Source organism: Staurois parvus, unplaced genomic scaffold, assembly GCF_062004578.1.
Source record: "Staurois parvus isolate SC_StPar_1 unplaced genomic scaffold, SC_StPar_1.0 ptg000186l, whole genome shotgun sequence".
NCBI classification, from domain to species: domain Eukaryota; kingdom Metazoa; phylum Chordata; class Amphibia; order Anura; family Ranidae; genus Staurois; species Staurois parvus.
This window is the reverse complement of record NW_028317982.1, coordinates 6,900,004-7,044,182: the sequence shown is the minus strand read 5'-3', so window position 1 is coordinate 7,044,182 and position 144,179 is coordinate 6,900,004. Positions and strand designations below refer to the sequence as shown.

At 43.6% G+C, this 144,179-nt stretch overlaps 2 protein-coding genes across 2 annotated transcripts in view; both read right to left on the bottom strand.

The window, feature by feature from the left end:
• CC2D2A (coiled-coil and C2 domain containing 2A) overlaps positions 1–15,739 on the bottom strand; it is a 153,288-nt gene extending 137,549 nt beyond the window's left edge. The window contains exons 1-2 of the mRNA XM_089677430.1: positions 15,514–15,739; positions 4,282–4,365 (exon numbers count right to left, since the gene is read on the bottom strand). Of these exons, the coding sequence (XP_089533556.1) occupies positions 4,282–4,365; positions 15,514–15,552 (123 nt within the window). The 5' untranslated portion in view covers positions 15,553–15,739. The remainder of the gene's footprint in view (positions 1–4,281; positions 4,366–15,513) is intronic.
• Positions 15,740–48,887: 33,148 nt separating this feature from the next.
• C1QTNF7 (C1q and TNF related 7) lies at positions 48,888–136,431 on the bottom strand. The gene is made up of 3 exons (XM_089677429.1): positions 136,089–136,431; positions 53,066–53,314; positions 48,888–49,537 (listed from the first exon to the last, which is right to left on the bottom strand). Exons 2-3 carry the CDS (start codon positions 53,307–53,309, stop codon positions 48,906–48,908), a joined length of 876 nt encoding a protein of 291 aa, XP_089533555.1. The 5' UTR covers positions 53,310–53,314; positions 136,089–136,431; the 3' UTR covers positions 48,888–48,905.
• Between the last annotated feature and the right edge of the window lie 7,748 nt (positions 136,432–144,179).

The following is a 144,179-nucleotide window of genomic DNA, read 5'->3' as shown; positions in this document are numbered from 1 at the left end:
AAGTTCCGCTTTAAGACTACACCTATTACAGTAAAACGTGTCAGTGGGGTGGCCCGGGAAGGAGTGGAAAAACACTGTGTGCTGTCATGACATTTGTGGTTGAATTAAACCATTTACAGGTGCTGACATCAGTGTGTGGCTTGTTTTATATTGGGGTCTTGAGATCGTGAGCATGGACGGGCACCTAATACGCCACCTAGAGTGTCTGAAGAGACGAGAAGACTTTGGTCTGGAGCGGTACTGTTCATTTTGGAGGGTACTCTGTACTCCTATTATTTGCTTACACTCATATGCCGTACTTGTGTTTTCAAAAGCACTGCCATATACATGAGTACAGCAGTGCACAGCCATTCATGTCAAGGCTGGGCTTACGCTGCACATGGGCTGCCTGGGCAGAGGAAATACTTTGAAATTATTTCAAAATGCATTTTCAATCTTTTAAAATCCACAGCTTTCATGAGAGTAATACCTGCTGATCTTGCCTGAAGAACATGGATGAGCATCCTATTATAGGGTGACAACGCTGTGCCCTTTTCTCTGAAATTCTCTCAGGCACAGTCACCCTGTCACATGCAATGTCAAAAAAGCCTATAAAGCTGTGCTGATGCTCATCACACTTGTGCCCAGGGCTGTAGCTGTTACTCAGCTCAACCGCCATAGGGCACTGGAGTGGGAAGGTGCAGAATACAATTTGTATCGAAAGGAAGGAATTCTAAGGCATTTCCAAGAAAAAAATCATTCACAAACCATAACATGCAAGGGTGCAGGAAAGGTGGGAAAATTAATTTGGACTTAAAGAAACAGAATGAGTTACAGCAAAGCTAGATTCAGATCAGAGAAAGCAAACGAATATCGGTGAGCACGTATGAATACAGATGAGCAGTAATTAGTTCCAGAATGCAAGCAACACTAACGCGTTTCAGTCAAAGACCTTACTCGTAGTATCATACTAGGTACAGTATAACACTGTGATACTATGAGTAAGGTCTTGTTTGACTGAAACGTGTTAGTGTTGCTTGCATTCTGGAACTAACTTTACTCTACATCTGAATAAAACGTTCTACAATTCATCTTCACCTTGTTGCTGATCCTATATTATTTGAACTACAATATCCTATAGGAAGTTGTGTGGGGCAGTAAGGGGCAGGCAACTGCTTACTTGTGCTAAGAGAGTGTCCAATGTCCCTTAGATTTACCATTAACAATGTTGTATGAGAGATAGGGGCATAAGTATGAGTTATGGGGCCCCATAGAAAAAAAATTTGGCAAGAAGGCCCAGTAACAACCGACATTCATTTACTAAAACTGGAGAGTACAAAATCTGGTGCAGCTGTGCATGGTAGCCAATCAGCTTCTAACTTTAGATTGTTCAATACAGCTTGGTTCACATCTGTGCGGGTGGTGTTGCTGCGGGACCCACACAAAATACCTGTGGCCACACAACCTACAGAGGAATGCGGGATCCATGGGTGGGTGCCATTAATTCTAATGGCATGCCGCCCGCACTGGAAATCGCAACTGTACTGGGAACACCGGTTCCTATCCAGACTGCGATTTCCAAAGAAGTGCAGGGCCTTTTTCCCTGCATGTCCCAGGGCATGGGAGTCCATTCAAATAAACGGGCTCTCATGCCTGCGCAGATCATGGCCTGCACATATGTATACCTGGCCTTAAGCTTTGGCAAAAAACCTGGAAGATGATTGGTTTCTATGGGGAGCTGCACCAGATTTTGCACTCCCTGGTTTCAATGGGGAACTGCACCAGATTTTCCACTCCCTGGTTTCTATGGGGAACTGCACCAGATTTTCCACTCCCTGGTTTTAGTAAGTCAACCCCTCTGTGTCATTAATCTTAACAAATTATGCCAAAATCAAAGAATGTCAAACTACTAGGGAGCTGTGCTGTGAATAAGGTTAGTTTCACATTATTGTGCATGTGTGTAAAACACACATTCCCAAACCTGCAGACATCTGCTGCCAAGACATGCTACTGTTAAGCAGATGCACAGGGGTGCCATTAATTCTTAATGGCACCCCCATACATGGGGAAACGTGGCGCATTTTCCTGTACAAGGAAATGTGCGGAACTGCGTGGTACCATGGCATCACCCCTACGGTAGACGTGTATTGACACGAAACGCGTCTAGGAGGAGCCTTGGCACGCCTTGACGTTACGCCGCCGGGTCAGGAGGTCCGGCGGCCCACCCATGTTTCTCACTGGTCAGTGTCTAGAATCTTTTTTCAGCTGCTTTTACTGGCTACAGGCTGCAGGCATGTGTTTTGTAACTCCTATGGTTTTTACGTATTGGATTTAATAAATATATTTTTTATACAAAACATACTACACTATGAGTATTTTTACTCCTTATACCTGGCACTGAGTTCCTATACCTCAGCCCCAGCATTTTTAGGTTCTCTGTGTGGACCCAAGGAGCAGTGTGATCCGACCAGACCAGTATCGCCTTATCACCGACGGACCATCTGGGTACTATTAAGCAGCGCCTACATGGGACCCCGGCTACATGAAACCTGTACATGCACATTGTAATTGCGCTTCTGGTAAGCGGGCAATTTATCTATCCCTTGGATTGGATTACACCTATACTCCCTGAGAGTCCCTCATTATTGAACTGTTTATCACCTTTAACATTTCTATATTGGACAATCGTATATATTATAATTGCTACCTGGACATTGTTTGTAGCGCTGCACTTATATTTTTTCTACCAAAAGGTAAGTGACCTTTTCTCTGCAGTTCCTGCTTGGAAATGGACTGCTGTACCTGCACAAATGCAAAGATGTGAACCTAGACTAAAAGCTAAAGTAGAACTATAGGCAAAGTTTATTTATTTATTTTGGATAGAACAAGGAAGGGTTATACCCCCTGTCAGATTTTGCTTTGCCATCTGTGTCCCACTGCAGAGATTTACCTTTACTTCCTGTCCCATAGCCAAAGAGAAAATCCCTGAAAATTAGGGGAATTACTTTGGGACCCCCAGGTCACCAGAACTAGTGTCACCATTGGAAAATTTCCTATTACTTCTATTTTCTTGGGACAACCCAAAATTTGGGGTTCTCTTCTATTTTCCTTTTCAATGATAATGGTAAACAGGACAAATAGAGAGGGTGACTCTCCATAATGCGGGCACAGACGGCAATAAAAACAGATAGATGTTCTAATCCCTCTCCATTCTATCCAAAACTAATGAAAAAAATAAGTTTTGCCTTTAGTTACACTTTAATAATACCCATAATGATATTTTATATTATGACAAAATGAATGCTCTTGTACACAATTACTCTACAATACCAACACAAATGTCTTTAAACTTGTATGTAGAACTACAAGTCTGAACAATCTTTGGGTTTTAGCATTAGGCTGCTCAATCATGGATCACAATTTGGCCAATTCAGCAGACACTGGTCAAATTTCCATCTAACTATGGACACTGTGGTTGTAGGGAAGTTGATCAACTTCTGTAAAACCTCCCTACTGGAAAATTTCCTTTTGGCTATAGCCTGCAGCGCTGATCTGTGTATTCTGATGGTGGGAAAGTCTCCCCACTGTCAGAATACAATGACCCCACAGGGTGGATTCCCCCATGCACATCAAAGGTGTGATGGGGGAATAGGGTCAGTTTTTTTCATTCAACCCACTAGTTGAACGAAAAAAAAAAACTGACTAATGTATGGGCTGCCTACTGCATACAGGGCTACTTTCAGTCTGTAGAAGATGTTCAATTGGCAATATATCTACAAAGCTAAGATAGATAAGCAAAGGCTTCTTACTACACAGAGGGGGATCTGTGACTAACCTTGAAGTCTGATTTTAGTAATTTTTTTTTTTTACTGGAAACTTTACAGTTTAGTATTTCATAGCATTCTTCCCAAATGGGACCCTCGTAGCATTCTTCCCAAATGGGACCCTCGTAGCATTCTTCCCAAATGGGACCCTCGTAGCATTCTTCCCAAATGGGACCCCCCCTTGCCAGGCCCTATAGCAGTCATGTGGTCTGCTATGGCTATTGTTATGCCACTGCCAAGGGAGCCCACCTGTCTGGATACAAATTGAAAGGACAGTTTCAGAAGTGCCCCACACTACAGATTTCGTGACTACTGTCAGGCAGTGATTGCTTTTACAGTCTGAGCACAATGGTCATTCATCACTTAGTAAACAAATTATATTTTGTAATGTGGAGACGAGCTATATTGCATATAAAAAGAAGAGAGCAGGTAGTGGGAATGACCTGAAACCCTGCAGATCATCCTCAATAAAACTTACCGGTTTCTTCCTCCTCTGGCGTTGTGCTTTCAGGGTCTTTTTTAGGTTCTCCACCTGAGCATGATCCTCATTGTCCAACAGCTCCTGTGGAGAAAAGAATGTAAGAACGGATGTCCACATTTTGGCCCATAGAGATAAAAGTTAGAGCAGAATCTACTAGTATAGTTTTTTGTGAGCCACCAGGAGTTAACTTACTCTATTATTAGTGTTAATTGTGTGCTTAAGTGAATATTTATTAAATATTAGATCGCTAGGCACTAATTACACCCTCTCTCGGTGTATAAATTTAAACTATGAATTCTTGTACTGTACCGCGCTCCAATATTATCAACCTTTGTGATTGACCTTTTTTGATTGTGTGAATTTCTTAATATACCACCTATAATCCAATCATTACTTACTTCTATGGTGCTTAAATATACAATTAACATAAATTCATTTATAAATGTGAATTAAAAAATTATATGTGATAACAAATATTAATAAAAAATTAATGAAAAATTGGAATGTCAATTCTATGTGAATAAAATTAATAAAAAATTAATAAAACATTAATAAAAAATGGGAATGTCAATTATTTTCTTTGAATTTGAGATGGTGTTGTTATTCAATTTAGTTAATGTGATGAGTCTGTGTTCGCAGCTTGAACCTCTCCCTCCTGTCTCCTCTCCTCTCTCCTCAGCTCAGCCTTCTCAATTGTGCTTTCTTCACTGGCTGCTTTGTTTATTCCTCCATATACGGAACATGCAGAGAAGGGAAAAGAAAAATAGTGTCTTATCCGGGATATAAGTGATTTATTGCTCTTTGATCTCCCACTCACATTGTGTAAATGTAAATAGAGCTTTGCATACAATGTATCCAGATCGTGCTTCAGACAGCCTGGCTGGTGTGTTTGCTTTCAGTAAATATACTCGCCGTTCCTCTGTGGATGCGTGATAACGTCACCGCCCCTCCCCTACGCGTTACGCTAAAGGGACTCGTAGCTTCCTCTGGGGGATGTGGATTTCACATCAGAAATCCACATCCCCCAGAGGAAGCTACGAGTCCCTTTAGCGTAACGCGTAGGGGAGGGGCGGTGACGTTATCAGGCATCCACAGAGGAACGGCGATTATCTTTACTGAAAGCAAACACACCAGCCAGGCTGTCTGAAGCACGATCTGGATACATTGTATGCAAAGCTCTATTTACATTTACACAATGTGAGTGGGAGATCAAAGAGCAATAAATCACTTATATCCCGGATAAGACACTATGTTTCTTTTCCCTTCTCTGCATGTTCCGTATATGGAGGAATAAACAAAGCAGCCAGTGAAGAAAGCACAATTGAGAAGGCTGAGCTGAGGAGAGAGGAGAGGAGACAGGAGGGAGAGGTTCAAGCTGCGAACACAGACTCATCACATTAACTAAATTGAATAACACCATCTCAAATTCAAAGAAAATAATTGACATTCCCATTTTTTATTAATGTTTTATTAATTTTTTATTAATTTTATTCACATAGAATTGACATTCCAATTTTTCATTAATTTTTTATTAATATTTGTTATAATCACATATAATTTTTTAATTCACATTTATAAATGAATTTATGTTAATTGTATATTTAAGCACCATAGAAGTAAGTAATGATTGGATTATAGGTGGTATATTAAGAAATTCACACAATCAAAAAAGGTCAATCACAAAGGTTGATAATATTGGAGCGCGGTACAGTACAAGAATTCAGAATCTACTAGTAGTGCTGCTATAACCCTAAACCAGTCAGTCATTCCCAACCAAGGTTTTGTGGAACCTTAGGGTTCCTCCAGAGGTTTTTATGGCTTCCATGAGCTCTGGCTGATCAATTTCCTAATTGATAGTGCCTGTATACTTCTGGGGCCAATGCCACTTAGCAGAGCCAACTACAGGACAACAATTATCTTTTTTATCTTTCTTAATGGATGGCATTGTGACCAACACAGTTAGGGGGGGGGCTTTCTTTCCACTAGCTACCAATGTAAGGGACATTTTACCCCCACTGGCCCCCAATGACTTGGTTTTATCAGGCGTTTCTTCAGAATTAAAAGTTATTTCAAGGGTTCCTTTGGTGTAAAAATACTGAGAAAGCCTGTCTTAGACTATAGAAACTGCTGTGATGCATGCTTAGATTATGTATTAATAAACCCTCCAGAAGACTCGTCAGATATTTCACAGTTTTAAGAATATCCAGATGTTATTTTATGGAAGTGGAATCAGACTCCAATATTATCATAAAGCAACGATTGGCTTAAAGTGTTACTAAACCCATAACAGTAAAAACAGTCTGTATATGCAGTAAAGCATGCTGGGTATACTCATTGTGGAACCTAAGAGATTAATCCTCCAAATTGTGTAAAAAGGCTGTTTGATCCTGTTTTCTCTGATGCTTACCTTCTACTGTCCCCAATATAACTCCCTCATAGAACAGTGGCTTGAGGGCAAGCTGTTCATGCTCAGTTTTGTATGTATTGCTAGAAAGTTTTTTTTTCTTGGGAGAGGGCATTTGATCAGCACAGGGCCAATCAGAACTGTCCAGACAGAGGGTGAGAGGTCCTGCAGCCTCATAGGAGAGAATGAAAATTCCTCCAACAAGCTTGAACGAGGGCTCGGCTGGACACTGGTAGAAGTCACAAGACTGCTCTAACTGCTGATGAGAAAAGGTATTTAACCACCTCCCGCCCGCCATATAGTAATATGACGGGCGCAAGGTGGCTCTCTCGTTCTGGGAGGACGTCATATGACATCCTCCCATTCTCACTGCGCATGCGCGGCTCAGGGAGCGCGCAGCGCGGCGATCAGCGGTGTGCGTGTCCCTCGGACACAGCGGATCACCGATCACGGAAAGAGCCGAAGATGTCAGCTCGGTCATGTGATCAGCTGTGTCCAATCACAGCTGATCACATGTAAACAGGGAAATGCCGGTTATCGGCATTTCTCTCCTCTCAAGCTGTCAGCGTGACAGCTCGAGAGGGGAGCCGGTAATCGGCTTTCCGCGGAGGGGACATGTACACTGATCATCAGGGCACTGATGATCAGTGTGCCCTGATGATCTGTGTAGCCCCAGCAGTGCCTTATGTCAGTGTCCATCAGTGCCAGCAGTCAGTGCTCATCAGTGCCTCGTGCCAGTGCCCATCAGTGCCTACCAGTGCACATCAATACCACATATCAGTGCCCATCTGAACTGCCTTTCAGTGTCACCCATCAATGCCAATCAGTGGCACCTATCAGTGCTGCCAATCAGTGCCGCCTATCAGTGCCAGTCAGTGCCACCTAACGGTGCTGCCTATCAGTGCCATATATCAGTGTCATGTATCAGTGCAGCCTTTCAGTGCCCATCAGTGCCACCTACCAGTGCCTCATCAGTGCCCATTAGTGCCACCTATCAGTGTCCATCAGTGCAGCCTATCAGTGCCCATCACTGCAGCCTCATTAGCGCACCTCAGTGAAGGAGAAAAAAAATCACTTATTTACAAAATGTTATAACAAAAACTAAGAAAAAACTTTTTTTTTTCAAAATTTTCAGTGGTTTCTGGTTTGTTTAAGAAAAAATAAAAAACCTAGAGGTGATTAACCACTTGCCTACCAGGCACTTATACCCCCTTCCTTACCAGGCCAATTTTCAGCTTTCAGCGCTGCCGCACTTTGATTGACAATTGCGCGGTCATGCAACATTGTACCCATATGAAATTTTGATCATTTTTTTTTTCACAAATAGAGCTTTCTTTTGGTGGTATTTAATCGCCACTGGGCGCTTTACTTTTTGCGCTATAAATTAAAAAAAGTGCAAAAAATTTGAAAAAAAAAAAAAGTTTATTTGTTTCTTTTATAAAATTTTTCAAACAGGTATTTTTTCTCCTTCACTGATTTGCGTTGATGAGGCGGCACTGATGGGCACTGATGGGCACTGATAGGCGGCACTAAAGGGCACTGATAGGCGGCACTAATGAGGTGGCACGGATAGGCGGCACTGATAGACAGCACTAATTAGGGGTCACGGATAGGCGGCACTGATATGCAGCACTGATAGGTGACACTGATGATGGGTACTGATAGACGGCACTGACTGGCATCACTTCTGGGCACTGACTGGCGGCACTGACTGGCACAACCCCTGGGCACTGACTGGTGGCACTGACTGGCAGCACTGCTGGGCTGCACTGCTGGGTGGCACTGGTGGGCGGCACTGGTGGGTGGGCACAGGTGGGTGGCACTGCTGGGCACAGGTGGGTGGCACTGCTGGGCACAGGTGGGTGGCACTGCTGGGCACAGGTGGGTGGCACTGCAGAGTGGCACAGGTGGGTGCACTGCTGGGAACGGGTGGGCGGGGCTAGTGGGCGCACTGCTGGGCGGAACTTGCGGGTGTCACTGCTGGGCACCGATCATCAGGGCACTGATCATCAGTGCCCCGATGATCGGTGCCGATCCCCGCTCTGACAACTGCCGGTTCTCGGCAGTACTTTCCTCACGATCTGACAGCGTGAGGAAAGTGCAGCCGAGAACCGGCACTTGCATTTCCCTGTGATCAGCGTGTCATTGGACACCGCTGATCACGTGGTAAAAGGCCGGTGGGATCGGCCTTTCACCACATCACGTGATCAGCTGTGTCCGTAGGACACAGCGATCACGGAGATCGCCGGGTGCGCGCCCCCTGGGGCGCGCAGGAGAGCGCGTTCTGGGAGGACGTCATATGACGTCCACTCAGAACTGGCCGGCCGCGGTGAAGCCGTCATTCGGCTATGCGCGGTCGGCAAGAGGTTAAATACCACTGAAATAAAGCTCTGTCACAAAAAAATTATAAAAATTTCATATGGGTACAGTGTTGTATGACCGAGCAATTGTCATTCAAAGTGCGACAGTGCTGAAAGCTGGAAATTGGCCTGGGCAGGAAGGGGGTATAAGTGCCCTGTAGGCAAGCGGTTAACAGTGTATATTTACTAAAATAATTGCATTTCCATGTTCTGTGTAGTGTGGGAGACCCGATATAGTGGATGCAGGGCCCTGGGTTTTGTAACACTTTAAAGCGGTAGTAAACTTAATCATTAAAAAAAAAAATAAAGATCCCCCTGTAGGGCAATGTCATAATGTGCTAGTATGCGTCACATACCAACACATTATGTGCAACTTACTTTAAAACAAAGCCCTCCATTGTACTGAGAGTTACAGAAAATTATAGCGCTGCAGACTGAAAAGGATTGATTTAATAAAAATTCCATTTCAATATGGCTTGTGTAACCATTTTATATGTTATATTGTTTTTGATCTAATTTTTTGCCTATGAAAAAGGGAGTTACCCTTTAAGGCAGGGGTAGATAGCATTTCAAAAAGAGTACCGTATATACTCGAGTATAAGCCGAGTTTTTCAGCACATTTTTTGTGCTGAAAAACGGCCCCCTCGGCTTATACTAGAGTCAACGTCTGCCAGGGGGGGCGCGAGGCTCCGTCAAGGGGAGCGCGTACAGGGGTGGGCAGAGGGCTGCTGTCTCTTACCTGGCTCCCACGATGATCCATCCAGGAAGCGCTGCTCCTTCCGTCACTCCGGCCACTCCCTCACTCCTGCCGCTCGGCTCCGCCTCCTCACCGGTGATTGGCCGCCAGAACTGTAGCTCAGGAAAGGTACACAGGCGGCCAATCACGGGCGAGGAGGCGGAGCCGAGCGGACCCGCGAAAATCGAGTGAGGGAAAAGCCGGTAAGTGTGCAGTGCAGAGGTGCTGCTGCAACCACATATGCTGGCTGCAGCAGCACCATACTGCAACAGGGGTCAGCAAGTGTCATTGGTGTCAGTGGGAGGAATAGTGCCGCATCATTGGTGTCACTGATACTAATGATGGGGCATTATTCCTCCCACTGACACCAACGATGGGGCACTATTCCTCCCACTGACACCAACGATGGGGCACTATTCCTCCCACTGACACCAACGATGGGGCACTATTCCTCCCACTGACACCAACAATGGGGCACTATTCCTCCCACTGACACCAACGATGGGGCACTATTCCTCCCACTGACACCAACGATGGGGCACTATTCCTCCCACTGACACCAACGATGGGGCACTATTCCTCCCACTGACACCAACGATGGGGCACTATTCCTCCCACTGACACCAACGATGGGGCACTATTCCTCCCACTGACACCAACGATGGGGCACTATTCCTCCCACTGACACCAACGATGGGGCACTATTCCTCCCACTGACACCAATGATGGGGCACTATTCCTCCCACTGACACCAATGATGGGGCACTATTCCTCCCACTGACACCAATGATGGGGCACTATTCCTCCCACTGACACCAATGATGGGGCACTATTCCTCCCACTGACACCAATGATGGGGCACTATTCCTCCCACTGACACCAATGATGGGGCACTATTCCTCCCACTGACACCAATGATGGGGCACCATTCCTCCCACTGACACCAATGATGGGGCACCATTCCTCCCACTGACACCAATGATGGGGCACTATTCCTCCCACTGACACCAATGATGGGGCACTATTCCTCCCACTGATACTAATGATGGGGCACTATTCCTCCCACTTTATTTTTTACATTGACTAGTAGGTGCCTCATTTCCCACCCTCGGCTTATACTCGAGTCAATAGTTTTCCCCAGTTTTTTGTGGTAAAATTAGGTACCTCGGCTTATATTCGGGTCGGCTTATACTTGAGTATATACGGTAACCGAAAAGCTGAACTATACCACTTTTTTGGAGAAAATAAACGCTAAGCTTCAGGGACCAACAGTGAAGCCCAACACTGGGCAAACTAAGTTTTATAGTTGGTAATTGCACAAAGCTTGGGAACTCTCAGGGTGTAGTGAAGACAACAGGGGCACCTCTACATACTACATTTAGTATATGCTGCTAGTTTACTAGACAGAACTTTAGTACAAAGTTATCTTTTAACCACTTCCCGTCCGCCCTATAGCAGAAATACTATACAGGGCGGCAGCTGTGCCCAAAATGACGTATATATACACGTGATTATGCAGTTCCGGGTAGGCGGTGTGCATGAGCCTGGCGCATGCTCTACCAGTGCCACCATTTGTGGCTTCACCTGTCAATCAATGGGTCCCGGCCGGTGACAGCCGAGTATTACCCACGGGGGAGAGAACGGTATGTAAACAATACAGTTCTCTCCCCTGTCAGCTCCTGCACACTACTTTGTATGGCTTTGCTATGCAGAGCCATATAAAGCAGTGTGATTACAGTTGAAAGCCCACAAAGCACATAATGTGAAGCAGTACACAGTTAACCCTTTGATCGCCCCACGTTAACCCCATCCTGCCCAGTGCCATTAGTACAGTGTCAGTGCTTTTTATTAGCACTGATCACTGTATTGGTGTCACTGGGTTTGTCAATGACACCCAGTTCCCCCCAGTGTCCGAATGCCCGTTGCAGTCCCACTATAAGTCACTGATCGCCACCATTACTAGTGGAAAATAAAAATTTAAAAATCCAGTCTATTTACCGCCATTTGTAAACCCTATAACTTTCACGTAAACAATTAATTTACACGTATTGGGTTTTTGTTTTTTTTTGTAGACATGTAGCAGAATACATTTTGGCCTAAATTTATGAAGAAATTTGATTTAAATTTTTTTTATATTTCAATAGAAAAAGTCAAAAAGAGTGTTTTTTTTCCTCAAAATTGTTGATTTTTTTTTTGTTTATAGCGCAAAAAGTAAAAACCACACAGGTAATCAAATACCAAAGAAAAAAAAGACGTAAATTTCATTTTAGTGCAGCGTTGCATGACTGCGCAATTGTCAAAGTAGTGCAGTGCCGTAACGCAAAAAATGGCCTGGTCAGGAAGGGGGGGAAATCCTCAGCAGGGCAAGTGTTTAAATGAATAATTGGTATACATAGATACGCACAGCTAGGAGTAGTCGTGTTTCAGATGTGTGTTAGTGAGATCACATTTGCAGAAAGCCAGCTTGTAGGGAAGTATCTAATCAGAGGTCTGCAGTACCTGGCTTCAGGAAAAACACAAGCAGCAAAGCACTTTCTCTGCCCTGTCTAATGGGTACACAAGTGTGAATGCACTTCACGACTCACAGATGTAAAATAAGCTGTGAAATTCCATAGGACGTTCAACATCAAGAATGACACCATTGTTTTCAAACCTCACCCACAAATCTGTCCTTGCAGCAAGCAAGAGGGGGACGTTATGGGCTTAAACATGACACTATTTACAAAATGTATAAAACTCATTTAGGACTCCGACAGCTACAAATCTGTAACTGTGGGATAAAATTTCACATCACGCTTTGTTAACCACGAGCTCCAGAAGATTTTACCTCCTTCATGACCACAACACTTTCTGATATTCAGCAGTGTGCTACTTTAACGGCTCGTTCACACTTGGCTGTTTTACCAATGCTTGCCAAACGCCCCTATATCGTTTGGCAAGCATTGGTCCGGCGTTTGCGGAGCGTTTTTAAACGCTCCGCAAACACCGCATGCGCGGTTTAGCGGGGGTTGCTAGGCGTTTGCCGAGCGTTAATAACGCCCCACAAACGCCTATAAATCAGTTTGAGTGGTGTTACCGCTCCGCAAAAGCGTCGCAACCGCACCGCAAATGCCGGCCAGGCGTTTGCGGAGCAGCACCATAGACTAGAATAGGAGGCTTCAACGCCTCCTGACTCGACCATAGGCGTCCGTTTTGGCGCGACGCAAACGCTCCCGTTAGAACAACACCATGTGCTGTAATGTGCAGAATTGGCAGAGGCGTTTGGGAAGCGGTAAAAACGCTTCCCAAACGCCTCTCTGCCGCCTGCACACAACGCTAAAAATCCCAATAAAGTGTATATTTGTGTGAAAGTTCTAAAGTCTACAAACTATAGTATATGCACACTGTAATTTTTTTTTCTCCATACCAGTAATGGCGGCGACAGCAACTTCTACTGGGACTGCAATAGGGGGGCGAACAATCTGACACTGACACTTTGTGGGACCTGACTGACACTGGCATCACCAGTGACAACAGTGATCAGAGCTAATACTATGCACTGTCACTGTAGTGACACTGGCTTGGAAGGTGTTAACTGTGTGCCCAACAAGTGTTAATGTGTGCAGTATGTGCCACTTTTCACTGCAGATTGATTTGTTTCTTTTCCCTTTGCAGATCCTTCCCTCTGTTTAGAGCCCTTTGTTGTTTGTCAACACAAGTCTCTGTGATGTGATATGACACATCCAATCAGCAGATTGGCAGGGGAGGGGGATGTGTATGGATGGACAGCAGGTGGGGGGGAGGGGGGTGTGTATGGATGAACAGTGGGTGAGGGGGGTGTGTATGGATGGACAGCGGGGGGTATGGATGGACAGCGGGTGGGGGGGGGGAGGGGGGTATGGATGGACAGCGGGTGGGGGGGGGGGGGGATGTGTATGGATGGACAGCGGGTGGGGGGGGAGGGGGATGTGTATGGACGGACAGCGGGTGGGGGGGGAGGGGGATGTGTATGGACGGACAGCGGGTGGGGGGGGAGGGGGATGTGTATGGACGGACAGCGGGTGGGGGGGGGGAGGGGGATGTGTATGGACGGACAGCGGGTGGGGGGGGGAGGGGGGTGTGTATGGACGGACAGCGGGTGGGGGGGGAGGGGGGTGTGTATGGACGGACAGCGGGTGGGGGGGGAGGGGGGTGTGTATGGACGGACAGCGGGTGGGGGGGGAGGGGGGTGTGTATGGACGGACAGCGGGTGGGGGGGGGGGGGATGTGTATGGACGGACAGCGGGTGGGGGGGGAGGGGGATGTGTATGGACAGACAGCGGGTGGGGGGGGAGGGGGATGTGTATGGACGGACAGCGGGTGGGGGGGGAGGGGGATGTGTATGGACGGACAGCGGGTGGGGGGGGGAGGGGGATGTGTATGGACGGACAGCGGGCGGATGTGTATGGACGGACAGCGGGCGGGGGATGTGTATGGAAGGACAGCGGGCGGGGGATGTGTATGGACGGACAGCGGGCGGGGGGATGTGTATGGACGGACAGCGGGCGGGGGGATGTGTATGGACGGGCGGGGGGATGTGTATGGACGGACAGCGGGATGTGTATGGACGGACAGCGGGATGTGTATGGACGGACAGCGGGATGTGTATGGACGGACAGCGGGATGTGTATGGACGGACAGCGGGCGGGGGGATGTGTATGGACGGACAGCGGGCGGGGGGGATGTGTATGGACGGACAGCGGGCGGGGGGGATGTGTATGGACGGACAGCGGGCGGGGGGATGTGTATGGACGGACAGCGGGATGTGTATGGACGGACAGCGGGATGTGTATGGACGGACAGGGGGATGTGTATGGACGGACAGCGGGATGTGTATGGACGGACAGCGGGATGTGTATGGACGGACAGGGGGATGTGTATGGACGGACAGGGGGATGTGTATGGACGGACAGCGGGCGGGGGGATGTGTATGGACGGACAGGGGGATGTGTATGGACGGACAGGGGGATGTGTATGGACGGACAGCGGGCGGGGGGATGTGTATGGACGGACAGCGGGCGGGGGGATGTGTATGGACGGACAGCGGGCGGGGGGATGTGTATGGACGGACAGCGGGCGGGGGGATGTGTATGGACGGACAGCGGGCGGGGGGATGTGTATGGACGGACAGCGGGCGGGGGAGGGGATATATATGGATGGACAGTGCATCATTATCAAGCACCAAATGAATGAATTGTTGTTTGCCACTTTATGTAGTTAGTATGTAAAACTCTAGATAGGTGTGTATATAGAAACACACGTGTTCTTCTGTGTGCCAATATTTATGTGGGTATGAAAATGCAGCAGGAGGAGTGAGACTGTATGGAAGCAGGGCCATACACACATCCCCCATTGATGACAGCCAAGCATGGAATTCACTGAAAAGACTGGACCAGACAGATTCTGGAGCAGCTGTGCCTGGCAACCAATCAGCATCTAACTTTCATTTTCGAAGCTAAACTGAGCAAGCTAGAGACAGAAGCTGATTGGTTGCTAGGCAGAGCTTTTTCGGTCATGCACAATGCTACAGTTGGTTTCTGTTTATCACTAGCCTAGCAACAAGCCCCTCCCATAACAACCATCCTGTCACTACCTGGGAGCACATGGGCCAACAAAGGCCGCGTTAACCCCTTCCCCGCCAGCTGTACTATATACACAGAGCAGGGATGTGACCGTATAATGACCGCACAGTACACAGACCGCTGACTGACCTCCACTATCATCCTCTGCCTCTCCTCTGCGCCCCGCATGGTGATGATGGCAGAAGCCCGGTGTCAGGATCCCAGGGCTCAGCCTGTCACAGAACTCTCATAGTGATCGCTGATCCCGCTGACAGACCCTGTACACATAGCACGGTGTGATCACAGCTCTCCATGGCAGCAGATCCCCGGATGTCCTGTCTACTCGCTACAGGCAGCCATTGTATACACACAGAGCCCCGCCCTCTCCCAGCATCCCTCCGGGGTGAGGAATGGGCTGCACTGGGAGCAGGGAGTGCATCCAGTGCCCCGATCCTCCTACATCCTATGTGCCCTGCTCTCACCTCCACTCCTCTCCGTCCTGATCTACACATCACACGGGCAGTCTGGGGAGTTCCATTCATATATGGAGGATTTGTGACATTTTTTCACCCTTTTCCCTGTCAGAGTTTTTTTCATTCACACTAAACCAGAAATGTACATTTTGCATACAAAGACACACAAAAAGGTTATTAAAATTAATAATAATAAATGTGTCATCTTTGCCTGCTCTGTGTAATGGTTTTGGCCAATGCAGCCCTGATCCTTCTATTATGGGGTCCCCTGCTGGCGCTCCTGGCTCCCCCCCCTTCATGATGAGGGCCCCCAGAGCTGCTTGCACCATTGACACACACAGCCCAGCTCAGCACACACCCCCCTCTCTCCTCACTGGCTGTGAATGACAGCAGCAGAAGCCAATGGCTCCCACTGCTGTATCTGAGCCAATGAGGAGGAAGAGAGCCAAGACAGCTACCGCTCTCATGCACAGCGCTGGATCGAGATCGGGCTCAGCTAAGTATAGGGGGGAATAAAAAAAAAAACTTCAGCCTTCACACTGATGCGGTGCAGAATTTGCATCGGTTTCTGTGCGATTTCCCCACTGCATCATGATCGCACCCCGTTCATGCAAACCACTGCAGCTGTATATTTTACGTTAACAACACCACCCCGAAATCGGTTCACAAAACGCAGTGCGATGTGCAGAATCGGATCACATGGGTGTGAATACCCATGCGATCCGATTCAGGTGCGGACAAAAAAAAAAGGATCCTGCGCTATTTTGGTGCAGATGCGGTGCGATCTGAGCCATACAAAATTTATGTCTCTATTTGCACCACGTGATTTGCACAGGAATGCGGTGTGGTTTCTGTGCAAATCACATGTGATGTGCCTCACCGCATCTGTGTGAACCCGGGCTTAGCGCCATTTTAGAGCAGTATTAGACCCGAACCAAAAATGGGATATGTTGCAGCTTACCAATCGTTAGAGGTGGTGGCTGCATTAGTTTTCTTTTTTTAGCATTTTTCCTGTCTGTTTTTACCTGGTGATCTGGTCAGTAACACACCTCCTGTATTAGAGTGCCCCCACTCTGGATGAAGGAGCACAGGGGCACCTTTGGACAGCAGCAGTGTCAGTCTGGGGGGAGTATTAAAGTATAACTAAAGGCAAAACTTTTTTTTTATAGTTTTGGATTTAGTGAAGGAATTAGAAGCTCTGTCAGTCTATTGCTGTCTGTGCCCCCGTTAAGGAGATTCACCCTCTCTATTTGTCCTGTTTACCGTTATCACTGAAAGTGAATGGAAAAGAAAATCCCAAATGTTGGGTTGTTCCCAGAAAAGTCACACACACACTATATTGCCAAAAGTATTGGGATGCCTTCCTTTACACGCACATGAACTTTAGTGGCATCCCAGTCTTAGTCCGTAGGGTTCAATATTGAGTTGGCCCACCCTTTGCAGCTATAACAGCTTCAACTCCTCTGCGAAGGCCATCCACAATGTTTAGGAGGGTGTCCATGGAAATGTTTGACCATTCTTCCAAAAGCGCATTTGTGAGGTCAGGCACTGATGTCGGACGAGAAGGCCTGGCTCACAATCTCCGCTCTAATTCATCCCAAAGGTGTTCTATTGGTTTGAGGTCAGGACTCTGTGCAGGCCAGTCAAGTTCCTCCACCCCAAACTCGCTCAGCCATGTCTTTATGAACCATGCTTTGTGCACTGGTGCTCAGTCATGTTGGAACAGGAAGGGGCCATCCCCACATAAAGTTGTCCAAAGTGTCTTGGTATACTGATGCTTTAAGAGTTCCCTTCACTGGAACTAAGGGACCAAACCCAACCCCTGAAAAACAACCCCACACCATAATCTCCCCTCCAACAAACTTTACACTTGGCACAATGCAGTCAGGCAAGTGCCCTTCTCCTAGCAAACCACCAAACCCAGACACGTCCATTGGATTGCTAGACAGAGAAGCGTGATTCGTCACTCCAGAGAACACGTCTCCCCTGGTCTAGAGTCCAGTGGCAGCATGCTTTACACCAATGCTTTGCATTGCACTTGGTGATGTAAGGCTTGGATGTAGCTGCTCAGCCATGGAAACCCATTCCATGAAGCTCTCTATGCACAGTTGTGCTAATGTGAAGGCCACACAAAGTTTGGAGGTCTTTAGCTATTGACTCTGCAGACAGCTGGCAACTTCAGCGCACTGTGCGCTTCAGCATGCGCTCACCTCGCTCTGTCATTTTACGTGGCCTACCACTTCATTGCTGAGTTGCTGTTGTTTTCAGTTGCTTCCACTTTGTTAAAATACCACTAACAGTTGACCGTGGAATATTTACAACCCCTGGCAAAAAGTATGGAATCACCACTCTTGGAAAATGTTAATTCAATTGTTTAATTGTGTAGATAAAAAACTAATCACAAGCATGCCTCAAATCTATTTTTATTTAACATTCCAACCTTCTGGCTTTATTAAACACTTAAACAAATAAAAAAAGAAAGAAAACTGTAGTCGATTGCAACTATTTTTGCAGATCAAGCAGCAGAAAAAAATACGGAATCACTAAATTCTGAGGAAAATATTATGGAATCACCATGTACTTTACAGTTCTAAAACAAACATCTGCATCAGATTACATATGCAATTTAGTCTGCAGTTAAAAAAGAATGCTTGCACACTTTGGTGAGCTGTTGCACCAAGCTGATTGACATGAATCATGGCTCCAACAGGAGAGATGTCAGTTGAAATAAAGGAGAGGATTGTAAAACTTCTTCAAGAAGGTAAATCATCATGGAAAGTTGCAAAAGATTCTGGTTGTTCCCAGTAAGCTGTGTCTAAAATCTGGACCAACTACAAATCAAATAGGAAGGTTGTAAAAAAGAAGTGTACTGGTAGACCAAGGAAGGCATCAAAGCATCAATATAGAAAACTTAAAGCATAATGCCTTGAGAACAGAAAGTGAAAAACAAAACAAATGAGGAACAAATGGGAAAAACTGGAGTCAATGTTTGTGACTGAACTGTAAGAGCTTTCCTAAAGGAAATGGGATTTAAATACAGAAAAGCCAAACAAAAACAATCATTAACACCTAAACAGAAAAAAACAAGGTTACAGTGGGCTAAAGAAAAGCAATCGTGGACTGTGGATGACTGGATGAAAGTGATATTCAGTGATGAATCATGAATCTGCATTGGGCAGGGTGATGATGCTGGAACTTTTGTTTGGTGCCATTCCAATGAAATGTATAAAGACAACTGCCTGAAGAAAACATGCAAATTTCCACAATCATTGATGATATGGGGTTGCATCAAGCAAAATGGGGTTGCATGTCAGGCAAAGGTACGGGGGAAATGACAGTTATTAAATCTGCAATAAATGTACAAGTTTATATTGAGATTTTGGACACTTTTCTTATTCCATCAATTGAAAGGATGTATGGAGATGTTTGGTGATGATGACATCATTTTTCAGGATGATAATTCATCTTGCTACAGGGCAAAAGCCATGAAAACTTTCCTTAAAGAAAAACATGTAATGTCAATGGCATGGCCTGCAAATAGTCCGGACCTCAATTCAATTGAAAATCTGGTGGAAATTAAAGAAAATGGTTCACAAGGCTCCAACCTGCAAAGCTGATCTGGCAACTGCAATAAGAGAAAGTTGGATTTGGATTATTATTATTATTATTATTATTATACAGTATTTATAAAGCGCCAATAGTTCGCTCAGCGCTGTACATTACAAAGAGGGACAGAACATGTGACAGAACAATACCAATACAATGCAAAACATGAGGGGATCGAGGGCCCTGCTCTTTCGAGCTTACAATCTAGAAGGGAGGGGATGGTGGCACAGGAGGAGATAGCTGTGGGGGATGGAGTGGTAGGAAGAGTGGAGGAGATCAGCAAGTTAGCAGGGGGTGGGGTAGGCTTCATTGAAGATATGGGTTTTCAGGGTGCGCCTAAAGGAGAGGAGAGTAGGTGATAATCTGATGGGTTGGGGCAGGGAGTTCCAGAGGATGGGTGACACCCTGGAGAAATCCTGGAGGCAGGCATGGGAGGAGGAGACCAGGGAACTAGAGAGAAGGAGGTCTTGTGAGGAGCGGAGTGTGCGTGCTGGGCGGTACTTGGATATTAGGTCAGTGATGTAGTTCGGGGCAGTATGGTGGACAGCTTTGTACGTCAGTGTTAGGATTTTGAATTTGATCCGTTGCGCAATTGGAAGCCAGTGGAGGGATTGGCAGAGGGGGTTGGCGGAGACAGAGTGGTTGGAAAGGTGAATGAGTCTGGCAGCCGTATTCAGGATCGAATGAAGCGGGGATAGCCAGCGGCGAGGCAGGCCAGTGAGGAGGGAGTTGCAGTAGTCGAGTCGTGATATGATGAGGGAGTGGATGAGCTGTTTAGTGGTTTCTGGGGTTAGGAACATGCGTATTTTGGCGATGTTGCGGAGGTGGAGTCTGCACGAGTTTGTTAAAGATTGGACTTGGGGTTGAAAGGATAGGTTGGAGTCCAGAATTACACCAAGTACTCTGGCCTGCAGGGCGGGTTTGATGGTAGCGTTGTTGGATGTGACGGAGAAGTCAATGGGGGGTGGTGTCTGGGCTGGGGGGAAGACAAGAAACTCGGTTTTGGAGAGGTTCAATTTAAGGAAGTGGAGTGACATCCAGTATGTCGCTCAGTAGGTGTGTGATTCGGGCTGAGACCAAGGGGGTGAGGTGGGGGGTTGAGAGATAGATTCGTGTGTCGTCGGCATAGAGGTGGTAGTTGAAGCCGTGAGAGTGTATGAGTTGGCCAAGGGAGGAGGTATAGATGGAAAAGAGAAGGGGCCCGAGGACAGAGCCTTGAGGGACCCCAACAGAGAGGGGGAGTGAGGGGGAGGTGGTAGCATTATAGGTAACGCTGAAGGAGCGTTGTGACAGGTAGGATGAGAGCCAGGAGAGAGCAGAATCTCTGAGGCCGAGGGAGTGTAGTTTTTTGAGGAGGAGGGGGTGGTCGACTGTGTCGAAGGCCACAGAGAGGTCAAGGAGTAGGAGCACTGAATAGTGGCCATTAGCTTTGGCGGTTAGCAGGTCGTTGGAGAGTTTGAGTAAGGCAGTTTCGGTGGAGTGTAGGGGACGGAAGCCGGACTGTAGGGGATCGAGGAGGTTGTTGTCGTTGAGGGGAGAGCATAGGCGGGTGTAGACTAGGCGCTCGAGGAGTTTAGATGTGAATGGGAGCAGGGAGATGGGTCTGAGGTTGTTCGGGTCATTGGGGTCCAGGGAGGGCTTTTTAAGTATGGGGGTGATGTGTGCATGTTTCAGAGGGGAGGGGAAAGTGCCGGAGGAGAGGGAGAGATTGAAGATGTGGGTGAGGGAGCGTAGGATGGAGGGGGAAGGAGGTCGTAGGAGTTGTGAGGGGATAGGGTCGAGGGATACAGGTGGTGAGGCGGGCATCAGAGAGGATCTTGGAGACTTCCTCGATGGTAGTAAGGTCAAAAGTGCGGAGTGTTGGGGGAGCTTCAGTATGAGGAATGTATGGTGGGGTGGGAGAGGAGGTCAGAGCAGTGGTAGGGCCGTGGGAGAGGGGTGATGAGGGGGTAGCTGTGTGAGGGTGAAGGGGGTTGGAGAGAGTTTGAGCAGCGACGAAGTCCCTGCGGGTTATGTCAAGGGGGAGGGGGGATAAGGGGGTAGCTGTGTGAGAGGGGACGGGTTGAGAGGGTGTGTGAGTTGCGGCAATGTCTTTGCGAATTGTGTCAATCTTGTTTTTGAAGTGATTGGCAATCTCAAGGGCAGTGAGTGAGGTGCTGGGTGGAGGTGGGGGTGGAGAGAGTAGAGAGTTGAAGGCGGAGAAGAGTCGGCGAGGATTGGAGGAGAGGGCCTTGATGAGGGTCAAGAAGTAGGCCTGTTTGGCAGCATGGAGGGAGGAGGTGTAGGTGTGGAAGGCAGATTTGTAGTGGTTAAAAGGCTTGTTGGGATTTTGTTTTGCGCCATAGTCGCTCCAGGGCACGACTGCGTCGTTTGAGGGTTTTGGTGTGATCAGTCTGCCAGGGCTGGAGCGGTCGGGGTCTGATGTTGCGTGTGGTTAAAGGCACTAGTGAGTCAAGGGCTGTTGAGAGCGCGTTGTTGTAGGCAGTCATAGCCAAGTCAGGGCAGGACAGGGGGAGGATGCCGTCGTGGAGTTGATCAGCTGCAGAGTGGAGGGAGGCAGGGTTAAGGTTGCGGAGGTTACGGCTGGTAGTAGTGTGACATTTGGAGGGGTAGGCGTTGGAGGACGAGGAGATAGAGAAGGTGATCAGGTTGTGGTCAGAGAGAGGGAAGGGGGTGTTAGTGAGGTTGTGGGGAGCGCAGCGGTTGGAGAAGACGAGATCAAGGATATTACTGTCGGAGTGGGTGGTGGATTGTATGCACTGTGCAAGTGTAAAGGAGGAGGTTAAGTGGAGGAGACGGGCTGTGTCCGGGTTGTCGAGGTTGACAGGGATGTTGAAATCCCCAAGGATGATGGTGGGTAGCTCAGAGGAGAGGAAGAAAGATAGCCAGGAGGAGAAGTCATCCAGGAAGCGGGGTATGGATCCAGGAGGCCGGTATATCACAGCAATCTTCAGGGGGGTTGGGGAGAATAGTCGGACGCAGTGGGCCTCGAAGGAGGAGAAGGATAGGGAGGGGGGGTTTGGGAGGACTCGGAAGGTGCTCTGCGGTGACAGGAGCAGACCAACCCCACCACCTTTACGACCGTTGGGCCTGGGTGAGTGGGTCCAGGTGAGACCTCCGTAGGAGAGTGCAGCAGGGGAGGTAGAGTCAGTGGGCTGGATCCAGGTTTCCATGATCGCTAGGAGGTTGAGGGAGCTGGAAACAAAGAGGTCGTGGATGGCGGTAAGCTTGTTGCACACCGATCGGGCGTTCAGGAGTGCACATGAAAACGGGGGGGGGGGGGAGATTTTAGGGAGCAGGGGGACAGATACTAAGTTGAGGGGGTTGCGGCGGGACGTGGAAGCGGGAGGGTGTTGTGCGGGTGAGGGAGGTGGTGGAGGGCCAGGATTCGGGGAGATGTCCCCCGCGGTTATGAGGAGGAGAAGGGTGAGAAAGGTAGCATGGGAGCGGGATTGATGAAGAATAGTGTTTGTCGATAGTTAAATCCATGCCTCAGAGAATTCCAGCTGTTATAAAAGCCAGAGGTGGTGCAACAAAGTACTAGTGGTGTACTGTAGTGTTTTTTTCATGATTCCATAATATTTTCCTCAGAATTGAGTGATTCCATACTTTTTTCCTCTACTTGATCTGCAAAAACTGTTGCAACTGACTACAGTTTTCTTTCTTTTTTATTTTTTTATGTGTTTCTTAAAGCCAGAAGGTTGGAATGTTAAATGAAAATAGTTTTGAGGCATGGCTGTGATTATGTTTTTTTCTACACAATTAAACAAATGAATTAACATTTTCAAAGAGTGTAGATTCCATACGTTTTGCCAGGGGTTGTAGTAGCAAGGAAATTTCATAGATGGACTTATTGCACAGGTGGCAACCTATCACGGTACTACGCTTGAATTCACTGAGCTCCTGAGGCTAGGTTCACACTAATGTGGTGTGGTACATCGCATGTGATTCGCACAGGAACCGCACCCCTTTGCAAATCACATGCAATCTGTGTGCGGTGCATTATGTGTGGCTCCAATCGCACCGCACCCGCACCAAAAAGGTGCTGGACCCTTGTTTGGGTCCACACTAGAATCGGATTGCACGGGTATTCACACCTATGTGATCCGATTCTGTACATCGCACCGCATTTTGTGGACCAATTTCGGGGTGTTGTTAACAACATACACACCCGCATTGGTTCACATGAACGGGGTGCAATTCTGATGCGGTGTGGAATTCACACAGAAAACGCTGCAAATTCCTCACTGCATCAATGTGAACCCAACCTCAGAGTGACCCATTCTTTCACAAATGTTTATAGAAGCAGTCTGCATGCCAAGGTGCTTGATTTTATACACCTGTGGCCATGGAGGTGAGTGGAACGCCTGAATGCAATGATTTGGAGGGGTGTCCCATTACTTTTGGCAATATAATATATATATATATATATATATATATATATATATTAAAAACACATTTGTTGCTGGTAAAGCCATGTGAAAAAAGCCTTTTTTGCTGATAAAAGGTTGTCTGTCAAAAATATGCTGCCAAAGTACAGTGTTGCTGAGGCAGTCTGTAAGACCACGTACAGTTTTAACCATTTGACCTCCAGAAGGTTTCACCCCCTTCATGACTAGGCCATTTTTTTGCCATTCGGCACTGTGCTACTTTAACTGGTATTGATCACCACTGGGTTTTTTATTTTTTATTACATAAGCAAAAAAGACCCATTGATCAATTAAAGAGCCCGTTTGATCAATCCTGATGTACTGATGGCCATCTCATTTCTTGAGGCCCTAAAACGCCAGGACAGTACAATTACCACCCAAATGACCCCTTTTTGGAAAGTATACACAGAGGTATTTAGTAAGAGGCATGGCAAGTTGTAATTTTTTGTCACTTTTTTTGGAAAATGAAGAGATTAAATAAAATTTGTTATTTCTTTCACATTTTTTTTACACTGTCACCAGTGCAGTACGGCATCATCATATGACTTGTTAAACTTTGTTTTTCTTTTTTTTTAGACATTGTTAAACATTTTTTTTACAATTTTTCTTACATCCTGTGCTCAGAGTAGCTTAGTGTCACCATAGTGACACTGTGCTACTCTGGGGAGTTGTTCAGGGTTTTGTTTGTTTTTTTTTACACTGATCTTCACTTTGTAAGCAATAGTTTTAGCTGTCATTAATGGGTTTCTCATTCAGAAACAGGTTGCTTTTGATTGTGATGTATGATTGGCTACAGCTAATTACATGGTACAGGTAGCCAGGTACCATGTGATTGCTGTTGGCCAATCACAGCTCACAACAATAAGCAAGCTGTTCATGAATGGAAAACCATTCATGACAGATTGCTTACATTGTTATAATGTGATTGCTATGACAAATCGCATGAGACCTGGTTACTAGTAAGAGTGTTCCGCTGTGTCCACCAGACTTACACAGGTAGAATGTGTTTCATGCTCCCAAACCAGAATGGGCACAATCATGTATATATACATAACTGAGCCCATAAAAAAATGCCTTCCTGCCACAATGTAATGTAAATGTACTGTGGCGGGGCAGCAAGTGGTTAAGCCATGCCCAATATTGTGCAATTTGCCATAAATCTTTCTTTTTACAGGGTGTCCCTTATTCTTAAGTTACAAAGCTGAAAGGTATGATTAAGCACCAGCCTTTAAGCCTTTTTTGATATAATTTTGAACCTGCCATTACCCACCTAAAGCCGACCCAGATTGCATGACCTAACTACTTTTTCCCTGCCACCTGCCTCAGCCTCCGCCTGGACCTGAGTACTTTCATGCCTACTTTCTGACTCTGCCTCAGCCTTGATCTGACTACTCTTTTGCCTGCCTCCACCTCCACCTCAGCCTGGGCTTGACTACTCTTTTTCCTGCTGTCTGCCTCCACCTCAGCATGGACCTGACTACACTTTTGCCTGCCGCCTGCCTCCACCTCATCCTGAACCTGACTACTTTCTTGCCTGCTGCCTGCTTCCACCTCATCCTGAACCTGACTAATCTCTTGCCTGCTGCCTGCCTCCACCTTAGCCTGGACCTGACTACTCTTTTGTCAGCCTCCTGCCTCCACCTCAGCCTGAACCTGACTCTTCTCTTGCCTGCCACCTGTCTCCACCTCAGCCTGGATCTGGCTATTCTCTTGCCTTCCATTTTGTGAACAGCCTCTGCACTGTAGCTCTTCTGTTTAACAACCCATTCATGGGATGATCATGAGGACCGCCACCTGATGCCAACTTGTAGCAAAAAAAAAAAGGGGACCAGAATTTCTGGCACATCACCCATTGTTCTGGTGATGACCAACTGTCACTTAGATTCCATGTCTTGGGTAAGCCCATGTTACTGGCCAGGGAGTACCTCAATAGATAAGATCATTATGAATAGCCATGTTTAGGATAAGGACCTATGTGGACAGGCTTTGGGCTTGTGTCAATGACATCAGTTTGACATAAATTTAAGATGCTTCTGAGATTATTCAGAATTCATAGATAGGTGCATTTGAATTGTAGCTGATCTCCTTCTGACCTGAATTTTACCTGTTTTAAGCAGGATTTGCATTCTCATGGACTTGTCTGGTAATGCAAAACCCATTTGACGTAAACAAAAGCCCTTAAGTGCTGACCCTTAAGATGTTGGAAGAAGAACATGGGAGCTGATAATGGCTGCTATGTGACATAATGGTTCTGCCGAAGCAGGAAATGATTCCAATGCATGACTTGTGGTGCACTGCATTGGAAAAGATGTGTAGGCATCTTAAAACTTCCATTGCCATTTATTGACAGCCAATTCACAATGCCCTGCAACACATGTGACATCACACATGTATTCCAACACAGCAACAGTGTGAATCCTGCCTTGCAAATTTTCTTTGTGTTCCTATTGCTTGTTGTACCAAACTGCTTGTTATGCTCTTCGCTTTTTTTGTGGGCTTTACTATTTTAAAGTGTGCTGTGGTAATGTGTGGTAAAATGCTTGTTTTAACATGCGTTACCATCATGTGAGGATACAAAGGGGGCCTAAATACTTTCATTTTGATGCTCCAGAACAAGGAAAAGAGAATCTGTCGCGTACCTGATTGGAGACTGAAATGACGAGGTCGGCCTCGCTTGTGTCACTAGCCCTGACCCCACTGGAAGTGGAACAGAGGGTGTCTAGGGACCAGGGGGACAAGAGTGCCAGCAGATGTTTTTTGCAGCTCTTGTAGTTGGAGACTTTGGAAGACTGATGAACCTCCGATTCAGGAACAGTAGTGATATGCAGAGCTGGTATGGTAGATCACCAGGTGTGCACCAGAGCAAGGCAGGAAGCAGGGATGGGAGACAGGAGCGATGTCTGTCAGGGATCCCGGGTCCTCGGCGGTGCGCGCATGCGCAGACTGCCGATCCGTCCCAGCCGGCGAGCGCGGAGTCCTCGGCGATCGCGACGGCGGCCGCGCATGCGCAGTAGCGATCGCGGCCGCACAAATGGGAGAGCAGGGCGCTCTATTTAAAGCTGCCCTGTGCATCTCCAAGTTGCCGCAAGGTCTTGTTTCCTGTCCTGTAAGTACGTTTCCTTGTTGCCAAACTCTGCCTGTTCTGTTTTATGCTGACCTTCTCCTGCTCTGACCCCGGCTCGTTTCTGACCATCCCTCTGCCTGACCCTCGGTACCACGCTGCCCGCTACCTGCTGAACCTGGCTTGTGACCCCGACCATTCTCCGCTTACTCCCCCTGTACCACGCTGCCCACACAATACCGACCCGGCTAGTCTGACCTCGCCTACTCCTGACAGTCGCCCATCCATCCTGCTCGGATCGGGATCTGTCATCCCATCCATCCCGCTCGGATCGGGATCTGTCGTCCCCTTCACAGCAGGCTCAACCCGGGCACATACCCTCAGCGGGACCCCTCTGCCGCCGCCGGGGGTGCCCAGGAACGCGACCTGGTTTCAGTCTTGCACCAAGTCCATCCCCACCATCAGGGGCTCTGGTGAAAAGGCAGACTGGGACTTAGACTCCGCTTCCTGGGAAACCCCGTGCCGTGGACCACTAGAGATCCCGTTGGGCGGAGCCTGACAATGTCATAGGAATAGCCGGGGTCATCAACAGGCGGACAGCGAGGTACCAAATCATAAGCAAGCCAAAGTCAGGAGCAGAGCCAAAGTCAGGAACAAGTATAAAGCAGGGGAGTAATCAGAGTCAGATCAGGAACAAGCCTGGTCAGCAACAAGGAAATCACACGCAGGAACGAGCAGGAAACAAGGAACAGCTGAAGACCAGTCAACACTCAGCACAGGCAAAGGCACCTTTTAAATAGTCCATCTGGCGCCAATCTTATCCGTGCGTGTGCACATGCATGTGCGTGATCGTGCATTTCTGTGCACATGCGCACGTCTATTCACCGGCCGTCTCATGGGAATTCCCTTACAGAATCGCTTACATAAAAAACAAAGTTTTGATTTATTCAATTCGAACAATGCACATACTGTACAAATTCAACCAGTGCCAAACCAGCCCAACACATTTCACTTCTCACAGGAACTTAGTCCTTTGGTTAAACTCCTTTGAGGAGTGAAACGCATTGGGCTGTCTTGGCACCAGGTGAATTTTTCCTGTATGTGGATCATTTGACTTGGATAAATCAGAAGTTTGACTTTTAAGTGAGTGGTTATCCCGTCCTTGTTCTGAAGCATATAGATGTCATATGTGCAGTAGCTCACAACTGTGGAGAACCAGCTCCTACAGCCGGGGGACAAGAGAGGCAAGTATTGCCCAGCCTGTAGTGGATTATGATATGTTTATGGCACATTGAGGATTTCCTAAATACTTTCAGCTGAGAAGTGTATTGCTTATATCCTTATGAATGTTCTCATGTCTCTAGTTTCTTATCATTTAATATCATAAAAAATGTTCCTATACAGTTTTGCCATGGTATGATTCATTCCGGATTGTGGAATGTAGGGATAAATTAGAAATCTGTCTGTTATTTTCCTTTATTTCATCAACACGTCTGATATTGCTTCCCAATGGTGAACATAAAACCTTGGCAAGCACTACTGGACTCCCCATTGTCTTTTGCCTATTAATGTCAAGTCTTAGTCTTATTAACACAGACAATCATATTTCACTCATTAGAGCTGTGTCCTCCCTTCCAGCCTTCACAATGCTTTGTATGTTGACTGCTCTGACAATTCTAGGTGGTTTTATATCCTGATGGTATTTCTTTCGGCAGCAATCCCTATAGTGAACTAGTACCCAGATCATGCACACTAAGGGCTAGTTTATATGTGGGGTTGTGTTTACTGCCCTTCTGAAAAGTGATAAGGGGTTGATTCCTTTTGAGACTAATTTTGCATGTGATAGGTTGCCTTTTGAATTTCTGTTTTATTTTGTGACAGCCCACCACATCATGCCACAACTGCAAATATTAGGCCCCTTTCACATGGTCCGGATCCAGTTTTGCTCAGTACGGAATCTGTCTGCTGATCCCCCGCTGAGCTGAGCAACATTGCCGGATGACAGGTCCATGTCCGCTCTGTTTATGAAGAGTGGACACATACACAGCCCACTCTGCTCTATGGGCAGTCGGATGTAAACAGACTGGCTGTCCATTTACACCTGATTACCCTCTGATCTGATCCGGCCAGACAGAAGGGAATAGATCCCCTTTTGTTAGTTTTTGCCGGATCGGAGTTAGCCAGGTGTAAACAGACACAATCCCATTTACATCCAGCTCCCCATAAAGGAGAATGGAGGGTCCGATTGGGTCTGCCTGAAAGATGGACAGGCGGATCCAATCGGACTGCTTGTGTGAAAGAGGCCTTACTGTCTGCCAGACGCATCAGGTTGTATACATTTCGCTGACCATGTTAACTATACAACTCGGTGGTAGGGGATGGGGACAGTAGAACCATGGCTCATCTGCTTCCTTTTACTACCCCTTGAAAAAAACACACACAGGAGGTGGCAAACACCTCATACATTACCACCAAACAAATTTATTAAATCCCAAACACAAATGGATACTCACAAACAAAAAAGAACAGCAGGTATATAACACATAAAATCCAGCCGATGTCACCTTTCCGTGGACAGAACGGTTGGAAGACTTACGTGTTTCAGGGGACTAGCCCCCTTCCTCAGAGCTAAACCAACCTCTTGCTATATCACTGCTTAAATAATCACATATCATAGGCATCCCTCCTCCTGACCAAGGAGTAAGTGGGTGGGTGGAGATGACAGCAAATACACACCCCACACTCAGGTACATACACTCTTTTGCTCATTGTCTCAATAACCGGTCTAGGGGATGTTTGTTTTTGGAGTTTTATTGTAGAACTGGGGATAGGGATAGGGAATTTTGTAGGATACTCCAAAATTAGGAAATATTTACACTGTGGCCATCTAGCTGACCTTTTAATTGAGCACTTTTGAAGTGCTGGCTGAAGGTACAGTGAAGGAAATAAGTATTTGATCCCCTACTGATTTTGAATGTTTACCCACTCACAAAGAAATGATCAGTCTAAAAATCGAATGGTAGGTGTATTGTAACACTGAGAGACAGAATGGCAACAAAAAATTCAAAAGAAATGCATGTCTAACAAACTATGCACTGATTTGCATGTTCATGAGGGAAATAAGTATTTGATCCCCTATCATTCAGGATTTCTGGTTACCAGGTGTCTTTCATACAGGTAACACACTGAGATTAGAAGCAGTCTCTTAAAAGGAGTGCTGCTAATCTCATTTTGTTACCTGTGTAAAAGACACCTGTCCACAGGAGCTGTCAGGGATGCGGGTGTGACCAGAAGTGTGTGGACTGACACAGGGAAACGTAGGCTTCAGATATAGTAAATAATATAATTTATTGAGACTAACAATACAAATATAAACGCAGTGCACCAAACCCCAAGCTAACACAAATACATACAACAAGGGGAAACAAACCCAAACCTAAACTGATAAAGATACACAGATACATACACATATAGAGCACAACGTAGTCAGGCAGGCCGGGTCGATAACTATCGGGCAGGTAGGTACAGGAGGAGCAGGTGGAGAGAATGGTCAGGGTCACATGCCAGGGATCAAACAGGAGAAGTCAGCAGAGGTCAGGATCAGGCAGGGTCGGCAACAAGTCAGGCAAAAACAGGAACAGGAATGCAGGTTACAAGATACAGGGGCCCATGGAAAAACACACACCAAGGCCCTGACTGTGAGTCTGGCCATTCCTTAAATACAACCCCTGCAATCAGCTTCAGGTGTTTTGGCTGACTGCAGGGGTGAGTCTCTGATTGCTGAGAGCACCCGCTGGCCAGCCCTGGTACTGCAGCCCACAAGGCAGGTGAGTCCCACTGTTATTGGCAAGTCCATTCCTGACAGGAGCAATCAAACAATCAGATTCCAAATTCTCCACCATGGCAAAGACCAAAGAGCTGTCCCACTGTTTTTGCGCCCATCCAATGAGTGTGCAGGAAGTGGTATGCTCTGGAGAATCCAACAAAAGATCCACTGGCAGTCAGCCATAACATCCAAACATCAAGAAGAATGGAGTCTGCCCAGTGGTTCTATGCACAGTATTATTGTAGACCCATAAACCTGCCCCCACGTGCTGGTGGCAATGGTCTCATTTAGCCTTGTTCCAGAGTTCATAGCATCCTGAGCAGCGTATGGTTGAATCACTCACAAACTCCATTACCCTGAAGGTGGTATGGGGTGGTGTGTGACTTCCAGATACTGCTCAAGCAGCACAACTCAGACAGTATCTCAACTCAAAGTTTGGGCCTTGATCCAGCAAGATGCATTTGAGTCACCCATAAGGTTGGACCACGTGCTCCCACGTGGTCCAACCTTATGCTGTATGGTCTTTGGTGGGTGTGACGCTCGCGGCGTCAGACCCCAGCCCTTCTCACCAAACTCGTGACCGAAGGACTAGCCAATCTAAAACCGCGCTGTCATGTGTGTAACAATGCCACACCCAGCTGCACCCTGCACAAAGATTTTCCAGCTAATGGACCACAACCTGTGTGCCGGCAGCCTGGGAGCGATTGTTACTGGGTCAGGTTAATTACACAATTAACCCTTCACACTGCCACCACCTCCTTTTTGTACAGAGAAAGAGGAAACTCGGCAATATTAGCAATAACACTATGATGTTTGAATAATCATCGGTATACCACTGTCACCACAGGCAGAGATATACCGAAGTTTAAAACACACACAGTAACGCTTTTCAGAGGCAGGGATTCTTAGTTTGCATTAAAGAGCTTTAGAAACAGTTCAACACTTTCAGAAAGTAAGATTTATTACTAAAAGGTCAAAGGGGTACAATAAAAATATTTACATAAAAAGATGTAGCCAATATATATAAATATACAGAGAACAATAGCACAGCAAAGAGATAACAGAAAGGAATTTGGGAGGTAAAGTACTTGCCAAACGTCCTGGTTTAAGCAGATCAGGTTTCATGAGCCAAAAGGATGCTTTATCTCCCAAGGTTAGTTCCGATGTTAAAAAGGGAGATTCTTCAACTTTGCTCAACTCAGCTTAGCTTTACTTCAAGCATCACAGCCTTTATCTAGGACCTCCGCAGGGTGTCTCCCTAAAGCAGAGAACCAATCGCCTCATTTGGGGAGGGGGTTGTGTAGGCAGGGAGCTCAGGCTATGACCAAAGCCTTCACAAATTATACTATGGCCAATAACTTTTCCTAGGTACATATAATATTCTATCCACGAGTAGAATAATACCCAGAATCTTCTACATATGAAATATGAGATACCTGCTTAGATGGCTAAAGAGATATAATTTTCTGCTGTCCTGTATATGCCAGCTAGGGGGTGAAATATACCAGGCGATTTGTCTTAAAGTGAGCCATCCGAATATGTGCTCCATGTTTGTTTAATTATTTCCTATTTGGAGATATAAAATTATATGGAAAACTGGGTTTTAAAATGTAAATCTTTTTTACGACTCCCAGGAATGTCTATTGAAGGTCCGTGAGGGCTTGGTTTATGGTCTTACAATATCCCAGATTGCGAGCTAACAGGCATCTAGGCACCAGCTCGGCTGAGGGTTTTACAGCCATGACGCCCTCCCAATGAGTTTGCTGCCTGTGATCTCTGCAACAAACAGACCACATGTCACTCAACAGAGAGGGAGGAGGGATGTCGGAGGAATCTCATTTGGGAGAGAGAGATACAATATGTAGGGGTTTGGAGCAAAATGAATGACCGCGTCCATCTCTGTGGGCACGATTGCTACAGTGGGCACCAACTTTGAGAAGTGATCCACAAAGTTTAGCGCATAGCGAAACCCAAATGAGGAGCCAGAGGCTGTCATAAAGTTCATCAGCTCAAAGGGTTCAGAGATGGTGATGATTAACGGTGTAGTCTGTTCTTGGGTGGTTTTATGCAAGGTGCTCATTACACACTTACAACAAGCTTGTTGCACCCATTCTGTCAGCTATGGACAATAGAAGTACTTCCTTACCATAGCATCGGTGTGATCTGCCCTGAAATACCCACTGATAGCCCACCTGTAGGATGTGCAACTAGAGAACCAAAATTTGTAGAATGTCTCGTTGCTCTGTGGGAATGCAGGTCTGCCAATTCAGCACATTACCTCAGAAGTCAAGCTGATCCACCAATCTCACCAGGGATCTTACTGTGTCTGGCAGCTTTTGACAATCCTAGGAAGATGGTTTCTGCCACCGAGACAGAAAGTCAGAATCTTTTGCTGGAGCAGGACCCACTCATCAAGGGTGCAGATTTCAGTGACCCTTATCTAGTTGCCCCTAGAAGAAACACTGGCACTACCTCAAGATCCTCTTGACTCATATCCAAGTCATCACCCAGGTTCTCCATTGGGTAGTGGGAGAGAGAGGCCGCAAGTCTGTTAAGTTGACCCAGTGTGTAACGTATTTTATATCTGAACTAGGCCGGTTTGGCGACCCATTTTTGTTCTAGCGCCCCCAATTTGGCCATCTCTAAGTAAGCAAGCAAGTTATTATTGGTGTAGAGTTCGATCTCTGCTTCATTGAGTTACTCTGCAAGCCCATACCAAGGCCAATAGTTCCAGTTTAAATGAGCTTTAATTGTGGGGGTTATGCTTAGTGGGTTGTAGGCTGTGGCTCGTGTAGACGATTACTCTTTCACTCCCATCCTGTTTTTGTGCAAGAACAGTTCCTAGAACTTGCAAGCTACCATCAGTTTATACCCGAAAAGGCTTTGAGTAATCTGCCAAGAGAGGAGCAAATGTTAGACTGTGTTTCAGAGTATTAAAAGCTTGCAGTTGTGGTTCCCAACACTAAGCTTGGATTAACGGAGAGGGGAGGGTCCCTCCTTTTTTTCTGCGTAGGCTGTCCACTTAGCAACTGGGTGAGAGGTGTTGCGATCTGGGCGAGCTTGGGGATGAACCGCTTGTAGTATCCTAGCATTCCTAGAAAGGAGTGTAATTCAGTGATTGTTTTTGGGTAAGCCACTCTGCTTGGACTTTGGTTGAGTAAGGTGTGACTCCTCCAGCTTTCACAACATGCCCCAGATACTGTGTCTTCTGTTGCATCAAGTAGCAATTGCTGGGTTTCAATTTGAACTCGTACTGGGACATTCGGGTGAACACTCGGTCCAAGTGCTGTATGTGATCCCCAAATGTCTTACAGAAGATAATGATGTAGTCTAGGTAAATCGACACAGACTCAAAATTGTAATCCCTTAAAGCTTGAATTACCCTTTGGAAGGTACTGGGGGCATTGTTTAGCCCGAAGTGCATGCAATTGAGCTTGAATATTCCCAAAGCTTTAAAAGCAATTTTTTTCCAGTCCTGTTCTCTCACTGGGACATGCCAATATCAACTTGCCAGGTTGAGTATGGAAAAGTAACGACCCTTCCCATTGCCACGAGTGATTGCTTTATCTGTGGAAGGGGGTAGGCATCCTAGTAGGTGCAGGCATTTAATTTGCGGTAATCCACACAGAACCTCAAGCTACCATACTTTTTGCATACAGGATGGCAAGGGCAGCTCAGGAGTGAGACTCTTTTTAATTATCCCACTCTGCAGCATATTGTGCATTAAGCCCTTAACCTCTAACCTCTTGACATAGGGCTGGTAGTATTATTATTATTATACAGGATTTATATAGTGCCAATAGTTTGCTCAGCGCTGTACATTATAATGGGAGACAGTACACGAAACAGTACAGTAACAATACGATTCAATACATGAGGGGTTCGAGGGCCCTGCTCCTTGGAGCTTACAATCTAGGAGATGTTGATATCTTTCCTGGATAGGAGAGACATCCCCCGTGTGGATTGGGTGGTCTATTACCTCGGTGCACCCTAGTCCTCGGGACTAGTCGTGAAGACCAGCAAATGTCTCTCTAGCAGTTGGTGAAGAATGCATAGCTAAGGCAGAGGCTGAAGGGGGATGACTAGTTGGTGTAGTTGTTGTTGGTACTGTTCAATATTCAGAGAGGTCATGACTGCCTGCAATGGAGTGAAGAACACCCATCTCTTCTATTGTTTAGTTGCCTGCTAGTAGGCCTGGAAAGCACAAATCAAGTTAAGCCACACAGCTCGCAAGCCACAGCCCCGGACGAGCCTAATCATCTGTTCGGTTCTTCTTAGCAGCCATGGTAAGTCCAACTCTTTCAGGATGTTCATGCCGAAGACAATGGGTACTCCAGAGCTTACTGGGCTGTGAGTTACCATGACTCCTACTCTCTTCAGTACCTGGTTGTATATCTGTATCCGCACCCAGGTAACTCCTTCCAGTGTAATTGGCATATTGTTGTCCCCTGTCAGGGTCAATCAGGATGAATCCAACTGATCCCAAGCCCTGAACAATTGTGCAAAGAACTCATTGTCCACGACAGTGACTTCAGACCCTAAGTCAATCAGGCATGGGACCATCTGATCATTCACAAGGGCGTTAACTATGGGGCTTGGTGCAGCCATAGTCGTTGGTCTTCTGGGACTTTGGGGTGTCGTTCTCGGAGAGTGTCCCTCTGCTCCCGGGAACCTCTAGTTTAACTGTGGGCTCTGGGTATTCTTGTTCTCAGACCAGCCACAGCCCCTGGCTAAATACCCATAGAGGCCACACCACCAGAAATTTATGTCTTCATGCGTATCCGTCCCAAGAGACTTTCCACTCTTTGAGAGGTGGGCTAACTCTTGCTTGAATGTAGACATTTCTTGGCATATTAACCTTATATTTTGGGTTAACTGAGTCTACATAGTCGATGGGGGAAAGGTGTTAGGGGCTCTTCTCTTACATTTATGGGTTTGTGTTTCTTTGTCACGGCAACGATAGACTCTGTATTCTCTTTCTCCCGCACCACTGCTTTTAGTTCTAACACAATACAACCAGGCCAGGCAGGTAGGCACAGCCATGTGGAGCCACGTATGGAACTGTAGCAGGGGTCTATTAACTTCAGATGATGACAGCTTCTGCAACAAGGAGTAGGTATGTGGCCTGGTTTCTTAAAGCAGAGAATAGGTGTAGTTTCTAAGCTGTCCTTACTCCTCCAGAACCTCACCCTAACTCTTAACACTCCCCCTGACAGATGGTGAACCTATCCCTACACTAACCACTTGCAACAATGCAAGCCAACTCAGGGAGTTAGTGTCTTAAATAAGCACTGCCCTCAGTTAAGATGGCTATGGAGGTCAACCAGGGCAGCAGCATCCAATCAGACAGCTGCATCCCTGATGATGGCAGGAAGTTGCAGAGGAACTAAGTTTCTCTCACCCTCCCTTCTGTATTGCCGCTGTGATCTACAGATGGGAGGACAGACTGCAGCCTACAAATGCGCTCTTCTGCACTGAGTGGGTAGAGAGCTGGAGGTGTAACAATCACCTGAGAAGGAGAGGTAAGCCAAACACCTGAGAAGGAGTTCCACTGTATTAATGAAGTTTGGGTTCCACTTCAAGACATTGTGCAAGGATTTTTTCTTAGGGCTCATGTACACTGCAGCTGTTAAACTCATGTTTAGGAGCTGTTCAGCGTTTTTTTCAGCAGCCCATGAACTCTCCCTAATGTTTTCCTATGTGTCCATGTACACATCTTTGTTTACAGTCATTTACAGGCAGTTGAGTATACAGTCGTTTTTTTTAACGCAACAAACTTGCGTTCAGACGTCGATGTTATCAGCGTTCCAAACGCAAAACGCTTGTAAATGCGTCTAAACACGGCAAATATGCTACCCCACTTTCACAATCTTTTTTATTATTGTACAAAAGCCAGCAGAACTTAAGATGCCAGTGATCTGAAAATAGTACACACAGAGCTAGCTCAACTTTTCTGAACTCATTTTTGAATCAGTTCAAGATGATGATCTACACAAAACCAAATAAAGCCTAGAAGCTGGATATCGGACACTATTTGGATTATGTGCTCCTGCTGTGGATAAAACTCCGGTAAGTTTGTGTCCAGAGCAAAACAAAAAACACTGAAAATCAAAATTGCGTAAAAATAGCAGTACAAAAATATAGCATGTTCTTTTTGGTTGCTTCAACAGTTCTTTTACAGGATAAGCAGGGTGCGTGTTTCTATTGGAATGATGAACCTACATATATTTGTTTAAATGTGACTTCTAGAACAAAATGAAGGTGAATGGGGAGGAAAGTGTTTTATTATACAGGAAACATAGATTTAACAACTTGTCAGGATTCAGTAAAAAATAAAATCATATTTTTATTTTACATTATAAATCATCAGGTATAATAATAAACTGCATCTGCAAAATAAATTCCTTATGACAGCTGAAATGCTTATGTGGTTAAGTTACAGGAATTTTTATATGGGTATTTAGGTTCAATCAAAGTTGCATCAGACTCCAATTCCCTCTAGTAGTAGAACTGAAACTGGCCACACAAGCGCCTGTCTAAACAATTCATTCAGTGTTTATCCAATCAGCTGGGCCATTTTACAATATAGTTGTTGGTAAATCTAAATGAGATTGTACAACCAACTAAACTTCATGCCAGCCCACATGGTCACTGAAATACATTTATTTCCCCTACTACCTGGAAATCCCTTTGTGGGTCCAGATGGTGCTTGCAGCACTGTTATCAACTGAAAAATAGCCTTCCTGAGCCTGTATAAGCTTCCAAAATAAATAGATAGACTTTGGTAGTGCTGCTCAGAATTCTAGCATCAATCCCAGCAGGACACCTACATTTAAATGTATTTAACCCCTAGACTTCTCTATGCACTACCCCCTCTTACACAACCTGCCCACACACAGTTATATTTTGCTTGCAATTTTATGCGTTAAAAAATAAAATACTAACAAATGTTTTGTACAAGGTCATGTCTGTATATAATTTGAATTGACTGTCCGCCTTCATTATTATTGACAGCACACACCTGCACTGACATACTGTAAGTTTACATGCATTTTTGGTCTTTTTTGCCCAAAATGCATGAAAATTGAGAACATCTTCATAAAAGCATTTGTATTCAAGCAGAAACACATAAACTAAGGTAAAAAAACCACTCATTTTTGCTGTCCACTAAAGTCTTGAAGAGAAAGGGAAAGCTCATCGAGCTTGTTCAAGTTCTTTTAAGCTCTCCAACATACAGACGTTTCCACCTGGTTCACAGGAATCCTAGTGTATTTCACTCTAACCAGAGCTTACTCATAGAGTTGAAACACATTGGAGTTCCTGTGAACCAGATGGAACAATCTCTATCTCTAAGACCTTAAAGCAGAGCTTCATCCATTCTGATGACTTGGCTCCTCTGGATCCTGCTCACCTTCTGCTGCCTGTATATCGGGTTCTTTTTTTTTCTTCTAATTTAGTTTTGGCCTGCCCCCTGTTCATATCCCAGGAGGCACTGGGAGCCCCATTCACCAAAGGAGCACTAGAACCTGGAAGAGCCAGCACAGTTTCCCGATGACATCACAGATAAACATTGCGGCTCAGTTCCCAGTGAAGGTTGCAGAAAATTGGATCTCAGCAGGACAACGCTCGATCTTCTGTGTGGGTCAGTATCTGAAGTTTGGCTAGCTCAGCATCAGGTAAGTGGAGGGAAAAGAAACAACAATTATGGGGGGGTGGGAGATGAAACTCCTTTTTAAAGCCTAGCACACACAATCAGCAAATCGTACAAAAAATGTCACTTTGCAATCGATCAGATGATAATCTGATCGATAGTACACAGCTTTCATCCGAAATTGATCAAAGGGACAAGCACAAAAATTTTACTCGTACGATACCAAATCATACGATTTTCATTTAATCAGTACACTTTTAATCTGAAAATACAATACAAATACATTACATCATTTCCAAATTTTTATTCTGTTGTACAAGAATATTTGTAACTTTAGTAACCTCTTAACTTTCAATATCAGACTAACATGCAAAACAGAACGGATGATCATTCATCCAATATTCTCATCGTGTGGATGGGGCTTAAGAAACTTGATCAAGGCTTTTAAACAGTTATCAGCCTTCTTTTCTCTTTGTTTGTTGATGGATTTTTTAGAGTGGTCAGTGACCACTGGGTGCAAGGACTCTGAGTTGGAGAATTTGTGGGGTGCTGTGCCTGTAGCAGAATATTATCCTTTGTACTACATATTTTGGCTGGTTCTTTCAGGAAGGTACTAAATATAGATGAAAAACTATCATGAGTAAAGAATGCCAAACTGGTGCGGTAACAACTTTATGCTTCAACATGCCACACCTTTACCTGTGTCATATGAGGATGGAAATACATGCATTTTGATGAAATTATTTGGTAAGTCATTACTATATGCAACCCCTGGCAAAAAGTATGGAATCACCACTCTTGGAAAATGTTAATTCGCTTTATAATTGTGTAGAAAAAAAAAATAATCACAAAACTATTTTCATTTAACATTCCAACCTTCTGGCTTTAAGAAACACTTAAACACTTCTTTTGTTGGTATTTGATCGCTTGTGCATTTTTTAATTTTTGCGCTATAAAAAAAAGACCGACAATTTTGAGAAAAAAACAATATTTTTGACTTTTTGCTATTAAACATGTCCAGTAAAAAAATAAAAACCTATTTTCATCATAAATTTAGGCCAAAATGTATTCTGCTACATGTCTTTGCTAAAAAAATCCCAATACGTGTAAATAATTGGTTTACATGAAAGTTATAGCATTTACAAATGGTGGTATAGATACTAGAATTGTTTTTTTAATAATGGTGGCGATCAGCGACTAAGAGGGCATTCTGACACTGGGGGGAGCTGACTTGGTGTCACTAACATCCCAAGTGACACCAATACAGTGATCAGTTCTAAAAAAAAGCACTGACACTGTACTAAATGCACTGGGTAGGAAGGGGTTAATATGAGGGACGATCAAAGGGTTAACTGTGTGCAGGGACTGTTTTACTGGGGGGCAGTGTGTGTGTGGCATAAAGGTAAAGCGAGCGCTCAAAATTCAGCTGCTTGAACACTCTAAGGAATCACTGGACCTTTAAACAAGAATAATAATATATAGTGCAGCACTGGTGTATCAATTAAAAATGAACATAATTAAAATGAGTACAAATGAAAATAGTTCATAAAGTCCTTCCACAATAAAGTGACCATAGGCATGTGAAGGTCTCTTCCTTATTTAGGTGACTGGTGACAAACAGAAAAAATGCGCACTCACCGACCGCACATTTTAAATGCGCATGTGTACACTCTTATGCGGATGACCAGCCAGGCATGCAGATCCTAAGGACACATGGACCATCCCTCTCAAATACTGACATCAGCCTTGGGTGCAGTAATATACCTCCAGGTACAGAGAGCCCTTTCGCTCCAAAAGATAGGCAGGCAGGGGTCCCCCTCCTGGTTCCAGGTACCCCAGAAATGGTAGATGCAGATCTGAAACCCTCCAAAAAGAGGGTCAAAAAAGAGGGAATGCCAATAGTGTAGTAGGTTCAAGAACTTTATTGGATCAACAGTAGTTAAGCCAGGGTTGCATGTGCACACAAATACCATTAGCCGTCAAGCAGACTGGTAAATATGAAAGGTAAAAACATGTACTAACCCGGCGAGGATCAAAGACCACCGGACCTCCTCGTGGTCTCAGTGGTCAGGAAGTCACACTTGCTACTGGCTCCTCCTGAGGCCTTTCGTGCCACAGCACTTCATCAGAGGGTTGGATGCCATTAGCAGTGTGACAGAAAACTTCCCTTTTTAAATGCGGTTCGCGCATGCGCGAAAATCCCGCTCTATCGCTCAGAATCTAACAAATGGGACCGCGCATGCGCGAACGGCCGCCATTTTGCTGTGGATCGCGGCTGTGCAGAATCAAACTGCGCATGCGCCGCCCGATCGCCGCCATATTGCCATGGATCAACAGACAGTGAGCTGTAGAAAACGGCAGCAACTGTCAGGGGGATGCATACAAAGCAACTGTCGGGAGAATGTATATATAGAGCACCCAGATAAGTGCAGGTTCCCCATGATTAGTGACAGAGACAGAGAAGGGGTGAGTGGCACCATCAGAGATCCATAAGCCTTTGATCTGAACATAGATCCTCTGGTCTGAATATATGCCATCCGTTCTAAACCTCCACCCCCAAATAGGTGGCCAAAATATAAGCCACTAATTATGTTGCAAGAACCAGATACCCCTTATTCCACTAATTGCATCCATGGCATAGGAGCTAAACCGGTACCCATATGCATACATAGAAGCTATATGTTAAATGGGCCATCATATGTTCAAAAGCCTTAAAAAATCCCTTAAACACGCACAGGTATCTCAAGGGATACATAATAAAATGTAATATATAAAATATAAATGCAAATATAACATTATTCCATTGGCATCGTGAATTACCCCTTTCATATATAAACATCATAAAGATATTTAAAATAAAATTAAAACATATTTGAAACATATTTAAGATTTCCCCGCAAAGGTAGAAAAAAGCAGAAAAAGGGTAAGTATCCCTATTCCGCCATCCTAATGGCTGAAATGGTTTAGGGAATGTGTTTAACAATCATCTTGTCACAAACATCCCCATGACCCAAACAGATTAATGCAGATAAAGATAATGCAACAAAATTGTAAAAAATTGTAAAAAATTTAAAAAATACGTGCAGCACTACACCATATCTCAGGACAAGTGGTATGCGCACTGGGGGGGGGGGGGGTATATCATTGTCTCAGCTATTAGCAATGAAACAATTTATATCCACCTCAACATTGTGTCCATGCGGGTAAAGGGTACGTAATTCATAGACCCAACGGGTCTCTGCCTGGGAAACAGTCCTGGTCTTATGAAGTCCCCTCCAATGCGGGGATATCACCTCTATGCCCATAAATTTTAATGAGGTAGGGTCACTATTATGGACAAGCCTATAATGATTGGATAACGAGTGGTCCCTATAGCCTTTTCTAATGTTCGCCACATGTTCCCGCAGGCGGTCCCGTAGGCGTCTGGTTGTCCGGCCTACATATTGTTTCTTGCAGGGACAGCTAAGAAGGTAGACCACAAATTTACTGTGACATGTTATACATTGTTTGATGTCATAAGACTTCCCCGTTGATGTTGAGGTAAAGGTGTCAATTCTCCTTTTACGGGTATTGTCACACTTGCATATGATGCATTTATTGCACGGGTAGAACCCCTTCAATTCCCCGAAAAAGGACAATTCAGCAGGGGGGTCTACTACATTTGGTGCAATACGATTTCTGATGGCCGGAGCTCTCCTAAACATGATCTCAGGTTTGTTGGGTAATATTTGTGAAAGGACAGGGTCCATCTTCAAAATGTCCCAGTTCTTTTTTATCAGTCTTCCTACCTGTCTGTACTGCACCGAGAACGCAGTTACAAACGGACACACTCTCTCATACGTTCTTCTTGGTTTGTACGAGAGCATCTCTCTCCTATCCAGACTTGCAACTTTAGCCAGAGAGTCATCAAGCTCAGCTTCTCTATATCCCTTTTCCAGGAATCTGTGTTTTAAGATATTTGCTTGAGACCAATACGTCTCAAGATCCGTACAGTTTCGCCTAATCCGGGTGAATTGGCCTTTCGGTATGTTACTAAGCCAGTTCGGATGGTGACAGCTATTCACAGGGATATAGCTGTTACGGTCGGATACCTTAAAGAAGGACTTGGTAACTATCCTTCCATTGTCAATCAGTAATGTCAGGTCCAAAAAGTCGATCTGATGTCGGCTGTATGTATAGGTCAAATGGATGTTCAAGGAGTTATTATTCAATGTTGAAAAAAAGTTGTTGAGTGCGCTCTCCTCTCCATTCCAGAGGAGGAGGATGTCATCTATATACCTCTTGTACAAAACCAGTTCCGGCCAATCTCTGGCATAGATGACATCCTCCTCCCACCTGGACATGAAAAGATTCGCGAGGCTGGGGGCAAACTTAGCCCCCATTGCAACACCCTTTATCTGTAAGTAATAGGACTGATTATACCAAAAGTAGTTGTGGTACATGGCAAATTGCAATAGGTCCAGAATGAAGCGCCTTTGAATATCTGGTACATGACTATAATTCGTTAAATAAAAATCTGTAGCCTCCATACCATCTGCATGGTCAATTCTGGTATACAGGGAACTAACATCCGCCGTAACCAGAAACATACCAGGTGATATACTCACTGCTTCAACCTCATTCAGGACCTGTTTGGTATCACTAAGGAACGAAGGTGTTTTAACAACCAGTGGTTGCAGATGGAAATCGATGTACTCCCCGATCTTAGATAATAGCGACCCTATCCCACTAATTATGGGTCGGCCCGGAGGGTGTACCGGGTCCTTATGTACCTTCGGAAGGATGTACAGTATGGGAAGCTTTGGTGCTTCTGGGCAAAGAAAAGTCTTCTCCTTCTTGTTAATAATCCCATCATCAAAACCTTTCTTGATAATGGTCAACAGCGATTTTTTTAAACCAACAAGAGGGTTACCGGGTAATAGTCTATAGGTAGATTCATCCTCCAGTAATTTACTGATCTCCCCCATATAGTCACCTTTATTCCAGATCACCACTCCCCCACCCTTATCCGCTGGCCTAATCACAAGGTCTTTCTTTTCCAGGAGAGTCTTAATGGCTACCTTGTCACTAGGATTATCATGTATCCGTTTTATAGGCATGATTTCCAGATCTCTTAAGACCTTTTCTTTGAAGACATTTATATAGGAGTGTGATTGTGGAGGGGGATTGAAAGTGGACGCATTCTTGAGATTAGAATGGACCACGCTGGAGGGGGATTGATTCTCTGTGAGGGATCTATTGAAAAAATGTTTTTTGAGAGATAGTTGTCTAATAAATTTATGCACATCTATATATGTGTTAAACTTATTCACTCTTGTGGCTGGGGTATATTTCAACCCTTTATCGAGAAGGTCAAGTTCCTCCTTCGTCAGTTCAACCCCACTTAAGTTAAAAATACCCTGACCTTTCAAACTCTCCTCTTTTTCGGGGTGTCCCCTCGTTCTCCTTCCTCCTCTCTTTCCCCTTCTATGTCTCTCCTTTTCCGTGGATGACCCGCCCCTAAAAAAGGCTGCTTGACTTGATTATGCTGTTGGGGGTTCTGATGCATTGGAGGTTTGGTATTACCCCGATTTTTGGAATTATTGGCCGACTTATTATATTCTTGGCGCTTCGGGTAATAGGGACGGTTCTGGTTGTTATTATAGTGGTCATTATAATGATTCTGATTATCATTAGGTCCATACCCCCGAGGGGGATAAGTAGGAGCTCCCCTATTAGTATAATACTCCCTAGGGCTATAAGGTGGGTAATAATCCGTGTGGTAATGATGTGGGTTCCCCATGGACCTCTGAGGGGTCCTAGGAGGGAGAGGCTGTTGATAGTAATTCTCCCTTGGAGCGTTACCACCCCTATGCACCCCTATGTGTGTGTGGGCTTTACTGTAATCACACTGCTCTGGATGGCTGTGCTGTGCACAGCCATCCAGAGCAGTGTGCCTGAGCTGACAGGGAGGAGGACTGTTAGTAAACAAAGCAGCCCTTCTCCCCATCGGAGAGCCTCGGTAATCACCGGGCGCCGGAGGGTAATCACCGGCCGGGGCCCGGTGATTTACAGCCGCGAATGGCAGCGTGGGTAGGGCGCTGTCCCCCATGCAAAATCACGTAAATATATTTTCTGTATGTAAATCCCATTTCCCTTAGGCGATGTCTTACAGTTCAGTCACAGGCATTGACTCTGGTTTCTGCCCATTTGTTCCTCATTTGTTTTGTTGTGCATTTTCTGTTCTCAAGGCATATTGCTTTAAGTTTCTATCTTGACGCTTTGATGCCTTCCTTGGTCTACCAGTACTCTTCCATTTTACAACCTTCCCATTTGATTTGTAGTTGGTCCAGATTTTAGACAAAGTTGACAGGGAACAACCAAGATCTTTTGCAACATTCCGTGATGATTTACTTTCTTGAAGAAGTTTTATAATCCTCTCCTTTGTTTCAACTGACATCTCTTGTATTGGAGCCATGATTCATGTCAATCAGCTTGGTGCAACAGCTCACCAAAGTGTGCAAGCATTCTTTTTTAACTGCAGACTAAATTGCAGATGTAATCTGATGCAGATGTTTGTTTTAGAACTGTAAAGTACATGGTGATTCCATAATATTTTCCTCAGATGTGATTCCATATTTTTTCCCTCTGCTTGATCTGCAAAAAAAGTTGCAATCGACTACAGTTTTCTTTCTTTTTTATTTGTGTTTCTTAAAGCCAGAAGGTTGGAATGTTAAATGAAAATAATTTTGGGGCATGTCTGTGATTACTTTTTTTTTACACAATTAAACAATTGAATTAACATTTTCCAAGAGTGGTGATTCCATACTTTTTGCCAGGGGTTGGGGAACTCAGATAGCTTACATTTAGAAACCACAATTATCAGAAAGGCCTTGACATGGCAGTGTGGTTTCCACATGTATTTGCAAATGTATGCACATAAAATCTCTGTCTTTAACCTGAGTAGTTGAACAGATTATTTTTCTTTTTTGCTGGCAAGCTTGAGAACATGCTGGGGACCCTGTTTGTATTGTTTTGTATATTGCCTTGCTCTGTACACCTTTCCCATTTCGCTAGTTTTAACCACTTTAAGACCAGGCATTTTCTGACATTTTTTTGTTTAAAAATCTGTATTTTTTGTTAGAAAACACTGTATATATATTTATATATTCATTTTAAGCAGAGGTCCTTTAGAATAAAATGGCGGGTTCTGCAATCTTTTTATGTTACACTGCATTGGCGCAGTGGTTTTTGACCTGCAGTATTTTTTGCAAAAAATACACTTTAATTAATTTAATGCACACAAACACAATATAACACTCAATTTTTTGGTAACAATATGGAGTTATGCTGAGTAAATAGATATCTAACATGCTTTAAAACTGTGCATGTGGAATGGTGCCAGACTAAGGTATTTAAAATCTCCATAAATGACGCTTTAAAAGCCTTTATAGGTTACGAGTTTAGAGTTACAGAAGAGGTCTGGTGCTAGAATTATTGCTCTCATTCTGATGTTTGTGGAAATACCTCACATGTATAGTGCGATCACTGTTTACTTATGTGAGTGGGGTTGACATGTGTGTTCGCCTTTATACACAAGCACGGTGGCCTCCACCAGGAACTGCGCCACCATGTTTATCTGTGATTTCATTGGGAGGCTGTGCTTTAATTTTTTATTATATAGTTATTTGATTGTTATTTTAACACGGTCTCTTTCATTTTTTTAAATCACTTTTATTGCTGTCAGAAGGAATGTTAACATCCCTTGTGATAACAATAAGCTGTGATAGGTACTATTTACTCTAATAGACCCCAGATGTCTCCTCTGCCCTTGAAAGCATCTGATCACACCAAGATGGCTTCGTTGGCATCTGTTAAAATGGGAAGTGACAAAATACTTGTCACTTCTGGTTTCCTACACCATATAGATGATTGGGGATGTTTTGGCCCCCTGATCACCTCTCTGGTAAGCTGACAGAACTGCCATCTTTAGTCCTGGGCTCCCAGAGGGTAGCTAGTTAGCTACTAGGATTGCTTGTACAAGAAAAAATGCTGAGAAAAAATCGTTTGCATTGGGAGTTATTGAGAATCCTTTCTCAGCGCACAAACAAGGCAATTTGTTTTGGTTGCTACTCAATTCACATCACTGCATTGCAGTGGTATACTTACAAAATAAATTTACTGCATGCAGTACTTTTTTCAAAAGTGAAGGTAAATCCAACATTTTTAGTTGTCACCAAAACAAAAATAGAGGGGAAACCTTCTAATGGGGAAACCTTTTACTTTGACAACTGTCTAAAATGGGATTTTTGTTTCACATTTTAGAGACATTGTGGGGGAGATTTACTAACCCCTGGTTCACACCAATGCATTTTTTAGTGCTTTTTTGCAGAAACGCATTTAACATGGTTTCCTATGGGACATATTCACATCTTTGCTTTTTTGAGCTACTGCAAAGGGTCAGGGACTTTTTTAAACATAAAAAGCAACATTTGTGCTACAATAGAATTCAATGGAGAAGCTGCTGTAATGCATGTAGTGCGTTTTTGCTGTGAGTTTGCTCCGTTTTGCATTTTTTTCCTGCTCAGCAACTAAAATTTTTTAACTTTAACAGAGAAAAAAGCTGAAAAAATGCAGCAAAAATAAGTGTGTAAAAATGCAAACACAATGCAAAAAGCAATAAAAAATGGATCAAAAGCAAAAAGCATAGGTGCGAACCAAGCCTAAATCTGGTTCACTCAGAATCCAGTGTACCTGCGCATGGTAGCCAGTCAGCTTCTAACCCCAGCTTGTTCAATTAAACTTTGGCACTAAAACCTGGAAGCTGATTGGTTTTTATGCAGAAGTGCACCTGATTTCGCACTCTCCAACTTTAGTAAATAAACCCCTCTCTCACATTCTGTTGAGTCTACAGAATAGCAATCATGGGAGATCTTCCTAATGGGACACAGATGACAAAACAAAAACAAAAAAAAAACCTGCGTTTTTAACTAACTCCTACTCTATCCAAAATAAAAAAATGACAGAAACAACACTTTTTTGTTACCTCCACCAACCCAATTCTACTTGCTTAAGAAATGTGAATAAAACCTATCCCAATTATCCATCGTTATGCTATTTTTTTACTGATCAAGGAAATATTTTATTCTTATTCCAGTAAGTTACCGTATAGCTGAAGGCAAAACTTTTTTTATGTTTTAGACAGAGTGGTGAGGGATTAAAACACCTAGTAGGTTTTTTTTATTGCTGTCTGTGTCCCTGCTAAGGAGATTCATTCTTTTTATTTGACCTGTTAGCCATGATCATTGAAAGTGAAAGTAAATGAAAATCCCAAATTTTGGATTTGGGAGAAATCTTCCAATGGTGACCCGGGGGGTGCCAAGGGATTCCCTTAATATGCAGGGTTTTCCTCTCACTTCCTGTTTTGGCTATTGAGCAGCCAGTGAAGGTAAATCTCCCCAATGGGACACAGATGACAAAAAAAATCTCACTTATGCTATCCAAAATGAAGTTTGAGGTTTTGCCTATAGTTCTATATTTAAGCCTACGAAAAGCTGAAACATATTATTGAAGAAGGAAAACATAGAGCATACTAACAAGAACATAGGACTTGGCCATGTCAATGGAGAAGGGATAAGGTAAAGTGGTGGTAGCTGAAACTGTTCAACTCAGAGACTATCATCTCATCTCTGTAAATTAAGGCAACCCTGTTGGGACAATTTTGAATTAAAGTCACGGTTACTCTGAATATCTGATGCGTCTATGTGCCTCTCACTGCATATGATTCCCCAGCATAGCACTCCTGAAATCCACAGTCCAACTACAGGCTGTTCTGTCCCTGCTCCCTTCTGCCCATATTATTGGCCTAGTTAGTACCTGTGGTTATATTTGTGCCTGAGAAGGACACTGGATCCAAGGCCCAGGCTGAATGCGGGATCTTAATGTCTCTCCAGTTCATTAAGCCCCACGTGATACTGGCACTAAGGTTCCTCATTTCATTCACCAGATCCTTAACTGGCCACAGAGGATTTTTCATTTGACAATTGAATAACAGAGGCAGAACCTAGGACCAAGAGAAGGTAGGGCTTCACCTTGACATGGAGAGATATAGGGAAATGTATACAGCCTAAGCCTATGATTTATGAAGCCTTGTAAAATTAGCAACTATAGAAGAATGCATCTTTCTACTTAATGATAACTTTGTCCAGGGTCAAAACTAAAAAGGAGTCTATCATTGTAGCTGGCTGCCATTTTCAACTTTTCTCTGGCTACTTCTTAGTATGTCACTGATCAAGTATGCAGGTGGGATTTCTGACGTAACTGAGTGCACACTTGTTTCACAATTACAACTAGGGAAAATCCAGCTTTTAAAAAAAGTTGGCAATGGCAAAGTTTCCTTTAAAGGAATTGAGGCAGACCTTAGTCTTCCAGCAAAATCCATAGACTTTTTAACAGGATCTGGCTTCCATTCAAGTTTCATGAAACAATCGGGACTGTGTTTGGAATTTAAGCTGCATCATAAGTCATCATCATCAGACAAAGCATTCAGATAATCAGTATCTGCATATAAAAGAAATCCTGAAAACAAACTGTCTGCCCAGCTGGGGTCTGAAAACAAACCATTCTGATCTGTATAAAAAATCTCAAGCCAGACTTCATCTTCTGGCTTTAAGTAAAGAAGTGTTGAGCCTGAGGCAACATCATGATTTCCCGTGTTGGCATCAAATGTCTTTATTTTGTACTCTCCATTGTGTACAAGGGTGATAGCCAGGTGCTTGTTTGCAAGAGTGATGTCATAAGAGAAATAATAAATTCCAGGGATAGCACAAATAAACTTTCCGGTGGATGGGTTGTAGTGCTCTCCTTCATTAAAGATTATTTTGTTAAATAAGATTGGAAGTCTTTCTTGTGGATAGCTGGTGGTGATCCCAACTGAAAAAGCAGATTTAAGCACAATATTTCCGCACTTGCACACACCAGGTTCTCCCAGGTCTCCTCTTGAGCCTTTATCACCCTTAGGTCCAGCAGGTCCATCAGGCCCAATTTCCCCTTTGTTCCCATGTGAACCATTAGGTCCTCTTTTTCCACTCTCTCCTTGATCACCCTTCTCACCAATAGGTCCCAGTGGTCCTGTTTTTCCTCGCAAACCTGTAATAGAAATGTCAAAATTGTTCATCAGGCATGGGTTTACAAATTTACAAATAGCAAAGAAAAATAATAATCTGAATGACTTCTGATTATGGCATAAGAAATATGTTCACAGTGTACCAGATTAAAGACGTCATGTCTGACATTTATTTATAATGAACAAAAGACTTAGAATGTTTTGAGTAAATTTTAACATTTTAGTAAATTTTTGAGAAGATATTCCTATACATTTTTATTGTTAAAGTTCATCTGCAGCCAAAATATTTTGGATAGGGTGGGAAAGGGTTAGAGTCTATGTCAGATTATTAGTGCCATCTGTATCCTTTATTGGAAATGTACCCTTAATTCCTGACATTACATAAAGGCAACAGACGTCAGGAAGTAATGGGAATCTCTCCAACTAAGACAGAGACATGAACAAAAACACATTTTAGACAGTGGGGTAGGGTTAACATTTTTGACATTGTTTTGTTGTGCCTTCCTGTCCTGTACCCCCATTTCTTGTACAGTAAGTCATGGAACTACATGGGATAGAGTTAAGCTTTAAAAGTATGTTCATAAACGATTTTGGTAGCGACTTTGCAATACATATTAATCACCTTTGGATTTGTTTCTGTTAGATACATTTATATAGTACATATATACAGTTGCAAGAAAAAGTATGTGAACCCCTTGGGATTACGTGGAGTTTTGCATGAATTGGGCATAAAATGTGCTCTGAACGTCATCTAAGTCACAACAATAGAAGAACACAGTCTGCTGAACATAATACTACACAAACATTAGATGTTGCCATGGTTTAATTGCACATAACATGTAAACATTCACAGTGCAGGGAGGAAAAAGTATGTGAGGCCCTAGCTTAATGACTTCTCCCAGAGCTAATTGGAGCCAGGAGTGAGCCAACCTTGACTCCAATCAGTGTGATGATATTGGATGTGTTGCTGACAGCTGTCCTGCCCTTAAAAAACACACACCTGTTTTGGGTTTACTGGTTTCAAGAAGCACTGTCTGATGTGAACCATGCCTCGCAGAAAAGAGCTCTCAGAAAATCTACGATCAAGAATTGTTGACTTGCATGAAGCTGGAAAGGGTTACAAAAGTATCTCCAAAAGCCTTGATGTTTATGTGTCCACGGTAAGACAGACTGTCTACAAATGGAGAAAGTTTCGCACTGTTGCTACTCTCCCTAGGCGTGGTCTTCCTGTAAAAATGACTGCAAGAGCACAGCGCAGAATGCTGCATGAGGTAAAGAAGAATCCCAGAGTGTCAGCTAAAGACCTACAGAAATCTCTGGCACATGCTAACATTTTTGTTGACACATCTACAATAAGGAAAACATTAAACAAGAATGGAGTACATGGGAGGACACTACGGAGGAAGCCATTGCTGTCCATAAAGAATATTGCAGCATGTTTGAAGTTTGCAAAAGAGCACCTGGATGTTCCACAGCACTACTGGCAAAATATACTGTGGACAGATGAAACCAAGATTGAGTTGTTTGGGAAGAACACACAACACTATGTGTGGAGAAAAAAAGGCACAGCACACCAACATCAAAACCTCATCCCCACTGTAAAACATGGCGGAGGAAGCATCATGGTTTGGGGCTGCTTTGCTGCCTCAGGGCCTGGACGGATTGTTGTCATTGATGGGAAAATGAATTCCAGAGTTTATCAAGACATTTTGCAGGAAAATGTACAACCATCTGTCCACCAACTGAAGCTCCGCAGAGGATGGGTGATGCAACAGGACAATGACGCAAAGCATGCAAGTAATTCAACTAAACAATGGCTGCAACAGCACAGAATATGCCTTCTGGAGTGGCCCAGTCAGAGTCCTGACCTCAACCCGATTGAAATGCTGTGGCATGACCTTAAGAGAGTGATTCACACCAGACATCCCAAGAATATTGCTACACTGAAACAGTTTTGTGAAGAGGAGAGGTCCAAAATTACTCCAGATCGTTGTGCAGGTCTGATCTGCAACTACAGGAAACGTTTGGTTGAGGTTATTGCTGCCAAAGGAGGGTCAACCAGTTATTAAGTCCAAAGGTTCACATACTTTTTCCTCCCTGCACTGTGAATGTTTACGTGTTATGTGCAATTAAACCATGGCAACATCTAATGTTTGTGTAGTATTATGTTCAACAGACTGTGTTCTTCTATTGTTGTGACTTAGATGACGTTCAGAGCACATTTTATGCCCAATTCATGCAAAACTCCACGTAATCCCAAGGGGTTCACATACTTTTTCTTGCAACTGTATGTTAAAGACTGAATGTGGAGCTAAACCCACTGATTTTACTTCAGTATAACCACTTGCCCTCCTAAGGATTTACCCCTCTTCCTGACCAGGCCATTTTTTGCGTCATGGCGCTGCATTACTTTAACTGACAATTGCACGGTCATGCAACGCTGCACCAAAATGAACATTTTTTCCCCATGAATTGAGCTTTTTTTTTGTGGTATTTTAAATGTATTCTGCTACATGTCTTTGCTGAAAAAAATCCCAATACGTGTAAATTATTGGTTTACGTGAAAGTTATAGCGTCTACAAATGGCGGTATATATACTGGTATTTTTTTTTTCATTTTTACTAGTAATGGCGGTGATCAGCAACTTATAGCAGGACTGCGGGACTGTGGCAGACATTCTGACACTGGGGGGAACTGAGGGGCAATCAAAAGGTTAACTGTGTGCTGGGTGTGTTTTACTAGGGGGCAGTATCTGTGTGCTTCACTGTAAGCACACTGCTTTGGATGGCTGTGCTGTGCACAGCCATCTAAGGCAGTGTGCCCGAGCTGACAGGGAGGAGAACTGTTAGTAAACAAAACAGTCCTCATCCCCATTGGAGATCCTCGGTAATCACTGGGTGCCAGCGAGGAATCACCGGCCGGGACCTGATGATTGACAGCTGTGAATGGCAGCACGGGTAGGGCGCGCAGGCTGCTTGCGCGCGCCCCCTATCCGGAAATGCAAAATCACGTATGTATACGTGATTTTGTGCACCCGTGCCGCCCTGTAGTAGTATTTCTGCCAATGGGCCTTTGGGAAGTGGATAAAGAAGAGCCACTGCTCATCGCATTGATCACAAGCACCCATGTATATTGTGCAAACCAACCACAAAAATGTCAATAACTGTTACCAACTTAGGGCCGTTCCCTCTAATGCATTTCACCCAATCAGGGATTATCCATAATAAGTCATGGTTATGTGAAACGTATTAGACGAGGCAGTCCTAAGACTGGTTCTGCCATTGAAGGACATATACAAATAATAACCTTTAGCTTAGTGAATGTAGCGAAAACTCATCTTTTAAAGATTACCCAATTAAAAATAACAATAGTTTTGCTTGCTTATGAACTTGAATGCTGGTAGTCAGAGTCAGAGGAGATTTCCTTGGAAAGTGAACTATTTGCCTTTAGAAAACAACCTCCCTGCTGTTTTTCCTTCAATATACATTGTAGTAATATTTATACAATGCTCTCTGATATTATTTCAGCAACAACAAGCAGATGTTCTTTACCTGCATCGCCCTTTTCACCCTTTTCTCCTTTCCTGCCATCTCTCCCATCTCTTCCTGGAAGGCCAATCCGTCCATGTGGCCCAGCTAATCCATTTGCCCCAGGGGATCCCGGAGGCCCTGGCAATCCTGGTATGCTACAGACATACCTTATGTTCTGGTGATCTCCTTTCCTTTGTTTATTGTTCAATGGTTGTCCACTGGCACAAAGAACAAAGCTTGCAATGTACAGCAAAATAATCATCATCGACCCTGCAGGAAAAATATTGTTATATTTTTCATGTATTATTAACTTTTAAACAACAAAGTTAACAGCATAATTTAACCCCACTTCTTTATACTTTAAAGTACAACCCCTGACAGTAAGTGAAATCAGTTTAACCCCTAAAGCATTTCATGAATACAATATTTAAATTCTCATTCTTCCCTGCTGGGTTCATTGGGGGCAATTGTGATCCCATCTTCTTGTGTTTGATCGAAGCCCCCATTTTATGCCTTCATTTGCTTTGTGATTTCAACAAATTGATTTGAAAGTTTAGATGCTCAGTCAATTTGCCATGTGTTTGGCCTCTTACCTTATTAAAGTACACAAACTGACAAAAATAGTGGACTGTCACTGTTAATGTCCATTAAGGACAGCTTACATTTGATAGAATGTGTCTTTTAAGGCATGCCCCCAAACCTTGAATGCAGCCCATATGGTCCAATATTTACTGCTGTCCTGGTTCCAGCGATCTTCACTGTGTTGTTCTACCCAAAGCTGCACAGCCTTTCTTTAAAAAGTGTCCACACCAGGTCCTCTTCATCCTTTGCATGCGTGCTGAAGCCCAATTATTATTCTGGGAAGGGCACAACCGCCAGAGCTCCCTAACACTGGTTCAAACTACCCAACTTCCACCCCAACTGCATACTTATCTTAGTATTGCAGGCGCAGACTGTTGAGAGGTTTACATCTTATGGCCAAAATTGTACCTCGCCAATGGCTGTGCCTGCGCTGTGAGCCCTCAAAGACTTTTATGTAACCCTCTCTTGATTGTCTCCAACCTTTTTATGAAAGTACAGTTACCCCAACACAAAAACTACTACTAACATTCAGAAAGTCACTTTTTGTTTTTTTAGGCTTGGTAACCATTTCTGATTTCTATATGCATTGTGTTTGGATAATGCAAAATGTCTTGTAACCTCTGCTTTCTTTATATATAGATGTATCTTTAAGACATAACGCTAACCATTAAACCATATTATCCAACATCCCTGGCCTGAACATACATTTCTCATACTGCAACTCTATTCATTGACTCCATGGAATACCTGGGTCTTTTCCAAACACATAATTCACCATCTGTGTTGAACCTAATCTGAAATAGAAAAACATGTGGAAGTTGTCCGATCGCAGAAGACTTAAGACTCAAGGGCGACCACTGATCTCACTGCATTCTTTGATGCATGTTCCAAAAATTATTCAGTACAGAAGCCACTCCCACTTTAAGACGTCTGTGCACCAAATGGGGGGCTAGGAAATAATAGTTATATCCTGCTTAACATGTCATACAGACGGAAGTTTATTTTTAATCAATGAAATTATTAAATCAATTTATTTAAGACAATGAACCGAAGAATAAAGCCTTCCAAGCAAAAATAGAAACAAACACATCTGTTGTAAGGGAAGGAAACAAGATGAGGACTCATCTAATGTCCTGCCAATAACTGATGTAGAACTAAATATGTGATTGAAATGTTTTGAATATAAGCTGGCTTTGTGTTAGAATCTGTTTAGTTGTGGAACAGGTGGCCATTACTACAATTGTAAGACTTCTTTTGTGCAGGAGGCCTGGGGATAGTAAAAACAGGCAGTTGAGCCATGGTTGTTCTGCTCCCCAACCACCCTCCTATAATACAGCTAGAGGGGGCTGTTCACATGCAGCAAAAAAAACAGGCCTTCAGGATGCAGCAGGATCAACTCCTGAATTCCTGACAGCACTTGCTTAGTTGCACTCTGACAAGTGTTCCACCGCAGATTGCTTTTCAGAAAGTGGGAGAGGGTAAACTGCCACTGGTTAACTATGAGCTAAAAACTAGTTTTGTCATATGCTCACAATTGGGCCTGCTCTAAAGCTACATTTCTGACTCTTTGAATGAATAACTCCATAATTGAACTAGACCTGGCAATCAGGTTTCCTTTATTTAATATACTTTAAAATGATAAGACCACCTTTCGCTGCAATTACAGCTGCAAGTCTTTTTGGGATGTCTCTACCAGCTTTGCATATCTAAAGAGTGACATTTTTGCCCATTCTTCTTTGCAAAATAGCTCAAGCTCTGTCAGACTGGATGGAGAGCGTCTGTAAAAGCAATTTTCAAGTTGCCACAGATTCTCAATTGGATTTAGGTCTGGACTTTGAATGTGTCATTCTAACACATGATTATGCTTTGACGTAAACCATTCCCTTGTAGCTCTGGCTGTATGTTTAGGGTCGTTGTCCTGCTGGAAGGTGAACCTCCACCCCAGTCTCAAGTCTTTTGCAGCCTCTAAAAGGTTCTCTTCTAAGATTGCTGATGAAAAGCATCCCCACAACATGGCACCACCATGTTTCATAGTGGGGATGGTGTGTTCAGAGTGTGTTTTCCACCACAAATAGCATTTTGCTTTTATGCCAAACATTTTGGTCTCATCTGACCAGAGCACCTTCTTCCACATGTTTGCTGTGTCCCCCACGTGGCTTCTTGCAAACTGCAAACGGGACTGCTTATGGCTTTCTTTCAACAATGGCTTTTTTCTTGCCACTCTTCCATAAAGGCCAGTTTGTGGAGTGTACGACTAATAGTTGTCCTGTGGACAGATTCCCCAACCCGAGCTGTGGATCTCTGCAGCTCCTCCAGAGTTAGCATCTTCTCTGATTAATGGTCTCCTTGCCCGGCCTGTTATTTTAGGTGGACGGCCATGTCTTAGTAGGTTTGTAGTTGTGCCATTCTCTTTCCATTTTCAGATGTTGGATTGAACAGTGCTCCATGAGATGTTCAAAGCTTGGGATATTTTTTTATAACCTAATCCTGCTTTAAACGTATCCACAACTTTATCCCTGACCTGTCTAATTTGTTCCTTGACCTTCATGTTGCTGTTTGTTCACTAATGTTCTCTAACAAACCTCTGAGGGCTTCACAGAACAGCTGTGTTTATACTGAGATTAAATTACACACAGGTGGACTCTGTTTACTAACTAGGTGACTTCTGAACGCAGTTGGTTCCACTAGATTTTAGTTAAGGGTATCAGAGTAAAGGGAGCTGAATATAAATGCATGCCACACTTTGCAGATATTTATTTGTACAAAATTTTTGAAATCATTTATCACTTTCCTTCCACTTCACAATTATGTGCCACTTTGTGTTGGTCTATCACATTAATCCCAGTAAAATACATTTACATTTTTGGTTGTAACATGATAAAATGTGGAAAATTTCAAGGGGTATAAATACTTTTTCAAGGCACTGTATACAGAGGACTGCTTTTGAGAAAAATTGTGTATTCTGCTCATTATATTTGGTTAATTCATGTAATGACAGTATTCAGTATACTCTAAGTATTTTGTTTCTTTTACATTATTTAATTTATTTTTGTTCTCCAAATGCACGTATAAACCAAGCTGACAGTACAATCAAGAAAGATTCAGAAATAAGATCATGTGCCAGAACATTTTGTGGTGTATGTGTAAGACAAACTAGAAAAAAAGTAGAACACTGAAGAAACATGAGTCAACCAGGGTTTGAAGGCTGAAGGTGCCGCAACCACTAGAGAGTCGGTGCAATCCAAACATATCTTTTGAGGTAACCTGTCTAATAAGAGATCAAATTGGAGAAACCTTCAGACATTCCAGGCTGAAGGTTTTTTTGTTTACCTTCATGTATTCTAAGCCTGAAGGTTAAAAAACTTTCTGCATGCAAATTCCCCTAGCCCTCCCCAATACTTGCCTGAGCCCGATCATGATCCAGCACTGTGTATGAGAGCAGCAAATCTCCAAGATCTCTCTCTCTCCTCATTGGCTCAGACACAGCAGAGGGAGCCATTGGCTCCCACTGCTGTCACTCACAGACAATGAGGAGGGAGTGGGGGTTGGGGCTGCATGTCATGCAGAGCAGTGCTCCGGAGTGAGCATGCACAAGTGTCACGCCCCATTAAGCAGCTTGCTCTGGGGCACTCAGCAGTGGGGAAAAAGCCAGAAGCACTGACAGGAGACCCGAGAGGGGGAGGATCAGGGCTGCTTTGTGCAAAACCATTGCACAGAGCAGGTAAGTATGACATGTTTGCTATTTAAAAAAAATACAATCTGAGCCTTTAATATCACTTTAATGAAAACAGTATTACAGAGATCATCAGTGTAGCATTAGCTGTCATCAGAGTCTAGCGCCATCTAATTCTTTCAATTGACATCATTACTGCTTGGACCTTGAAGAAGGGGACATACCCCGAAAGCTTGTCCTCAAAATTGTATTAGTGCAAATAAAAAAGTATCACGTCAGTACTCAATTGTTTCTGTCGCAAGTGCACTAATACGGCTACAATCACCTCAAGCAATTGACCTAAAGTGACATCTGGCTGGGGTTGCCCTTTATTGCCATTTATTGACTAGATGGACAGTTTTTTATTATTATTATTATTATTCTTACAGGTACTTATACAGCACTGTGTATAATGTACATTCACATCAGTCCCTGTCCTCAAGGAGCTTACAATTGAACTTCCCTACCTCACATTCATGCATACACATACTAGGGCCAATTTAGACAGGAGCCAAGTAACCTAGAAGCATTGGAGTGTGATAGGAAACTGGAGTATCCAGAGGAAACCCATGTAGACACAGGGAGAACATGCAAAATCTTTGTAGGTAGTGTTGTGGTTGGGTTTATCTGCCTACTCTTTATATAAAACCATGTTCAATAGAGTTCAATAAAACTTTAAAAGCAATATATAATACTTTTGAAAACCATATTTTTAATTTTTATATGTACATGCATTAGCTTGATGTATATAACCTTCGAAATGTTTTACAAAAAGTTACTATGTGTAATTTGGAATTATGTATGTTCACGAGGCCAGCCTAATGTGCTAGATATGTCAGTAATGTAATTGTATGCCTAAAGAAGGGCGCTGTATACTATATAAGGAGTCAATACAGGGTGTTCGTTCTATCACATCCCCTGGACGAAGCCACGTGACTCTGTGGCGCAACGCGTTGGGGAGGGGCACTGACGTCACCACGTACCCGACTCCTTGGAACGGCAGTGTGTGTCCACACGTCGCTCAGGTTGGTCACACCGCTCTTCACTGGCAATTTTACATAAAGCGCTAAAAGTCTTATAAATATGTGAGTGCATACTAGGCACAAATAAAGATTGGTTTTATATCAAGGATAAGGCACTATCCCTTTCTCTTTTCTTCCCGGGGCACACGTGGAGTATTAGGGAGAAGGAATATATAGCCTGAGGAAGGGAGGAAGGGAGGAAGGGATCCATACTTTGCATTCACCCATAACAGCACATCCAGGAATGAAGAGGTGATTAACCCATTCAGCTCTCAACAGAGAATTACACCAGGGCAATCCTTTGCCCTTCAGCCCAGCACTCGCACTTACAGACTGTCCGGAAAGTGTGAGTACTTCACAAGCAATTAATTTTGACTATGTCTTTCTCATGATGGGACTCTAAACTTGGCTGGACTTTCCTATTAGTTGGACATTTTCACACATGTTTCTTTGGATTTTGAATCTATTATTGCTCTATGTCAAATTTATGTCTGATCATTATTCTAATCATGTAGTGCAACTGATTTGAGGACTGGAATATATGCATATTATCTGGATACTTTGCACTAGATAGTAAACCAGTCACCTAAATTGAATAGATAGTAAACCAATTCATTAATATTCTATATTTAGAGACTTGTTCGCACAGAGGGCGCGGCACCATATTTTATTTAGTCCCATCATTGGTTCCCAAATGTTGGCTATAGGAGCCTTTTGTGTGACAACTTGAAACTTGATACTAAAATAAACCTTCCTCTGTTGTCCCAGTGATGACGTCCCTTAGGAAAAAACGCATTGGGTGGAGTTTCAGTGGTGCATCATCATGCCCACAGGGACACTCAATACTGTTTTGTGATATGCCTTTTACTTCTCCTAAAATGTGAGTAGATGCCATATTTCAGATAAATGTGTTTTTAACTGCTACACGGTGAGCGATCCCCTTCCTCTTTATATGTGATTGTCCGGGATGAACCTTATTGGGACTGTTATGATTCATCTTGTGGTGTGAGCTGGCAGCCTGAGATTAGCTGAGCGGGAATGCCTGCAGCCATTTGGCAAGATGCCTGACTTAAATGGAGAACCAATCCATCCATTAAGGGGCTTCTCTCTTAAGTGCTCTTAGGCCTTCTGTATAGAGGTCTAAAATTTTTGATAAGAGGTTTTCTTATCCCTCTTGATGGATCGCACTGAGGTGAAGATTGTAGGCGTTGGAAATCCATGGTTTCTTTTCTAGTGTACAAACAGAGCATTTTGATTTTTGTCAGCACCTTGCTGTTATTGTCTATAACGCAAGCTTTATGGACGTTCTCATTTGTTGGGGACTATTTATGAATTTATTCATTTATTTATATATTTACTTATTTATTTTTTGAGAATTATGAAATGTGGGATTTGGCTATTTATTCATTCATTCATACAATTTAATTAGAATTTTTGCTCACTGCTATCTATGATTTTGAGTACCTTTTTATTGTGATATGAATTATTATATGCATTGTTTATACTAATTTGGTTGATATATGCACTTTTGGAAAGCGCAACATGTGTACTCTTTAAAAAAAGACAATTAAACTATATCAAAGGGTGTTGGCAATTTTATGACAAGTTTTATTTTCTACAAAAGCAACACACAGGGCGGTGCTTTTATAAAATATAATATAAACATAATGAAATGTCTTGGACACTGAACTACAATGTGAATTATAAAGCAACTAATGTTCTGGCACAGACAGATCAACACATTTTTTCTAGTGTTTTTTTTATTTATGGATTATGCCATTATACTAGTCATTTTCTTATAGCCCATTATGACACATGGGACTATAAACCCAACCACACAGAGTGACCACAAGCAGTGATAAAAATATAACAGATAAGACTGACAGTTTGTGGTCCTACTGCTGCTGTTTCGTGGTCACCCAGCCTGGCAGACAAAAACTTTCCTACAATTAAACTGTACATAAATTGTATATAATACACAGTTGTAAATGTTTTTTTTTTTTATAAAAAAAATGCATATTGTAGGGAATATACTGTCCATGATATAGAGGATGTGACCCTTATCACACTTGGAAACAGCGTTAAAAGGCATGTGTAGTCTTTCCAATTTTGTTTAAACAGTTACCGGAGATCATCTGGATATAAATAACTGCATCAATGCTTGTTATTGATTTGAAGATCTTCTATTTGTAAATAGTTTGTAATTATACAGTATATGTAAATGGGGGCATCCATAATTACTTATTACATATACACTACAACATTGCTTCCTGCTTTGCTACGTTACACAATGGTTGAACTTTGCTACTCTTTCTCACAATGCAAGTCTATGTCTGCCGATTCATTGAAAGCAATGCATTCCATGAAGGTGGAAATTGTGACATCACAACCCTGCCTCTCCAACTCATCCAATCAGAGAATGCTTTGCATTCACCAAGAAAATTCAAAGTGTTTTCTGAATGGTACCCCTGCCCAGTGATCGACCACCTGTGGTTACTAGCAGTAGGGCAGCCACTTGGCAAGGAATCAAGAAAAAGGTGAATAATATCACTGGAGTAGCAGTGGCCACTATGATGATTCTCTGCTTTCACAGGGGTTGGCCAGGAATGGAATATGCATAATTACTTTGGTCAAAGATGGAGCAATGTAACTATGCAAAACAAACATATCTGGAATTCAGCTTTAACTACTTATCCAAAGCTATAAAAAAAATGTTTTGTGTGAATAAGTCCTAAAAGAGACATTTTGAGGCTTGTTTGATAACAGTAAAATGAACAAAACACAAAGTGCATTAACCACCGACAATGGGAAATTTCAGCTGAAATCAGACCAATACAAGATGGATTGTGATTGGGTGCTATGAGTAATGTAATTGGTGCCTTGTACTGATTTATTGGATAGGCTTGTATTTAGATAAATACTGAATTCAAGAACTGGAATAGGCTACACTAATATCTCTCATATTACATATTGCCTGCCAAAGTGAATATAAAAGAATTTGACATCTGTAAAGCACAAATCAAAACAAAATTGAAATACTTAATTCTGTTAAATCCCATTTCTACACCAAAATAATTCTGAACAGTTGTTTCTATTCTCAAGAACACACTTCAAAATAGAAAGTATTCCTGTTCCTCTGGAGTGAACAATTTCTGCAATTTTTACGTAAGTCTATGTAAAAAAAAATGTAAAAGCTCGGACTGCACATACAGAATGGTCTGAGTTATCCATAGTAATTACTGCTTATAGTAGCCAAATATATTCCTCTACTAAACTGGAGATATGAGGAAGCTGACTAGTTGTTAAGGAAGAGAGCTCTTTCACTTTTATGCCTCGGTCAGACCTCTAGTTTTTCCCCATTACCCTTTTGACTGGCAAAGATGTAGTCCATGTTGGCTGGTGGCGCTGTTTCGCTTTAGGAATTAGCACTCTCCCTGCTTTTGGGTCATTTCCTGGAATAGACCTCTCCTCTGGCCTATAAAAGATTTGGGAGGAATTTCCTCAAGTGATGCCATCAGTGTAAGGAAAGGAGAGTAATGTCTCTCAGCAAGATGGTGCCCCTGGGACTGGGGAATGCCAGAAGGGAGGACTGTGGAGGCTTCTGACCTATTCAGAACATGAGCAGCGTGCCTTAAAACTGTAAGTACACCACAGCACCCCTGGAGTGTATGTAAGACTGAAGGACCATTCAGAAGCTAGAAGGTGTGAGACCAAACTGTGCCTCTTGTTTAGCCAAAAGTCTGGACTGTTTCTTCCCTTTTAAGGTATACAGGGTGGGCCTGTCCACATACAGTGAGGAACAGAAGTATTTGAACACCCTGCGATTTTGCAAGTTCTCCCACTTAGAAATCATGGAGGGGTCTGAAATTCACATTGTAGGTGCATTCCCACTCTGAGAGACAGAATTAAAAAAAAATTTCAGGAAATTACATTGTATGATTTTTAAAGAGTTTATTTGTCTTGCACTGCTGAACATAAGTATTTGAACACCTAAGAAACAGCAAGAATTCTAGCTCTCAAAGACCTGTTATTGTGCCTTTAAAAAGTCCACCTCTACTCATTAATCTAACTTAGTAGAACCTGTCTGAGCTCTTTAAAAACACCTGTCCACCCCACAGTCAGTCAGACGCCAACTACTACCATGGGCAAGACCAAAGAGCTGTCAAAAGACACCAAAGAGCTGTCAAAAGACACCAGAGACAAAATTGTGGACCTCCACAAGGCTGGAAAGGGCTACGGGGCAATTGCCAAGCAGCTTGGTGAAAATAGATCAACTGTTGAAGCAATTGTTAGAAAATGGAAGAGGCTAAAGACGACTGTCAGTCTCCCTCGGACTGGGGCTCCTTGCAAGATCTTACCCCATGGGGTATCACTGATGATAAGAAAGGTGAGGAATCAGCCCAGAACTACAAGGGAGGAGCTGGTCAATGACATGAAGAGAGCTGGGACCACAGTTTCAAAGGTCACTGTCGGTAGAACACTACGCCGTCATGGTTTCAAATCATCCATTGCGTGGAAGGTTCCCCTGCTCAAGTCATCACATGTCCAGGCCCGTCTGAAGTTTGCCAATGACCATCTGGATGATCCAGAGGAGGCATGGGAGAAAGTCAAGTGGTCAGATGAGATCAAAGTAGAACTTTTTGGTCTAAACTTCACTCGTCGTGTTTGGAGGAAAAAGAAGGATGAGTTGCATCCCAAGAACACCATCCCTACTGTGAAGCATGGGGGTGGTAACATCATGCTTTGGGGGTGCTTTTCTGCGAAGGGGACAGGACAACTGCACTGTATTAAGGAGAGGATGAATGGGGCCATTTATTGTGAAATTTTGAGCAACAACCTCCTTCCCTCAGTCAGAGCATTGAAGATGGGTCGTGGCTGGGTCTTCCAACATGACAACGACCCGAAGCACACAGCCAGGATAACCGAGAAGTGGCTCTGTAAGAAGCATATCAAGGTTCTGGAGTGGCCTAGCCAGTCTCCAGACCTAAATCCAATAGAACATATTTGGAGGGAGCTGGAACTCCGTGTTGCTCAACGACAGCCCCGAAACCTGACAGATCTAGAGGAGATCTGTGTGAAGGAGTGGGCCAAAATCCCTGTTGCAGTGTGTGCAAACCTGGTCAAGAACTACAGGAAACGTTTGACCTCTGTAATTGCAAACAAAGGCTTCTGTACCAAATATTAACACTGATTTTCTCAGGTGTTCAAATACTTATGTTCAGCAGTGCAAGACAAATAAATTCTTTAAAAATCATACAATGTGATTTCATTAATTTTTTTTAAAATTCTGTCTCTCAGAGTCGGAATGCACCTACAATGTGAATTTCAGACCCCTCCATGATTTCTTAGTGGGAGAACTTGCAAAATTGCAGGGTGTTCAAATACTTCTGTTCCTCACTATACATAAATCATGGCTGTACCTTTTCTAAGATGGCCAAAAATTAATGTAGTGTGTCAAGGCAATCAAAAGTGTTAAATATGAACTCCAGTATTTTGCATACTTACATTCACAGGCCACTTTATTAGGTATACCGGTTCAATTACTCAGTAAGTCAAATTGCTAAGCAGCCAATCACATGGCAGCAACTCAATGCATTTAGGCATGTAGACGTGGTGAGGACGACTTTCTGAAGTTCAACCGAACATCAGAATGAGGAAGAAAAAGGATTTAGGTGACTTTGAACGTGGCATTGTTGTTGATGCTGGTCTGAGTATTTAAAAAACTGCTGATCTACTGGTATTTTCATACACAACCATCTCTAGGGTTTACAGAGACTGGTCCGAAAACGAGAAAATATCCAGTGAGCAGCAGTTGTGTGGACGAAGATGCTTTGCTGATGTTCGAGGTCAGAAGAAAATGGGCAAACTGGTTCAGCTGCGACATTCAGATGGTAGGGTCAGAATTTGGTATAAACAACATGAAAGCCTTGTATCAAAGGCTGTTGGTGGTAGTGTAATGGTGTGGGTGATATTTTCTTGGCACTACCAAAGTGTACCTAATAAGGTGGCAAGTGAGTGTATATTGTTTCAGGTTTGCATAATGTAAGAATGCATTGTTCATTCATGATGGGCCACTGGGAAACCTGCACATCACTGTAGTAGCCAGCCATATTACAGTGATAATCACAATCTTCCAGGTCCTGCTCAAGTTCCATACCCCACTGCACACTAACTGTAGGGGGTCACTTGCTCAACACCCCCACCTTTCATAGAATGTCTTGTATTTTTTCTTGGAATACAATCTCTGATTAGACAAAGTGAAGAGTGATGGTGATGTTACAATCTCCACCTTGTCCAATCAGAGAGCCATCCACTGTTTTCAGTGTGCAGAGGGGATGCCACTTGCATAGCGCCTGAGCAGGAGCCAAGAGATCACGACCATCACTGTAGTAGCACTGATTAATACAATGATTTCTCCAACTGTTCATTAGGTATGCGTAATGCATACTTAAATGTGCTAATTCTTGGAGTTCAACTTTACCACAAACTCATGGCACCAAAGGCCATACCAGCAGAATGAAAGCCATGAATGATACCTGGACAGGGGTTGGCTGCTTTTGGCTGGTCATCCAAGTTGTATATGAGATCTGTATGTGAGGGGAGGTAAGCTGCTTTGAGTTACACTATTATTATTAATAATAATAATAATAATAATAACACATTGTACATTCTACTTTTTCCGATATAAAAAAAAGACACATTTATAAATTCTGAAAATGGTAAGCAACTAAACATCCCCTATGATATTATGAATATTTTTGTATCAAGCCAGCAGGAGCAGCTATTGGCTCTTTTCAAATGTTTTCAAGGCTATGCTTACCTACTTTGCTGAAAAATAAAAACTTGTTGTTTACAGAGCTCAGTAGCCCACCCATGTGGATTTCTAAACAGTCAACTGAAAGAATAAAAGCAGCTACTTATCACTTTCCTGGCTGCCTAATCAGATGGTTCTGTGAGAAGTTTCAGAAGATTCAGTCAGAGAGAGAAAGTTGAAAGCAAACAACTTCTGCTGTTATCTGTCTTCTGAAAACCCATAGCACTCTGTGACTCCTGTTTCAAGGGTGCTCCCTGCATTAAATAATTGTAAAACAATGACTGTATGCACATAGTAAAAATCAGTTATAACCACTTTAAATGCTAACTCCACCTTTAGTGTTACATGTTACATGGTATAGCCATATTTAGTGTGTAACATGTGGCTAAGCAACCCCCCCACGCCCAAAGCACTCCTCCTCCTTCCCCCGACAGTGTGTGGCGATATCTCTCCCCTGCATCAGCTTATCCATGCCTTATTTTTTTCTTCTTTGAGGATGGGTTAAGCCTCCTTATTCTGGGCCATTTCCTCCTTTCACCTCTCCCTTTGAAAGCATTGGTGATCAGTGGGGGGTCCCCCCAACATTCCTTTAAATTAATTGGTTGCCAGTGGAGGTTTCTCTGTCCCCCTTCCTTTGAAGGCATTCCTTGTCAGTGGAGATTTCACCCCTTCCTTCAAAGGCATTTATAGTCAGGAGAGTTTTCACACCTCCATTTGAAGGTATTTGTGGTCAGTAGAGGTTTTACCCCTTCCATTGAAGATATTTGTGGTTGGTGGAGGCTTCCCTCCCCTATATGAAGGCAGTGGTGGTCAGTGGACATTTCACCCCATCCTTTGAAGGCATTTGTGGTTGAAGGTGGTTTCTATCCTCCATATGAAGGTATTTGTGGTCAGTGTAGATTGCAATGATATAATCACCAAAACTATGTGCATACTACTAGGCTGCAGATCGCTCAGCTTGGCAGTATGGTGGAGCTGAGTGCTGGAATGATAGATAAACATGGCCCAGATCTGTGGGAAGCCAAAATTTTATTAAAATTCCCAGACAGTCCCTTGGATCTGGGAAAGTCCCATGGAATCTAGGAAAATTGGGGGTATGTAATCAATTTGCCTGATTAGTGTCTCTCATAGTTGAAACATGTATGTTTACCATTAAGCTGCATAATAATTTTAACACTCTACATTCAGTCCTATTTTTTGCAGACATTTGCCACACCACACAACAAGGAAGGTCACTTGATGGCTTTCTGAATCAGCTTTTCTGCCAGGGTGAGGATTCTGAATCCTTATCCAGTGAGGCAGACTGGAGGCAAACAGGTGACACAGGAAACAAAATTGCTGAGCTGGGAAAAATTGGTCACTTGTCTGATTTTGCACTGTGGCAGATGAGGCAAATTTCACATTTGGCATATACACTGCTAAAAAAAATTAAATAAATACTTTGAAAACACATCAGATCTTAATGGTGGAAAATATCATGCTGGGCATCTATACTGATATGGACTGGGTGATGTGTTAGGAACGAGAGGATGCTCCATCGTTTGATGGAAATGAAAATTATCAACCTACAGAGGATTGATTTCAAAGACACCCCGAAAATCAAAGTGAAAAAAATTATGCAGCAGGCTAGTCCATTTTGCTGAGGTTTCATTACAGCAACTCAAAATGGTACTCAGTAGTTTGTATGGCCACCACGTGCTTGTATGCATGCCTGACAACATCGGGGCATGCTCCTAATAAGATGACGGATGGTGTCCTGGGGTATTTCCTCCCAGATCTGGACCAGGGCATCACTGAGCTCCTGGACAGTCTGAGGTGCAACCTGGTGGTGTCGGATGGACCAAAACATGAAATCCAAGAGGTGTTCTACTGGATTTAGGTCAGGCGAAGGTGGGGGCCATTCAATGGCATTAATTCCTTCATCCTCCAGGAACTGCCTGCATATTCTTTCCACATGAGGCCAGGCATTGTGGTGCACCAGTAGGAACCCAGGACCCACTGCACCAATATAGAGTCTGACAATTGTCCAAGGATTTCATCCTGATACCTAATGACAGTCAGGGTGCCATTGTCTAGCCTGTAGAGGTTTGTGCGTCCCTCCATGGATATGCCTCCCCAGACCATAACTGACCCACCACCAAAACCATCATGCTGAATGATGTTACAGGCAGAATAATGCACTCGACAGTTTCTCCAGACCTTTTCACGTCTGTCACATGTGCTCAGGGTGAACCTGCTCTCATCTGTGAAAAGCACAGGGCACCAGTGGTGGACCTGCCAATTCTAGTGTTTAATGGCAAATGCCAATCGAGCTCTATGGTGCCGGGCAGTGAGAACAGGGCCTACTAGAGGATGTTGGGCCCTCAGGCCACCCTCATGAAGTCTGTTTCTGATTGTTTGATCAGAGACATTGACACTGGTGGCCTGCTGGAGGTAACTTTGTAGGGCTCTGGTAGTTCTCATCCTGTTCCTCCTTGCACAAAGGAGCAGATACCACTCCTGCTGATGGGTTAAGGACCTTCTACAGCCCTGTCCAGCTCTCCTAGAGTAACTGCCTGTCTCCTGGAATCTCCTCCATGCTCTTGTGACTGTGCTGGGAGACAGAGCAAACCTGCTGGCAATGGCACATATTGATGTCTCCATCCTGGAGGAGTTGGTCTGCCTATGCAACCTCTGTAGGCTCCAGGTATTGCCCCATGGTACCAGTAGTGACAACCCTAGTAAAATGCAAAACTAATGAAAAACAGTCAGAAAAGATGAGTAAGGAAAAAATGTCAGTGGCCTCCACCTGTAAAACTATTCTTGTTTTGGGGGTCATTTCATTGTTGCCCATCTAGTGCACCTGGTGTTAATTTCATTAACACCAAAGCAGCTGAAACTAATTAACAACCCCCTCTGCTACGTAACTGACTAGAACAATATCCCAGGAGTTTAATTGACTTGATGCTATACTCTGATTAAAAAGTGTTCCTTTAATTTTTTTTGAGTAGTGTACATATAATTGATAGATAAATGATTTAGTATAGTGTCCTGAACAGAAGAGAGAATGGTTTCATATATTTGTGTATTCTAATTTTACATAAAATGCTCAACTCTATCCCATCAGGGCTATGCTTTTGTACCTGTTTTGTACATTTCTTTTTACTACTTTTCTTTTGAGCAGATATGAAGAGTTCGCCTAAGTTCACACAGGTATTAAATTGTAAAACAGCCTCATATCCGCATATACTATTATTGAGAATTTCCAATGTGTTGCACAAGAATTCAAGACACGTCAAAGGAATTGTTTCTCAACACTGTTTTTTTTACATTTTTTACAAAGGTAGTGATCACTTTGATGCTTTGTATTTGCATACCTATGCCATTTACAGCATGCAAGCAGGCCCAGCTGCTACTGCATCACCACGCACATCAGTAGAGGGCTTACTACTACACAGGGCTGACTGGGGCCTCTCCACCCACATACAGTCCACAACCTATGCAGAACTTCTTTTTCGCAACATGCGCATGAAGGGTTGTAAACTATTCTTTTACCATTCCCCTGGTCACCAATTACAACAACCCAGAACAGTTGGGAACAATTCCTGCACAAGGCCTCAAGTCTTCTCTGTGGTTACAAGATAGGGTTCAGATAGTCTGCTGAATATCTAAGGCTTATGTGACACAGGGGCTCAGGTCATTTAATATGTGCTGTATGGAGGGGTCTGCTCCTCACAGTCAAGAGGGTGACTTTGTTCTCTTTGTAACCAGCCAAACCCACCATTTACACCATTTTAATTTTCCTCAGGATCCTGTATCTTACTGTTTGGATCATACATGAGATGCACCTGTTCAGTGCTGTAGCCTAACTGTTATATCTCAACTCACATTTTAAAGATGACAGGCATCCACTTGAATCATCATACTTCAGCCAGAGGCTCGGTTAAAGCTTAAGGAGCTTGAGTTAATAAATAGGAAACAGTCTTTGGCAATAAATGATTACCAGCAAAGTAACATGAAAAGTCCTCTTTAAGTCAGTGTATCTTTGCCATCATCCGGTATCAGGGGTGACCATCCTGGGTTTTAAATTGGACCTGGCCTCACACTACATGTCCTTTACTCCAGGCAAATCTATTCCCAAATGCCAACTCTCTTAGCTAAACTTTACCCAAACCTTTTGTAGGGTCCTGCCAGAAAGGAAATTCATCCACCTCACTTCCTAGCAGGGTTAAGGAGAACTCTACTTTAAGGGGGCAGTTAACCCCTGCCTACAAGTGTGTTTCAATAGAAAAGTATATAGGCAGTTGCAAAGTATCAATGCCTGCCAAACTCTGCATTATCTTCTCCTCACTGTGATGCTGCTGCCAAGGTACAACTGAAATAATTTCCGGTTTCAACAATTTTGAGTGGTTTTGACAGGTGGTATGGCAGTGATAAACAGACAACTTAGCCACCTATGTTCAAAGCCTGTGTGAGGCCTTAGAGAGCCTACATTATATATAAATTTATCAGCACAGGTTTTCTTTATAAAGAGTCATTGCTCAAACTACACTTTAGTGCAGTCTCAGTAGAATGATTTGTATTAGCACCGACGTAGGTCTTGCCAGAATAATGGAACAATCGAAATTAACAATGATGTACCATAGGACTCAGCAAATTATGATGTACTGTATATTCATTCTGGAATTATTACAAGCTTAGAATAAAAGAACATTGTGAAAAATGTTTCCAACAATCAAATGATCAGGATGGACATGCAATTATAGTATATAATGAAAATATAATTTGATTGTCTTTCCCAGCATTTGCCTTGTCCTTTACAATTGCTGGATTCACTCTGAATGTCTTTTGTCACTTTTGCCAAGTTTTTAGTGCTTCCTTATGTGTGACTGAAGGATTGTCATTTGAGCAGGTGTCCAGCAGCAGAGATACATTTCATTTAAGATTTTAAAAGAAACACAAGACTTGGCAATACTTACACAATTTACTTTATGCTAAGCCAAGATTTTATTAATTTAGAAAATAAAGCAGAACCCCAGGCTAACAGCAATACAAAGCAACAAAAATACAAAAGATAAAATAGGTATATATAAGTTAGCTGCTTAATCTACCAAAGGTCTATCCAGTTTTGAGATTTACACAGCTCTTCTGCACAGTACAGCCCTGCGTGGCAGGATAGAAGACCTGATTGTTCCTCTGGTTTTGTGACTGGACAGAAAAAGAAAAGTAGCACACTGATGAGATTATCTCTCTATTATCCTGCTCCCCCTCCTGTCAGCACTCTCCTTGTTAGTGTATGATCCCTGCAGTATAACTGATTGGTTCCTTGTACTGGTCACCCCTTTTCTAGTGTGAGCTCTACTGAGGATTGGAAAAGGCTGATATTAGGTTAAATTAAAGTGCATGTAAACTGTAACATGAAATTTTTCTTATTTGCTCTCTTAGGTCTGTTAAATATTCGATTTAAAGTGTTTTATTATATCTGTTCGACATATCCAGCCAGATATCTTATGAGCTGATAACTAAGATACATATTCGTATGGTTTACATAACCATAATTTGACAAAATGGTGCAGTTCGAGGGCTATAGTAATCTTTATCTGGTTAAAGATCATGCAACCTGGTCCCTTTGATATAAAACAACAAACAGTGTTAAAGAAAAGAACAGAATTTAAATTTATTGGATTGTGGATGTGAGGTTGGTAAAGTTGGAGATGATGAAGGAGTTTTCTAAGGGATTGTCCAGGCTTGGTAATGGAGAGAAACAAAATAGCTTGTGAAAGAGGCACCTTTGTAGATCACACCTAGTGAAGTCAAACAGAAGGAAAGAAAAAAGTCAGCAAGAGAAAAAGAGAAGGAAGTGGGGAGAGAGGGGTTGAATTCACCAGGAGGAAACAGCAGGGGGGGTTCTTGCATGCAGAGGTCAGAGATAAAGTAGTCCCACCCTGAAGTGGGAGACCAGTTGGTAGTCCAGCCAGGGCTTCCAGATAGAGAGGAACTTATCATGGAGACCGGGTATCCTCCACACACTTGCCATGGTCTGTTTTGCCGCCATACAGATAAATGTGATTAATACTTGATAGCGTCAGGGAGCCTCTTTAATCCGCCTGTGTAAAAGGGCCTCTTCCAGGTTTTTCTGCAAATTTGGCTATGTAACAGAGAAGATCATCTTATAGACCCGTATCCATAGACGACAGGCCACAGGGCAAGACCACCATATGTAATACATTGTTCCCTCGGCCTTAAAACTTTTGAAGCAAGTGAGTCGCAGCCAGCCAGACACTTTGCAATGTGTGCTGGGGTGAAATACCACCGGAAGAGGACGTTGTAGGAATTCTCCAGGGCCTATATATTTCAGGAGCATTTTGTAACCGTTTGCGAGTTTGGCGCCCAGTCTTCAAGGGTGAAAAGTTCCAGTAGGTCTTTTTTTCATTGAGAACAATAAGCAGGCAGAGATTTGGAAACATGGTTTTTGAGGAGGCGGTGTTGTGTATTAGAGGTCCAATAAAATGGAGTATCTGCAGATAAAGAAACAGTTTGTTTGGGGGGGGTCTTGTAGTGCTCTTGAAATTGTGCAAAGGTTCGTATGCCATTCGCTGTCAACATAGAGTATATGGTGACAAAACCATGGGTAATCCATCACCCAAAGGCAGTTTTGTCCAACACCCCAGGGAAATGGGGCAATCAAACAGCTGTATAAGGGGCAGATGGGGAGACATTAGGCCGGTTGAGTACCTACAAGAGTCTCATACCTTCAGTGTATAGCACTACCCACTTAGGAGTTGGTGAGTTTTGGGTCCCCCTAAAGCTCTGCACAGCCAGGAAACATGCATTTTTCCACACTTTGCATTCAGAGTCAGTAAACAATCCATGGTTTTGTGATTTTATTAAGGAGTTAACAACTTGGATTGGGTCTAGGGGTATATGCAATGCCCAAGGGAACTGTAAACTTGTGGACAACTTTTTTTGCCAACTATGTGCAAAATGTGGATAGAAACAGTCTCTTCTTGAACACTTTAGTGTTCCTCCTCAGACCCCAGATTAATCCTCCTCTTCAACCAGCTGCCTGAAGGTATCCCTGGGCAAGGGGGCCCAAGGGCTGTAGATTTAGAACAATTCTGGATGAAGACTAGTTGAGTTTTTCACCTGCCCACCCTCTTCCCTTATCTGGCCTAGGGGGTGTAAGAGTACTCACTCTGTTTTTCCCTGTTTGCTTGGTGGCTGCCTTCAGGTCTTATGCTGGACTGGCTGCTTCCCCACTTCACAGGCCATCCTCCCAAGGAGATGATGGGACAGATGAGATCCTCCCTTCTAGAATCCTGCCTGTAGGTGGGCTCCCCTCCCTGGGGCCCCCTCCCAGGCTCCTAAGCAGTACCCAGAAAAATCTATTTTTTTAGTCCTGCCTCAAAAAAACAAACAAAAAAAAAGTGCATTGGTATGACTCTATAATCTATTGTAAGATCATCAGGCTCTCCTGCCTGAGACTGCAATTCCCTATGGAGTAAGAATTGCTGCCATTACAGTGCTGTTCTCTTTGCTGGAGAGGAAACAGTACCTGGGAACCTGCATATAAAATCTCCCTTCATTCATTCTTTGGATCTGTTCTGCATCTTTTCTGATGCTGTTTGATATTTCTACTATCAGACAAAAGGTCAGCAGTCATTGGGGGCAGCTCTGAAATAAGGAAGCAAAGCCTTGCCTCTTCAAGGATGGTCATCTCCACACAGTGAAACAGTGCAGAACAAGGTATGGAAAGTCAGTAATATGAAAAAGATCAGTTGCAGAGCAACCATAGACAATGCTGATGACTAGTCCTTTTTCATCCCTGTACTTTTTGGACACATTTTCCACAGTTCCAGTCCTCTTTAAAGTTATTTGTATGCTTTCCTAAGGCAAAATGTGTAATTGATGAGAACCTCCACAATGAACTAATTTCAGCTCATTAGGTAGATCATTGGTCATGCATATTATAAATGTCCTATGTGGCCACATATTGTTATGGCAGATCTCTGCTCTGCAAGGGGCCACACAAGCACATCTGTCTAATGAATATGTGTGTATATTTCATTTGATTTTCCAATCGCTTTCTCCTCTTATAAGGCAGAATCTGTTTACAGTGGACACAAGATGTTCTCACAGCTGCATGGAGTAAAAGGCTATAGAGGCAGATGTTTGATATTACAGAAAGTCTCTGACTCTATCACTGGAGACATCCCTCATTGTGCCTCAGACTGATAAGCAATTTCCCTAAAATCCCCAGGAAAAGCAGCTTAAATTCTGACCTTGGCTGACAAGTCCATGCACATTTCCACACTGACATTTATTACAAAAATGTACAGAAATTCAGACTTTGCATTGCATATTTTGGCGCAGTTTATAAAGAAATAACACTACTCAGGAATACAAATTCAGTAGGGACAATCTATAAAAGCTGAAAAAAGCAAAAGTGGAGCTGTTGCATTTAGGAGGAAATCTAGTTTTATGTTTCACATGGAACAAGATATATGACTAGTTGCTATAAACAAAATGTATACTGTACATATTTTTATAATCCCTGTAATGTCAAATGTAGAACACAACAAACTTTAACCGCTTCCGTGCTGCCCTATAGTAGAAATACTGCTACAGGGTAGCACGGGTGCGAAAATCATGTATACATACACGTGAGTTTGCAGTTCGGGAGCGCACATGCGTGCCCTGCCTGCGCCGCCATTCGTGGCCTTGGCTGTCAATCACCGGGTCCTGGCAGAGGCGATCAAATACCACCAAAAAAAAGCTATATTTGTGGAAAAAGAAGGACGTTAATTTGGGTACAGTGTACAAAAATGGCCTGGTCAGGAAGGGGGGGGGGGGGTAAATCCTTTGGAGGGCAAGTGCTTAACCAAAGTATGTTTATGAGGTAGTATGAGGAGGAATCTCAGAGGAGACAAAAAATATAAAAACAGCAAGAGTATGTCTTTTTAATTGAATTAATTGAATTGAAGATCTCTGTTTTCTTTCCATTTTTCCATCCATTTTGTAAATCAGTGACTAAAACTTAAAGTGTAAGTTCACCTTTTCACAAAAAATAAAAAGCAGAATACCACCATACACCTCCTCCCCCCCCCAATCGCCATTGCACTTACCTCTGGACAATTAGCTTTCTCTGCACATACAGCCGGTGCAGGGGTCCAGGTGTTCTTCTTCCCCTTCTTTCTTTATTGATGCTGGGATGGATCAGGGCGATTCTGATTGGTCAAAGTGGTCAAGTGCCACTAAAGGAAGAGGGGGTTGTAGGGTGTTAGTTCACCTTTTTATTTTTGAATATGTTAACATACATGTTAAGTTTTAGGCACTGGTTTACAAAAAGGATGGAAAATGGGGAAAAAAATCAGACATATTACATTCAATTAAGAGTCATGGAGAACCTCTGCTAAAAGGACGGATTAAATGAACTGAAGGTTTTCACCCTTGGGAAAAGCAGATTAAGGGGTATATGATCACACTGTAATATTACATAACTGGTCCATATAGTGAACTCAGTGGAGAGTTGTTCGCTAAAAGGTCATCACAAGAGACACAAGTACACTTTTCTTAACTAGAAAAAAGACATACAGAGAGAAGGTTCTTTACTGTAAGAGCTGTGAAAATATGGAATAGTCTTTCACAGTTGCTGGTTGTAGATGACTCAGTATATTGCTTTAGAAAAGGGATGGAGATTTTTTTAAATACACAAAATATGAATGCCAACTAATATTATCAGGAAGCAATACCACAGAATTTTGATCTAGGGAGTTAAGTGGATCAGGGAGGATTATTTTGCCTGTTACCAAATGTTGCATCATGCTTTATTTTTGTCTTCCTCTGGCTTACTTGCAGGTTAAGGTTGCTGAGGATGGAACGTTTTTCTTGCGGTTATAGTAACTATAGTCACAACTTTGATTAGCCTCCTACACCTCCAGACCAAACAAGAGTGTGCACCCTCCACTTGGTTTGATTGAAGGAACTTTTTTAAAGTTAGATTAACTATATGAACTGTACAGTGTGGAGAGTCAGCCTGGGGCGGGTTTAGAAGGGGGTTCATTGTAGAGGACAGGTCCCCTTCAAGCCAGTTTATTAAGCAGCTGGTCAGAGAGGCTGATTAATGGAAGTTTTGCTGTCTTCAGTGAAGAGGTCTTGATGCAGCCTGGAACTCTCCATAGCCTGACTTTGACCTGCTGGGTGAGCTTGCCTCTAATGGGGACTTTGAAATACTGTGTGTGCTGTGGCTGGAATGCAGTAAGTTATTCATATAAGACTGTCTCCTGTCACTTTTCTTTTAGCGGGTTTTAAGTTTATTTTATATAGAAACAAATACTTTCTGGAATGAAATAACAATTTGCAGAATGATTTTACGGGTTGACTCTGTTCTTCCTGTGTATATGAAAGTAAGAATCCTCTTGGTCAAAGGATTGCATATGGCGGTCAACAATACCCTCCTCCGGTCTGTCCAGAGTATACTGCATGTTGTAGAATACAAGGGATCGCATTACTGTACAAGATTGTTGGAATTGGCTGTATAAACTTTAATAGGATGTTGGTGAAAATACTCAGAAAGGTTAAGAGTTAGTGGAAGAGCAAGAACAGACAAATAAGACGATGCAGTCCTGGCGTGCAAGGAATTTGGAAGAAATCCAAATGTAAACAGATAGTAGATGATAAGGAATAACAAATCTGCCCTATGTAAATATATTTTTTCACAGTGCACATTCAAAATACCAATAAGGCTCCGCTCACAGATCAGCGTTTTGAATTGCGGGCGTGATTCTGCCTATGATGACGCACGCTGTTAAAATGTGACAAACACATTCCAGAACTTCTTTTTGGGCGGCACACATTGTGCGATTTTGTTGTTGTGCGATTGCAGTGCATATGTCTTGTGAAAAACTGAACGCCAGCCATGGCAAAATCACCCCGCGATTTCAGGTGCCTTTGAAATGAATGGCATCTCAACACGCTGATCAGCGATTTTACATTTAACAGTGCATTTTGAAATCGTAGGCAAAATCACAGTGATTCCACCCACTATTCAAAACACTTATATGTGAACGGAACCTTAAAGTTTACCATCATAGTTTTTCTTACATTCTTGCTCAACTTATTACCTACCTTCTATCACTTCTGCAGCAGACAAAGTCACTGAGAGGATGCTTTGCAAATCCAGTTTTTGGGCCCCCGATCCAAGTTAAAACACATTCCCAATATAACAATTGACAGCTAGTTAGCTACAAGACAGTGGGAGTGGTCACAGCATCCATTTGACCCCCATCTAGTATAAATGAGCCGGTATGTCCCAGAGGACACATGTACACCCACAACACAGTTTGCATTCACATTTGCTGTGAGTATGGAATAGAATTATAGTACTGGATCACCCAAAAACTGCATATGGTCCTCCAGGGATAACTTACTTGTCTGCAAGACCATAAAAAAAAATTTTAATAATAATTTTGTAAAAAAAATATATTATACTCTTGCTACAGCCATTTGACTCTAAAAGCGTGACTTTGGAGAATAGGAACCTGCAAACTGAGCATAGTTAGCAACCAAAGTTTCTCTGTTGTTTACGTATAGCAGTGCAAACAATGATAGAAAATTCTACATTTTGTGTGTTCATTTAAGCCTGGGTTCACACTAATGCATCACAATCGCACCCCATTCATGCAAACCACTGCGGGTGTGTATGTTAAGTTAACAACAACCCAAAAGCGGTCTGCAAAACGCGGTGCGATGTGCAGAATCGGATCGCATAGGTGTGAATACCTATGCGATCCGATTTTAGTGCAGACCCAAAAAAGGGTCCTGCACGTTTTTGGTGCGGGTGTGGTGCGAATAGAGCCATACAAAATGTATGGCAACAATCGCACTGCACACAAATTGCATGTGATTTGCACAGGAATGTGGTGCGGTTCCTGTGCGAATCACATGCCATATACCGCACCACACATATGTTAACCCAGGCTAACTGTAACTACCTTAGTCTGTACATAATGAGGATATAACCAAAGACGCAACATTGATACTACATTAGTAACATATTATTTTAAAAAATCTTGTATTTATGCTTAGGCTACACTCACACTGCCTGCATTACTGCAATGAACAATAAAGCAGGTTACATACATTGATGCAATGCTGGGCCTGCACAACATATGCATTACAACAACGCACAACATGCTTGTCATGCACTGTACTGATAAAAATGCTGCATGCAGCCCATTCAAACGAATGAGCTGCTGTGACACAACACGCGGTATACCAGCAACCTAAGGCTACACTTACATTAGTAATCTATGTTGGGTTTATGTAAATGCAGGAGAACCTATGGAAGTATAAACAATTCTTCTTAGATTGAGTGCTCCTGCTTTTAAATGTACTCATGTTTTTGGGCCTTTAGATGCATTCAGGCAAACTAACCTGCCCCTGGGCACACAGAATTCTATTTTTTCCAAACAAAACTAAACTGAATGCACATGAATGCATGTAAATAAACAGTGCAAATTATGCCATTTAAAATTATTACATGCTTTTATTTGCATTTATAAATGTCCTATAAAATGCATATTAACACATACTGTATATGTAATTGCCAGTCTACATGAGACCTAAGAAACTCCTGCTGTGTGTTTATATTAGAGGGCTGGCAGACTGCCAAGGTTCTGTTCTTATAGAAAAGCCCTTTGGAAATGAATTGCTTCAAAATGTTTATAGATTCAGGGGTGAATGAGGACTTGTTAGAAAGTGCTCTTACTGCTAGTTCGTAATATTTAAAAGACAATTATGGGGTTTCTTGTTTTAGCTTTATCCTATTGCCTGTGAGCTGCTAATACATAAAAATCTTTCCAGCTCTCTGAGAAGTTCAATCAAGGTAAATAACTGTGGGAGGGGTGTCAGTCTTCTCAGGATTCTTATGCAGACAATCTTGTCTGGATCCACCTCCTTTCCTTCTCCTGTGTTTGACTGATGTCAGCTCTGGGCTGTCTGCTCTCCCCCTCCTCCCCCTCTCATACAACATACATCTCACAGACGCTTTTATCTGGGAACTTTACATGTCGGAACTGCAGAATAGCAAGCAGCTACCCAGTGTGCAGAGGCTCCGAGCCTACATCAATCAAACACGACATCAAGATTTTTATGTATTAGCAGCTCACAGGGAATAGGATAAGCCCCCCGGTCACATCAAAACCAATTTTGAAATCGTGCGACTTACAGTGAAGTCGCACAATTTCAAAATCGGGTGACTTGTCGATTTCACAGATGTCTATGCAAATCGCAGCAAAAGTAGTGCATGCACTACTTTAGAAATCAGTGCGGTTCCGACCAAGTGGGAACCGCACCGATATGACCGCTTTAATAGCGGACAATAGGGTGCGACTTGACATACAATTTGCAAGTCGCATGGCATGCAAATTGCATCAAAATCACACCCGATGTGAATGGGATGTAAAGCTAAAAAATAAAAACTTCTCTTTCAAATATTTTAATGTGCATAATCTAGGCACAGGTTCAACACGGAGGCTAGTACTGTGCAATACAAAAAAAGTATTATATACATACAGTATATAGATATATATAGATAGATAGATAGATAGATAGATAGATAGGCGTTTGGGGAGCATTTGAGGAGCGTTAAAAACGCTTCCCGAACGCCTGCCTTACGGCTGTCAAACACTATAGGGGCGTTTGGCAAGAGTTAGAAATAAAGTCAAGTGTGAATGAGCCCTTACTGTTGTCATATTTGACATGGAAGGAGCTGTCTAGTGGTTCAGATGTATCCCATTGCTGATAGTTTCTGTTTATTAGGATAAGTGTCAACGTGCAGCTTAAAGAAAGTCTATGAGCCAAGTGAACCATGAACCTTTCCTTATTTCAAATATATTGGAAAATAATTCAGAATAAAGTTTGAGTAATGCTGGCTATACTTTAAATGAGTGTTCAGTGGATCGGGAGGATCTGGTTACTATGTTATGGCTATAGTACCAGAACACAGTGCTGGCTTATCTACTTCAAGTGTAAAAGGTTTATTAAAGCCTCGTACACATGATCAGAAAGTCATACAAAAAAATGATGCTTTCAAAACGATCGTACAATAATCTGATCTTTAGTACAGAGCAATCGTCTGAAATTACTCAAAGGCACAAGCACAAAAATTTTTGTTGTACAAAAACAGATTGTACGATTTAATTTAACCAGTACATACAGTTTTTGTCTGAAAATACAATACAAGTATATTATTATTATTATACAGGATTTATATAGCGCCGACAATTTGCTCAGCGCTTTACAATATAATGGGAGACAAAACAGCAACAATACAGTTCAATGCAAGAGGGATAGGAGGGCCCTGCTCCTATTACATCAATTCCGAATTGTTATTGTCGTACGAGAATTTTCATAACTTTTGTAACCTCTTCACTTTCGATATGAGACTAGCATGCAAAAAAAAAAGATGATCATTTATCTAATATTCTCAATGTGTATACAGGGCTTTAGGATGAGCACCTTATCTTGTCCAATTGTTACTATTCATGCTGAGATATAATGGCTCCAGAATCTGCTGCCCCCTGCCCCCTTCTCTCCTTGAGCATAAATATCACTTTGTTAAGCCATAGGTTTATCATTTTGGTACTTAAGGCAAAGTGTCTTGCCTAAATGTGGTTGGTTCATGATAGTACATGGGACCACTCTCCTGTGTGTGTATGGAAAAAGTTAATGTAGCACAGACCTTGGTAAAATAAAATAAAAAAAGCAGCTTAGTCTGCAATACTCATTTCCTCTTTGGTGTTCTGCCCGCTAACTCACTTTTCCCATTTCCAGCCACTGCTACTCTTCTGGGTTGAATGACACCTAGCTTATTCAACCTACTTTCTGTACACCCAGGGTGTCAAAGACCCATCCATTGGGATCATGTTATCAGACCTCCCTGGACCAAAAGGAGATTGCTGCAGAGAGTGCCACCTCCTTGTTATGTGGTGCAGTTCTCTGCAGCATTCAACATCCTTCCAAAACCAAAGAAAAAAAAAGAATAATTGTGATATCACATGACCAGACTAAAGACTCGTAAAATGGTAAATATACTGTGATATTTGGGGGGAGCCCCTGATCACCAGCCAGCCATGTTGGTTAAAGCAACAGTCTTTATTTTTCAACAATTTAAACAAAAACAGCTTATTTCAGCATAGAAAAATAAACAAAACTGTCCACACTTCTGGTACACAAAAAAAGACTTCATCTCGTAAGCCGTCACAAGCTTGTCCCACCACAAGGTTTTTAAAGTTTCCATCTGCTCCAGGGTCCAGAAATGCTGCAAGAGCTCAGCAGGAGCATCTCTGTAACAAGACAGTCCACAGTCCTCACACAACTTTGTCCTGCTTTGCTGAACCTTTCACAGACACCTGATGACTGCTCCCTGCCCCTTTCAACCCTCTCCTGAAGGCAGGTTAACCAATCCAGGACCATAGTAACCGTAATCATGGTTGGAGACATTTTCCCACCCAAAATCTCTCCAATCTTCCAAATTCCAGGTCCCATGTGAGGACTTAAAGTGGAGTTCCACTCACACTGTAAAAAAATAAGTCAGCAGCTACAAAAACTGTAGCTGCTGACTTTTAAAAAACAGCCACTCACCTTTCCCACGATCCCATGGTGCCCCCACTGCAGCCCGTTTCACAGGCCATCCTGTATTCCAGGCGCCGACATCTTCAGTATGGGCACCCGGGTGTAACAGCTTGCGGCTTTACAGCCGGGTGCCCAGTGCGCATGCGCGAGTAGCGCTGCGCTTCCTGAATGGCCCCATCGTCTTCTGGGACCTGTCACGTGTCCCACAAGACTACGGGGAGGGACTGGGGAGGACAACGTCCACTTCCGATCACCTAGGCAATCGCAGCGGAAGTGGGAGCGGGTACCTGTCAATTTTGGGTACCCGCTCCCCAAAGGTGCCAATCCTTAATGGGGAGTGGGTTGTAAGGGTGTGGAGGCATGAAATTCTGATGTATAATGTTAAACTGTAATATGCCTGCAATATGCTCTTTGGTCAGTAGATGGCAGCAAAGTACAGGAATCGATTTTGCAGTGACTTTTGCTAAGACAAGATAAATGCTTATTTACCCTATAAAGTAAAATGAATACTAATTTAGGGGCCAAGTAGGACCCTCAGAAGGGTCATAGTGAACTGTAAATGCAGGTTTGAGGCTGCAATTAAGAAATGACTTACTGCATCACAAACTCTATGGGAAGGGGAGGAGTTCTGGTGCAGAGGAGGAAGTGACAGGGAGTCTGTGTCTGGCTGGTGTATGCTGAGGACGTCTGGAGAATCTGTGTGGGGCCTGGAAGAGGATTTACGGCTCACAGTGGAGTCTGGCGACGGCACCTAGGGAAGATGCACCACAACGAGACCAGGAAACAAGTGACTGTATGGTCCGGTTCTGGAGTGGATCAGGAAAAAGCACCAAGAGTCTGCCAGGGAATTGTAAGTGCGGCTTTGCCACAGCACATCGCACCACACGTGTTCAGTGACATTTTGGATATACCAGAAAGTTACAAGAGACACACTCCACTTTTCTTTGGATTACAAATAGTATTGCGCAATACTTAGGGTGCACCCCCAATGTTATATCTTGCTTAGGAACATTCAGGCACAGCCAGGCTGCTTTCTGGACATTGGGGAAAAGTCCACAAGTACGGGGTTAGTGTTAGACAGTATTATTCTTACTGTATGGTTATGCGCTGTTATCATTCTGTTTACGTATGCTCAACTACATGATCACTATAACTGTTCAGTAAACGTAATTGTTTTAAAAGAACCGCTGTCTGTGTCTGTGTGGCATCGTGTACCCTCTGAATCTGTGGGCCCAGCCCTCGGCCTTCCTTCAGGGGGACCAATCTTTAAAGCTGAACTTTCCCTTTTGGGTGGAACTCCACTTTAATAATGCTAGGAAAACTACAAATTAGCTTTCCCTCAGATCACCCCAAAACCCCTCACCTTGCATGGATGATAATTGCTGAGTACTCCAACAGAGCTTCTTTTCATCCCCCTTAAAGGGTCCATAACCTAAAAATGAGGACATGTATCTGCCTTCCAGGATCCATCAATGTACAATAATGATAATAAAAAGTGCATAGTAGCTTTAGGGAGGTGGTGGTGGGAAACGGGGAGCAGAGGGTGAGATCTGTCATTAGACATTTCTTAATGTTCTTTTACTCCCTAGGGTACCAAGGGCATAAAGCATTTAAATGTGTCCCTTAGTTTCTAAGCAGTGCGGTCTGACAGGTTTTCCCCCTTGTGCGGCAATACTACTAGAAAGGCTTTGTGATTGACAGCCCTGGTCTCTGGCAGCAGGGGCCACTCTGCAGACTAGCGCTGCTATTCACAAAAAAAGGAGCCGTGTGACTTTTTGCATAGCCTAGCTAAAGGACTTCGCTGCACTGAGTGATCTTTCAGGTCCATGAGTGAGCAATCACACTGTCAGACTGTGTTATCACGGACATCGCTGATCGCTCATTCATAATACTGAAAGCTCACAAAGTGCTGCGGCACTGTATAACCCATCAGCTGGGCTGTGTATCTGTAAAAGCAGCCACTGATAGACACACAGCACCACAGTGCTAAGGGAGCTGTCACTGTTATGAATGAATGATCAGTGATCCTAGTTAATTCATAATAGTAAAAGAGCTATGGCTCCGTGTAAAGGATCTGTCGCTTCTTGTTCACACGAAGGGCATCAGCAGATACTTTAAACAGAGCCAAAGCTCTGAGCAATCTTTTACTATTATGAATGAACAAGCAGCACTGATTGTTCATTCATAATAATGACAGATCACTCAGCTTAGAGAAGGGATGGGGCTATGTGCTGGTTGTACCTCCCTCACAGAAACGCCCATTATTTGGGCTTCAAAAGGGGATGAACCTACAGACAGCATTAGGAGGTGTGTTCAGGGGATAATGAGGCCACCCATCAGGAGCCACCCACCAGTACTATAATCACTTGGTTCACTGGGGAGTTAAATAAAGGATAAAAACATTACAATAGTTCTCCTTTAAAGGTAAACTCTTCTTTCATTAAAAATGTTATGACCTATATGATTGCTAAATAAACCTTTGCTAAATAAAATTTTATAAATGCTTTATTATTGTTGCTCTTTCATTTATTATTTAAAATGACTATTTCGTTTCAATTTGCAGCCAGCTATGATTTTCTAAATTGCCTTTTTTTCCTTTTCTCCAAGAAATGTAAATCTATCTGAATTCTCACTCGTGTGATTGACTCACTGATTTTCCCGGCATTTTTGCTCTATTACAACACGGTCTGATAATGGGATTACAGCAGGCATATCCTCCCAAACACAACGGGTAGGAATACTGAAATGCAGAGTCCACAGTCTACAGAACAGGAACAGGCAACCATCTGCAATGAAGTTTCCAAAAATCCTTCAATATAATTGACCTAGGGGGAAATTGTTTCTTTGAAAGCCGAGTTTTACATTAACTCTCAAACAGTTCCCACACTGTGAGAATAAAATGTTTAAATGAAGCATTGGATACCAGCCATACAGCCAGAGGTATAGAATATCTATTCCCAGCCAGCAGCATTCAACATTACACTCTCTTTTTTAGGAGATATGAAATCTTGGACACATAGAAAAGCTAAATAAAGTTTATGGCTCCATAACCAATCATCCTTCCTACACCTAAAGCGTGTGAAAATATCACATAATCTAATGAATTACATTTGCTGACACATGAAAACATGAGTTGCTAGAATCTGTAGACTGTGGGTCCTGTACTTGCTTTATAGTGCTGAAGTCCTGGCTTTGATTCCCACGTGAAATCAAGTATATATTTGCCACTATCAAATTATCCTCTTGGGCATATTAGATTATGCACTGCTTTAGGAAGTAACTAATTTCTACTGGGCCTTGATATAAAATATGGGCCAAGCTTGCAATGGAGGGGATTTACTAAAACTGGAGCACTCAGAATCTGGTGCGGCTGTGCATGGTATTCAAATCAGCTTCTAACTTCAGCTTGTTCAATTAAGCTTTGACAATAAAACCTGGAAGCTGATTGGTTACTATGCACAGTTGCACCAGATTTTGCATGTTCCCGTTTTAGCAAACCTCCCCCAATGGATCAGTATTATGCAATCTCGTGGGATTTTCCATTTTCATCAGGATGGTGGGAAATTATTTAAAGGCTAAGTCCACTTTTTCAAAAAATTGTTAAAGTGCAACTAAAGGCAAAACTTTTTTTTTTAAGTTTTTAGACAGAGTGGAGATGTGTTAGAACACCTGTCAGATTGTTATTGCTGTCTGTATCCCCATTAGGGAGATTGACCCTCTCTATTTGTCATGTTTACATTATCACTAAAAGTGAAAGCACTGTTCCCATAACAGTAATAGAGGGGACATCTTGCAATGGATACACAAGGGAATCCTTTGGGGACCCCCAGGTCATCAGAACTAATTTAAGGGATTTCCTCTCACTTCCTGATTTGGATACGGAACTGGAAGTGAAGGGAAATCTCCCCAGTGGGACATGGGTGACAAAAATACACTGCTAAGTGTTGTGACCCTCCCTTTTCTATACCTCGACTTTAAATGCACACATATTAAATAATACAAGCTGGATATCAATTATTTTAATGCATAGGTACCTTTCAAGCATTGCAAGCACAAACAGTAGATCACATGTGTAGCACCCACTCCCCAGAGGCATAGTGGTACCCCCAGAGACAGAGGTGGGCTGACATTTTACCTCAGGGTGTAGGTTATTTAGGCAATAGTGTGATGTGAACAGATGGACGCTAGTCACTTTAAGGTACAAACAGAAAGGCGTTTATTGATTCTCACTCAAAATTCCTGGGGGAGAGGGGTAGGAACATCAGATCACCCATTACTGGCCTGCCAATTCAACAGCACAAACAGAAGAGACACCATTTCAAAATAAAGAGTCTTGAAGCTGATTTCAGCAATCTGCACCTTCCTAATAGGAGCCCAAGGCTCCCCACAAGTTCCTTACTCAGGACCTCAAGTGGCAGAGAGGCCTCCAGTATCTCAGACATTATCTGTTCCTCTCCTGTCCTCAGACAGGCTCTCAGATCACAGGGCCTCAAGCACCAGGACTCACTGGACAGACAGACTTCTGCTCCAATCACAAAAACAGGCTTCAGGCCTAATCACTCAGCTGCTCCTCACACACCCACTACAGGCCAGAACCTGGGGAAAAGAGAAAGATCACTTGATCTTCCCCAAATATTCATATTCCCCCCCCCCAGCATGCACCAGTGGTCCTAAACCTCCTACGTGTTGGCTAGTTGAAGTAAGAATAGTCATAAGTCAGTTTTACTGTAGTTTCACAAACTAATACTAGATGTAATATCAGAGGGACTAGTGACACCAGAAGAAATAAACCACAGCTCTACTGAATTTAGGTGAAGAACCAAATAAAGTAGACTATAAAATCAGTTAGGTTGTCTACCACCCAGCAGAAATAAATTTGAGCAGTAGTCCCTGTTTGACAGGGTGGCTACGCTGGTGCAATGCTCTGGCTCCAGCCTGTTGGTTTTAGGTTTGGAGAAAGTGTAAATGGGCTACAAATGTGGTGACAGTGCTGCTGCAGTGCAAGATGGGACTCATAGGGGTTGATTTACAAAAGGAAGATAGACTGTGCGCTCTGCACAGTCCAGTTGCTTCAGAGCTTAGTAAATGAGACGAAGCGATGCTGATTTCCATCATCCAATCATGTGGAAGCAAAAATGTTTTTTTTTTTTTAAATTTCCTTGCATGTGATTGGGTATTCTTTGCAAAAATAAAGTTTATTAAGCTCTGGAGCAACTGCATTTGTTAAGTGCAGATTTTATTTGCCTTTAGTAAATCCATGTACAACATTTTGGGGACTGATGAAAGTAAGATTGTTCTTTTTGGGTGTAGTGGCCGGAGACAGTTTGTCAGACGACCCCCAAACACTGAATTCAAGCCACAGTACACTGTGAAGACAGTGAAGCATGGTTGCGCAAGCATCATGATATGGGGATGTTTCTCATACTACGGTGTTGGTTCCATTTATCGCATACCAGGGATCATGGATCAGTTTGAATACATCAGAATACTTGAAGAGGTCATGTTGCCTTATGCTGAAGAGGAAATGCCCTTGAAATGGGTGTTCCAACAAGACAACGACCCCAAACACACCAGTAAACGTGCAACATGTTGGTTCCAGACCAACAAGATTGACGTTATGGAGTGGCCAGCCCAATCCCCGTATCTTAATCCAATAGAAAACATGTGGGGCATCAAAAATGCAGTTTCTGAGGCAAAACCAAGAAATAGAGAAAAGAACTGTGGAATGTAGTCCAATCATCCTGGGCTGGAATACCTGTTCACAGGTGCCAGAAGTTGGTTGACTCCATGCAACACAGATGTACAGCAGTTCTCAGAAACAGTGCTTATACAACTAAATATTCATTAAGTGATTCAAAGGAAAGCAAAATCTTCAAACATTTTTCAGATTAAATAGTGAATGTTTGAGTTTGCAAAGAAGAATACAAACACTGCTATTTTTTTGAACCGTCTAATATTCACTTTTCTTCAATTTTTTTAGAGGAACAACACAAATTTGATATATTTTTTTTCATGTTTTGATTTGGAATAGAATGTGTAGTGTTCCCAATGCATTTGTGTGTATGGAAATAAAAGCTATTAGAAGGATTTTGAGCTTTATTCACTTTTTTCAACACACTGCTATTATTTTGAACAAAACTGTATGTAGGCAGGGCCAGGAGGTTGGTATCCAATTTGAAGTAAGACAACACAAAGTCACAAAGTCCAGAAAGAGGATGAAAAGTTATTGTATTGATGAGTTACAAGTAAAACAGAAAACAAGGTAAACAGCAATCTATTGTAGCGGCCTCTAGTGATAGGCTGTGTTATTTTTGCTAGTCAGAGGCTGGGTAGCAGCCTGGGATGAGTCAGCCTTGAGATGGGACGCTGTACAGGTAAGGGCTTCTGGAGCCCTCCCACCTTTTCAGAAACTTCTGGCACCTTCTGGGAGAGGAGGAGGCCAAAATTTGCATATTTGTGGGAACTTGGCCAATCCCCAGGCAGGAGGCTGAGCATGGTGGCAAAGGGCAACCCTTAAATGTGACAGAGCCTGTATAGCAGTGGAGTCTGGTGGAAGATGGACTGAAGGAAGGTGCTGGAGTGAGGACAGTGAGGTCCCAGGGAGGGGAGCCTACCTACAGGCCTGTTGCTGGACAGAAGGATCTCCACTGTGCCAAGTCTCTTAGAGAGGACATTCTGTGCAGCAGGAAGGAGACAGCCCAGTGTAAGGCCTGAAAGCAGCCACAACCCATCAAGCAAACAGGAAAGGACAGTGTGAGTACCTCTACACCCCTGGGCCAGATAAAGGAAGAGGGCGGTCAGGTGCAAGACCCAACTAGTTCTCATCCTGGACTACTTAACTGGCAGATCTTGGAATCCCTTGTCCAGGGATACCCTCAGTGCAGCTGAGTGAAGGAGGAAGGATTCATCTGGGATCTGAGGAGGTACACCAAAGGGGACTTCAGTGCTCCTTAAGGAGACAGTGCTATTTTTCTGATGCATATTTTTGTACAGTGTACAGAATGTAAATAGAAGTTTGTCCTCAAGTTTGCAGTTTTTTGGTCATACCAAATACCCAGTTCAAGGACTGTTTTACTGACTCAGAGAGATAAAATGTGGAAAATGCATGTTGCCTGGCCGTGCAGAGCTTAGGGGGACCCAATACAAATCCAGCGGCTCGTGTGGGGATAGCACTACATTACTGTATGAAGATTTTCTGGTGATGGACTGTTAAATAAGAGACCATAGTCCAGGGGTATTGCATTAAAATTCAAGGAGGTCAGGTCACTAAACTTTTCTTCTGGCCGAGGTACAAATAGGGTGTGCCCATCAGTGTGCCCCCTTACATTAGGTGTCGCCATCAGAGTGCAACTTTACATCGTGTATTCCCATCACATCAGGTGTGCCCATCAGTGTGCTCCTTATCACATTGCCACCTTACATCAGGTGTTCCCATCAGAGTGTCCCCTTACACTCAAAATGTGCCCATCAGAGTTCCCCTTTTCAACAGTATGTGCCCATTTGTGCCCCCTTAACATAAAATGTGCCCATCAGAGTGCCCCTTAACATAAAATGTGCTCATCAAAGTGTCCCTTAACATAAAATAAGGGGTATGCTGATGGGCACTTGTTATGTTAAGGTGCACTCTGATGGGCACGTTATGTTAAGGTGCACTCTGATGGGCACATTCTATGTTGTGCCCATCAGAGTGCCCCTTAACATACAATGTGCCCATCAGAATACTACACTCTACCTTGAGGGCAGACAAACCTGTGTCGGGATCCTTGCTGGACGCTTGTGTACAGGCAGGGAATGGGAGCAGGAGAGACAGTGAGCTGAAAGGGGCGGGGCGCACACATGATGTCATGTTACCATGATGACCGCCCTGCTCAGCTGTGGATTTTTTATTGCGGGCTGGAGCTCTGCATGGCAGGGCTGCTTGGACCATTCGCGGACCACGGTCCGCCATTTAGTGACCGCTGCCATAATTGAAGCTCTGTGTACATTTTGTGTATAGGATCCAAAGTCTGTCCCCAGCTTCCCCGAGGCACCAGTTTGAAGACAAATACAGGTAACACATCCTAATGACACATTCACTTGAAGACTATCTCAGAAATCAGTGCTACTCAGGTTTTCTTGGCATGACATAGGTCTGGCCAAAGGAACCTATTGAAAGCAAGAGACTTTTTCACACTCCTATACAAAATGGGCAGAGGTTAACTATTTGAAAAATTCATTCCATGTCTTGTTGCTTAACTTTATGGCAGGGATTAGCACTGTAATCACTACTAGACATTACATCAGAACTCTCAGAGTTTATTCTGTACAGCTGTACATAATGTTATTCAACTGGAGGATTGGAGAGGAAACTATCCCTTTTCCTGTATAGCTCACACTATACTCTATGCTGGAGCAAAGCCCCATTCCTAGCAGATGTTCTGTATCCCAAACATCACCTCCTTCTGTAAAGCTGATATACCCCAAGGCCCTCTACTTCCAGGATCCCCATCTATATCTTAAGCTGTTTAAGAATCTTTTTTACAGATCTATGCGGTCAAAATACAAAGCCACTCTTAGATTATACTTATGAGAGTTAAAGTGGAGTTCCACCCAAAAGGGGAAGTTCCACTTCAGAGACTGGTCCCCCGCTCCCCATTAAGGATTGGCACCTTTGGGGAGCGCGGGGGGGGGGGAGTAAGTACCCAAAATTGACAGGTACCCGCTCCCACTTCCACTGCGTTCGCCTAGGCAATCGGAAGCGTAAGTTGTCCTTCTACCCTCCCCGAAGTCTTGTAGGACACATGACGGGTCTCAGAAGACTACGGGGCCATTCAGGAAGCGCAGCGCTAATTGCGCATGCACAGTGGGCACCCAGTTATGAAGCCACAAGCTGTCACAACCGGGTGCCCACACTGAAGATGCCGGTGCCTGGAACATAGGACGGCCAGTGAAAAGGGCTGCGGGGAAGACACCGTGGGATTGTGGGACAGGTACTGTAAGTGGCTGTTTTTTAAAAGTTAGCAGCTACAGTTTTTGTAGCTGCTGACTTTTATTTTTTACAGTGTGAGTGGAACTCCGCTTTAATAAGATTGTTACTATGTTTACAGTGTTCAAGGGACCTAATCACAATCACGTTTTACAAGAATTTGAATAGTCAAACCTTTTTATTATTATAATCATGTAGCTTATTTCTGAAATCTATTTTACCATTATTTAGTTTTATGTATAAGCCTGGTCCTCTAGTTAGCTGGAGTGTCTGGGATCAGAGGTCACTTGAAGTCTGAAAATTGGTGCTCTGTCAACTGCATGACCTGAAGACCATTACCCATATTTTAAGGCTCATGTCACACTGGTGATTTTGGTAAACTGTCCCCAGTGACACAATCCCTTAGGGTTCATTCACCTTTTATTGTGTTGCTTCTTTGCTGAAGGGGTCCATGCCACTTCATTAATGCTCCCTATCTAGCTTTGAAATTCTGCAGCCAGTGAGAAAGTGGGTTCCATTTGGCAAAGTGGACGTGACACCTATGATTCTACCACTGATAACAGCTTACCAGTGTGACATGGGCCTTAGAGTGACATTTACAGGACTCTGTTATTTGACATTATTAAAGATTAGGTGCACTTTTACTTATTATCACCCTGATCCACAGAATTCCCCTCACCCACAATGCCTACTCATTTGCATTGGAAGACGCTCATGTCACGTTGGTGATCTTGGTAAATTGTCCCTAGTGACACAATCCCTTAGGGTCCATTCACCTTCTATTGTATTTCTTCTTCACTGGAGGGACCAATACCACTTTACTGATGCTCCCTAGCTAACTTCGAAGTTCTGCAGCCAGTGAGATCCATTTGGCAAAGTGGCAGCGACACCCAATGATACTACCACTGATAACACCTTACCAGTGTGACATAGGCCGAAAAGTGACATTTACATGACACTAATATTTGACATTGTTAATAATTAGGTGCACTTTTACTTCCTATCACCCTGATCCAAAGAATTTTCCCCACTCCCCACCCAAAAATGTCTACTCGTGTTGGAAGAAGCCGCAGCCAAAACCTTCTTTCTGCTTACTGTGCCTGTCAATCGCCATAAACATCTATCATTCATTTCAGCAGTTTTTTAGACATTTAGCATCCTTAAAACATTTTGATACAGGGAAGGAGATTTTGCATTCCTACATTGCATCCCAGTTCCTGTAGTAGAAAACAGAAGTATAGATTTGGGGGATGGGAGGGTGGCAAGGAACCTGAATTATGCATGTCAAGAAAGCACCTCTAGAGACTAGATTTTAACTTGTGGTAGAAAATGCTTAGCCAGGGATTAAAGTAAGGGTTAACCCTTTTTATTACTTTTGGATGGTGTGGGGAAAGGTTAGACACTTGCTGCTGTCTGTGTGCCTATTGGGGAGATTCCCCAATCTGTTTTCCTTGAAGACTACCATCATCTAGATAGAAAGTGAAGAGAAAATCAATCATTTAAGAGTTGTCCCACAACAAAACATGGGGGAAAACTTCCAATAAGGACATCTGTATCAGGGACATCTGATAAATTCCCCTCACTTTGGGAGATTTCACTTAACTCTCTGTTGTGTCTCTGGGACAGGAAGTGAAAGCAAATTTACCCAATACACCAAAATAAACTGGCAGGGGTTTTGACTCTTCCTTGTTCTATCCAAAATGAATTGAAAAAAGTTTTTGCTATGCACACATTTTTACATACATACACTATATTGCCAAAAGTATTGGGACACCATTCATTGGATTCAGGTGTTCCAATCGCCTCCATGGCCACAGGTGTATAAAATTAAGCACACAGGCATGCAGACTGCTTCTACAAACATTTGTGAAAGAATGGGTCGCTCTCAGGAGCTCAGTGAATTCAAGTGTGGTACTGTGATAGGCTGCCACCTATGCAATAAGTCCATCCGGGAAATTTATTTGATACTAAATATTCCACGGTCAACTGTTCATGCTATTATAACAAAATGGAAGCAACTGGGAACAGGAACAACTCAGCCACAAAGTGGTAGACCACGTAAAATGACAGAATGCATGCTAAAGCGCACAGTACACAGAAGTCGCCAACTGTCTGCAGAGTCAATAGCTAAAGACCTCCAAACTTCCTGTGGTCTTCAGATTAGCACAACAACAGTGTGTAGAGAGCTTCATGGAATGGGTTTTCATTGCAGAGCAGCTGCATCCAAGCCTTACATCACCAAGTGCAATGCAAAGCGTTGGATAAAGTGGTGTAAAGCACACCGCCACTGGACTCTAGCGCAGTGGAGACATGTTCTCTGGAGTGACAAATCACACTTCTCTGTGTGGCAATCGGATGGACATGTCTGGGTTTAAAGGTTGCCAGGAGAACAGTACTTGCCTGCTGGCATTGTGCCAAGTGTAAAGTTTGGTGGAGGGGGGATAAGGGCATGGGGTTGTTTTCAGGCTTGGTTCCTTAGTTCCAGTGAAGGGAACTCTTAAGGCGTCAGCATACAAAGACATTTTAGATGATTTTGTGCTCTCAACTTTGTGGAAATAGTTTGGGGATGGCCCTTCCTGTTCCATCATGACTGTGCACCAGGGCACAAAGCAAGGTCCATAAAGACATGGATGAGCGAGTTTGGGGTGGAAGAACGTGACTGGCCTGAACAGAGTCTTGACCTCAACCTGATAGAACACCTTTGGGGTGAATTAGAGAGGAGACTGGGAGCCAGGCCTTCTTGAACAACATCAATGCCTGACCTCACAAATGTGCTTCTGGAAGAATGGTCAATCTTTCCCATAGACACACTCCTAAACCTTGTGGACAGCATTCCTAAAAGAGTTGATGCTGTTATAGCTGCAAAGGGTGGGCCAACCCTATGAACTAAGAATGGGATGCCATTAAAGTTCATGTGCGTGTAAAGGCAGGCGTCCCAATACTTTTGGCAATATAGTGTATGTCAATGCTGGCACAGCATTACTTGTAAAAAAAAGGTCAAATTAGACTGATCTGTTGTAGACTTGTTTTACAGGTAGTTTAAAAAGCAATGCTGATGGATAAGGTATATTAACTCATAGCATCTGTAGACTGTAATCTCATAGATATCTTACACGACATCATTGTGCTAACATTGACCCTGATTACCTCCAGGCAGATATATAACGTTTAAAATTTATGCAGCTCTGTAATCATTAACCCAAAACCAAACATGTAATATATTGTAACTTACCAGTTGTTAAATGTGGTGGTTGCATTAGTTATCTTTTTTTTTTAGGCTCTTTTCACTTATTTTCCCCTAGTGATCCTGCCAGTAACACACTTCCTGTCTTAGGCCGTCTCCACTCTGGAGGGAGGAGCAGCAGAGACACCTTTTGACAGCAGCATTGTCAATTTGAAGAGAGTAGTAGTGTTAGATTCGCTAGCAGATTTAGATGGACTTCACTAACAAGTTTACGCAGTATACCAGCTAACACTTCTCTAAGCAGTTACAGTAACAGTTTTTTTTTTCTTTTTGGGATAAAAGTTTTATACAAATGAATAAAAGCTGACCATTGTGAGCCCCCTGTCAGTGGCAAGTTGTTTGTCTCAACCCTCTAACTGCCACTTTTGCTGAACAGCTTGGCCTATTAAAGGAAAATTAAAAATAAGAGATTTACTAGCTGGATCACCCGGTAAAAATAAAGGAATAAAAAAGCCTTAAAAAGAAAACTAATGCTGCCACCATTTCTAAAAATTAGTAGAGCTCAGATTAGGGGAGGCAGAAGCAGCACAAAGGGGCTAATCTGATGTGTTGACAAGTAAGGGACTTTTAGAAGGAGAGAGGGACAGAGAGATGAGCTAACCCTTGTGTTGCTTTTTCTTTATTTGGCCATTTACAGGGTGGGTGTGGAGGGAACCTGCAAGTGAAAGTGAAACTTTAGCAAAAAGGAGCAGGTCCTCTCCTTTACCAGACAGGGCTGTGATGTAGGCCAGATATGTATAAATCTTAGGACTGGCTGGACAGAAAACCAAATTATTTGGCAGGTGAAACAGCTGCTTCCAAATATGTATTTCATCTGTATATTTAACTGTGTGCCTGGAGTTCAGCTATAGGAAACAGATTTCTGAAATCTGCAATCCTAACTTTGTTCTCTAATTGACATACATCTGAAGTATTAAAGCATGTCTACGAATACTGTTCAGGATACGGAATCCGTCAAGCATTTTGCTACTGGAAAATTGTAATTTATCTAGCTAGAAATTTCTTGGCTTTTGAATTCAAAATACTTTAAAATGTTTTGTCTTGTGCTATTTTTCTAAAACGTCAGCAGCCATTAGTTCAATGGAAAATAACATATTTGACCTTAAATGTGAAGCTATTAAGCTCATTGAGATGTTTGACGTATTCTGGTGCATCTGGACCTAATCTCCTGTCGTTCAGCAGCATGCGTTAAAAGGTTGGATTGGTCTCATCATTTAATTATTCAAGAATCTGACTTGATTTTATTGCTATGTTTAACCTCATGCATATAGATTCCATACCAAGCATGTAGAAGTAATTTTACTCTAATACATGGGTTTCCATACTCTCTAAACAAAGGGCCAGATTACTGTCAGTCAGACTTTAGGGGGGCCGGATTGTGACCATCATTGGTGTCAGTAGTGGGAATAGAGCCCCATTACTGGTGTCAATGGGAAGAATAGCGCCGCATTGTTGGTGCCAGTGGAAGGAATAGTGCTTGATCGTTGGGGCCAGTAGAAGAAATAGTGCCCCATCGTTGGTGTTAGTGGAAGGAATGGTTTAACCTCATGCATATAGATTCCATACCAACCATGTAGAAGTATTTTACTCTAATACAGGGGTTTCCAAACTTTCTAAGCAAAGGGCTAGATTATTGTCAGTCAGACTTTAGGGGGGCCGGACTGTGACCATCATTGGTGTCAGTGGTGGGAATAGAGCCCAGTTACTGGTGTCAATGGGAAGAATAGTGCCACATTGTTGGTGTCAGTGGAAGGAATGGTACTTGATTGGAGCCAGTAGAAGGAATAGTGCCACATCGTTGGTGTTAGTGGAAGGAATGGTGCCTTATCAGTGGAAGGAATAGTGACTGTATCAGTGGGAGGAATAGTGCCCCAGGGGCCAGATAAAGGCAAGCAAAGGGCCACATCTCTGCATGTGGGTAGCAGTTTGGAGACTACTACTCCAATACCATCCTATTTCCATGAATATTAAGACTCCTCAAGCAGATCTTTTTGGAACAGCTGTACAATATTGCTGTACTGGGCACCAGGGAAAATGTCCATGCTTTCCTATTGTCTCTGTCAGTGTCTGAATTGTATTTTACAGTATATTTTAGATTCACGCCCATACAATAATAGGGATTATTATTTTTCATCTATATGAGAAGCCAAGTGATAATTTGTAATCAGGGGCAGGCTTCATGCAGGGAGATCAGTCAAGGCTCTGTTTGTTGTAGGAATATCAGCCACAGGTGATTTCTATTCTTTAGCAATGAACAGTTTTGCAGCCAAAGGTAAGGTATAACAGCCAAGATGAAGGAAATTGCCTTCTCATTCCTAGAGAACCATTTTCAGCTTTTGAGTAATGACAGGCAGTTACCCTGTCTACATCCAGTGCCTTGTGCCAAACTCATCTACCTTTCCAACAGCTCATTCTCTGCCACCACTCTGTGTCAAACCTTCTACTGGCTTCTGCTCACCCAATTAATAAAATGTAAGTCCTTATTGCTGGCCATACGCATATATGCAGCCTATGGATGGGCCTTAATGCTGAGGGGCTGCATATATGCATACATAAAGGTAAACAAAACTGTACCTCTCCTGGCACAGCTACTGGCTGCTAATGGAAAGCTCCCAATCTCTACTGTGATCGGGAGTTTCTGTACATGTGACAGGCAATCATGGTGATCACATGATCAGAAACCCTGTCCTGCCTTCCAGCATCTGAAACTCCTTAAGGGTCGGGGGGGCACCGGCACCTCAAAAGCATACAAAAGCCTTCCACAATTCTGCCCCAAACTACATCAGCAACCTCCTCTCAAAATATCACCCAAACCATCCTTTTTGCTTCTCTCAAGACTTCCTGCTCTCTAGCTTCCTTATCATCTCCTCCCATGCTCACCTGCAGAACTTCTCCAGTCTTTCCCATCCTTTGGAACTCACTATCCAACTATGGCTGTTTCCTACTCTGTCCGGCTTTAGGCGATCCCTGAATAAATCCCTGAAAACACTCTTCAAGGAAGCCTATCCCACCCCCACCTAACAACTTTTACTTTCTCCATCAACTCATCCCCACATAGTTATTACCTCATTTATCACTTACCCCTCCCTTTTTGGTTTGTAAGCTCTCACAAGCAGGGCCCTCCTAACCTTTTTGTGTCTTTTATGTCACTGTACTGTCTCCGTTTATATTGTAAAGCACTGTGCAAACTGTTGGTGCTATATAAATCCTGTATAATCCCAATATAATAATACCAGAGATAGAATAAGACACAACACTCTTAGTAATAATCTTGTTACCAAATACAAGTTTGTACCCATTAGAACTATCAACTGGTAATGACATTCAGCTGCAAGCCAATGTCACAAATGAGGAACCACTCTCTAACAATGAAGTGAAGAATAGATGAACGTTTTTTATACAAACATTACATGATATGACCAATAAATGCAGCCAGCCATAGTAGTGCTGGATAAAAAATTGGCCTCACAAGGCCTGAAAGCTAATTTAATACATTCCACAGATGGAACCTCAGTGCTGTCCAGCATGCTGTGTGCAAACAGATCTTCCCTGGGGAAAATGCTTACGTGCCCAACATGAATGACTTCATCAAAAAGACATATCCAAAGTTCAGACAGTTCTGTACTGCTAGATTTGACAGCCTAGACCCAGAGGAAGAATTCAGTTTCAGTAAGAATTATGACCTGATCTCTTTAAGGAAGTGTGTGATACAAATGCGACATGAGGGATCTCATCTACATCCATTAATTTCTATCAGAGGATTAAAAAGCAGCTTCTCTGACCACACAGATATTCTCCTCTAAATGCTTAAAGATAATGGGGATATATCATTCATGTGGAATTTTTTATTCTGCATTGATCTTTTCAAATAATAAGTACTGACAAGTACTTTCTATAAGTAGTAGATCTCAGGAATGAGATAATAGCATCATGGAAAGTTTAATGATAATGATAGATACTAGTAATTGATGTCATTTTTTGTGAGCATGGAGAAAATATATTCAAAGCTTGTAAACACCTGCTTCTATGGCATAGGTAAAAACCGCAAGTGGTCAAAGAAACATCTGTAAACTATTTTAGGGCACTGTGTCATAATGACACCCTATATATTTAGAGATTTTGATACCAACTGAAAGAAAAAAAAGGAGATTTTTAAACTGTGAACTTTAGAAAATGCTGTACTAGTTTATCAACAACATTGCTAAGGACCGGTGACATCATGGCTTCTGTCTTTTGTCTTCATGCTATGCCAGTCTTTATGGTGCAAGGATGTGTGAGCACTGTTAATTACAATAGTATTCTAGGTCCAAGTCCAAGTTCAATCTAGTTTGGATTCAGAGTAAGTAGGTTAAGTGACATGGGCCATCATGCAACCCAGAAGACTTGTTACATTTTGTGGCAAAAAGGAATTACTGCAGGGGATAGCTCCTGAATGAAGATGAATATTGCAGAAAAGCTGCTTTTGTATTTTTTTGTTTAATGGTCTATTCATTTTTATCTTTTTCCTGGAAGTCTGCTTTAGGTTGTTCTAATAAGATCAAGATAATTAAATACGTACACAATCTGCACAACTGCATAAGAAAAGATAACAATAACTAACTGAAGCAATTCAACTAAACAAATTATATAAGCCTATGTTTGAACACAGTTCCTTTGGACTGCATTGCATTTGTCCCACAGATGCTTAGAGACAAAGATCCTTTTTGGAGAGACTCTTTCATTTTGCTTCTTTAACCACATGTTGACACCAATTATCACTTCATTGTCATTAACACCCCGGTCACACTGGGTGCAACTTGGCATGCGATTTGCATGTCATGCGACTTGCAAATCATATGCCAAGTTGCACCCTATTGTCCGCAATTACAGCAGTCATATCGGTGCATTATATAATGTGAATCCTTGTGAGCTATTAAGAATGAGGTATTCTGTGGGTGTTAAACAATTATGTGCTAGTTTTTTGTGTTAGGTGCGCTGGCACTTACACAAACTCACTTGGTAGTGTCAGATCAATATATAAGGTATTAATAATGCCGCGCTCCTATTTGTATACATATATATCTCTATGTCTCTATATCCAATCTGTGCTCATTCTACTTAATAGATAGTGATATTCCATAAACTAATATAATTAAATAATTGCTGATATATTGCCAATACACACATACACAACCTAAATTTGTGTGATAAATAATAATCAATATAGGACCTTGATATAATGTAAATAATAAATAAGTGAATATATCAATAAAAGTATAAATATAATTAGTGCCACTCTAATTATATGTGATCAATCCGGCAATATTACTGCAAAAATATACTAATGTGCACGTGCATAAGTGTAATACATGAAAAATAAATAAATAAAGTCTTTATAAGCAAGTGCCAAAGTGCAGGTGAATCCTTGTTCCCTCTCGCCAGGTGCCTTATGGTCTCCCTATGCGCTCACCTTTAAGTTTGCCTGAATGAATTCAGGCAAAAAAACTTTTTGATCCTTCCAGGATCGGTGGATTGATGCTCTGTGTGATTAGATGTGCCAAGGTGTAGATGTAGGTACTCCTGTACTCTCCTCTTTCTCCTTTAACAACTGCTTATACACCGATATAAAGACCAGCTCTTTCTCCTTATTCCCCTCCAGGGGTCACCTCCTTCTCATTTCCTCCTCTCACCCATGTGGAATTTAAGGGTCAGATGTAGATAAAAGAAAAACAAACCATTGTGCTTTATCCTTTTAAAAGTGGAAATTTATTTCTGCCTGTAGCGATATTTCACAGCGATACACAGTTCCTTGGTAGTCCAGGGCGGCATAAATAACACAGTCAATAATGGGTGAGCAATCCTGTACCTCTGCTCTCCCTCCCTGCCTGCCACTGTCTGCGTTGGAATCGCCGAGCCTCGCCGCTGCAATGTCGTGACGTCAGAGCCCCTCCCCTACGCGTTGCGTCACAGGGTCACGTGACTTCATCAGGGGGATAATGATTGGATCGATCTATTAAGTAGAATGATCAGTCATATCGGTGCAGTTCGGACTTGGTCGGAGCCACACCGATTTCTAAAGTAGTACTGCATAGACATCTCTAAAGTAGATTTGCATAGACATCTGTGTCAGATATCTTGAAAATCGCACCTGAAATCAGTATGTCCCTCAACTTTGAAATTGTGCGATTTCACTGATTTCAAAGTTGGGCTTGATGTGACCGGGGTGTAAAACATTTTTTTTTCCAGAACTTTCTTCAGAGGTTTTAAACATATAAAACTTACTGAGGGCTAGATTGGTGTGACAATAGTCAAGTCTGATCAACTCCAAACTGGAGAGTGAAGAAAATGGGGTAGTCATACTGAACACACTTCCCCAGAATTTGGCAACAAAAATGATCAGTTTTAAATCTTGTGTCTGTACTAGCCAGTCAGAGAAGGCAACACATTTGACATAGCACATGCCAGCTAAGCAAGAATGCAGAGATGTCATAGGATTCCACTAAAGAAGCTTCAAAATACTTTTAATGAGGCATGACGTAAATGGCCCTGTCGGTAAGCCATCTAGTGAGCAATACACATCTGTGATACCAGGTTGTTTGCCTATACTGACCTACAGCTGAATTACATGGAGTTTGTTGAAAAGTGAACTGATCCTTTACTATTCAGAACTTCTTATAAACTAGCGTGTGTCCTGCAAACTGAACCCAACTATCTTGTATTAGGTAAAAGATTTAAGTTGGTAGTACTAATTTTTCAAATGTACCCACCAGCCATTGTGGACGAGAAAAGGACTAATAAATTGAAGAATGAATGGCCAGGCATAAGACCTGTGGATGGCATTTAACTAAAATTTATTGGTAAAGGCATTCTGTCTCACTTTGAAGATTTATGAAATCTCCAGTTTCATACTGTACTATGAAGCAGTACAATTAGCTGCCCTCAGCAAAAACAGATTAATTGCATCAGATCTCTTTTATCAAATTTACATATAGTTCAGTACATCTATTCTACTTTCTAAAACCAGATAAACTCCAACAGAACAAACCCATAATCTCTCCAACAGCTCTGACCTCCAGAAGAACAATAACATCAGCTCAAGTTTGCAGCATAGCAGTACAGAAGGACATACCCAAAGTATTTGTACAACTTTTCACACATCTCTTCATGCTCTTGGACAATCAACATCTGCTTTGCAACATTTCTTGACATCATGGTGATTAGATTATGATGACTACATTACCCAAGTGGTTATAAAAGATGGGGCATGTTCTGATACTCAACTGAACCAAGGATCCATTTGCATAGGTAAAAACATCCAGTTGACTGTGACCAACTATTACTAACCAGGACAACTCATGGGGCCCCCGGGCAATAGGGGATCATGGGGCCCCTGTGTCCTTGCCCACACTCAAAGAACACCCAAAAAAGCCTATAAAAAGGTACCAGGGGCATTTCATGGGGCCCCCTACTGTCCCTCGGGCAGTGCCCGAGTGCTCGAATGGTCAGTCTGCCCCTGTTACTAACTATATGTGGTAAATGAATATGTGGTACAGGTGTAAAAGAACAGATGTGTTGAAATCGTAAGAAGTGTTGTATTCTCTGTGCTTCAGAAAGATCTCCATTTCAAAATGTAGCTCAGGTGTGTACCACTGGGAGTGAGTTTGCAGACCACCAGTGGGCAATGGAAAGAATGTTCCGGTAGATAATCGAAAAGAGTAATGGGCGCTTCCTTGTAAACCATAACTGCAGTGTTCCTGGAAGTTATTTATTTGATATATGTCAAATATGAAGCCATTCTGTGCATAGAAAGTTTTTGATTGTTTCCAGCCTATTAGATGCATTCATATGCTGTGCACATGTAGAAAAGGCCTACCTGCTAAATGGGAACAGTATGTGCAGCATATATTCAAAATGGGAACAAATCTTGGTTTGAACTATGTTTTGGAATGGCTATTGGTTTTCAAAAGAAATGCATGAAGATTAGATGAAGCAGTATGCTCAGACTATGAGTTTAGAAAAAAAAAACAGACATCTGGAATTAATGTTTATTTAAACAAATGCTAGGGCTTGTCTCCTTATAAAGGAAATTAGGTTTATAATAATATTTTTCTTGCAGTGTTTTGTAAAATCAGTTCAGTTTGTGCATGCTCCATGCAAACTATATATACTGAAATTATTAAAGCCAAACAGGTGGTGAACAGCAAGTACCAAAGTTGAAACATACACTTATTAAAGTGATTCCATGGGGGTTATTTACTAAAACTGAAAAGTACAAAATAAGGTGCAACTCTGAATAGAAACAAATCAGTTTCCAGGTTGTATTCCTAAAGCTTAATTGGACAAGCTGAAGTTAGAAACTGATTGGCTATCATGCACAGCTGCACCAGATTCTGAGTGCTCCAGTTTTAGTAAACCTTTGCCATAAAGACTGTAAAAAAAAACACAAAAAAACATGTTATAGTTACCTGCTCTGTGCAATGGTTTTGCACACAGTAGCCCCTTCTTTTTTGGTCCCCCGCCAGCGGTCCTGGCTCCTACCCCTACTGAATGCCCCCAATAGCAAGCCTCTTGCTATGGGGGCACTCGAGCAGGCTCGCACATGGGCCACACTCCTGTGAATAGACACTGTCCATTCACACATGGAGCATGACTCAGCTCCACCCCCTATTATCTCCTCATTGGCTCACTGGCTGTGATTGACAGCAGCAGAAGTCAATGGCTCCCGCTGTCCTGTGAACCAATGAGGAGAGAGAGACTCAGGAGAGCCGCTGCTCTCATGCACATCGCTGGATCGAAATGGGGCTCAGGTAACTATAAGGGGGAGATCTGCACCCATAGGTTTTTTACCTTAATGCATAGAAAGCATTAAGGTAAAAAATACCTGCCTTAAGAACCATTTAGGAACAGCTGTATTCCTGCCTATTCTTGCAGTTCTCTAATCTGTCAATCATGTGTCATCAGTACCATGCAAAAAATCATGCATATACAATCTAAGAGCTTCAGTTAATGTACACATCAAACACCATAGTGGGGTAAATATGTGATCTCAGTGATTTTGGCCATGCCATATTGATGCCAGGTGGGCTGGTTTGAGTGTTTAATAACTCCCGATCTCCTGGGATTGTTGCACTCAACAGTTTCCAGAGTTTGGTCAGAACAGTGGAAAAAAACACAAAAGTATTCAGTAGGCAGCAGTTCTGTGGATAGAAACACCTTGTTAGTGAGAAAATGGACAGACTGGTTGGAGCTGACAAAAAGGCTACAGTAACCACACCTAAAAAGTATGTCAATCCTTGGTGTAGATAGGCTACAATATCATAGGGTTTTGGCAACAGGAGCTTTAGGAGCTCTAGGAGTACTCACATAACAATAACATGGAGTATTGCATCTACCCTCATGTTCGTTGTCACTGGGTTCTTTGTTACTGGTACAGTTTTGCTCTCTATACATATATGATCCATGCAATTACCACACAATGTTGTGTCATTATTCCAATGTAGTTGGTCTCGATACAATCCGTAAGTCACTACTTGTGTTTTACAATGGCTTTATTTGGCATATATGCCCGACAAAAAGATAAGTGACTGCAATGTACTACAATTAAGGTAAATACCGAAATACTCCCTTGCAGTGGGACTGCCTTTGCGCTATTAAGGTTATGTAGCCAGGTACAGGACTACAGCAGTCCAGTTAAAGACCTTGTTCCAAAATGCAGCTGCTTCGCAGACGTTGTTGTGCTGTTGCTTTCTTCTCCTCCAGCCAGAAACCAGAAGGGGGAGAGTCAAATCATTCCAAGCTCAAAAACTGTAATACAGAGTGCCTTGAACACTGGGAGATGTAGTTGGAGAAAGCGGCCATACTGTTGAGATGCTGACTTTTAAAACTACAAATCCCCATGCCCAATGTGGAAGAGCTAGGAGGGTTTTATATTCTTTGCCCAGGAAAAGCCCACTCTTTTGGTGCCATCGGGATCCAAGCAGACCGGACATGTTGGAATGAACCAGCCCAGGAATAGGCCTCCTGGGGTCGGGAGCACTACTCATGTAGTCCATAGACTGAGGGGGCCACTGTGAGATCGCTACCTTCACGGATCCACCATCTCATCCTTAGCCAAGAGACCAACATATCGTCCTGATCAGCTGAACTGTTGATTGAGTAGGCATGTGCGTTTCATTTAGTTCTGAATTGAAATTCGGACAAAATGCATTATTTCGATATTTGGATGTATCCAAATCTCTGAATCACAACAGTAATGAATTTCAATGAATCTCAAATTCATTCGTTTGCGACTTTTTGTAAGCTATTATTGGCCAAAGTCACAAAACACAAAAAAAAGTCTCAAGCAGGCCTCACTGAAATCACAAGCAAGTCACAAGGCATCCAAGTCTCAAGCAAGTTGCAAAAAAATTGCAAACAAGTTGCAAGGCATCCAAGCCGTATCAAAGTCGCACACAAGTTGCTTCAAAGTCACAAGCAAGTCACAATGCAAAGTCTTACTGGAACCATACTGAATGATTCCAAATCTTCTAAAATAACTTCCATAAATTCTAACATAATGAATATGACGAAAAATATGATTGACTTAACGAATGAATTTGAAACAAAACTGAACACATTTTTTTGTCATGCACATCTCTATGATCAAGTCACCACCACCACCACCTCAGAACCTGCTCACAAGGAAGGGGGGGCCCCTTTTACCACAAGACTTCATAGTCTCCTTAAGGGTTGGTGAGCTGGCACACCGACACATAACACCTGACATCCTTCTGAGAGCGGAACATTGATTACGCTTCCTCCCAATAATCAGATCTGTACTGTTGACACCTCCACTTCTTGACTTCACCTCATATACACCATCTCAGGGTGCAGTATTATTACATTACACCAAGCACCAGATCTGCCTGTTTTGAGTATCCTAGACATTCGCAGTCCACCATGCTCCAGCTGTGATTGTTATGTCACTTTTGGGTGGCCTGACCCTTTGAATACATAAATAATTCCAAACAACTACCCTTCCTAATTTAAAATTACCTGGCCTCCTTACACCTTGGATTATGATCAAAGTCAGCTGAAACTACTCAGTTCATCTACTGAAACAAAACATTTCTGAATGTGGAACAAAATGCCGATTTCATCATTCTTTTAATACTTCTTCCAGACTTAGCACAACAAAGGCGTATCATCCAAAATAACTGAGTTTATTATCAGGAAAAATTATAGAATCTTCTTGTAGAAGAAATATGATTTAAAAAGTGAAGACCATGTAGAGAAAGGAGGGAGCATCTTACAGAATCTGATATTGCAGGAATTTGTACCAAACCATTCTTGTGTGATATACGTATGCTATCAAAGAGAAGTTCACAGTGAAGCTGCTTTGGAAGCCCAAATTACAGAACAGAGTCTGTACAATGTCATAATACATAAACATTATAGGAAAGACATCTGAAACACTTCATCAACTAATATTTTACTGACTTAATTACATAAGAAAATAAAAGGATGCGTTGTTGGATTTTTCTCAAAGTTCTTGTGACAATCAACATAAAACATCCTTGTTTTGAAGAGTTAGGCTACATGCACAAAGTAAAGTGGAACTTAAAGTGGAACTTTAGAAAAAAAATTTTTTGACCAATGTATTTTGTGATTCTCTAGAATGACAATTCTGCTGTTTACAAGTCTGCAAGTGGACATAGATCCTTTCTTGATTGATAATCATTCTTTGTAATTGCTGGAGGCCCCCCTCTTTCCATCAAGATACGATTGACAGGTGCTATACTTTGCATGAGCCATCTGGCAATGTGCTGGTACTATCAACTGCTAATAGCTGTTAAACCTTTTATTTATTTATGTTGTTTTTTGCATAATCCTGTATGACTACATATTTATTATGTCTTTGATTCTGTTTTTGCTTGCTGTAGGAATATGTGTTTTGTTTTCCCTGAAGAAGCGGACCTTGTCCTGTGCATTGTGTTGGAATTTTGAAGCAAAGTACCTACTCATGGAAAGGAAACTATATGTTTATATTTTCATCAACACCTATGATACTATCAGTTTAGGTGTTCTATACCTACCAATTCACTACATGTTTCCATTGTTAGCCATGTACTATTTGTCTATCACTGTCCACAGTGTAGCCTTTATGTTTTGAGGCTATAGCTGTTGGTTATATGTAGTTGATGCCCATGACGCCCATTTGCATCTAAGACATCAGTAACATTTTCTCACCTAATATATTTTATGATTTTCTGTGTATATGTGTGATGATTATGCTCCACAAGTTGTTGGTTCTTTTTAACCTAACTGCATATCATGTGTACTCTCCAGTGCTTCAGGAAATGAATAGCCAAAGGGAAGCCAAGGGGACCAGGACAGAGGTGACCAAAAGATGATGCTTCAGGGGTGCAGACCTCCTCAGACGGGGAGATCAACCACTGGAAAAACAGTAAACAGGTGGCTCACACACCTAGTGCATTATCCAAGGTTTATTCAAAGGTATAAAAGACAAAAACATACAGACGAAGCATGTATCAACAGCTTTTGCATAAAGAAGATGGCCACAACGGCAGGCAAGGTGTTCCAACTGTCAGTGCAGTCAAAATACTGACGCGTTTCGGGGACGAGTCCCTGTCCTCAGAGCTGCTGACCAGCCTGTATGAAGGTCAAGCTATAAATAACCATGGCTCAATGCCTTGGGAGCAAAGCTCCACCTCCTCTGCTCGTAAGAGGGGGAGGAGTTAGAGGGGGTTATTTAAAGTGCAATATTAAGTTACTTATATGAATATATACATACATAAATAAGTAAATAAATAAATGTAGCATTTGCATCGTATTCATATTTATTATTATTATGTTTATTCATCTTTGCAAATGATGCAGTGATCGGCACTGATGATCAGTGCGCAGCAGTGCCTCCCACCTGTGCCACCCACCTGTGCCCATCAGTGCCACCCACCTGTACCCATCAGTGCCACCCATCAGTGCCCATCAGTGTTACCCACCTGTGCCCTGCAGTGCCACCCACCTGTGTCCATCAGTGTCATCCACCTGTGCCCTGCACTGCCATCCACCTGTGTCCATCAGTGCCATCCACCTGTGCCCTGCACTGCCATCCACCTGTGTCCATCAGTGCCACCCACCTGTGCCCAGCAGTGCCTAGCAGTTCCACCCACCTGTGCCCAGCAGTACCACCCATCAGTGCTGCCCAGCAGTGCCGCCCATCAGTGTCGCCCATAAATGCCACCTTTCAGTGCAGCATCATCAGTGCCAGCTCACCAGTGCCTCCTATCAGTGCCCATCTGTGCTATCTATCCATGCCACTTCATCAGTGCTGCCTATCAGTGCTGCCTCATCAACGCACATCAGTGAAGCAGAAAAATTACCTGTTTGCAAAATTTTATAATAGAAACTTTACAAGTAAAACTTTTTTTTAAAATTTTTTGTTTATAGAGCAAAAAATAAAATTAAATACCACCAAAAGAAAGCTCTACTTGTGTGAAAAAAATGATAAAATTTCATATGGGTACAATGTTGCATGACCGCACAATTGTCATTCAAAGTGTGACAGCGCTGAAAGCTGAAAATTGGCCTGGGCAGGAAAGGGGTATAAGTGCCCAGTAGGCAAGTGGTTAGTAGCAAAAATTCAAAAATATTGTTTTTTTCTCAAAATTGTCAGTCTTTTTTTATAGCGCAAAAAAATAAAAACCGCACAGGCGATCAAATACCACCGAAAGAAAGCTCAATTGGTGGGAAAATAGGGAAGTAAATTTCAATTGGATGCAGCATTGCATGACCGCGCAATTGTCAGTTAAAGTAACGCAGCACCGTAACGCAAAAAATGGCCTGGCCAGGAAGGGGGGGGGGGGGTAAATACTCAGAAGGGTAAGTGGTTAAATCCCCTATAAAAAACAGCAGGTTGTCTCTCACTAGATCCAGTTGAGATTGCTAACAATAATTTAGGACAAAAACACGAAAATATACAAAATGATAAATTAATAATAAAATAAAATTTAATTGTTATTAACAAAGCAATTGATATCTCAATCGATAGATGTGTCTGGGTTTGGCGGTTGCCAGAAGAACGGTACTTGCGTGACTGCATCGTGCCAAGTGTAAAGTTTGGTGGAGGGAGGATTATGGTGTGAGGTTGTTTTTCAGGGTTTGGACTGTGAAGGGAACTCTTAACGTGTCAGCATACCAAGACATTTTGGACAATTTTATGCTCCCAACTTTGTGGGAACAGTTTGGGGATGGCCCCTTCCTGTTCCAACATGACTGCACACCAGTGCACAAAGCAAGGTCCATAAAGACATGGATGAGATTTGGAGTGGAGGAACTTGACTGGCCTGCACAGAGTCCTGACCTCAACCCAATTTTGGGATGAATTAGAGTGGAGACTGCAAGCCAGGCCTTCTCATCTGACATCAGTGCCTGACCTCACAAATACGCTTCTGGAAGAATGGTCAAACATTCCCAAAGGCACACTCCTAAACCTTGTGGACAGCTTTCCCAGAAGAGTTGAAGCAAAGGATGGGCCAACTCAATAATAAACCCCATGGACTAAGACTGGGATGCCACTAAAGTTCATGTGCATGTAAAGGCAGGCGGCCCAATACTTTTGGCAATATAGTGTACTTTAGATCAGCCTCTGACAGCACCATTATGACCTTCTAGCCTCCGGCGTCCTGACAACCAATGACATCATCATTTGATAAGAAGTATGTTAGCTGCCTGCACATCATCCTATTTTGATCCTTCCCTGCCTCTCTCCATCAGTGCTGGGGTCACATCAGCTCAGTGATGGAGAAAAACTGAGGGAGAAGAGAAACCATGGAATACTGGTCAGTACCAGTGTGCAAAAGTATATTTGCTTTGGAAGAATAGATCACCTATAATGTTGGGTGTCCGACATGTGTGGATGTTGCTGCATTATAGAAAACTATTAGAATAGTTTTTCACATTTTAGAATGGGGTGCCCTTTTAAAATTATGGACAGTCTTGAGGCACCACATTTTAGAATGGGGTGCCTAAAGACTGTCCATAATTTTAAAGGGTTACTTGGGACTGTCCATAATTTTAAAGAGTGCCTTGACTGAAAAAAGGTTGAGAAACACTACTTTAGACAATGTAAGCACAGGAACCTTTGTTCCTGTGCTTCATGTAGATGTTACTTTGGAGTCCATGCCTCAACAGGTTAAGGCTATTTTGGTGGCAAAAGGGGACCTACTCAATATTAAGTGTGTAGTCATAATGTTATGGTTGATCAGTGAATGTAAAAACATTATGGATTCCCTTTTCCAAGCTCATGTTGGTGTTACTAGTACAATGCTTGTATTCATTATTCAGGCTGCAACAAAAACACACAGTTGTTAAAGAAAACCTGTACCAAGGATAATGCAAAGGCTACCACTGCTGAAAATATTAGCTGTCTTGCTGGGCCCATTTTCAATAGCCTTCATCAACTTCCACATGTGTTCTGGCTCAAAGCTCAAAAAGAATTCAAGTCATTTCAGAATCCAGCCTTTTCAGATGGTGATAGCAGCCTGTGTATTTCTCTGAGCACATAACTAGGATTGCAAACTAGCCTTATTAGATTTTAAGGACAAACCACTAAAATGAACATCCTCCCATGTATGGCAGTATTGCCAGCTAGTTGGCCAGCTCTCAGGAGTCATTTAGTTCACAGAATAACTATTTTTTCAGTTTATGTAGAACTAATGAGCTGGAATCAAATTTCTAAAGCGCTCAGAGGGGTCACTAAGTTGTTTAAGGCCTTAATAGACAGATTTGGGGTTATTGTCTCTGACACCTGCAGCCACTTTTCTTCCACCCCCATTATACCAGTACAATGTTGACTTAGTAAAGCATTAAAGTAATGGCTGTAACTATTATTATTCATAAAAGGGTCCTGTGGAATGTATTGTATAAATAGTTTTAGTTTCTTGTGTAATCAGCTTTGAGAACATCAGCATATTTCTGAGGTTTCCACTGTAATTATTTTTAGTGTGCCATTTGCTGTCTATGTCTGCTGTTGTCTCAGAGCCCAGCTGGACAATCTGCTGCATGCTTAGTTTACCACATTGGCACTCCATGGACTTCCAATCCCAGACATCACTACTGGTAAATGAGTAACATGGAAAACTACTTTCATTTAAAATATTGGTATTCCATATTAAATATCTGCATCATTATGCATTTTTTTAAATTAGTTAAGTTAAAAGTGTAAAGTTTTTTAAAGTTATTTTTCAACTTCCTATAAGAGGACAGGCTGTCTAGCAAAAGTAGCGGTTTTTGTTGCAACCCAGGGGAAACACCCTTGTGACATCACTGTCTGTATCTGGGCAATAATGTCAGGGGAACCCCTTCCCCAGAGTCCCATGGGCACTTAAAACCATGTCAGTGGTGGGAACTGTTTGAGCAGTAAAGAAGGGGGGACCCGTGCTCTCCCAACTCCCAACTGACATGGCTATAGCATAGAGTGCAAGATATCTTTTGGAAATCACTGGAATTTGGAAAGGTAAATATTAGCTAAAAAAGAGTAACTTTTAAAATGTGGTATACGTTTACAATTTTCTCTTACATACAGTACATGTATGCATTCAAAGGATCCCTAAACCCAGTTTGTGAGGGAGGGGCCACCACCTACTTGCCTCCCCTGAGGAGGCAGGTAGGTGGAGCATTAGCATGGTACTTGGGGGGAACCCTGCTTTTTGGGGAAGCCCCCATTTAAAGCACCTCTTCGCTGTTTTTCTTTTATATAAACACAGTTTCAGCACCATGGAAAGTATGTCAGCAAATGAAAGACAGGACATTCTTGGTATTTACCAAGATTCACCCAAGACATTTCCACAAAGATTCATCCAAAGATCAAGAATAGCTGCTACTGTACTATCAAGATTTGTTCTGGTAAGAGTTGAACTAATAGGATTGGCCTATTGAATATCATATAATATATAGGATGAATATTGCTAGAACATACAGGGCAAATCTCACTTACTTGAATCTTACGATTTTTTCACTCAGCAAATTTTACCAGTAAAACCTTAATAAACATATTCTTTGTATATCCGTATAAGTTTTTCAAGTCCACAGGGTGACAACAATTCAAACTTTCATTGCAGAACTAACAGTATTGGCAATTGGTTACAGAAAACAGAAAAATAATGCATCCACTGGCAAGATCAACAGGTAATAATAAAACAGTATATTACAAGGGGAACTCAAAAAATGCAAAACTGCAGTGTACTGTATATGATAGTGACAAACTGCATCAAAAAGGCCATTTTAATTTTGTCTAAAGTTCCATTTTTTTTGTTTAACCAACTCAATACCGGGCAATTTTACACCTTCCTGCCCAGGACAGTTTTCAGGTTTCAGCGCTCTCACACTTTGAATGACAATTGCACGGTCATACAACATTGTACCCAAACTAAAATTTTATCATTTTATTCACACAACTAGAGCTTTCTTTTGGTGGTATTTAATCACCGCTGGGGTTTTTAGTTAAAAAAAAAAAAAAAAAAAAGGTTTTCTTTGTTTCTGTTATAAACGTTTGCAAATAAATAATTGTTCTTCATAAATTTAGGCCGAGATGTATTCTGCTACATGTCTTTGGTGAAAATAACCCAAATTAGGATGTATTTTTTAGTTTGTAGGAAAGTTATAGAGTTCACAAACTATGGTATAGATCTGAATATTGATCAATCCTGAAGTACTGACAGCCAATCTAATTTCTTGAGGTCCAAGAATGTCAGAACAGTACAGATATCCCCCAAATGACCCCTTTTTGCAAAGTAGACAGTCCAACGTGTTTCATAAGAGGCATGGCGAGTTTTTTGAAGTTGTATTTTTTTTTGTCATAATTTTTCGGAAAATGAAAAAATTAAAAAAATTAGTTTCACTATTTTTTTTTTACATATTGTCACCAGTGCAGTACAGCGTCATCATATAACTGGCACGGGGGTGATCAGGGACACTGACTGGTGACAGTATGAAAAAAAAATATATATATATTTTTTAAATTTTTTTTACTTTTTTTATTATTTTTTATTACATTTTTTTTATTTTTTTAAGATTTATTTTGCATATTTCACTATGACCAAAGTAGTAAAAGTAACATTGTACTACTTTGGGGAAGTGATCAGTATTTTTTTATTTTTTTTTACACAATTTGCTTATAGCAAAGAATTACTTTGCTATAAGCAAGCATTTACCTGAATGACATCGATTCATTCAGGGTTTTTTTTTTTTTTTTTTGTGCTTAGCTGTGATTTGACCACAGCTAATCACATGACATGTGCATGTGATTAGCTGTGACCATTCACAGCTAGACACTAGTATACAATGGATGGCATGAATTAAGCCATCCATTGTATACAACTGTCATGTGACGAGCTGTGATTGGTCACAGCAGTTCACATGGTACAACGGGGCCGGTACTCAGATCTGTCATCGGCCGTGTCCGAGGTACATGGCCGGTGACAGATCGTGCCGCTGCGCCGCTCTACAGGAGCGCAATCTGCGCATGTGCGGGAGGACGCCATATGGCGTCCACCTGGAACGCTGATGACATTTGCCGCCCGCTATTCGGCCATAGGGCGGGCGGAAAATGGTTAAAGAAGAGCTCGAATTACTGTCCTGTTCTTTTTTTGTTGCCTGGGACTCCACTGGAGACAAAATGCTATAGGAAAACTCATAACAATAGACAGAGTTGACAATAAAAGCCTAGCAGAGGATCTAACCCTTCTTCACAATAATCAAAATTCAATGGAAATGTATTGATGAGAATTAGGCTTCAATATTGTAAAAAAAAAAAAAACTATAAAGTGTATCAGTTCATTAAATTTGTAAGGGTGCGTCACTGTTTTGGTAGCAAGCACAGAAGTGTGCATAGGTTCAGTGGTGACCAGCGCAAATGCATGTGTTTGTGCTATAGCATCGAGCACAAAAGTGGGTGCCTTTGCAGTGATGGGTAAAGTGGGGGCATGTGGGAGGATGGAGATCAGGAAAAATGGTACTGCACACTGTTTCTGAATATTTGATGATTTCCTTTTCTGCTCATTTGATTGACTACATACATTTACCAACAGTTTTTTCTTACTACAACTCTTGTACTGACCATGTGAACATAGCAGGTAGACATCCACTTAGCACTTCCACCTCCTTCAGTCTGAGTTAGTGCAATGGTCTCAGCATCTACAGAGCATAAACAGCTAAGAAACAGAAATTTAGCTTGAAATGTAGCTGAACAAGTGTATCTCTCTGATAAGTTTAATTTTGTCTAGTTTCCCTGTTTATCAATAAATTTTGAATTTTTAAAATAAAACATATGGTTACATGATGGGTCTCATTTATTCTGAAAAGAATAATGGTGTTTCAGACAATAGCCCTATGTAATGTACATATTTTCCTCCTTTCTGATTGGTTACTGTCCTGCATCACTGATCGTTTGAGGGTTTGCTTACATAAGACGCATTGTCATGCATTTTGCTCAAGCAAAAAGTATCAACAAGAGAACATGTATTACTTACGTTACACCAGAATACTGCATTGAGATGTGTTGAGAAAAAAGTCTTGCTTGCTGAATTTTTTGGCATTTTTACCTGCATTTTCCATTTAGGTCAACTGAATTGGACCTTTCAGACTGCATGTATAACTAGTCCAAAAATATGTCTAACAAACACATTTGATGTTGAACAAACGACAAGGCCAGAATTTCTGCAGACACTATTAAGACTCATTCATACTACAACAGAAATGTGGAGCTTGGCAGGCAGTTCTGAGTTCTTTCAAACTGAAAAACTTAGTATACATATAGGGGCATTTTTAGATTTTTTTTATGTCAAATGGATCTGAGCTGTTCCTGGCTCTCCCTTTTCTCTGCTTCTGGTCATTGTCATCAGCTGTTATTGGGAAGGGGCTTTGTAGGATGGCAATTGCAGGGAAGATATGACAGCTGCTGTCAAAAAGGATTGCTTGTGGTCCTTTCAGTGGGAACTCCAATCAGTGGTTGTTTCCTATTAACAATATTAGTTGTTCTTGTAAGCAGTTAGATCTTCAATCAGGCCCAGCAGCCTACCCACCCATCCTTTTGTCATGACTATCATTTTTTGGTGGTTATGCCACCCGCATTAGCATATGGACAGCGTGCTTCATTTCAGTATTCACCAGTATTGTACATTTTAGGCTCAGGTCTTTACAGCTAAGCATCATGGGTAAAGTTTACATAACCTGCTCTTTGTTTTTTTTAAAAAAAAATGTTTAAACCAAACAATTAATGAAAAATAGTTTCAATTACTTTGGTTTCCAGACTCTTTTTTTCTTTCAATTTGTTTTATTATTTTCAAAGAATAACACTGTAAAAGGCATACAAAAATAGTCCAACACCGTGGCCAATCATTACAATGACAGGTCTCAATAAGCTTGAAGTTATTGTAAAGGTACAAAAGTAGAGTAACAACAAAGACTACAAAACCTGCTATCTAGGGGGGGGGAGTATCATGGGGGGGGGGCAGAGGTAATCCAAACAAGAGCCCCTTGACCCCTCTTAACATAAAATAGAAGAGATGAATGAGACCTTAACAATACGAAAAACAGAGAAAGGAGGAAAAGAGGAGCCATGAAATGGGGGGGTGGAGGAGAGCCTGGAGCCGCAGCAACAAAAGTGTAGAAGCCTCGCTGAGTAGAGGATACATACTAATTTACATAGTTTACACTATAGCTCAACCTGAACATATTCCGCCCCCGGGCCCCAAATGCATTCAAAATGTTTGGTGTATCATTAAGCTCACCGTTAAGTTGCTCATTAAGCATTATCCATTCGCCTGAATGCTGAGACTGATACAGAGAATTTTTTCCATAAATGGGATATAGTAAGCTTGGCAGCCAGCAACATAAAGAGGACTAGCCTTTGTTTCGAGCAAGGCTGCCCCTCCACTGGTTCATTCAGTAAGGCAGCTCGAGGCAACTGGGGAACTGGTATGCCCTACACCCTCCTAATAAGGACAAATCCAGCCTCTCTTTATTGTTAGTCTTTAATGGAATAGATAATCAGCCAAATGATTAGACAGGGTAATTGTAGCTTGCAGTTCACTAAAAGGGGCAAATTAGAAGCAATAACACAATTTTACAAAACAGAATAGGAAAGCTGTGCAAACATGGACTCTTCACAGCAATGTTTCTGTGGCTCAATCAGGGTAAAAGGTTGCATAGCAAAGCCTCTACAAGACTCTATAACACAAAGTGTAGCTGAGAATCAATACTATAGTAATAGTTCCAAACAGGGGCGGACTGACCATTTAGAAACTCGGGCACTGCCCGAGGACCCAGGGTCAGTAGGGGGCCCCATGAGATGCCCCTGGTACCTTTTTCATAGGCTTTTTTGAGTTTGGGCAAGGACACAGGGGCCCCATGATCCCCTATTGCCCGGGGGCCCCATGAGTTGTCAGTCTGCCCCTGGTTCCAAACACAAACAGCTACTTGAGATTATCCTCATAAACTGCATCTCTCTTAGTGAAGCCCATGGTAGATCTGGTATGTCAGGGTATTTCTGATATAAAATGATCAATGATACGAATATCAGTGGGACCTGCAGTCTAACTGAATACACTACTCAGCATCAGGGTTGCCAACATCTGATGTGAAATTTACTGACAGGGCACAAAAACTGACAGAGACATTTTTTTTTGCAGACAGTACAAACAGCCATAATGACCATGTTCAGTGTAAATATCAATATTTAGGCTACAAACATGTAGCTAGTGTGATTAGCAATGTGTTTAAGGTATAATAAAAGGTAAAAAAACTATTTCTATTTTTACATGAAGGTCAGTTTAAAATAACTCAGCACATAATTCCCCCTTACATCAGAGTCTGCAGGCTTCCCCTTTACAGTGCAAGGGAAAACTCCGTGGACGCTGAAGTAAAGGGGAGCACTTCAGACTCTGATGTAAAGGAGAACTCTGAGGACTCTGATGTAAGGGGAAATGCTGTGGAGTAAAGGGAAACTCTTATGTAAGGGGGTGTCTGGTCTCCAGAGCACCCCCACACACAAGAGTCCACAGAGCTTCCTTTTATAAGACAGTCCACAGAGTTCCCCTGTACATCAGACTCCGGAGTTCCCCTTTACCTCACAGTCCACAAAGTTCTCCTTTACATCAGTGTCTGTAAAGTAAGAGGGGACTCTGTGGACCCTGATGTAAAGGGGAATGCTGCACACCATAATGTAAGGGGGAATGTTGCAGATTGGTTACCGGAGCCCCTCTTACATCAGAGTTGCAGTGTTCCCCTTTACATCAGAGTTTCCACTTACATCAGAATCTGCAGAGTTCCCCCTTGCACTGTAAGGGGGAATCTTGCAGACTCTGATGTATGGGGAAATGGTGATGTAAAGGGGAACACTACAGACTCTGAACACGGAACAGACCACTTTCCACGGAGTGAAAACACTAAGGTAATGGGGGCTACTGATATAAGGGAGAACCTTTATATCAGTGTCCCCCTTACCTTAGTGTATTATTCACTCCCTCCTTACATTAGTGACCCCCCCTACAGACTTTGTTTGGCCTGGCTGGCTGGGAGCTCTCACTGACCTCCAGGCACCCCCATTGCTTGCTCGGGTCCAGTGTAGCAGGGGAAGGCAGTCAGACACAGTCCAGTGAAGTCTGGCTCCTAAGCACTTCCTCTGTCGAGTTCTCACCCAGACTAGAGTCCTCCTTTCAACCCCCGACAGGCGGCTCTCCTGCCCCTGCTCCTGAGTCTTGGCTCCTGAGTCTCATACTGCTGTGTGATTCATAAATGGTGTGGCACAATGACGTCACTGTGTGTCTGCCAAAGCTTGGTAAAGCTTAGTTCGGAACTGCGCATGCGTTTTTTTATGGGAGGCAACCATCTATAACAGACATTTATGGACAGCCTCGGATGATATTTACAAACTGTCTGTAAATTTATGAAGGGTTGGCGACTCTGCTTTGCATTTCAAGTTTCTATCAGTCTTAGAACTAAAATACCCTGAGGGACTGATATTCAAGACACTTTGAAGCTTATCTGCACTCCAAATAAACCAAAAGGACCCTCACCCTCTAATGAACAATGAGTTAGATTTACTATTCAAACAACACTTGAGGAAAAAAAAACCCTCTTGAAATTGAAACTTATTTGGACATATCAACATTGTTAAAGGAAAGACTATTACAAATCTTTTGTTTTCCAGGCTGTAGCAGACACAAACGCCAACCAGTTATATCACTTGGGAAATCTAAACTCCATGCATCACTATATCTCTAGCCCAACAAGAAACAAAACTTTGTTATATGCTCATCATAACATCAGTTACTTTTATTGTCTCAGTGTACAGAACTGCTAACAAACTGAGTTTGCACTCCACAAATCCTTAACAGAGTGAATCTTTTCTGAAACTTCTCCGCAAAAAGAAAAACCCAGAGAGAGAGGACCCCTTTGAAATCTGGAAAAACTGTAAAGTGTTCAAACGCTTTCCAAACTATTTATCTACAGTGCATCATGCCATATGGAGGACTGAATCATAATAACAATAATTTTATCAAATGTATGTATTGTTGTAACACTGAAAAAAGGGAAACAATTGTGATCTAATGGTATGAATAAGTTCAGAAATGAGTGTTAGAGCCTGGATTTGAACCCACGACTTGAGCTTTGTCTGGCAGTAACTCTTCTTGCTGAGACACCTATAATGTGAGACAGCTCCTTGGACAATTGCTTGACTGATCCTGCCGTGATCCTTGTTTGTCTTGAACCTTGAACCCCTTGATCCTCCCATGAACTTTCTTCTAAAGCCATGCATTTGCACTTCCTGTTTGCAAGATTATTGTGCTCTCTTCAACCAATATCCTGCTCTTGTCCATCCTGCTGCTATGCGTATTTATGGTACAACTCATTACTAACTCTTGGCTTGTTCCTTGACTATGCTTCTGCTTATCCCTATCTGCTACTGGACCCCAGCCTGGTCACCTCCAGATGGGGCTATCCTGAGGATGCGACCTGGTACTAACATGCAGCAAAACCCATCTCCACCATCAGGAGCTCTGGTGAACACCGGTTGGTACTTAGACTCTGAGCCCAAGTCATCTGCCAGGATTACCTGCTTCTGCACTTATTCAGCTGGTCGATGGGTGCCTTACTACTGCTATAGCTACTGGCCTCTGAGCCTGATTCCTGATCGTGACAATGAGAGGGAAAATGATGATGCGATACTTACATAGTTGTCCTTTGAGGATTTATTATTATTATTATACAGTATTTATAAAGCGCCAATAGTTTGCTCAGCGCTGTACATTACAAAGGGGGACAGAACATGTGACAGAGCAATAACAATACAATGCAAAACATGAGGGGTTCGAGGGCCCTGCTCTTTTGAGCCTACAATCTAGGATTCAAAATTATTACCTCAAAATTTATATCTTCTCAAATATTCCATGAATCAAATGAGAGAACATTAAAGATATAAGATAAGTAATATTATCCACACTAGGGGCTTCATCCATATTATTATGAGGGTAATATATCTGGAATTAACCCATATTTAAGAATATAAACTCCCAGGTAAGCTTACTTAATCCACTGAGTAAATCCAAATTTTTTTCAGAGACCCAAAATAGGAATTCCTGGTCCTAGAGCACCATCTACTGGACAGGTATGATCACTACCTAAATAAATATTTGGGTAATCAATAGAAATGACTTCCCTTTTCCTTAAATAAGGGAATTTTTGGACATAAAAGGGGATGCTTAAAGGGAAAAGAGGGTCTCATACACTGACACTCAACCATTGACATTGATCATGACACAGTCATCTGATCATCATCTTGACTCACCATCGTGAATCCCGGCTCTCCGTACCAGATCATATTCTATTTTGAGTGACCCTTGCAAATCCTCTGGGTGTGGTCCTATACCACAGCTATATCACAGCTGTCTTTGGGTGGTAACATATAAATTAATCTCTCCACTGCAAAGTGTCATCTTATTTCTGAATCTTAATGAATTTGGGACTTCATGTTTTTGTTTGATTCCTTAAGTGAAGATGACACCTTTGAATACGATTGACAAAAGTATATCAAACTAATTAAAAAATATGTCAATGCAACATTTAATTTTCCTGATATGTGCCTGCTGTACTATGTACTTGTGTGAAAAAAGTATCCTGTTCTCTTTGTATTGCTTCCTTTTTGTGAAATTCCTCATGTTCTTGCTAGTCTCTCTGATTTTGTATTAAAAACTGACCACACCAGGCATGAGAACACAGCATGGTCAGTTTTCTAGCTGTGCTGGAACTGTGCTTCTCTCCTTCAATGATCAGACTTGTGCTGCTATGCCCCCCTGCACAGCCATTCGCTGGGAAGATCAGTGTCCTGCTGCTTCTCCTCCCCCAGCTTTCTAAGCTCCTTATGCAGCTGAGAATAGATAGTATGTGATGACTTAAAAAGAAGGGAAAAAGATATTTATAATGTGTTTATATCAATACACAAATGTTTTTGCCTTTCATTTCTATTTTAAACCACGACTTGATTACTGCAACTCCCTCCTTACTGGCCTGGCTCGCCGCTGGCTATCCCCGCTTCAGTCGATCCTGAATACGGCTGCCAGACTCATTCACCTTTCCAACCGCTCCATCTCCGCCACCCCCCTCTGCCATTCCCTCCACTGGCTTCCGATTGCTCAACGGATCAAATTCAAAATCCTAACACTGACGTACAAAGCCGTCCACCATACTGCCCCGAACTACATCACTGACCTAATATCCAAGTACCACCCAGCACGCACAGTCCGCTCCTCACAAGACCTCCTTCTCTCTAGTTCCCTGGTCTCCTCCTCCCATGCCCGCCTCCAGGACTTCTCCAGGGTGTCACCCATCCTCTGGAACTTCCTGCCCCAACCCATCAGATTATCACCTACTCTCTTTTAGGCGCACCCTGAAAACCCATCTCTTCAGGGAAGCCTACCCCACCCCCTGCTAACTTGCCGACCTCCTCCACTCTTCCTACCACTCCATCCCCCACAGCTATCTCCTCCTGTGCCACCATCCCCTCCCTCCTAGATTGTAAGCTCGAAAGAGCAGGGCCCTCAATCCCCTCATGTTTTGCATTGTATTGGTATTGTTCTGTCACATGTTCTGTCCCCCTTTGTAATGTACAGCGCTGAGCGAACTATCGGCGCTTTATAAATACTGTATAATAATAATAATAATAATAAAATGGCTTGTTTTACAAGGTGAGGGTTCACATATACTCTAAGTTGAGCTGTGTCAGTGTAACTATTAGTATTGACCAAGTCTTTGCATTTTACTGCAGAGAATTTGAGGGGAGGGACTAATTGGGATGGACCTTGTTGTCTACTAGCATAGTCTATATTACTTGTATTCCAAGTTGGTGGTGACTATACCTACTGAATAAAATACAGGGAATCCAGTCTCTCCTAAGATGCTAGTTTCCAATATCTAGTTATACTTATTACTTTGAAAGCAAAGCGCTATTGATACAATGTGATTTTTTTGTATCTCAATAAATCAGACGTATATGATTGGTATGACATTTGTTTTATCGTTATGCAGTCTATACTTTTAATGAAAATTTTATTGTGCTAAAAATCTCTATATAGATTTAAAAGAACTCAGGAAATTAATAAAGTCAGCATAGTTTATATTTTCCAGTATGTTTTATGCTAATTATGTTGGCACAGGAGAAGGTTGGAGACATTGTCTTTTATTGATTACATAAACTGTTGGTATTGTGGTCTTGATTATAATATATGTGAACCCTCACTTTGTAAACAAACACATTCAGTTTAAAATAAAAATGGAATGGAAAAGATTTATGAATACATGTAAAAACATCATAAATACCATTCTTCCCCCTTTTTATTAGTGATCACATACCCTCTGTTCTCAGCTGCATAAGGAGCTCAGAGAGCAGCTGGGGAGGAACAGCAGCACACCCGTCTTTCCAGTGAATGGATGTACAGGAAGGGCGGTGTCAGCAGAAGTCTGATCATTCGAGGAGAGCAGGCTGGCTTCTCAGCACAGCCAGAAAACTGACCATGCTGTACTCTCATGCCTAGTGTAGTCAGTTTTTAAAAGGAAAGCAGGGGGACTGGCAGGAACACCAGGTATTTCAAACAAAGAAAGCAATAAAAAGAGAACAGAATACTTTTTCATACAAGTACACGGTACAGCAGGCACATATCAGGAATATGAAATGTTGGGTTGACATATGCTTTAATCACTTGCTTACCAGGCACTTTTACCCCCTTCCTGCCCAGGCCAATTTTCAGCTTTTAGCGCTGTCACACTTTAAATTGCAATTGCGCAGTAATGCAACATTGTACCCATATGAAATTTTTATAATTTTTTCACACAAATAGAGCTTTCTTTTGGTGGTATTTAATCGCCACTGGGTGTTTTCTTTTTTGCTCTATAAACAAGAAAATAGCCAAAAATTTGAAAAAAAGCTTTTCTTTGATTCTATTATAAAATTTTTGCAAACAGGTAATTTTTCTCTTTCACTGATGTGCGTTGATGAGGCTGCACTGATAGGCAGCACTGGTGGGCACTGATAGGCAGCACTGATGGGCACTGATGAGGTGGCACGGATAGGCACCGCTGATGGGCGCTGGTAGGCTGTACTGATGAAGGGGCACTGCTGGGTATTGATGAAGAGGCAAGGATGATGCTGCACTGATATGTAGCAATGATGGTCACTGGTAGGTGGCACTGATGGGTGACAATGACGGGTATATAAATAAGCCACAGATCAAAATAGCCAGATTTTGGATATCTTGTTGATTTTCATAAATACAAACTCCCAAGAAATATACAAAAACACCTATTATGTTTGCTTAATATGCATTCCTTCAAAAGTCACAGTAACAGAGGTCAGAAATCAGAAATATTAGATTTTTGAGAAACAGGGAATGAGAAAAAAACCTTTCTTGTATGAATCTAAATGAAAAGCAGTACATAAACAGGTTAGCTGATCTGCATAACTGATTAGTGAGTTCCTGTGACCAAAGAGTCTAGAGCAGGCATGTCCAAAGTCCGGCCCGCGGGCCATTTATGGCCCGGGGGTCGGTTTAATACGGCCCTCCAACAGCCCTCCCTGCTCTGTGTAATGTGGCCCTCCCACGGCCCTCCCTTCTATGGCAGACAGTCTTCTGCTTGAGAGCAGAGGGCAGTGCGCATGCCTGACTGCGGCGCGTTCTCCCTGGTCTGTGTAAATGCGGCTGTCGCACGGCCCTCCCTTCTGTGGCTGACAGTCTTCTGCTTGAGAGCAGTGCGCATGCGTGACTGCGTCACGCTGGAAGCGACAGAGGGCGGTGACGTCAGGGCCGGGCTTCCAGCGTGAAGTGTGTTTCTCTTCCCCTCCCGGCTGCCGAGCAGAGACTTCAGCTCCAGCTACCTTTTTCACCCTTCACATTAGTGCAGGTAAGTTTTTTTTAAATTTATTTTCAATACATTGTGAAAACTCAGCTGTCAGTTGATCTTAATGTTATGAAATGAAAAGTATGTTGTTTGCAATTAACTTGGCATAAAATAATTTATTTGCATTTAATTGTAATGGTTCAAAGAATGTTCGGAAAAATGTTCGGCCCTCCACCATGTTCACTTCATCCAATCTGGCCCTCTTTGAAAAAAGTTTGGACACTCCTGGTCTAGAGGTAGGGCTTCTTTCTCAGCAGGGGGTACAGATTCACTGTATTATTTTGTATCAGTATGACCAGATAGTTTGGCATCCACAGATTGTAGCTGATATCTCTGGCTTCAATAAAAGTACCATGTAACAAAACAGAGTGTCAGACTTTTCTGAGTATTCTCCAGAGCTAGAAGGTGCTTAGAAATGCTGACTTGTCAGTATGAACTGTGTGCTACTTTCTGCACAGTAGGACTGCAGAGACTTGTAGTTCTGTATGGGCTGTTTTGCTTTTCAGACATTGGAGCTCCCCTATTCCTCACTTTTTAGTGAAAGCCCCTTGCTGCCTGAATCGGCGGGGGCCCAACACTGCTGTGTGCTCAGTGCCCGCCTCAGATTGCTCTACCTGCCCTCTCTGCTGTGTGCCCAGGGCCCTCCTCACATTGTCCCGCCTGCCCTCTCTGCTGTGTGCCCAGAGCCCTCCTCAGATTGTCCCGCCTGCCCTCTCTGCTGTGTGCCCAGAGCCCTCCTCAGATTGTCCCGCCTGCCCAATCTGCTGTGTGCCCAGAGCCCTCCTCAGATTGCCCTGCCTGCCCTGTCTACTGTGTCCTCAGAACCCTCCTCAGATTGCCCTGCCTGCCCTCTTTGTTGTGTGCCCAGAGCCCTCCTCAGATTGTCCTGCCTGCCCAATCTGCTGTGTGCCCAGAGCCCTCCACGGATTGTCCTGCCTGCCCTGTATACTGTGTCCTCAGAACCCTCCTCTGATTGACCTCCCTGCCCTCTCTACTGTGTACCCAGAGCCCTCCTAAGATTGCCCTGCCTGCCCAATCTGCTGTGTACCCAGAGCCCTCCTCTGATTGTCCTGCCTGCCCTCTCTGCTGTGTACCCAGAGCCCTCCTAAGATTGCCCTGCCTGCCCTCTCTGCTGTGTGCCCGGAGCCCTCCTAAGATTGCCCTGCCTGCCCTTTCTGTTGTGTGCCCAGAGCCCTCCTAGGACTGCCCTGCCTTCCCTCTCTATTGTGTGCCTAGAGCCCTCCTCAGATTGTCCTGCCTGCCCTCTCTGTTGTGTGCCCAGAGCCCTCCTCAGATTGTCCTGCCTGCCCTCTCTGTTGTGTGCCCAGAGCCCTCCTAAGACTGCCCTGCCTGCCCTCTCTACTGTTTGCCCAGAGCCCTCCTCAGATTGTCCTGCTTGCCCTCTCTGTTGTGTGCCCAGAGCCCTCCTCAGATTGTCCTGCCTGCCTTCTCTGTTGTGTGCCCAGAGACCTCCTAAGACTGCCCTGCCTGCCCTCTCTACTGTGTGCCCAGAGCCCTCCTCAGATTGTCCTGCCTGCCCTCTCTGCTGTGTGCGCAGAGCCCTCCTCAGATTGTCCTGCCTGCCCTCTCTGCTGTGTACCCAGAGCCCTCCTAAGATTGCCCTGCCTGCTCTCTCTGCTGTGTGCCCGGAGCCCTCCTAAGATTGCCCTGCCTGCCCTTTCTGTTGTGTGCCCAGAGCCCTCCTAGGACTGCCCTGCCTGCCCTCTCTATTGTGTGCCTAGAGCCCTCCTCAGATTGTCCTGCCTGCCCTCTCTGTTGTGTGCCCAGAGCCCTCCTCAGATTGTCCTGCCTGCCCTCTCTGTTGTGTGCCCAGAGCCCTCCTAAGACTGCCCTGCCTGCCCTCTCTACTGTGTGCCCAGAGCCCTCCTCAGATTGTCCTGCTTGCCCTCTCTGTTGTGTGCCCAGAGCCCTCCTCAGATTGTCCTGCCTGCCCTCTCTGTTGTGTGCACAGAGACCTCCTAAGACTGCCCTGCCTGCCCTCTCTACTGTGTGCCCAGAGCCCTCCTCAGATTGTCCTGCCTGCCCTCTCTGCTGTGTGCCCAGAGCCATCCTCAGATTCTCCTGCCTGCCCTGTCTGCTGTGTACCCAGAGCCCTCCTAAGATTGCCCTGCCTGCCCTCTGTTGTGTGCCCAGAGCCCTCCTCAGATTGTCCTGCCTGCCCTCTCTGCTGTGTGCCCAGAGCCCTCCTTAGATTGTCCTGCCTGCCCAATCTGCTGTGTGCCCAGAGCCCTCCCTGGATTGTCCTGCCTGCCCTCTCTGTTGTGTGCCCACAGCCCTCCTCAGATTGTCCTGCCTGCCCTCTCTGTTGTGTGCCCAGAGCCCTCCTCAGATTGTCCTGCCTGCCTTCTCTGCTGTGTGCCCAGAGCCCTCCTCAGATTGTCCTGCCTGCCCAATCTGCTGTGTGCCCAGAGCCCTCCCTGGATTGTCCTGCCTGCCCTCTCTGCTGTGTACCCAGAGCCCTCCTCAGATTGTCCTGCCTGCCCTCTCTGCTGTGTGCCCAGAGCCCTCCTCGGATTGTCCTGCCTGCCCTCTCTGTTGTGTGCCCACAGCCCTCCTCAGATTGTCCTGCCTGCCCTCTCTGTTGTGTGCCCAGAGCCCTCCTCAGATTGTCCTGCCTGCCTTCTCTGCTGTGTGCCCAGAGCCCTCCTCAGATTGTCCTGCCTGCCCAATCTGCTGTGTGCCCAGAGCCCTCCCTGGATTGTCCTGCCTGCCCTCTCTGCTGTGTACCCAGAGCCCTCCTCAGATTGTCCTGCCTGCCCTCTCTGTTGTGTGCCCAGAGCCCTCCTCAGATTGTCCTGCCTGCCCTCTCTGTTGTGTGCCCAGAGCCCTCCTCAGATTGTAGTGCCTGCCCTCTCTGCTGTGTGCCCAGAGCCCTCCTCAGATTGTCCTGCCTGCCCTCTCTGTTGTGTGCCCAGAGCCCTCCTCAGATTGTCCCGCCTGCCCACTCTGCTGTGTGCCCAGGGCCCTCCTCAGATTGTCCTGCCTGCCTTCTCTGCTGTGTACCCAGAGCCCTCCTCAGATTGTCCCGCCTGCCCTCTCTGCTGTGTGCCCAGAGCCCTCCTCAGATTGTCCTGCCTGCCCTCTCTGCTGTGTACCCAGAGCCCTCCTCAGATTGTCCCGCCTGCCCTCTCTGCTGTGTACCCAGAGCCCTCCCTTGATTGTCCTGCCTGCCCTCTCTACTGTGTGCCCAGAGCCCTCCTCAGATTGTCCTGCCTGCCCAATCTGCTGTGTATCCAGAGCCCTCCTCAGATTGTCCTGCCTGCCCAATCTGCTGTGTGCCCAGGGCCCTCCTAAGATTGTCCCGCCTGCCCTCCCTGCTGTGTTCCCAGAGCCCTCCCTGGATTGTCCTGCCTGCCCTCTCTGCTGTGTGCCCAGAGACCTCCCTGGATTGTCCTGCCTGCCCTCTCTGCTGTGTGCCCAGAGCCCTCCCTGGATTGTCCTGCCTGCCCTCTCTGCTGTGTGCCCAGAGCCCTCCTCAGATTGTCCTGCCTGCCCTCTCTGTTGTGTGCCCAGAGCCCTCCTAAGACTGCCCTGCCTGCCCTCTCTACTGTGTGCCCAGAGCCCTCCTCAGATTGTCCTGCCTGCCCTCTCTGCTGTGTGCCCAGAGCCCTCCTCAGATTGTCCTGCCTGCCCTCTCTGCTGTGTACCCAGAGCCCTCCTAAGATTGCCCTGCCTGCCCTCTGTTGTGTGCCCAGAGCCCTCCTCAGATTGTCCTGCCTGCCCTCTCTGTTGTGTGCCCAGAGACCTCCTAAGACTGCCCTGCCTGCCCTCTCTACTGTGTGCCCAGAGCCCTCCTCAGATTGTCCTGCCTGCCCTCTCTGCTGTGTGCCCAGAGCCCTCCTCAGATTCTCCTGCCTGCCCTGTCTGCTGTGTACCCAGAGCCCTCCTAAGATTGCCCTGCCTGCCCTCTGTTGTGTGCCCAGAGCCCTCCTCAGATTGTCCTGCCTGCCCTCTCTGCTGTGTGCCCAGAGCCCTCCTTAGATTGTCCTGCCTGCCCAATCTGCTGTGTGCCCAGAGCCCTCCCTGGATTGTCCTGCCTGCCCTCTCTGTTGTGTGCCCACAGCCCTCCTCAGATTGTCCTGCCTGCCCTCTCTGTTGTGTGCCCAGAGCCCTCCTCAGATTGTCCTGCCTGCCTTCTCTGCTGTGTGCCCAGAGCCCTCCTCAGATTGTCCTGCCTGCCCAATCTGCTGTGTGCCCAGAGCCCTCCCTGGATTGTCCTGCCTGCCCTCTCTGCTGTGTACCCAGAGCCCTCCTCAGATTGTCCTGCCTGCCCTCTCTGCTGTGTGCCCAGAGCCCTCCTCGGATTGTCCTGCCTGCCCTCTCTGTTGTGTGCCCACAGCCCTCCTCAGATTGTCCTGCCTGCCCTCTCTGTTGTGTGCCCAGAGCCCTCCTCAGATTGTCCCGCCTGCCTTCTCTGCTGTGTGCCCAGAGCCCTCCTCAGATTGTCCTGCCTGCCCAATCTGCTGTGTGCCCAGAGCCCTCCCTGGATTGTCCTGCCTGCCCTCTCTGCTGTGTACCCAGAGCCCTCCTCAGATTGTCCTGCCTGCCCTCTCTGCTGTGTGCCCAGAGCCCTCCTCGGATTGTCCTGCCTGCCCTCTCTGTTGTGTGCCCAGAGCCCTCCTCAGATTGTCCTGCCTGCCCTCTCTGTTGTGTGCCCAGAGCCCTCCTCAGATTGTAGTGCCTGCCCTCTCTGCTGTGTGCCCAGAGCCCTCCTCAGATTGTCCTGCCTGCCCTCTCTGTTGTGTGCCCAGAGCCCTCCTCAGATTGTCCTGCCTGCCCTCTCTGCTGTGTGCCCAGGGCCCTCCTCAGATTGTCCTGCCTGCCCTCTCTGCTGTGTACCCAGAGCCCTCCTCAGATTGTCCCGCCTGCCCTCTCTGCTGTGTGCCCAGAGCCCTCCTCAGATTGTCCTGCCTGCCCTCTCTGCTGTGTACCCAGAGCCCTCCTCAGATTGTCCTGCCTGCCCTCTCTGCTGTGTACCCAGAGCCCTCCCTTGATTGTCCTGCCTGCCCTCTCTACTGTGTGCCCAGAGCCCTCCTCAGATTGTCCTGCCTGCCCAATCTGCTGTGTATCCAGAGCCCTCCTCAGATTGTCCTGCCTGCCCAATCTGCTGTGTGCCCAGGGCCCTCCTAAGATTGTCCCGCCTGCCCTCCCTGCTGTGTTCCCAGAGCCCTCCCTGGATTGTCCTGCCTGCCCTCTCTGCTGTGTGCCCAGAGCCCTCCCTGGATTGTCCTGCCTGCCCTCTCTGCTGTGTGCCCAGAGCCCTCCCTGGATTGTCCTGCCTGCCCTCTCTGCTGTGTGCCCAGAGCCCTCCTCAGATTGTCCTGCCTGCCCTCTCTGTTGTGTGCCCAGAGCCCTCCTAAGACTGCCCTGCCTGCCCTCTCTACTGTGTGCCCAGAGCCCTCCTCAGATTGTCCTGCCTGCCCTCTCTGCTGTGTGCCCAGAGCCCTCCTCAGATTGTCCTGCCTGCCCTCTCTGCTGTGTACCCAGAGCCCTCCTAAGATTGCCCTGCCTGCCCTCTGTTGTGTGCCCAGAGCCCTCCTCAGATTGTCCTGCCTGCCCTCTCTGCTGTGTGCCCAGAGCCCTCCTCAGATTGTCCTGCCTGCCCAATCTGCTGTGTATCCAGAGCCCTTCTCAGATTGTCCTGCCTGCCCAATCTGCTGTGTGCCCAGGGCCCTCCTAAGATTGTCCCGCCTGCCCTCCCTGCTGTGTGCCCAGAGCCCTCCCTGGATTGTCCTGCCTGCCCTCTCTGCTGTGTGCCCAGAGCCCTCCCTGGATTGTCCTGCCTGCCCTCTCTGCTGTGTGCCCATAGCCCTCCTCAGATTGTCCTGCCTGCCCTCTCTGCTGTGTAGCCAGAGCCCTCCCTTGATTGTCCTGCCTGCCCTCTCTGTTGTGTGCCCAGAGCCCTCCTCAGATTGTCCTGCCTGCCCCCTCTGTTGTGTGCCCAGAGCCCTCCTCAGATTGTCCTGCCTGCCCTCTCTGCTGTGTGCCCAGAGCCCTCCTCAGATTGTCCTGCCTGCCCTCTCTGTTGTGTGCCCAGAGCCCTCCTCAGATTGTCCTGCCTGCCCTCTCTGCTGTGTGCCCAGGGCCCTCCTCAGATTGTCCTGCCTGCCCTCTCTGCTGTGTACCCAGAGCCCTCCTCAGATTGTCCCGCCTGCCCTCCCTGCTGTGTGCCCAGAGCCCTCCTCAGATTGTCCTGCCTGCCCTCTCTGTTGTGTGCCCAGAGCCCTCCTCAGATTGTCCCGCCTGCCCTCTCTGCTGTGTGCCCAGAGCCCTCCTCAGATTGTCCTGCCTGCCCCCTCTGTTGTGTGCCCAGAGCCCTCCTCAGATTGTCCCGCCTGCCCTATCTGCTGTGTGCCCAGAGCCCTCCTCAGATTGTCCTGCCTGCCCCCTCTGTTGTGTGCCCAGAGCCCTCCTCAGATTGTCCTGCCTGCCCTCTCTGCTGTGTGCCCAGAGCCCTCCTCAGTTTGTCCTGCCTGCCCTCTCTGTTGTGTGCCCAGAGCCCTCCTCAGATTGTCCTGCCTGCCCTCTCTGCTGTGTGCCCAGAGCCCTCCTCAGATTGTCCTGCCTGCCCTCTCTGCTGTGTGCCCAGGGCCCTCCTCAGATTGTCCTGCCTGCCCTCTCTGCTGTGTACCCAGAGCCCTCCTCAGATTGTCCTGCCTGCCCCCTCTGTTGTGTGCCCAGAGCCCTCCTCAGATTGTCCTGCCTGCCCTCTCTGCTGTGTGCCCAGAGCCCTCCTCAGTTTGTCCTGCCTGCCCTCTCTGTTGTGTGCCCAGAGCCCTCCTCAGATTGTCCTGCCTGCCCTCTCTGCTGTGTGCCCAGAGCCCTCCTCAGATTGTCCCGCCTGCCCTCTCTGCTGTGTACCCAGTGCCCTCCTCAGATTGTCCCGCCTGCCCTCTCTGCTGTGTGCCCAGAGCCCTCCTCAGATTGTCCTGCCTGCCCTCTCTGCTGTGTACCCAGAGCCCTCCTCAGATTGTCCTGCCTGCCCTATCTGCTGTGTGCCCAGAGCCCTCCCTGGATTGTCCTGCCTGCCCTCTCTGCTGTGTGCCCAGAGCCCTCCTCAGATTGTCCCGCCTGGCCTCTCTGTTGTGTGCCCAGAGCCTTCCTCAGATTGTCCTGCCTGCCCTCTCTGCTGTGTACCCAGAGCCCTCCTCAGATAGTCCTGCCTGCCCTCTCTACTGTGTGCCCAGAGCCCTCCTCAGATTGTCCTGCCTGCCCTCCCTGCTGTGTACCCAGAGCCCTCCTCAGATTGTCCTGCCTGCCCTCTCTGCTGTGTACCCAGAGCCCTCCTCAGATTGTCCTGCCTGCCCAGTCTGCTGTGTGCCCAGGGCCCTCCTAAGATTGTCCCGCCTGCCCTCCCTGCTGTGTGCCCAGAACCCTCCCTGGATTGTCCTGCCTGCCCTCTCTGCTGTGTACCCAGAGCCCTCCTCAGATTGTCCTGCCTGCCCTCTCTGCTGTGTGCCCAGAGCCCTCCCTTAATTGTCCTGCCTGCCCTCTGTACTGTGTGCCCAGAGCCCTCCTCAGATTGTCCCGCCTGCCCTCTCTGCTGTGTGCCCAGAGCCCTCCCTGGATTGTCCTGCCTGCCCTCTCTGCTGTGTACCCAGAGCCCTCCTCAGATTGTCCTGTCTGCCCTATCTGCTGTGTGCCCAGAGCCCTCCCTGGATTGTCCTGCCTGCCCTCTCTGCTGTGTGCCCAGAGCCCTCCTCAGATTGTCCCGCCTGGCCTCTCTGTTGTGTGCCCAGAGCCCTCCTCAGATAGTCCTGCCTGCCCTCTCTACTGTGTGCCCAGAGCCCTCCTCAGATTGTCCTGCCTGCCCTCTCTGCTGTGTGCCCAGAGCCCTCCTCAGATTGTCCTGCCTGCCCTCTCTGCTGTGTGCCCAGGGCCCTCCTAAGATTGTCCCGCCTGCCCTCCCTGCTTTGTGCCCAGAGCCCTCCCTGGATTGTCCTGCCTGCCCTCTCTGCTGTGTGCCCAGAGCCCTCCTCAGATTGTCCTGCCTGCCCTCTCTGCTGTGTGCCCAGAGCCCTCCTCAGATTGTCCTGCCTGCCCTCTTTACTGTGTGCCCAGAGCCCTCCTCAGATTGTCCCGCCTGCCCTCTCTGCTGTGTGCCCAGAGCCCTCCCTGGATTGTCCTGCCTGCCCTCTCTGCTGTGTGCCCAGAGCCCTCCCTGGATTGTCCTGCCTGCCCAGTCTGCTGTGTACCCAGAGCCCTCCCTGGATTGTCCTGCCTGCCCTCTCTGCTGTGTGCCCAGAGCCCTCCCTGGATTGTCCTGCCTGCCCTCTCTGCTGTGTACCCAGAGCCCTCCCTGGATTGTCCTGCCTGCCCAATCTGCTGTGTCAGGTTTCAGGTAAGAGTGGGGCGTAGGTAGGTAGATTTATAGAAAGCAGACATCTCAGGCTGGGGATATCAGTGTATTCTCTCACAGTAAAAATTGCAGGCAGATAGTGGAGTCAGCAGGTTGAGAAAAACGTGGTTTGGGTTACACGTGTATGTGCATTCCATTGCAGATGTTTTGTCAGGAATTCAATGTTTGTATTTCAACTAGCAAATTATCGATTGGCAAAGGTTGCCACTCAATGGGAGATAATACCATATTTTTAGTAAGTACGTGTGACCTCTTATTATGACATTTTCCTGATCATAATTTATTTTGACATGGCTTCCAAAGTGTGTATTGTATGTTAGTTTGGTTGTTTTATTTAATAAGTAAATAGCACGTAAAAATGTAAATGTGACCTACAGTGGTCATCTCTGTATCATGGAAAACTGATAAAATCCTATATCTGGGCAAACTTAGTTCTCCCAATCACCTTCCACCCACTGACCAATTTTTCTATTTAAAATCACAACCTGTTTTTTATTCACCTATAACATTCATTTAATATAAGGTAAGATAGGTGTGTAGGAGGTGATTCCAGGAGCAGGGCTGCTGTTAGAAATCGCAGGGCCCTATACAGCCTATATGACAGCCCCCCCCCCCCCTTAAGAAAAAAACCCACTGAATTTACTATGCTTCAGTTATGACTGAACAGTGAGTGATCAGTATCACTAACTCATTGGAATGGAAGGGGCTGGTAAATGTAGCTGGTTAAAACTAGTGAATTCATGGAGGTAAATTGAATTCAATTTCCCAGGTTTATAAATAGATATATTTAAGAGGAGAAGATCCATTTCAATACAACACCTAGAACATTTCTATGAATTTTAAATTAAGTACATAATTTTAAATGATAAAAAAACAAAATAAAAAAATTATATTGTATAAATGAAAATATTATAAAATAGTATAAATGTTGTAATTACTTACACTATATTGCCAAGTATTGGGACACCCCTAAAAATCATTGGATTCAGGTGTTCCAATCACCTCCATGGCCACAGGTGTATAAAATCAAGCACCTAGGCATGCAGACTGCTTCTACAAACATTTGTGAAAGAATGGGTCACTGTCAGGAGCTCAGTGAATCCAAGTGTGGTACTGTGATAGGTTGCCACCTGTGCAATAAGTCCATCCATGAAATTTCTTTCCTACTAAATATTCCACAGTCAATTGTTAGTGGTATTATAACAAAGTGGAAGCAACTGGGAACAACAGCAACTCAACCACAAAGTGGTAGGCCACGTAAAATGACAGAGCGGGGTCAGCGCATGGTGAAGCACACAGTGCACAGACGTCGCCAACTGTCTGCAGAGTCCATAGCTAAAGACCTCCAAACTTCATGTGGCCTTCAGATTAGCACAACAACAGTGCGTAGAGAGCTTCATGCAATGGGTTTCCATGGCCGAGCAACTGCATCCAAGCCTTACATTACCAAGTGCAATGCAAAGCAACAGATGCAGTGGTGTAAAGCACGCCGCCACTGCACTCTAGAGCAGTGGAGACCTGTTCTCTGGAGTAATAAATCACGCATCTCTTTCTGGAAATCCAATGGATGTGCCTGGGTTTGCAGTTGTCAGGAGAATGGCACTTTACATTGTGCTAAATGTAAAGTTTAGTGGAGGGGGGAAAATGGTGTGGGGTTACTTTTCAGGGGTTGGGCTTGGCCCCTTAGTTGCAGTGAAGAGAACTCTTAAAGCATCAGCATACCAAGACATTTTGGACAATTTCATGCTCCCAACTTTGTGGGAATAGTTTGGGGATGGCCCCTTCCTGTGCCCACATGACTGCGCACCGATGCACAAAGCAAGGTCCATAAAGACATGGATGAGTGAGTTTGGGGTGAAGGAACTTGACTGGCCTGCACAGAGTCCTGACCTCAACCCGATAGAACACCTTTGGGATGAATTAGAGCGGAGACGGCGAGCCAGACCTTCTTGTCCGACATCAGTACCTGACCTCACAAATGCACTTCTGGGAGAATGGTCCAACATTCCCACAGACACATTCCTAAACCTTGTGGACAGCCTTCCCAGAAGAGTTGTAGCTGTAAAGGCTGGGACAACTCAATATTGAACCCTATGGACTAACACTGGGATGCCATTAAAGTTCATGCGTGTGTAAAGACAGGTATCCCAATATGTTTGGCAATATTGTTTATAAATAGGCATCACAAAGTTAATAACCCATAAAGCCTCATGAAGTAGACCAGTCACAAAGTTTGGCAATTTAACTTAAATATATAATAAAACGTTACATAAACAAATTGTTATATCTGCTATTATTATACTGTATGTTACAACAAATATAAGAAAGGCATCTGAAGGTATGAGCAAATCTCAGCTTTTCCAGTTAAAACCAGATTAAAGTCAGTGGAATAAGTATGAGGTCACATAGACACAGACAGATGTACTGAAACCTTCATGTTTTTTAGTCTTATCTCTACTTTCCTGTAACAGAAGATGCACAGGATGTCTCAATATAACAATGCAGTTCAATAGGCAACAGATCTGGTCAGACATTCCACTATCTTTCTTCACAATACAAGTCTGCACAAGGATGCTTGTGATAAGGGGTATGACCATTACTCAGCTATGCCAGCACAGAGCATCAGAATCAAGACAGGAACCATTTTTCCATTAGGGGAAATAATTGTTTTAAGGCATTTAGAGCAAAAATCAGTTAAAAATCAGCAATACAGAACTATAAAGAGAAAAAAATATTTATTTTAAGCAATGAGACCTTTAACACAACTTGTGAAAAAAGGTAAGAGGACTTTGTGTAAATTACCAGAATCTTACAGAAAAGTTGGACCTCTTTAGATCCCATATATTTTCACCCATTACTTCTTGCACATCCACCTCATTTTAGCATTGATCTCCAGTACAGTTCCCAATACATCCTAACTTTAATTATGCTGAACAAAACAAAAACATAAAAAGGTGGAGATCACCTCCCATGGAAGACAAATGTCTTCAGAATATAAACACACCAACTACATACAAAATATCCCTAGCATAATTAACCCCCAGCGACAAATTATTTTAAAGACTAAAAAGGAAGAACTATAAAAAAGATCTCAGATAAAGTTTATGTTCTGAAGAAAAAAAGAACTTTATTTTGAAGCATTTGGGAACAAGACAGGAACATTGATGGGTGAGCTTGTCTGCTACTACATGATTTGCTGAATTATTTGCTAAGAATCTGCATCATACTGGGAATGTAAAATTACCTCTGTAACAAGGTTGTAATTCTGAACAAAAAAAATAGGTTATAATTTCCTTCATTTTAATAGCTCGATCTGTTAGGACAGTAGTCTCCAAACTGTGCCCCGGATGTAGCACTTTGCTTGCCTTTATTTGGCCCCTGGGATACTATTCCTCCAACTGATACAAGGCTACAAGGCACTATTCCTCCCACTGACACCAACAACGGGACATAATTCCTGTCACTGATACCAACAATAGGGCACTATTCCTCCCACTGACACCAACAACGAGGCATAATTCCTGTCACTGATACCAACAATAGGGCACTATTCCTCCCACTGACACCAACAACGGGGCATAATTCTTGTCACTGATACCAACAATAGGGCACTATTCCTACCACTGATCCCAACAATGAGGCACTCTTCTTCCCACTGAAACCAATGATGGGGCACTATTCCTCCCCTGAAACCAACAATGGGGCAATATTCCTCTCACAAACAATAGGGCATTGCTTACTCTCAGGGCATTTTCTACTCTCACTGGCCACAGTCCGGCCCCCTCAGAGTCTGAAGGACAGTAAACTGGCCCTTTATTTAGAAAGTTTGGAGATCCCTGTGTTAGGGCATCAGACTTCTTCTTCCCAGAGGAGCATTACATATTAATTCACAGCTAATCAGATAAAATGGCTACTGCACATTTGATCAGAAGCATCTGATAACTGTACAGCTGGTGCTCTGCCAATTATTGAATCAATGATACAGCATTATTGTAGAAGAGTATTACATATTCATACATAGCTGATAACTCACCATCTAACCTTTCAAACCAAAAGCAATGATTTGTAGGGGTATGTTAAGCTCTGCACACTTGCTTTACACAGGTAATAAAAGTAAATACTAAACCAGGCATTCTCAACTAGGGTTTCATGGAACCCTAGGGTTCCTCTGGAGGTTGCTAGGGGTTTCTTGAGTTGTGGCTGATTGACATTCCATCTGATTGTGCCTTCATATGTCCTGATTGAATGCCACATGGCAGAGCTAACTGCAGGAAAACCAGTGATCATTGTAGCTGTTTATAAGGGTGTAATTCTTATCACCACTGTAAGGGGTGTTCTTCTATGACCACCAATGTATTGTGGGCAAACCTCCATGATCACCACTGTAAGGGCTCGTTCACACTTGGCTGTTTTACCAACGCTTGCCAAACGCCCCTATAGCGTTTGGCAAGCGTTGGTCCGGCGTTTGCGGAGCGTTTTTTAACGCTCGGCAAACGCTCCACAAATGCCGCACGCGCGGTTTAACGGTGGCTGCTAGGCGTTTGCCAAGCGTTAATAACGCCCCACAAACGCCTATAATGCAGTTTGAGTGGTGTTACCACTTCGCAAACGCCCCGCAACCGCACCGCAAACGCCGGCCGGGCGTTTGCGGAGCGGCACCATAGACAAGAATAGGAGGCTTCAAAGCCTCCTGACTCAACCAGAGGCGTCCGTTTTGCCACGACGAGACGCAAACGCTCCTGTTAGAACAGCACCATGTGCTGTAATGTGCAGAATTGGCAGAGGCATTTGGGAAGCGGTAAAAACGCTTCCCAAATGCCTCTCTGCCGCCTGCACACAACGCTAGTGTGAACGTAGCCTTAGGGAGTTATTCTTCAATGACCACCAATGAAGGGGAATTTTTCCCTGGCTCCCTGATAAATGAATTTTAGAAGGGTTTCCCTGAGATGTGAAAATTAATTCAAAGGTTCTTCCGGGGTTAAAAGTTTGGAAAAGGCTGTACTAAACTACCAATACAAACTAAACACTACATTTATATCTTAAACAAAATTAATGACTTTGTCACAAACAGATTAACCTTCCAGTACAATTACCTCGCTAACCATGTTCTTGCTTTTATTGTTCTCTATTAGTGAGATAATATATTGAACCAGTAACCCCCACCCCATACTACTGACCTAAGTTGGTACCCAAGCCTGATTTGTCACCATGAAGCATAGCAACAAGACATCTTTAATATACTGAAGATGTTTTCACTACACATTCCAAGAGCTCACTCAATTCAAACCAGTACCTGGAACACGCTGTACAATTGGGTACATTCCCAACACTCATTAGAACTGAAGAAACCACACAGAAGAATGGTAAAACATCTTCAACATTTCTCTTATCTCTTATGAAGCATAGCAACAAGATGTTTAGAAATACCGAAGACCGTTTCAGCACTCATCCTAAGGACATATTGAATTCAAATGAGTGTCTGGAGCAGACTCCTGTGTGGGGTATGTTCCCAACACTTGGTAGAAATGAAGAAGCCATTCAGAAGAGTGGTAAAACATCTTCAACATTACTCTTACCTCTCATGAAGCATGTCCTTAAAAATACTGAAAATCTATTCAACACTCATCCTAAGGGCTTATTCAATTCAAATGAGTGTCTGGAAGGTACCCCAGTTAGGGCTATGCTCCAAACACCCATTAGAACTGAAGAAGCCACTTGAAAAAGTGATAAAACATCTTCACCACTACTAAACAAGTTCAATTTAAAATGACTAAGTACTAGTAGCTACAGTATACCATTACCTGGTTAAATGTAAACATTCTAGCAACAAGATTCTCCTGACTGCATAAGTCTGCCCACCTGAAGGGAGATCTAAGGCTGGCCATACATTATACAAATTTTCTGTTCAATTTCTGCCCAATTTCCTTAAGATTTACCTTCAACTGTGTAGTGCAAGGTCCTGCCTAATTAGATACAATTGAAAGTGTTGTTTAGGTTTGTCCTCATATTATATGGTTTTTGGTAAATCTAAAGCAAAATTCTGAAGAAAATTGCATAATGTATGTCCAGCCTTACTTTCACTGTTGATTTTAAAATATTTAATGGAAAATTCAGTTGAAGTAGTGAGGCTCCAAGTGAGGAAAAGCAGAGCTGGGAACTGTTACTTAGAGAGCTCTCTAGCAGATTCCTTTAGAGATACAAATAATCTGGTGGCCGATTCAATTTACGGGTACCTAGAAAACATACATGCTGCATCTACTTGGCACAAATGCTTTTTCTTACCTTATGTTGGAATACTGTCATCCGACATCCCAGAAACACTCTCACAGCCAAACAGTCCCATAGGTTTGTGCAGGGATCAGAGCCCTTTATTCCTGAAGGTTGTGTAAAGTGTTCCAGGCTCGGTGACGCTCCAGCAGACTGTCTGATCCCTGGGACAGGACTAAGTCTACAACTTACAGATGAGAAAATGTTCTCTTTACACTCCACTCCTATTCACTAGCACTTGCCAAGTTCTCTAATATGAAGCAACTGTGTCTTTTTAAAATCAGCTTGGTCCCCTGAGGAGACTGGTTTACTTGTTTGGGAGTGAGCAATGTAGAGGGATCTCTCTCTTCTTCTGTCCACCAACAGTATATCTGTCTTAGTGGTGTTGCTCTCCACTTTGATCCATACAGTCATAGTGAATATCTCGCAGAGGGGATCTGCAGCTTTGGCTCCCTCTCGGGTGAGGTCAGGAAGTCACCCTAGCAGCTGGGAGGGATTATGCAGTTAGATTTATGCAAGTCTAATATGTGGCCAGAATTATGGTTTCATTTATGTCACTTGTTCCCGTGTAGTAAAAACTTTGAATTGCTAATAGAATTATACACTCCATCATATATTGAGTTGTTTAAAGAATACTTTTACTAAGAGAAATATGATGGCTGCAATTGCTGGCATCCTGAAAAATCTAATTGCTTGGCTGCCTCTTGCTTCAGTAATTTGAGTTAGTGACCCAGAACAAATATGAAGAACATTAAAGATGAATTCCAGTTAAAAAGCTAAATACATGGATTACTTCAGTAAACAAAAAGCTAAATACATGGATTAAATACATAAATGGGAGCTGTTTTACCTGCCAACGAACTTGGGTTTTTGTCCATCCACTCCTAAAATTTACACAGCTCTGCTATACAGCACAACCTTACCTGGCAGAAGATGTGGTTTTTCTCTGCTGCAGGTAAAGCTAAATTCCAGCCTTAAAGCGGAGCTCCACCCAAAAGGGGAAGTTCCACTTTAAGTACTGCTCCCCCACTCCCCATTAAGGATTGGCACCTTTGGAGGGTGGGGGGAGCGGGTACCCGAATTTGACAGGTACCCGCTCCTACTTCCAGTCCAATCGTCTAGGCGATCGAAAACAGAAGGTGTCCTCCCTCCTTCCCTGTAGTCTTTTGGGACACGTGACTGGTCCCAGAAGACTACAGGGCCATTCATGAAGCGCAGCATTACTTGCGCATGCACAGTGGGCACCCGGCTGTGAAGCCGCAAGCTATCACAGCCGGGTGCCCACACTGAAAATGCCGGCCTCCTGAAATATAGGATGGCCAGTGAAACGGGCTGCGGGGGACATACCACGGGACCAAGGAACAGGTAAGTGGCTGTTTTTAAAAGTCAGCAGCTACAGTTTTTGTAACTGCTGACTTTTATTTGTTGATAGGCTGAGTGGAACTCGGCTTTAACTTGTGTCTTGCACAGTGGTGCAGGTTCTTCTTCTGTAGTGACATTGCTTACTCTGATGGAGGCTCAGCATTATATGTGGGCATTACCTAAGGTGGTCTGCGTGTACATGTAGCTTGCCTAGGAACACCCGCTCCTCCAGACTGACATCTACCCATTAAGGCATTTTTTTATTTGCGTAAGAGCCAGCCTACTGCTTGCATCACAGCTGAGGGCTCTTAAGAAAAGTACTGAGGCAGGGTGTTTTGATATTTTCATGGAATCTATGTGCAGTACCCTGCTGGCCCCTCCTACTAGCCATCATCTGTCTGCATTGCATAGAGAAGTACAGAGATCCAGAGATAACATTACTTGGTCTAAAATATGGTATATAATGAAAATGATATTTGATGTAAAATTTTCATTACAATTTTAATAGAGAGGAAAGGAGGAAATCGGGAGGGCAAAATATGAGCAGATTAAACATCAGTGTTAAGCAACATTTACAGGTGTTGTCCTTCCCCAGCCTGTGACTGGACAGCGGAAAAAGGAGCAGCTCATCCCTTTGTTATTTTGCTCTCACTTCCTATCATTCAGTATGTCACTTGTTGGCACATTAGCATTGTGGCACAGCTAATTAGCCCTTTTGCCTTCCTCTCCCAAATTGTGCTCTGCCACACATCATGATTCTGGTTTCACTAAGGGCTCTTGCACACACAATGGGGTTCATTTACTAAAACTGGAGTGTGCAAAAGCTGGTGAAGTGCTGCATGGTTGCCAATTAGCTTCTAACTTCAGCTTGTTCCCATATGGAAGAAAAATATATTTGAAATATATATTAAAAATATTCGAAATGCTACAATTTTGGCCATATTCAATATATTTAAAAATATTTTTCAATAAATATACTGTATGTTGAAATGCGTTTTTAATACAAAATGTATGAAAAATATTTTTAAAAATACATTTCAAATATACTGTATGTCTTTAAAAGTACAAATCCACATTTTTGGAATGCATTTACAAATATATGTAAAAATATATGTTAAAATGACTTTTTTATATGTTAAAAAAAATATGAAGAATATATTTAAAAAATATATATTTTTAAAAATATATATTATTTACATATATTCTTCAGATTTTTTCAACATACAATATATATATATATATATATATATATATATATATATATAAATATATTGAATATGGCCAAAATTTAGCATTTCGAATATATGTCAATATATTTGGGAAGAATATTTTTTAAATATATTTCAAATATATTTTTCTTCCATGTGGGTTCAATTAAGCTTTGACAATAAAACCTGGAAGCTGATTTCTTTCTATGTATAGCTGCACCAGATTTTACACTCTCCAGGTTTAGTACATCAATCCCAATGTTTTTATGCTGCTTTTGGGGGCGTCTAATGGTTTTATTTCTGCCTCAAAATGCCTCTCCATATTAGCCTAGGTGTCCATGCACATATAGGCGTTTAGAGGTGTTTAGAGGCAGAAAAAAACGCACTGCCAGTGGTCCAGGAGCATCTGGGTTTTGGCAGAATAAAAGTGCATTAACTCTAGCAACGTCAAGTGCTTGAGTGTTAATTCATTTCAATGGCCATATTTCTGGAAATCTGGCCAACTAAGTGAGTTAATGTCCAAGCACTTGACATGTTTAAACGCATCTAAACACGTGTACATGTAACAATCATTTTTCTGCAAAAATGTAGCTGAGAAGAGCAAAGACATTTAGGAGAGGTTAGCTAACATCCTGTGTACATGGGGCCTAAAAATGTTCTTAATGATGTGCTTTTGGTTACAAAGCTCCCTTAATTATGTCTTTTATATCTCCTTGGAGTTCAGCTCTGTTCACATGTATGAGTATTGGATGTGTTTTAAATCGCATCCAATTCGCATGACATGTGAACCTGCAGCTTTTTCTGTAGAGCCGGTTCACATATGTGCGGGCTGGCCGTAGTGCAATTTAAAAAAGAGTCAGGTACAATTTTCAGCCTGGTTCAGGTGTGATTTCCAATTTCATATGCTAACAATTTGCATTGGAATCGCACCTGAACTGTTGAACAAAGCCGCTCCGGGAAGAGCTGAAATCGCGCTGTCGAAGCTGGCCCACACATATGTGAACCCAGCAGAAGTCAGAGTGAAACCAGAACTCCTGATCCAGATACTTGTTCCTAGTCAGTGACTCAAAGTATTGAAGTCATTAGAGCATTGTAGCCAGATAATGTAGATTTTCAGAGGTCAACAATGTCAGCCTGTACACGTCTTTCAGTACAGGTTTTCCTTTTGGCTTTGTACCCGGGGGTCCATTTGTGTTAGAGCAACATCTACAGCAAGCTATAGACCTCATTTACACCGACGCTGCCAAACCTGCATTTATGTATGTGGCACCCTCCTAGACATCTGCTGGGTTAGGCAAATGTAGGCTGGCCATACATTATACAATTTTCTGTTTTTGGTTTATATTTACCAAAAACCATATAATAGGAGGTCAAACCTAACAACACTTTCAATTGTATCCAATTAGACAGGCTCTTGCACTACATAGTTGAAGGTAAATCTAAAGGAAATTGGGCAGCAGAAATTGGACAGCAAATTGTATAGTGTATGGCCAGCCTTAGTTCTTGCTCTCTGTAATCAGTGCAGCTGCATGTGATTAGTAAGGTCTGTTTTGTGTTTCACAGGCTGCAGGTTTGATTGCTTTCTCCATGCACTACAGAATTCTATGAGAGGTTCTAGACTATAGGCATGGAGTAAGTCAAATGGGAAGCAATAATATTTATATTTTCTCAGCCAGTCCCTGTGGGTGACTGAACAACTGGTTGCTGGGAACGTGTATAAATACATTATATTGTCAAAAGTATTGGGACGCCTGCCTTTATACTCACATGGAAATGTTTGACCATTCTTCCAGAAGCACATTTGTGAGGTCAGGCACTGATGTTGGATGAGAAGACCTGGCTCCCAGTCTCTGCTCTAATTCACCCCAAAGGTGTTCTATTGGGTTGAGGTCAGGACTTTGTGCAGGCCAGTCAAGTTCTTCCACTCCAAACTCGCTCTTCCATGTCTTTATGGACCTTGCTTTGTGCACTGGTGCTGTCACGTACCTGATTGAAGACAGAAATGACGAGGTCGGCCTCACTAGTGTCACTAGCCCTGACCCCACTGGAAGTGGAACAGAGGGTGTCTAGGGACCAAGGGGACAAGAGCGCCAGCAGATGTTGTTTGCAGCTCTTGTAGTTGGAGACTTTGGAAGACTGATGAACCTCCGATTCAGGAACAGTAGTGATATGCAGAGCTGGTATGGTAGATCGCCGGGTGTGCACCAAAGCAAGGCAGGAAGCAGGGAAGGGAGACAGGAGCTGTGTCATAGGAATAGCCAGGGTCATCAACAGGCGGACAGCGAGGTACCAAATCATAAGCAAGCCAAAGTCAGGAGCAGAGCCGAAGTCAGGAACCAGTATCAAGCAGGGGAGTAATCAGAGTCAGGTCAGGAACAAGCCTGGTCAGCAACAAGGAAATCACACACAGGAACGAGCAGGAAACGGGGAATAGCTGAAGGCCAGTCAGCACTCAGCACAGGCAGAGGCACCTTTTAAATAGTCTGTCTGGCATCAATCTTTGCTGTGCGTGTGCACGTGCGCGATCGTGCATTTCTGTGTGCATGCGCACGTCTATTCGCCAGCCGTCTCACGGGAATTCCCTTACAGGTGCGCAGTCATGTTGGAACAGGAAAGGGCCATCCCCAAACTGTTCCCACAAAGTTGGGAGCATGAAATTGTCCAAAATGTCTTCGTATGCTGGCGCCTTAAGAGTTCCCTTCACTGGGACTAAGGGGCCAAACCCAACCCCTGAAAAACAACCCCACACCATAATCCCCCCTCCACCAAACTTTACACTTGGCACAATGCAGTCAGGCAAGTACTGTTCTCCTGGCAACCGCCACACCCAGACACATCCATTGGATTGCCAGACAGAGAAGCGTGATTCGTCACTCCAGAGAACACATCTCCACTGCTCTAGAGTCCAGTGGCAGCGTGCTTTACACCACTGCATCTGATGGTTTGCATTGCCCTTGGTGATGTAAGGCTTGGATGCAGTTGCTCAGCCATGGAAACCCATTCCATGAAGTTCTCTACACACTGTTGTTGTGCTAATCTGAAGGCCACTAAAAGTTTGGAGGTCTTTAGCTATTGACTCGGCAGACAGTTGGTGACTTCTACGAACTGTGCACTTCAGCATGTGCTGACCCCGCTCTGTAATTTTACATGGCCTACCACTTCGTAGCTGAGTTGCTGTTGTTCCCAGTTGTCTCCACTTTGTTATAATAACACTAACAGTTGACCGTGGAATATTTAGTAGCAAGGAAATTTCATGGATGGACTTATTGCACAGGTGGCAACCTATCACGGTACCACACTTGAATTCCTTGAGCTCCTGAGAGCGACCCATTCTTTCACAAATGTTTGTAGAAGCAGTCTGCATGCCTAGGTGATTGATTTTATACACCTGTGGCCATGGAGGTGTTGGAACATCTGAATCCAATGATTTGGAGGGGTGTCCCAATACTTTTGGCAATATAGTGTATGTTTCAGTTCATTGACTCAGTATTCCATTCAGGAACTTAGAAGTTTCAAAAGGAGAACAGCCATGACAGACCTTTAATCACTCTCAAGACAAGTTCAATTTAATTTGAGTTCTGCTGCGGTCCCATGACAAAATAGCATTCTGTCTAAGTGTTTTTTTCTAGTTTTATCCCTTTGTCTGCTCATGTTCAAAAATGTTATTTATCTGCTTATGTAATTGGTTACAGCTTTTCTCAACAGGTTTAAATTCTGCCACCAACCATTATAAACAGGGAAATCTGAGAAGCATACCTAAAAACACATTTAAGCCCCTGGCTCCCAATTAATTTATTCAGATAAAAAAAGAACTGAGCATCAAGCATTACCAGTTATTGAAAACAAAATCAGGTAGTGCCCAAAAGGATAAACAAAAAACTGCAGTAATAATTATGTCCACAAGATGGCAAGAAAGCACCAAACTGCCCGAACCGGTATAACATCAGAATATATTTAACCATTTGACCACACTGGAAGCTTTTACCCCCTTCATGAACAGGACCTTTTTTGCAATTCAGCACTATGTTAGTTTATCTGACAATTGCTCAGTTATGCAACACTATACTGAAAAGAAATTGATATAATTTTTTTCTCACAAATAGAGATTTCTTTTTGTGGTATTTGATCACTACTGGGCTTTTAATCTTTTGCTGTGTATATGAAAAATACCAACAATTGTGAAAAAACCCCCATGTTTTTCTTAGTGTTTGTTATAAATTTTGCAAACAAATAATCTTTCTTCATAAATTTAGGCCAAGATGTAGTCTGCTACATTTCATTGGTAAAAATAGCCCAAATCAGTGGATGTTATTTAGTCTGTGTGAAAGTTATAGAGTCTACAAACTATGGTATACATCTGAAAATTGATCAGCCCTGATATAATGACACCCTCTAATTTCTTGGGGCCCTAAAACCAGGACAGTATAAATACCCCCCAAATTGCCACTTTTTGGAAAGTAGACAGTTGAAGGCATTTAATGGGAAGCATGGAAATATGAGAGGCATGAGACCGAACAATGCAGAAGAGCTGAAGGCCGCTATTGAAGCATCCTGGTCTTCTATAACACCTCAGCAGTGCCACAGGCTGATAGCTTCCATGCCACGCTGCATTGAGGCAGTAATTGCTGCAAAAGGGGCCTAAACCAAGTACTGAGTACATATGCATGCTTATACTTTTCAGAGGTCTGATATTGTTCTATGTACAATCCTTGTTTTATTGATTGCATGTAATATTCTAATTTTCTGAGATTGTGGATTTGGGGTTTTCATGAGCCGTAAGCCATAATCATCACAATTATGACAAATCACGGCTTGAACTATCTTGCTTTGCATGTAATGTGTCTATCTCATATATTAGTTTCACCTTTTAAGTTGCATTACTGAAATAAATGAACTTTTGCACAAAATTCTAATTTTTCGAGTTTCACCTGTAGTTTTGCACCCTCTTTTGTCCCCCTAATTTTCCAATGGGGACAACTGTTTAAGAGGGACATCACCTTGGACAGCATTCCTCTTATTTTCTGTTGCATTCCCAGAACAGGAGATGAAGGGAATCTCCTCATCGATACATAAGCAGAGATCAGGGTTTTAATTTTTCTCTACCATACTTAAAATTAAAAAAATATGTTTAGCTATACAGATTGTTAAGGTACTCTCAGAATCCCTGCCAGGACTTCCAGAACTCCTACTCTTAGAATGCCTGCCAGGACCTGACTACTATCTTGCTTGCTGCCTGCTTAGACCTCTGCTCAGACTGTACAACTCTCTTGTTTGCTGCCTCCTAGACCTCTGCTCGGACATGACTTCTCTCTTGCTTGCTGCCTTCTTAGACCTCTGCCAAACCTAACCACTCCCTTGCTTGCTGCCTGCATAGACCTCTGCTCAGACCTTACTTCTCTCATGCTTGCTGCCTGCCTAGACCTCTGCCCGGTTCTGATTTCTCTTTTGCTTGCTGCTTGCAAAGACCTCTGCTCAAACCTGACTACTCTCTAACCGGCTCCCTGCCTCATCCCCTGTCTGGACCTTATTACTCTCT

What these genes read in the sequence shown, in the direction of transcription:
- C1QTNF7 (XM_089677429.1), bottom strand. Translation starts at nt 53,309, where the DNA reads ATGATGATTATTTTGCTGTACATTGCAAGCTTTGTTCTTTGTGCCAGT. An exon ending in GGGTGAAAAGGGCGATGCAG is followed by an intron (nt 49,538 to 53,065) that starts GTAAAGAACATC and finishes TTTCTATTACAG; the next exon opens with GTTTGCGAGGAAAAACAGGA.